The sequence below is a fragment of the Danio rerio genome, chromosome 5 (assembly GCF_049306965.1).
Source record: "Danio rerio strain Tuebingen ecotype United States chromosome 5, GRCz12tu, whole genome shotgun sequence".
Lineage (NCBI taxonomy): Eukaryota > Metazoa > Chordata > Actinopteri > Cypriniformes > Danionidae > Danio > Danio rerio.
The window spans coordinates 11,785,165-11,907,060 of record NC_133180.1 but is presented as its reverse complement, the minus strand read 5'-3'; the positions used below and the strand labels follow the sequence as shown (position 1 = coordinate 11,907,060).

Sequence of the window (121,896 nt, the reverse complement as noted above, 5' to 3'; positions counted from 1 at the left end):
TAATCCACACTTCCCCAAACACATGCATGACATCATCATCTTCATAGACTCTTGTTTTCAGGATTTTACATAGTGTTTTCAGAAACGTCTACTATGTAACCTGTTTTCAGATGTATGCATTTTCAGAACCAAAACTCTGTTGTCATGATAGTTCAGCCGCAAGTTATGTCATTGTTTGGGAAACACACCCCATATCGATATCAGAATTATATCGTATCAAGCGAACGGCCATATCATGCGGGCTGGATGATATGGACGTTCACTTGATACAATATAATATAAAATTAAATAACTTTTTACAATGAATTGAGGCCACAATCCCTAATTATATTATGACCAAGGCGGCATGGTGGCTCAGTGGTTAGCACTGCCTCACAGCAAGAGGGTCGCTGATTCAAGTCCTGATTGGGCCAGTTGTCGGATCTGTGTGGAATTTCAATGTTCTCCCCAAGTTTTGTATGGGTGATGCGGGTGCTCCTGTTTCCCCTACAGTCTAAAGACATGTGCTATAGGTTAATTGGATGTAATGAGTGTGTGTGAATGAGTGTGTATGGGTGTTTTCCAGTACTGGGAAATGCAGTCATCTGACAAAATCCACATCTCTCATTGGCCAGATGTTGTTGAACATAGTTTCCAAACTGCTTATCGATTGGTCAGAATTCAGGTGCGGGAAAATGCCAATAAACTCCCGCAAGTAAACAAACAATGTCGCTTTTTACTCTGGAGGGACGACTGCGCTGACTGATTGTATCCCTGCTTTAGACAAACTATACATTTCGAGAATGAAGCGCGGCTGGAAAACATGTTTTAATGCTTCACGCGTGACTTTAGGAGGAGGCGTGAATTAATTTAACTAAACTGCGACATGGTCATCTTGCGGAAATATTACCAACGATCTATCAGGTAATGTTTTTCCTCTTTCTCTCTGTTGTTAAACATCTGTTAACTAATATTTTTCCCCCACATTCCATAATTCACAGCGCATCGGCCTACGGCAGTTGGATTAGTCCAAAAGGCGCAGTACTTTTTGCGGTTGGGTCTGTTTTAGTTCGGATCATGTTCTCACCAAAAACAAACCACTCCAGGGTTCATTTGAAATCATAACGAGGCCACCTCTTCAAGCAGGTCTCGGTATGCTTTTTTGGTCCGCTTTTGGTGCGCACTCGAGTTCGATTGCTGCATTCACACCTGCCCAAACGAACCGCACCAAGAAGGAAAACGAATTCTAGTGCGATTCAACTAAACTAAATAAGGCAGGTGTAAAAGCACCCTAAAAAAGAGACTAAGCTGATGCAAAATGAATGAATGAATATCATGACCACAAACTATTGGTAGCTCGAAGGTATTTCCCAAACTTATCCATGAGCCTAGTGGTTTCAAACCCAAACACTTTGGCTTGATTTTGTTTGGAATGATGTCACACAAGTTCTATTTGACTTACATTGGGATCTCCAGAAGCAACTCCTTTTTTTTTCCATTTACATGTAACGAAGTCATGTGGGATTTTCTTCAAGTAAGTTCCTTGTTATTTCATCTCTTGCTTATGTGTGGATGCTCTCATTCACCAACTTATGCGCAACTGGGCGTTTTTGGAAAGCTCAGTGTTTTAAGTGGGCCCTTCCGTGTGGTCGGTTTGGCAGCGTTTGAAACGTGTTCCCCAAACCTACGCTGTTTAGTTCTTCATCTGGTATCTCACTGTTAAACACAAGCGTTTTGCAAAGTACACAGAAACACTTCTGAGGGCCTGAGGCCTGAAGGTGGGTGGAACTTTTTATTTCAGGACGCTTCTCTCGATTTCTTCTTCCTCTCAGAACAGGAGCGATGAGCGAACAGTCAAAATTAGAGGAAAGCTGCAGGAACTGCTGAGAGTGTCAACAAAGTCTCTGTGTTCGTAATCATATTTCACAGCATTGGCAGAGTTATTGATGGGGGTAAGAACACACACACATGCTGTTTACTGGGGGAGGAGAGATGAATCGGAGACTGGGCTCCTTTTTTAGAAGATTCCTGAAAGAAACTTCTCCATAAACACTAGCGCTAGAGAGAGAGAGAGCTGGCATAATAGAGCACATAATTCCATCTGTTAGCATGCGGAGCAGAGAAGTTGAGAGAGATTTGGCAACCGCAAATGTTTGAATTCTTGACAAAGATATGTAAACATAGCTTGGCAGGCCTTTCCCCTCCTTCCTGTCGTTTTGGTTGCAGTGCTAAAATTATCTCTGCTAGGACACACCAGCAGTTGGAGGTGTAAAACCGTTGTGAATAAATGTTGGAGCGAGCGAGTGTGAATTTATTTACATGTGCTAAAATCAGGTGGTGTTAAACACGCTCGCGCACACACATTACCACGGAAGGTAGATGAAGGAACAGATGCTGCTCAAGGAAACGGATCATAAAGAAAGTAGGGGCAAGAAAAAGTGTCGTGCTCTGTTCACCAGCTGAATTTCCTCTCAGGTTGACTTCCTTCTGTTGCAGTTCCACTAAAGCTTAGCTGTACTTTTCTATTTATGCTTCCAAATACTTGGAAGTTCACGAAGGCTATGCTGATAAACAAATACTAGAATTTACAAGAAAATCAGGCCACATACATGTAAATATAACACATTTGTATTTTTTGATGGCAACAATTTATGAACAGTAGAAGTCAGAATTATTAACCCCCCTGTATATTTTCCCCTCATTTCTGTTTAATGGAGAGATTTTTTCAACACATCTCTAAACATAACAGTTTAACTCATTTTAACAACTGATTACTTTTATCTTTGCCATGATGACAGTAAATAATATTTTACTATATATTTTTGATACTAGTATTCAGCTTAAAGTGCAATTTAAAGGATTATTTAGGTTAATTAGGCAAGTTAGGGTAATTAGGGTAAAATATAAATAAAATGTATTTTATTTTAGCCGAAATAAAACTAATAAGACTGTCTCCAGCGGAAACAAAATATTATAGGAATTATTGTGAAAAATTCATTGCTCTGTGAAACATCATTTGGGAAATATTTGAAACTGTGTACATTTATGATACACTTGCTTTGAAAATGCTTTGAATTTTCCACTCATATTTGGGTTCAAAATGGGCAAAATCTGCAGAGCCTGTTTTTTTTTTTTTTTTTTTTTTTTAAACCACATTCTGGTTTATCCATATATGATTTTACTGTGGGTTGAAATACCCCATTTAAAAAAAAGAAAAAGAAAATATTTTTTAAAAAAATCATAGTTTCCACCAAAATATTAAGTATCACTACTATATTCATCATTGATAATAACAATAAATGTTTCTTGAGCATAATATCAACATTTTTCTGAAGGATCATGTGACACTGGAGAAGTGACTTCTTGGAAAAACTGCTGAGATATATAAAACCAACAGTTGGGTCAAATATATTGATAAACCCAATGTTGGGTTAAATTTAAATGACAGTTTTTAACCCAGCAGTTGGGTTTGTCCATATTTACCCAATGTTACTAAATCAACACTTTTTTTTCTTTTTTTTTACAAGGGCACCTATTTTACCCCTTTTACCATATTTAATCTTTACACCTTTTTTCCAGATTTAAGATTTAGTCTTTTGTGTCTCCAGAATGTGTCTGTAAAGTTTAAGCTCAAAACACCCGTTAGAATATTTATTATGCATTTTATACTTTCCCAAAAGCCATTTGATATATTTGCTGTGGAGTTAATTCAAGCCTTTCTGCAACAATGAGTCAGACAAAGTCTTTACAAAGTTTGCGCGCGGACACACACACACACACACACACACACACACACACACACACACACACACACACACACACACACACACACACACACATCCGTTATGTTAATGTACAAAAACCTGAATTAAGTCCATGAACAGAGATTGAAGCGTCTTCTTTTATAATTGTACTGACATGCGGCTGCAGTGAAAAATGACAAAACGATTTTACTGACTTTATTAAAACATCACAGTTTTAGAAACGCTTTAAAATTGTAAAACAATCTTGAGGTGCTGTTGATCACAGAGAGCTTTGCGCACATCCTGTCTTGTGGATATAATTATACACGGCTGTCAATCAATTTTCTGGGCGGGAAAACCGTACTGCCTCAAAATGGGAGGGATTTACAGTAGATCCTATTTTTAACATCAGGAAAAAGAAAAAGAGACACTTCAAAATCAACCTAAACGTAAACGTTCAAGCGCTCTTATTTCAGTTGCTTGTATTTTGTTTATTTAATATCTTGAATATATTAAAATCAAGTTACTATTTACTTAAAGCATGTTTGAAGGCTACACTGTCAACAATTTCCAGTAGAATCTACAGTAACTTACTGGTAGCAGTTCACCAATAACTTACTGTATATCAGTTACAGAAAATTTACCATATTTACATTTACAGCACCATTTATCTTGATGTATATGTACAGAAGTCAAAATTATTAGCCCTCCTGAATTGTTGGCCTCCCTGTTTATTTTTTCAACACATTACTAAACATAATATTTTTAATAACTCATTTCTAATAAATGATTTATTTTATCTTTGCCATAATGACAGTAAATAATATTTGACTACATATTTTCCAGACACTTCTATGCAGCTTAAAGTGACATTTAAAGGTTTAACTAGGTTAATTAGGTTAACTAGGCAAGGGCGACATAACTCCCAGCTGAACTGTCATAGTATGATGCATCGTTTGGGAAAATATATAGTGGCGAGTGTTTCCCAAAACCTGTAGCAACTTCTTTAGAGAAGAACCCCATCATTTCTTTGTGCTAATTAAATATATATATAATATAAACATATCATAAAGATATATCATACAAAAATAAATTGATTAATTATATACACACAAACACACATGTGTGTGTGAGTATATAAACACACACACACACACACACACATATATATATATATATATATATATATATATATATATATATATATATATATATATATATATATATATATAAACATATATAAAGATATATCATAGAAAAATTGATTAATAAGATTAATTCATTCATTAATAAGAGGGTAGTTGTTAAGAAATTAAATCGAAATTTATTATTTATTGGGAAATAAAAAATCCTACTTTAATAATAATAATGATGAAGATTACTATTATTATCATTAATACTAATAATAATAATAATAATAATAATAAGTAGAATATTAATTATTTTATATATATTTTTAAAAAAAGTTTGCTTATACAATTTGACACACGTAAACCACTGCCGAAATCTTCTAAGCAACAGGCCCATGTCAAATACACTATACTACATTTCTTAATAAATAACCTACTATACAATAAAAGCAGTAACGTACGCTGTTTTTTTTTTTTTTTTTTTTTTTCACAAGTTTTGGAGCAATGACTTTAAAAAATATACTAGCTTTGGAGACGTGACATAAATCCCACTCGGCTGTGTTCAAAATGACATCAATGTTTTTAAAGTGCAATTGTAAACATGAAGATCGCTAAAACTGAACTGTAAAAATACTTTGAAATCTAATCACACCTTAGAGAGACAACTTTAATGATTTATTTTTATCATTCTAAGCTTAAATGTTAGAGTGTTCTAAATGAATAGGTCATGGGGGGCATAACTGGGAATAGAACACAGCCAGGAACTGTTTCTAACTACAGCTCCAGATGTAATTCATTGTATTCTGGTCATTGTATAATGATGGTTCGTCCTATAGACTATCAAATAAAATTAGCTTAAAGGGACTAATAATATTGACCTTAAAATGCATTTTAAACAAAAACTGCTTTTGTTCTAGCTGAAATAAAACAAATAAGACTTTCTCCAGAAGAAAAAATATTATCAGACATACTGTGAAAATGTCCTTGCTCTCTTAAACATCGTTTGGTAAATATTTAAAAAAGAAAAACAAAATCAAAGGTGGGCTAATATTTTTGACTTCAACTGTATTTACAGAATTGTATATCTACTTTAAAATATACAGTAATTTTCACAAAGCAAATACAATAACACTGTATAACTGTCCTACAGTAAAATACATTTCGTGTAACAAGAAAAATACTGTGTAATTTACTAAAATCTTTAACAGTGTGTCAAATATTATTTGCACGATTTTTTTCTTCTGTTTAAATGATTACAAATTAGATGTCATCAGCAAGAGTATCAGCTATTGTCATATGAATAATGTGACAGCACAACCTGCTTATGAACGATAGTTCTAGTGATTTTTGCTTTTGCGAATGCCACTGATAATCTGCCTGTGAAAATGGGAAAGCCCAATGTGCTGGCACAAACTCCCCATCCAATTTGTCTGGCTATGGAAATGCTGTGACAACACTTCATTTTAAAATGTTTCCTGATATGCTTTGGACCAAAAATAAATCTATTTGTGTTCCGCCAAGTTAACATGGTATAACAAGATCCTTTGATATTTTTTAATCATGTTTTGGTGGATCTCGTGTCACATCTCCTGTCATATCTACTATAACGTCTCTGTGAGAAAAGAACGAACAGTGACAGAATAATATTAGCATGTGCTGGGTGTGCTACATGTGCCAGATTGAGCATATATTTTGCATGTAAATCACATTATACATGACTGAATAGCTGACATATCCTTTGTTCCTTAGGCAGAAGAGTGGAGGATATGCTTCATAAAGACATACAGTCCATTAGCAGCATGTTGTTTAGCTAGATGGGAAGTTTGCTGAGATTGTTAAATGTCCTCCCTAGAGCCACTGGTCACAAACCAATACTTTGCAAATGAGAGAATGTAACTGAAATTTTTTGGGTAACACTTTTTTTTTGATGGACCAAGACATTTTGTTTTACCAACTACAGTTAAAGTCAGAATTATTAGCCCCCAACCCCCTTTTAGTTTTTTTTAGTTTTTTTTAATATAATTTCCAAGTGATGTTTAACAGAGCAAGGAAATTTTCACAGTATGTCTGATAATATTTTTTCTTCTGGAGAAAGTCTTATTTGTTTTATTTCGGCTAATAATTCTGACTTCAACTGCACATTTTATACAGCAGTAGAGTATTAGTTGACTTCTGTCAATAATTACTCTCCCTAATGTTGTTTCTAACCACAGAGACGTTTGGTCATCTTAAGAAAATTAACATATTTTAGATATCGGTCCCACTTTATATTAAGTGGCCTTAACTAATATGTACTTACACAGGAATTAATAGTTTGTTACAATGTACTTATTGTGTAAATACATGTATTTACTGTGTACTTATGCTTGATTAAATACAAGTATGTAATTACATCTGTAGTTAACTTTTGTAATTACATTTGTAAATACACTGTTGACCATCCCTTACACCTTAACCCACCCTTAAACCTACCCATGCCACCAAACCTGTAAATAACCCAACCTCTATCCCAACTCAAAAGCACCACAAGTGTTCTCAAATACATCATAAACACAGTAAGTACATTGTAATTATTTTTTTGATGCAAGTACATAGTAGTTAAAGACACTTAATATAAAGTGGGACCCAGATATCTTAAATATTTAGATATAATCTCTGATCCCCCATTTACAGCAATTGTCCTGACTCGTTCAAAGTCCAGAAAAGTAGACAAAACCTAGTAAAAACAGTCGGAATATCGGAGTATCTAAGAGTTTTTTTTTTTTTTTACGTGCACATAAATTAAAAATATTCAACTTTATTCAACTATTTATTCTCCTCAGTGTCAGTATATTGCGCATGCTCATGAGCAATGTGAACGATGTACAGTTGAAATCAGAATTATTATCCCTCTTTATATTTTTTATTATTAGCCCCCTTTATATTTTTTTCACCAATTTCTGTGAAACAGAACACATTTCTAAACATAATAGTTTTATTAGCTTTTTCTTATAACTGATTTCTTTTATCTTTGCTATAATGACATTAAATAATATTTGACTAGATATTTTATACTAGTATTCAGCTTAACGTGCAATTTAAAAGCTTAACTAGGTTAATTAGGTTCATTAGGCAAGTCAGGGTAATAGTAATATAGACAGTGTATGTAAACTAGTTTTAACTGTATGTGTTTTTGTTGTTCACATATAGTATTATCCATGATAACCCAATTTTTCCACTAATGAAGGTTAGACTTGTGCGATTGCACATGCTTAAGAAACAATGAGATAAACGTAAAACGTGTGTATGAAATTTGGTGTCAATAATTTGAATTGTTTTGATACATATAATGTTTAAAATTTTTAAGTGTAGGTGACGCAATGGCGCAGTAGGTAGTGCTGTCGCCTCACAGCAAGAAGGTTGCTGGTTCGAGCCTCGGTTGGGTCAGTTGGCGTTTCTGTTTGGAGTTTGCATGTTCTCCCTGCGTTTTTGTGGCTTTCCTTCGGGTGCTCCCGTTTCCCCCACAGTCCAAAGACATAGTAACTAGTAAGATGTACCTTATAAAGTGGCTGGTGAGTGTGTGTGTGTATATATATATATATATATATATATATATATATATATATATATATATATATATATATTTAAAAGAGCTAATAATTTTGACCTTAAAACAATAAAAATGGCTTTTATTCTAGCCGAAATAAAACAAATAACACTTTCTCTGAAAGAAGATAATATTTTTAAAATACTGTCTAAATTTCCTTGCTCTGTTACACATAATTTCGCTTTTCTTACTTAGTTTTTGTCTTGTATCTAGTCCAAATATCTAAAAATTCTTAAATCAAAAAGCTTTTTTTTTCAGAAATAAAATGTCAAAAAGTAAGTGTTTTTCCTTAAAATAATCAACAAAATCTGCTAACGGGGTAAGCAAAACAATCTAGTTTTCGCTTTTAAATATTATTATTTTGCTTACTATACTACTCCAAGGTGCTAGCAGATAATAAATTTGCAGTGTAGTACTTTAATGACAGCACAATCCCAGTGAATTCAGAAATTTTAAATTGCACTTTGTCCAACAACAACAAAAAAGTTGTGTGCTCTAAATTATCTCAGTAAATATGCTGCGTAGGAACAACAGGAGCAGCTCCTGCAGTTTTGGGTTTCCCTAAGCAAGCTTCTTTGCACTCCATAGCCTCCAGCATAAGCAGCAGTCTAGGACTGGGGCTAAATTTCACACACCTGGGTTTCTTGAACTAAAAACGGGGTTGGATGACTGCTAAACACAGCACTGTGTCATCAATGGCAATGGCGCTCTGAAGACTGTCTGTGAAGAGTTTTTTTCATACCTTCAAAATGTGTGTGTGTGTGTTTTTTTCCAGCACCTCCTGAATCTTTCAAATGTAAATTCAAGGTCATTTCTTTTACTCCAGCACACCTGTGGCAACTAATGAACCTCAAGTATTCACTGTGCTCTTACTGGAGCAGACGAAACACTCTGAGGGTGGGCAAAGACAAGTGTCACGTAGTAAGTGTTTATGTATATTATTAGTTCAATTATCTATCTATCTATCTATCTATCTATCTATCTATCTATCTATCTGTCTGTCTGTCCGTCCGTCCGTCCGTCCATCCGTCTGTCCTTTGTCTGACTATTAGTTTTATGTGGAATGACTGTTCAGCATTCACAAGTTTAGTTTATTTTGACTGACATGACATAAGCAGATGATAATGTTATAAAACAGCAGAGAGTATGTTATAGATAATGTTATAAAACAGAGAGTTGTGTAAAAGCAATTGATGAATGTCCAAAAGCATTTGTTGGAAGGAATGAGAAACTGCTACTATGATGTGCACAAGTAACTAAATCTTTTGCGAAATGCATTAACTGTTGTGCAAATGTGAAAAGTGTTGTGGGAAATGCACTAACATAACTGAGAAAAACTGTAATATAGTAATCCAATTTATCTATAAGTATTCTCAGTAATGTCCTTTCCACCCTTTATAAGACATAGTTTGCATAAATTGCTTAAAAGTATCTTTTAAATTCACTTAAAATAAACAAATAAGCTTAACAATTTGCATTAGAACTAAATTGAAAGAATGTTCTAGTTCTAATAAATTAATTAGTTCATATAGATAATAAAAAAAACATTTTTGTTATTTTAACTCTCCCATGCAAGAAATGTGTTTTTTAAATGTTATCCTTGTTGATTCATAAAACATAAGTCAGAATCAGCACTTTGAGAGTAAAAAAAAAATTAAAATTAAACTCATATAGGCAAATCTAAATTACTTGTGACCTACAAAGGTCTCATTACAGTTTTTCTCAGTCGCTTTGGTGCATTTCTCACAACACTAGTGCATTTCTGCACAACAGTTAATGCATTTCTCAAAACAATTAGTACTAACTGCAAAACCTAGCTGATAACCTGCAAACGCGCGTCACATGCTCAAAATGGATAGCTTATTCCTCAAAAGCAAGTATTCATGTCAATCAAAGTGTCAGTATCATCAAAATGAAAAGTCCTGACACCATTGTTTATGAACAAGATAGTCAAATGGCTTAGTCATATTTTCATCATGACAGTTTACTCTCTACATTTTTTTCAATGCAAAAAAAGTCTGATTTTGGTGACACCCAGGGCTAAACTGGGGCAAAAAATCGACCCTGGCATTTTGGGCCAGAGCGGCCCACTAAATTCAATCAAAACGCTATCTCTCTATGCACGTCCAATATTTTTATCAACTCATATTCTATAAAACACAAAAGCCATATATATGAAATAAATAAATACAAACTTTAATCTCAATTTAATTTCTGTATACTGTCCATAAAGATATTTGTTGAGTTCTAAAAAATACACTATTCGTTCATTTATTTTTCTTCGCATAAGTCCCTTATTTATCAGGGGTTGCCGCAGTGGAATGAACTGCCAACTATTCCAGCATGTTTTATGCAGCAGATGCCTTTCCAGCCACAACCCAATATTGGAAATCATCCATACACTCTCATTCACACACACTCATACACTACGGCCAATTTAGCTTATTCAATACACTATTCACTCAGCCTATATTCAATAATAAACATAACAAAAACTGCCTGCTGATGCATGTGTAAATCTTCAAAGGGAACAGTGTACTTTATAACCTCTTTCACCTCACCCTGCTTGCTGTTTCACTATCTAAACAATGAAAACATAATATAAGTCAAATATAAATAATATAAGTAAAAGACACCAAACAGCCTCGTGTAGCTGCATATTTATATGAGCATCATCTTCACTCTGCATATTTATAACAAAACAGGGCTTAAATATAACTGTCTTCTTTCATTTCCATTGAAAATAATGAACTTTACCCTGTCTCTTTTGCAGAATATCAGTTTTAATAACCAATAATGGCCATTATAACAGAATAACGTACATTAAATTTAAACGATAAAGGTAAACAATTAGTCAATGTGCAAAATCAGTGTATGTGGTTCCATAAATTAATATATTAGCTTATCTTTGCACTCAGCCAAAACAGTTAACTGAGAACAAGTGATTCAAAAGACATAAGAATTGTTAGATAGAGACAACAAGATGAATTCAATATCACGTTTAACAACTATAGTGAGATGAGATCATCCAGCAGATGAACTGTCTGAACTGATGAACACTATACTCTCACCTGGGGTTTATGCTCACCCGCTGAACTGAGCTGCAGCTCTTGGCAGAGAGTGTGTGGTCACGTGATTTGTGCTTTTAGCCGTGTACTAGAATGAACGGAGAACTTTTCAGAATCACTAAATGAAAAGCCGGTGTATTTCCCGCGATTTATCTGCGCCTGCCTTGCGTTTCTTCTCTCTGACTCTCGACTATTTTGAAAAATACACACAGACGACGCACGCTCACACGGAGTCCAAAATAGGAGTTTGTGATTGGGCCAGACCAATGTGAATACAGAAAAGAGCCAATGGGCTGCAGAGTGTCACATGGGCCAGCCCGGTCTGTCTCTCCGGGAAAAAAGCATCTTACTTTTAGAGAGTCATAGATCACAGCAGCGTCAATTAATAAGGCAGAAAAAAACGATAGGCTGCTAAGCCTTTTATGGGCCGATCAGATCATAAGACGATGATCATCCCGGCCCAAAAAGTACTTCGGCCCACCGGGAAAGTGCCCAGTCCGCCAGATGGCCAGTCCGCCCCTGGTGACCCCTCCTGAAAATGCTCAAGACAGCACTATAGACTATTTGCACAGCCATTTGAAAACTACAGTAAAGTCAGACATCACTGCTTACTGAGGTATCTGAGTACAAGACACTGAATATGTATGTTTCACATTTTTACTGCAGATGCTCTTTGCAATTCTAATTTATTCACAGCATTGTGCAAAAGAATAAACACAGCCTTATTTACAACAAACATAAACTCCCTTTAGGTAGAGCTGTGCACAACTGTACACAATATTGCAGTACATATTGGAACTGAGCCTAAAACATACACAGGTTTGTAAATCATTCATCAAATTGTTCAATTTTTAAGACATTTTCAAGAAAATAAAGATTTAAATTTGTTTTATAAAATTTGCTTGACAGATTTTGACAACTAGTTCAACATTTTTGTTTGTAATGACTCCAGTAATGAAATAAGGACTATTAGTTTTATGTGGAATGACTATTCAGCATTCACAAGTTTTGTTAATTTTGACTGACATGACATAAGCAGATGATAATGTTATGATAATGATAATGCAATTGATGCATGTTCAAAAACATTTGCAATTTGTTGGCAAGCAAGAGAAACTGCTACCAGGATGTGCACAAATGACGAATTGTTTAGAGAATTGCATTAGCCGTTGTGCAAATGTAAATAGTGTTGTGAGAAATGCATCAAAGCGACTGAGAAAAACTGGAATTGAAATCCTCATTATTGCATGATCCAGAGTGCATTTTTTTTCTGTGTACACAATAAACAAATGCTGGTTCACACTGTTTTGATGGTCTCTTTGTTGAATTGAAGTTACATTGCACCTACACGGCAACTATTTCTCATTAGATTATAAGTAAACTGTTAGGTTAGGGTTAGTGTAAGTTGGCATGTACTTGCAAAGTTTCTTATAGTCAGTTAAATGTCTGTTGAAGGAGCATTATCAGCAGATATTAAGCAGACAGTCTACTAATACTCAAATAGACCATCAAAATAAAGGGCTACCAAATGCTGTGTAGTTATAACCCAACATTGGGTCAAATATGAACAAACCTAACTATTGGGTTATAAAGTGTTCTTACATTTGTGTGAAGTTAACCTAAAGTTGTGTTTGTCTATGTTTGATCCAATGTTGGGCCAACATTGAGTCCAACTCTACTAGGTTGTCATTATTTGTCTGTAAAGGGATAGTTTACTTAAAAATGACAATGCTATCATCACTTATAGCCCCCATTGGGTCAAGTATGAACAAACCTAACCATTGGGTTTAAAAGTGTCATTCAATTTATTTGAAGGTAATCCAGTGTTGGGTTTGTACGTGTTTGATCTAATGTTGGGTCAACACTGAGTCAAACCTACAAGGGTGTCATTGGGGGTGGTATATGTCTTTAAATGAATAGTTCACCTAAAAAGGTCAACGCTATCATCGTTAATAGCCCAACATTGGGTCAAATATGAATAAACCCAACCATCGAGTTAAAAAGTGTCAGATTATGGACATCTCGAGGTCTCCATAATCCTGGACCAGGCCGTATCCTGAGCAGATGCTGTGGCAGTCTTAGAGAAGTGAAGACTGATTCCTGAAACACTACAGTGACAGACGAATCTCCGCATTGATCCTGTAGGCTAGCCTGAACACCGTCCGGTGACCTAATCACACCTGCAGCTCTCCACAATGGACGTCCAGCATTCTCCAGCATCTGGTGCCTAGACTGCAGCTCCGCACAAGAAGTTTTGAAGAGAAATGGTCATGCCCAACTGAGCCTGGTTTCTCTCGAGGTTTTTTCTTTCACTTTCGTCAATTGGTGAAGTTTGGGATCTGTAGAGCTTGCTTGGTTTAAACCTTGGAACTGGAGCTGCGCATCGATGGATTTGGCCTTCAGTGTTTGGACTTTCAGCAGTGAAAATTAAACCACACTGAACTGAACTAAACTAAACTTCAACTCTGAAAACTGGACTGAAGCTTTTAATTGACTAGAGCAGGGGTCTCAAACTCGCGGCCCTCAGTGCAATATTTTGTGGCCCGCGCCGACCGCTGTACACTGACAGAATCAGTGGAGCGGGGAGAGAGAGCGCTCCCTGCTCCGCTGATTCTACCCGTACACAGCGGTCACTGGCATTCCCCACCCGCCGTGTAAACAAAGGGGCGGGGATGCCGGTGACGTCACCACGCACCTTTGTTAGACGCTGTGACGGGCGGGAAGTGTTAGGAGGGAACTCGCGCCGGCCAGAACCAAGGTAAGCTGTTCCCGCCCCTGCCTGCCACTTAGCTACCTATCTGCAGCCTGCCACCTACCTAGCTACAGCCTGCATCTTATATATATTATAGGTAGATACAGACTGGTACAGACTGATGTGACTGGAGTGGGGTGGGGGTGTTTTATTTATACATATATACGCCTTTTTTTTAGGTGAGGGCAGGCACGTGCACATATAGGGCTCAACATGTGAAGTGCACATACCCTTTTTAGTCTTGAATAGAAAGTGCCCTTCCAAAATGATCAAAAGTGCCCCCGCGACGCGGCACACCTTCGGTCCCGCCCTTCAGTAGGCGCGCGACAACACCCCCCCATCCCCGCTCTTCTAAAAATTTATCCTGCACATGCCCTTTGGACGGTCTCTGCACGGGCCTGGGTGAGGGAATGGAAGTTTTGAGTGAGTTCCCCCAAGCCATACTGAGGGTCACAACTGCTTCCGCTCTAAAGCCAAATGTGGTTCAGATTTGTGAGAAGAAGCGCTGTCAAGTCTCTGGCAGCAAGGAGTAGGCAAAAGATGCCATGTTCAGAAGAACTGTTCATAATCTTCACTTAATGTTCTATTAATGTTCAGGACACTTCATGCTCAGAAGAAATAATTAAAACTGTTAATAATGACATTTGAGGACTTTTTTTTTTGTGAAATCCCTTATGCGGCCCAGCCTCACCCAGACTTTGCCTCCTGCGGCCCCCAGGTAAATTGAGTTTGAGACCCCTGGACTAGAGCTTCTATGTTAAGCTGCTTTGACACAATCTACATTGTAAAAACACTATCAAAGTAAAGATGAATTGTCCTGAAATGTAGTTTTAATGTTAAATTTAATGTTGGGTTTGTCTGTGTTTACAACAAAGTTGTGTTATGACAACCCAGCATATTTTAGAGTGTATATTTTTGCTCTCCAAGTGCCAACATCCCTTGATTGACATCTCCAAGGAGCACATTCCTCACAGTTGTGTGAATATCTCTTCTTTTTACAGTGGCTCTGAATGAGTGTCTCATCCTATGGGAATTGAAAGTGGAGCCATAAGGCAGAAGCTACATGAAATCTAACGCCTTTAGCGACTGACTTCTAGCGTGCTGTTCACTTCTACGGTGGGCCAAGTGGACCATGAACATCCCATACATCTCAGTGTCAAACCCTCAAGCTGCCGAAGCCCCTGGGGAAGATGGATATTTCCGTGTGACGTGCAAAAAAGCGCTCATGTGCACCGTCACCAAGGCTCCCGACACGCAGCCAGTCAACAGTAAACATGTGGGTGACCTGGGAAAAAGGCAGCCACATCCACACCGCACTGACAGAACGCAGAGAAACAGAAGGAGACAGAGTGTGGACTAATGATTAATGACATTTAGATTATTATTCAACTTCAGAGATGTCCCACCCCCTCAACACAGTCCAGATGCAGAAGCAGAGATGAGGTGAAGATGATTTAACCCGTGTTCTCTGGGATTTTGGTCGAAGATGATGGATGGCGTGGAAGATGCTTAGGGAGAGACAAATGCATAAATCATACTTTGGCAACGGCTTTGACGCCACTGATTTATTCGTTTCAGAAAGGGTGTCATTAGGCGAGGAATTTGTCTTTAAAGGGATAGTTCACCTAGAAATGACAATGCTATCATCATGTGCTCATTTTCGTCCTCCTTATGACTTCTTTTCTTCCGTTAAAGGCACAGTATGTCATTTCCACCACTAGATGGCACATGCTCACAACAAATATAGGTGTATTTTGATGACGCTGTGATTGAGTGTGGAACCATGAGAGTTCATTTTGTCCTGCAGGACTCCTGTGTCAATTATGTTCATGGATGAGCTATTATCATGGCAGTATGAAGCAAAGTAAGGCTGATTAGAGAGGAGTGGGATTTGGCACGAAAACAGCAGAGCTTTTATTATGCCACAGCTTCCCATTTTTCCTCTCATGATCACATGGAGGAAAAACAGTGCTGTTTTATCAGACTAAAGATATCTGAGGCATCTGTTATAATGGTGCTCTGTGCAGTTTAATAAAACACAACATATTTAAGCCTCACTGCTGTTTCCCTGTTTTCTATAAAAACAAATCGGAAATCGAGGGTGTGGGACGTCATAAGCATGAACACACAAGAAAAGTTCCATGTCACTGGATAATCATGCTCATTTTTCTTTCATTTGTTCAGTCATTCATTTTTTCTTCAGCTTATTCCCTTTATTTATCAGGGGTCACCACAGCAGAATGAACCGCCAACTTATTCAGCACATGTTTTACACAGCGGATGTCCTTCCAGCAGCAACCCATCACTGGAAAACATCTATAAACTCCCATTCACACACATACACTACAGACAATTTCATTCATTCATTTTGCTTCGTTGTAGTCCCTTTATTAGTCTGGGGTCGCCACAGTGGAATGAACCGCCAACTTATCCAGCATATGTTTTACACAGCGGATGTCCTTCCAGCTGCAACCCAGTTCTGGGAAACACTTATAAACTCTTATTCACAACAGCCAAATTTCATTCATTCATTTTCTTTTCGGATTAGTCTCTTTATTAATCAGTGGTCGCCACAGCGGAATGAACCACCTACTTTTCCAGCATATGTTTCACACAGCGGATGTCCTTCCAGCTGCAACCCAGTTCTGGGAAGCACTTATAAACTCTCTTTCACTACAGCCAAATTTCATTCTTTTTTTTTTCGGATTAGTCCCTTTATTAATCAAGGGTCACCACAGCAGAATGAACCGCCAACTTATCCAGCATATGTTTTACACAGCTGATGTCCTTCCAGCCGCAACCCAGCACTGGAAAACACCCATAAACTCTCATTCACACACATACACTATGGCCAATTTCATTCATTCATTTTGCTTCAGTTTAGTCCCTTTATTCATCGGGGTGGCCACAACGGAATGAACCATCAACTTATCCAGCATATGTTCTGCACAGCGAATGCTCTTCCAGCTGCAACCCAGTACTAAGAAACATTTGTTCACACTTATTTGCTATGGGCAAATTTCCTTCATTCATTTTCCTTTGGCTTAGCCCCTTTATTAATCAGGTGTCGCCACAGCGAAATGAACCGCCTGTGATCAAAACAAAATGCTATTGGCTACTTTTTAAAAAGGGAAGGAGCTATTCTTTGTTCCACCCTCTTGTCATTTTTTAAGTTGAGATTACGTCAAACATTGAGTAAAAATGCACTTTTCAAAGCACTTAACGGGACCTTTAAGCTCCATGAGAGGTGTTTGGAAAAATGCATCAGTATCTGTTTAATGAATGTGGATAGTGACCAGTGTCATAATTCATAAAACTGGCGTGAAGTATCATAAAACTTATACACTATATTTAGTCACCATGTGCCTTCACTGTATACTTGTCTTAATTTCCATTTTTTTTCATCGTTATCTGTTCCTTTTAGCTAGGTGTATCTGGTTTACTTTATGCAGTTAGTACAGGGTTGAACCGCTTTTTCTTCAGAACTGTCACAGATTCTATAAGATGCTGAAAACATTCCTCTGAGATTTTTGTTTTATATTGACATATGGCTTCAGGCAATTGCTGCAGAGTTATTAGCTGCACATCTATGATGTGAATCTCTCATTCCAGCACATCCCAAGGGAGCATTGTCTGTTGGACTGAGATCTGGTAAATGTGGAGCAATTTGAGTGTAGTGATGTTTAAGACTCCAGTTTGAGATTATTCGAGCATTTTGACATGGTGTGTTATTTTTCTGGAGGCAATGATCACAAGATGGGCCCACTGTGGAAACAAGGTACCCATTCTGTGGCATTTACAGTAAGTGCTGTTCAGTTGGCGCCACCAACAGCCTACCGTAGGACTTAATTCCTGCAGGGCTGCAGCTCTGCACAGTTTTGCTCCAACCCTAATCAAATTCAGCTGATCCAACTAACCAAGGTGATCCAACTAATCAAATTGTTCAAGACTACTAGACACTAGCCATCTTGAACACCTTGATTAAGCTGCAATCACACTAGAGTTTGTGTGTGCGAAATTCTGTCGTACGGCGCTGCAAAAAGGGGCTGGATTAAACAAAATTATTAGTCATTAAAAAAAGCGAGCAATTGCTCCATGTTTTAAATTTCGGTCCAGAGAGGTCATGGTTTGATCTTCGATTGGTCTCACGCAGTCAAGTGATGCTATTTTGCAGGTCAGAGTTCACCAAGCTTGAGCTTTGCACGGCAGCAAACTGCGAATATTAACGCATGACCCTGCGTTTCCGGTCTGACGCATTCGCTGTGCGTATGAATGGAAGCCTATGGGGAGAAAAGTCAACTCTGACCGCAGCTTTAGTTGGACCATCCCCGCCACCCCTTGCCTTCAGTCTTCTAATGTTCAATTTTGTTGAACACATATGATTTGAAGCTTCAGTCTGTTGTTCTTAGCTTACAGGATATGTGAAGTTTATTTGAGCTCAAACACCCCTCTCGCCTTGCAAACAAGTGGAAGCCCCGGGCTCGAGGATCTTATGAGCTCAGGGCTTTCTCCCGGGACAGCATGCCAAACAAGCTTTATAACCAATCATCAGCTAAGTGTGAACTCTTGAAGTATTATTTGTACTCTTCTTCTGCTGCTGTTGCTCATCTGCTTCAAGGTTTGATATGTTTTATGTTCAGAAATGTTTTTTTCTGCAGACCTTGATTGCATCTAGTTAGCTGATTTAGGCCCTATCCTCATTCTACCCCGTAGCCCTTCCACTTCCCCCTACCCTTCATTTTGCGTGTTCACGTGAAGGGGTAGGGGTGTCCCAATTCTCTTTAGATTGAAGGTGTACAGCTAAGGGAAACAGCTAGATACCCCTTGAAGATAGTTAAACCAGGGGCATTCTTGCTGTGAGGCAACAGCGTTAATCACTGGCCACCGTGTCGCCCGTTTGAAAGGAGGGAAAGTAGGGACTGGTGGGGGAGGGGGGGGGGGGGGGGGGTTGGGTTCTTCGAGACGAAGATATTGAGATGAGAAAAGTCTGGTTATTTATAGTGAGTCAAGGATCGTCTGATAGGATAATTAGTCATTAGCTAAAGTTGAAACAGCTGTGAACAATCCTCTCGAAATTTGTTTATAAATAGACTTTACAAAACGTACTGAAACAACACAATTCATGAGATTTATTTTGGGACAACTTAGTTGTTTTATGTTCAATCCACTTAAATTTGTTAAGTTACTTAATCGATTTGTGTTGGGACAGCATAAATGAATAGTGTGGAACCCTGCAGTTTATACAGTGCATGTGTTTTCTTTTTTGGAGGCCATTCTCTAAAACCATGCATATAAAAGTCCCAGTTGATCAACAATCTCTCAAATACTCAGACCAGCCTGTCTGGCATCACTTAAATCACTTATGTACCCCATTCTGATGGTCAATATGAGCTTAAGCAGATCTTGATCATGCAACATGCCTAAATGCTTCACGTTGCTGCTATGTGATGGAGTGATTAGACATTTCCTTTAATGAGCAGTTCAAATGTCTTTATTTGCTCTTCCAGGTTGATTGGCTCAGGAAGTAGTGTTTTTAATGAGCAAAAAAAATAACACTTGGAAAACTTAGGGAAAAAATGGCAAAAAAAGAAGCTTGGCATGAGATAAAGCCTACCCAGAAAGCCTGTAGTTTGAAGTTTTAAGGCCATGCATTCTCCCAGACAGAAAAAAGTAAGTCGATTGCTATGTACTGTATAGTTCCATGGTTTTCTGGGTGGTTGGTAAACATTTTCTAGGTTGTTGCTGATGCTTTGGATTGCGTGCATGTTTTAGGTCTCGGAAGGAGAAACCGATGTAATTATCTACTTACGATGATTATTCACCAACTGCCCTTGAGATGAATGCTGATGCTTGTTCTCCCCAGCTTGATTGAAGTAAGTTTACATTTCGTACTTCATTGGCATTCGCACGCATAAATATAACAAGCGAGGTTTGTTTGTGCCAACGGGGAAAGAAAAGCTTAATTCAAGATTTATTTGCTTTATGTGAAATGCATCTAGTTTTGAGGATGTTTAAATCTATTTGATACAATGATGAAAATACTTATAGGCAAAACAATTTCTGTATTTTATTCATTTAATTATTTATTTTAGCAGTGTATGGATCTGAACACAGACATACCTTCGATTCAGACACTCCCAAAAAGCACAAAAATTTAACAAAGAACTTTAACAAAGTTTTAACAAAGAACATAAATAATTCTGGTTAAATTCTGGTGGCAGCTATATGTGATCTATAGCTGATTAACCATGTGGATGGATCATAAAAGCTTTCTGAGCCTACTAGTAGGTGCAGAAGGCCCCTACTGACCCATATCTATGAGCTAATAACCACTGATAATGCCCATTTAATCGATTGATAGCATTTAAATTGGCTCAACAACAAAGGCAGTGATGATTTACATTATTTTAGGAGTCCTTAAAGATAAACTTTTGTCTTAGCCCCAATTGATAGCGGACCATCTGATGCATAACGTGACACAGAATTGGACACACTTCTACAGGATTGTGCTTAAAGGCCGACACACTAAACTAATTTCAAAAGATCTAGCAGATGTAAAATATATTGTATTGTCTCTTGTTGGCTGATTCTCAGCTGAAAAGCAGTGTTTGAACCAACGCAATCTCACGGTAATTCGTAACTTTTTGATTTAGTGGCTAATTCGTATGTATTCGTACGATCTAATTCGTGGAATTCAGTTCGATTTGCTCATCACCCAATGACGGTTAGGGGTGGGGTTGGGTGCCACACCTCCTTTTTAAATCGTATATTTTCATACGACTGAATTTGCCACTAAACTGACAAAACGTAAAATACTTACGTTTCCTCGTGAGATCAGGCTGGTTTGAACACACCAAAGCGACCACAGGAGACTTCAAACTAGCATGTGATTTTCACCTGCATGTAAAGAAAACAAAAATCTATATTTACAGCCATTAATAGTATATAATCCTCAGTGTAAAATGGAAACAAACTGCAGATAGAGTTTTGGAAATAATGAGACTACTTGAAATTTCACTTGACGTTTTGCTGTATATGGTTGGGTTTGATAACGTTCTGATTTCAATTTTAGATTTCAATCCAGATCCAATTTTGGTTCAAACTGACCAAATGTTTGATTTGTAAGCTCTTATCTTTGCTGTTTTATAATGATCTGATTTCAATTTTAGATTCAAACCAATCCAGATCCGATTTTGGTGCAAACTGACCAAATGTTTGATTTTTAAGTTCTTATAAATCAACCATTTAATTAATCATGGTATTGTGTTGCCCAGAGGTGGGACCAAGTCATTGTTTGGCAAGTCACAAGTAAGTCTCAATTCATTGCCCTCAAGTCCCGAGTCAAGTCCCGAGTCAAGACAGGCAAGTCCCGAGTCAAGTCCCGAGTCAAAGGCAACAAGTCTCAAGTCAAGTCCAAAGTCCTGCAGTTTGATTTTCGAGTCTTTTCGAGTCTTTTTAACAGAAAAATAAAATATATACAGATTAGGTATGGTTGTAAGATCTGTATTAATTAAACAAACCTTTTTTTATTAAAGAACATTGCTTAGATATATAAAAATACAAATGCAATTTTCTGAAAAAGTGCTAAACAGTGCTGCGTCTCGTCTCCACAGCATAATGCACAAGAACGAGTTCCACCAAAAAAAGACTCCATTTTGCCTCACATCACACAGAAATTGCAGGTCTACTGCTGTCTAATTCATTAAGTTTAGTTGTGCTATGTTATGTCTTCGGTGATCAACTTGTGATTAACCAAAATTACATAACTTCAATGTGGTAGCAGTAGACCAACTCCTGTATATGCTGCAAAGTTAAATTGAGTGAAATTGGAATTTTGTCAATTGAATCTCGTGTGTGCTAAAGAGATGGAGTTGCAAATCTGTCTAGCAGCAATGTAAAATGGTAGCACATATTGTTAATGAAGTAGGCTACTTCATACAAACAATAAAGTTGTTTTCTTCACATAACGTTGAAGAGCTTTGCTCTCTACCTTGTGTGATGCTCGTGCACGGATTTCCTCTGTTTGTGGACAAAACTGATTGCGAGTTCTCAAATTTTCTCTCGCTCTCAAATATGCACTGCTCACACACAAATTTTCTTGAGCGCTCTCAGAGATTATATGCAAACTCACAATTTGTGTCGTGTTCCCTCTTCCTTTCATGCTTTTTGATATGATTCATATTGCTGCACTGTTTAATAACAATATACAATATATTTAATATATTATTAAATATATGTTTAATAACCAAAATACTGAAATAGACTTACATATTAAATGTTTAATCTAATAAACCATAACATTTTTGGTTGTTTTATATGATGAGATATTTTCAGTTTCAAACACTTAAAGACAGAGAATAGACCAGTGGTGCCCCCCTGAAAATATGCTTAAGGGGGGCCAGAAGAGGCCAGCTACGTCAGTGGCACCAATCAATCCACAATAATTTAGTGGCTGCTATTTATTTATTGAAATATTGCATTGTATTGCATTTATGTAAGTAGATTTAAATAAATAATGTCAACAGCAAAATCATATCGGGTTGGCCACAGGGGTGGCTAGAGTTTACACAGGGGTAACACCCCTTGTAAAGGGGTTTACACCACTATAAGGCACCTCTGGAATAGATGTTGGATGTAAAGAATACATTTTATTTTAAAAGCATTTAAACAAAAACTAATGCAAGCAGAAATGTAACTGTGATAAAAATAAGGAAACACTTGATAAGGTATTATAGCCTACTGTACTATTCACTCTTTAAATAAATCTCACTATCAATCTCATTTTATCATGGCAGCTAAAATAAAGTAAACTAGTGTCTGCTGGCTTCCACTTTACTGATGAGATTGTGGAGGACATTTTCCATGTCATCCTCTTCATTTTGAGGAAAGCTGTGCCACGGGGCCCCTGAACACGTATATTGGCATGTACTGTGTTTTGAACAGTAGCCTACTACAGTAAAGAACTTCAATTGATCAGTTGTGGTAATACTATAGTTGCTATGGTAACACAAGTGTAATATAAACAAATTACCCAGTGCTGTATTATTTTACAATATAGGGTATTTTATACTACAAATCACTACACTTTACTGTAGTTAAAACTACACTTTGTATTATTTTATCTGTTCACTATTGGTAATACTACTGTATTATGAAGCATTAATTAACAAGTCGTAAATAATACTAGCCTAAAACATAAGTATAATACAAGTATACAACAAGTATAATACTCAAAAACACTAGAATTTATTAAAGAATTTACCTTAACCTTTTAGTTTTTTGTGTATTGTTAATAAATAGTAAAGCAAGAAAGAAACCATATCAACATTCTTGGAATAACCCTTCGCTAAGCCTCGCCCTCCTTAGTTACTGTTGCTACTACGCCTGTCAAGCCTTCATGCCTGGCACATCTATTACAGTGTGTATGCGCTGGTGTCAGACATTCCCAAGGATTTAATTAGTCATTTTTGGCAAACAGGTGAGATATCTGAGAAAGCCAGACAAAAGAGGACTGCAGTATACATTACAGGGGTATATTCACAACATAATAGCAACTGATTAGAAATTAATTTTATCAAAATTGAAGCAAGGTTAGCCTAGCCACCTCATACGCTGAACATTCAACAGCATAGTTCACGCACAGCAGGAGAGGTGAAATTATAAAATAATCTAATAACCTAAGAAACTGATGGATTTGTGCCGAATATTAGCATCATTGACCCATAACAGTGTACAGTACCTATTACTGTCAGCATGTTTGTGTGCTCTTTATCCAGTTTTTATTAAAATTTGCAGTTAAGTGGAAGAAAAAAATTGAAATGCAAATCAAAGTATAAATAACAGAAGTGAACAAATAGATTTTTCCTACCAGCAAATATTAGTGTATGTATTTATATGCGTTACAATAGCGAGGGTTTAAACTAAGCAGTGCTCACAGGGTTCAACGCTAAGGATTTTTTCTACTGGCCCGATCGGGCCAGTGGTTCTGATTTTTACTTGCCCAGCCCAAATTTTCACTGGCCCCACCAAAAAAAAAAGAAGTTAATCGCTATTTGAATGTGCGTGTGTGTGTGTATACACACACACACGCACACACACACACACACACACACACACACACACACACACACACACACACACACACACAGTTGATTTCAGAATTATTAGTCCCCCTAAATTATTAGCACCCCTGTTTATTTTTTTCCCCAATTTCTATTTAACAGAGAACAGATTTTCTCAGCACATTTCTAAACATAATAGTTTTAATAACTCATCTCTAATAACTGATTTATTTTATCTTTGTCATGATGACTGTAAATAATATTTTACTAGATATTCTTCAAGACACTTCTATACAGCTTAAAGTGAAATTTAAAGGCTTAACTAGGGTAATTAGGTTAACTAGGCAGGTTAGGGTAATTAGGCTAGTTATTGTATAATGATGGTTTGTTCTGTAGACAGTCTGAAAAACAATTAGCTTAAGAGGCTAATAAATTTTACCTTAAAATGGTTAAAAAATTTTTTTTATTCTAGCCAAAATAAAACAAATAAGATTTTGTTCAGAGGAAAAAATATTATCAGACAAAATATCAACATTTCTTTGCTTTGTTAAACATCATTTAGGAAATATTTTAAAAAGAAAAAACAAAAAACAAAAGGGGGCTAATAAATCTGTATATATATTTACGGTAATTTTTAAAATGTTTAAGGAAAACTATTCAGTTCATCAAGGCTATATTTATAAATGTAAAAAAGGTGTAATTGTTAAATATTTATTAAAATTTTAAATAACTGCTTTGTTATTGTATTTAGTTTCAAATAAAATAATTATTCCAGACATTATTGATTTTATAACTATTACCATTAATAAATATAATAATAATTAATATTAGTGATTTCTGAAGGATCATGTGACTGGAGTAATGAAGCTGAAATCTCATCTTTAAAATCACTGGAATAAATGAATAAATTAAATGATAAACTACTTTTGAACAGTTATTTTATAGTGCAACATTTCACAATTTGTATTTATGATGAAATAATTGCAGCCCTGGTGAGCAGAAGAAGCTTGTTTTAACATATTTAATCACACTGACCCCAAACGTTTGTGTATTGTGTATAGAATATTTTATAAGTGAAAATGTGCACTTTAATTTTAACAACCCACAGACATCGTCACCGAATACAAATCGAGGTCAGAATTTCTCATATATACAGAGCCTCATTTCAATTGTCAGGTTTTGTAGAAATCGATCAATTGAATTAGTCAATCTATTAAAGAAACGTTGACTATAATTCTGTATTTTAGGCTTAAATTATAGAGAGACATAGCAGATGAACCGAGACTGCATCAGATCAATGTAAATCTTTCTTTCGAGCTGTCAGTGCGGAAATGAACAAAACAACAGGCCTAATACAACATATTATACGAATAAAATATGGAAAAATTAACAGATAGTAATTTCGGTCAATTTTCCTGACGGATAAACCGAGATCAGGCTGGACAAACAGCTCTCGGTAATATTTCAGCATGCTTTCACTCGCATTTACCGGTAAGAATGACATCTCGCCCTGCTCATCATTCCCTCTTCATATAGCCGTATATATGGCTATTACACGATCATGATACACTGTGATATAGCCTGGGTGGTTAGTTCGTTGCATTGTTTTGTTTTCTCGCTACAATCGATACGCTCAATAGGACAGAGACCGCGTCTCATTCAGGCGATCTTGGACTGATTGATTTGGCGCGGAAGCGAGCGCAACTGCTGGATATATGCTAAAAAAACGCGCTAACGGGTGAAACGAGACAGATTCCGAAACAAACGTCTATGTGTGAAAGCACCGTAAGATTGTATTTGCACACAATTGACAGACAGTCGCAGCACGCAGCTCTGGCTCGATCTGGCAGGCAAAAAGGCAGCAGCTGGCCCGATCGAGCCAGTAACATTTTGTACACTGGCCCGAGTGTCTCGCACGCTGGCCCCGGGCCATCGGGCAGTCCTTATTGTCGAGCCCTGGCTCATAATATCGAGAGGAAAAAAAGAAAAAGACCGCTGGGAAGCATAACCTGGGCTGCGTTTCCCAAAAGCATCGTAAGCCTAAGAAGTTCGTAGAAATGATCGTACGACTGATCTTAATATTACGGTCTGTTTCCCAAAAGCATCGTAACTTAAGTAGCACTTGAAAATCTTAGTGGATCTACGAGTGCTCTGGAGTAATCGTAAAGCCTTAAGTGCATCGTAAGGAGACAGAGTTATGAGGGCACCTGCTGGACAACCGGCAAATTGCACCTACAATTTACTTCTCTTCAAAGTCATTATTCATTTTATTTGTACGTATATCTCTATTCATTTATATTTTCTACACATTACACAATTCAATATACAAATAATAATGAATAAAGAAAAAAATAAATGTAAGAGCTTATTTATTTATTTATTTATTTACTTATTTATTTATTTTGATGTGAGATAAGCAATTTTTGATAAAGAAATTGATAAATAATTCTACTTAATTAAGGTTTCATATAAATATCGAAAATGATGCTGATGTCATTTCCGGCAAGGACTGTTAGAATTAGTTTTATGCGAGATTGGAGCAAGACAGTGTTTTTACAGTACGACATTTCCAGTTAATTTATGTTTTTAAACTGGCTCAAAAATATTTTTTTTTATGTTATTCGAGTTGAATATACATTCACACAAGTAGAAGAAGAATTATATGGATTGCTATAACATGTGCAACAATAACGAGCCATTCTATAGCGTGACATTTCAGCACTTAACAAACGGATAGCGACTCCTAAGTTGCACTTAAAGCTGGGCTACGTGCAATTGTGTTAAGTGCATTTTTGGGAAACGCACGTGAAACAATAACGAACGTTCGCAAAATGACTCGTAGAAAACGCTCTTAAGTGCTAAGATCAATCGTTATCGGGAAACGCAGCCCTGCTTTGTTTTTTTTTTTTTTTTGTTTTTTTTAAAAGAAACACAGTTTAGATCTGTTTAGGATAAGAGGAGTGTGAGTTATTGCCACCTATCATTGAATGTGAATATCGAAAACAAAACCAACTTAGCTTAACTCCTTTACCGCCCCTCACACAGCTTGATCCACGCTGGCATTTCTCTTCTTGGGCTTTGGTTTTGAAAAGGGAAAAAATCCCACCACCCAGTCCAAACTTTTAGGATAGCGGGTGTCAGATTTTCACAATCCAATTGCGCAACGATTTGGCTTGTTTCCCTCGCTCGAAAGCTTGACAGAGCCTCTGCCCGTAGCTACGATTGGTAAGCCGCGATTGGTGGGTGGCGGTTTTTGGGCGTGGCTTAGCGAAGGGTCAGTTTAACAGGAGGATCCCGTGAGAGCAAAAGCACTAAAGGTATGAGACGCCATCGTAAACAAAAGTCAAGCGAACGCAAAGAGACTGAATGCACGAGAGAGAGAGAGAGAGAGAGAGAGAGAGGTGTATGTTGTATGTGAGAGAGAGAGAGAGAGAGAGAGAGAGAGAGAGAGAGAGAGAGCGAGTATTGGCACGCGAGTATTGGCTGGATCTCAAGTTCAAATTCAAATTCTCTCTGCGTTCGCTTGACTTTTGTCCACTCCTGCGCCTCATAGTAGTCACGTTGGATACTGTCGAATCAAAACAATCTACCGTGCTTCGATTGGACGTCATGCCGAAAGCGCGCATGCTCACACACACGCGCGCGCATGCTGTCACACACACGCACACATAAACGGGGAGAGAGAGAGAGCGGTCCATGTCAACATACTTTTTTATCGTTGGGCTTTTCATGGGAAGCAGCAAGTCTTTACAAGTCAATAGGGGCAAGTCCTAGTCAAAGTCCAAGTCATTTATGTTCAAGTCCAAGTCGAGTTGCAAGTCTTTTTATATTTTGTCAAGTCGAGTCTAAAGTCATCAAATTCATGACTCGAGTCTGACTCGAGTCCAAGTCACATGACTCGAGTCCACACCTCTGGTGTTGCCTAAGAAAGAATATAAAGAGGTCTTAAAATTATTTTTATAGAAATCATAGAGTTACTCCCACAGAGTTGGAATTTACTCCCACAATTCACACTAAGGCCTTGTCTATATGTGGAAATTTATCCAATATGAATCAGATCTGTGTCCTCGTGTCTGCAGTGTAAGCAGGTAGATCCGAACTGACGCTTTTATTTCAGAACTGACTTCAACAGTCGCAAACCTTAAATCTCATATACTACAACAAAAAGGTTTTATATTGTCATGTAGCACAAGTATTTAAGCATCTAAACTACAGATGAGAGAGAGAGAGAGAGAGAGAGAGCGAGAGCAAGAGACACAACGAGCACAATGTTCACCACGTAAACAGTGCTAAACTAAAACCTTTGCATAATTCACGCCATAGAAATGACATTAAGATGCCTACTGGTTTAAAAAGCCTAGATAAAATGAAGATGGCCGAATAAAAACTTTTCTGTCACAAATTATGGCAAAACTTTTTAAAAAGAAATTTTTTAAATTTTTAATTAAGGCTGTTAGGCTTTTCTAAGCCAAAAGTCTTGTCACTCCCAGAGTTCATCAAGATTCTTTGGATTCATCTTCAATGCCTCCTCCTTCATCTTACCACAAATAAATGCTCAATAATGTTCATGTCTGGTGACTAGGCTGGCCAATCCTGATGCACCTAGACCTTCTTTGCTTTCAGGAACTTTGATGGAGGCTGAAGTATAAGAAGGAGCGTTATTCTGCTGAAGAATTTGCCCTCTCCTGTGGTTTGTAATTTAATGGGCAGCACAAATGTCTTGATACCTCAGACTGTCGATGTTGCCATCCACTTTGCAAATCTCTCGCATGCCCCCATACTGAATTTAACCCCAAACCATGATTTTTCCTTTACCAAACTTGACTCCTGATTTCTGTCAGAATCTTGAATCCATGGAGATTCCAATAGGTCTTCTGCAGTATTTGTGATCAGTGCAACAGATGATTTATCTGACTCATATGCCCCTTTTCTAAATTATGAACTAGAAGTCAAGCTTTTATTTGTTGCGCTTACAACTAGGATCGACGACAAGACATTTATCAGGTACTGTATGTGTGGTTTTGGGTGCAGACGAGGTGTTTTGCTGATGTTTGAAATCTAGCGATGCTGAGAAAAGTGAGACATGCACTCACAATTAAAAATAAACCCTATAATGTCACCTTTTCCTACACCCTCGTTTTCAATAAACCTAAAAAAAATGCACATACTGGAAATGAGGAAGCCACGTTTGATCATTATTTCCCTTTTACCGTTCCCCTGACCTTAATTCATTAAAGCATGGATATAGACAGCCTGCTGGGACTCCATATAAAGCCGAGATATAGCTGATTTCGGTGAGAAGAAAAGTGCATGTGTGCGCACGTGTAGGTGTGAGTGAGCTGTAGCGCTTAAATGCGTGTTGACCCACAGAGCCTAATTAAAACATGGAAACTAAGGGAACTCCTGTGGCTCTCGGAGAGCAGCTGGCATGAGCAACGACACACTGTACACAACGAAGATGCGTGGGAATTAAAAGGGGCAGAACTTAAACACGCATGCACACAAACAGGGAAAGGGCGGGAAACTGGGGGATTGTTGGTGTTTATCTTACATGTGCAGGTTTGGAGATCATGGCATTGGAAGGTTATGGAGTCAGAGACGACAAGGACTGGATTATAGATGTTTGTCTGGTATAAGTAAAGAGATTTTAGTGTCATTGCATTAATGCAACAGAATTTGCTTGCGTGCCCTCAGAGACCAGCAATAAGATGTAAGAATACACAAAATAATAAAGACTAGCATTAAAATAAAAATGCAATAATATATGCAATAGTATGTATGAAATGGGGCTCAGATCTTGGTGCAAACAGAGTATATGCAAAGGGTAGAATATATGTTTGTGATTCACCAATGTTAAAAGTGTTTTCCTGACTATTAACTGGGTCATATTTGTCACAGAAGCAGACTGAACCAGAGATGTATGTATTTAATTCATGTTTATTTCTATAGCGCTTTTACAATGTAGACTGTGTCGAAGTGTAAAGATGGCTTAATCTCTTCAGAATAGCAGACCATGAGAACTGTTATGGAATTTCATGAGATGCAATAAAACAATTGAGAAGAAATCAGAAAACCTGAGACAGTTGACAATAGGCTGGAAACACAAAGCTACACTTCACCAGGGGGGAATGTGAGAAAGTTCACCCTTCTCCATTCACCTCAAGCCCCCCTTCTTGACCCTTAAGTTACCTTCTGATCAGAGCAGATCATTTACATTTTCACATGAAATGTCCAAGGTTTTAATATGGTGTATCTTGTAGCACTATATTCATGTTTGGTATCATTTTAAATGTCTCTTTGTGATTGATAAAGTGGTCTTAATGTCACTGTAATATTTCACTTGTATATGTTGATTTGGTTTTTGGCTTTGACGAGATCTTTGCTAGATGCTCCCCCTTCTTAGAGATAGTTAACTCCTCAAATTCACCAAGCAAGGGTCTCGGTGATTGTCTTGAATTTATAGCTGTTTGTTCTGAGTTGAGTATTTAAAGGAAATGTGAACAAATATAATTGGGATCTTGTAGCCAAGACACCCCCATGCAGCATCTCTAAGACTTATGCTGCAACGTACTTCTCTGGTCAGGTATGCATCTCTAAGTCTTTAATTTATCTTTGAGTAATGGATGTTGTTATTTTACTGTATCATCTCTGAATTGGCTTTCTGATGGTTTTATTATGTAATTGGCATAATACAAGTTTACCTGACATATAAAATGTTAAGTTTTGATTCATTTTGAATTCTCCTGAAATCTTTTTATATTCAGTAGATTAAGTGGAGTCTTGTGCTACCTTTATGATTTGACATGATTAGATTGATTCTAAGGGCCCTATCACACACCCGGCGCAATGTGGCGCAAGGCGACGCAATTGTTATTTGCTACTTTCAACTCGGTGCAAGAGTCGTTTTGAGGTGTTGTGCCATGCTGTTTAAATAGCAAATGCATTTGCGCTCATGTGCGCCCATAGGCGTTTTGGTCTAAAAAAGCAGGCGTGTTTTGGCACATTGCTATTTTGAGAAACTATAATAGTCTGTTCTTTAGACTAGAACAAAACCGGTCTATTGTTTGGCGCAGAGTGCGCCTGGCTTGCACACTGTTTAATACACACAAGATGTAGAGCAATACGCAAATATCTTTACATATGAAAAATATTTAGAATATTAAGGATATATATAGGATATAATAAGGATATATATATATAGAATATAAATATAAATGATTAAAATATTACAAAACATATTATTTTCTAGCCTACATGAATTTAAAAACCACTGCCTTCATACTTAGGAGGCTTTTTCAGTTCATTCAATTTGCTTTTGTATAATGTTATCATTATTAGCAGTATTATTTATTATATGCATATTTATATTTGTTTTATTAAAAACAAGCTTAGATTTGTCCACCTGTCAGGTTTAGACCATATGGGGCACAGCACGTGTATTAGGATATAACTCAGGTTTTTGACCACACTTCGTTATTATTGTTCATTTATTGCTGGAAATTAGAACTGAATTGAGAAATAGTTTTAAAATAAATCTGCTTAACAAACTAAATTAATTATTTATAGGTTAGATGATGTCTGTGCGTACAAGGTTTCCCCATCCACGAGAGCGAAAGTGAAACTAGAGTTTGAGATGCCTTTTCTCTCATTCTCGTGCTGCAGATGCTCTGTTGAACTGTTTTCTTGCATGTGAAATGCTCAGTTTTTCCACTTACACTTACTTTACGTCATGTAAATAGCAATGCGCTTATGGCACGACGCAACTGGCTCTTAAAGGGAATGGGAGATGAAACTCTGATTGGTTTATTCTCAAAACACACCTATAACTCATTAAGAAAATTAACTCTTTTAGACCATGCGCCATGGCGCAAAGCAGATTTTTCCGTCTTTAAATTAGGAAAAGTGGATTGTGACACGCCCTGGGTTTGCGCCCTGCGTTTTGTGCTTTGCGCATGGACCGACAAAATAGAGCCCAAAGGCACATATGACTGTACTGGATAGTTTTGACAAGACAGCATGGAGATCTTTAATCATTTAATTGCTAAAATTAGCAAGCTGTCTGGAAATGGCTAAATCTACTACTTTTAAGGATGAGTGAGCAGTTGGCAACCAGACTATTAAAGTATTAGCTAACCCTACATCCTCTGACTAACTTCAGAGTGTCAACATACTGTTCATGAGAAGACACGCAAACCCGGGGCGTGAAACTCTAAGCGGCATTTGGTCCCTAATGAACATACAACTGAAGAGTAAGTAATCAGATATAAATCAAAACTCTAAATTAAGTCATGAATGATGAATGTGATCTGTTCCTACAATTAGAAATACAGTCTAAATATGATCACTTAAAATTGGAGTCAGATTAAATTGGGAGCTAAAAAAACAGATATTAATAAACTTTAAGAAATAACTAAATTCTTTTCGGTAGCACTAGAAAAGGCTTACATGCATTTAACCTTCGACCATGTTGTTAGTTTCATCATTGGGCTAATAGATGGACTTCTACAGAAGCAACTTAACATAGTCGTTTTAGTAAATTGTGTCAGTCTAGTTTTCAGAGTTGAAGTTCAGTTCAGTTCTGTTCAGTGTGGTTTAAAATGTATGATAACAGTTATTGTAAAGGGTGGCAGAGTGTTAACAATGCTCAGTGATTGCAGTGAGATCTATTGCAGGGTTGATTTGGAATGACCAGATGAATTGGGTGGACCAGAGGAGATATGGAAGCCAGATACACAGATAGCGGAACTTGGGAAATTGACGACAACCAGAGCAGGGACAAGAAGTACCTATGCTGGAGATAATAGGAGAGGAGAGCTAAGTAAACTGATTTAGTATATGACACAGGGCTCTATTTGAACAAATATATTCAGTTGTGTTTATATATATATATATATATATATATATATATATATATATATATATATATATATATATATATATATATATATATATATATATACAACTTGTATACATACAAATTCTGCTCTAGTTTCCAGCAATCGAATAAATGAACAATAATAACAAAGTGAGGTCAAAACTGAGTTACATCCAAACAACCAAACTTGTTTTTATTAAAACAAAAATAAATATGCATATAATAAATAATACTGCCAATAATAATAACATCATACAAATGCAAACTGTCGTACATAAACCGATAAAAAAGCCCCCGAGGTGAAGGCATGGAGGCAGTGGTTTTTATATTTATGTAGAAAATAATAATCCTCCTCATCCTGTGTGTATTAAGCAATGTGTACGTGTTTGAACCCACATAGGCGAATAAATAACGCACTCTTCACTGGAGTTTAGACCTGCTTTTAGTTAGTAAATGGCACAGTCTATTTCACTTCTTCAAAATAGCAACACGCCGACGATGCGCCTTAACAGACCTCTATTTAAGACCAGCACGCCCATGAGTCCACAAATGGCACAAATAGATTTGTAATTTAAACAATGTGGTACAAAACGTAAAAATTAGGGTTGCGCTGGTCTGAAAATAGCAACAAATCGCGTCATTCACGACTTGCAACTTATTGCACCGGGTGTACAATAGGGCTCTGACCGTGAGGAGAGTGCAATCCTTCGTAATGCATAAAGGTCGGGCACTGAATGGAACTGTTTTTTATGAGGTGATAACTGGTGATGATGTACAGGTGTGGGGCTAATTAGAATTCAGGTGACTGTGATCGTGGTGAGTGTGAAACAGTTAAGTATTGTAAAAACAATTATGTTAACTTAATCAGTTTGTGTTGGGACAACACATCCATTAGCTGAAATTAACAATGAGCAATACATTTGTTATGATATTTATCAATGCCACCATGGCCAAACAGATGCAACATTTTTTTTAATAACAATTAATGGATAATCTACATTCAAGCAGTTGTTCTTGCAGAATTCAGGCTTACCAGCGGACACCTTGACATTAATACAGCATCAAAAAATATATAATAAAACAAAGTTGCAAATCAATTTGACGTTAGGGGCGACATGGTTGCTCAGTGGTTGGCACTGTTGCCTCACAGCAAGAAGGTCACTGGTTCGAGTTCCGGCTGGGTCAGTTGGCATTTCTGTGTGGAGTTTGCATGTTCTCCCTGTGTTTGTGTGGGTTTTCTCCAGGTGCTTTGGTTTACCCCACAGTCCAAACACAAGCGCAATAAGTAAATTGTATTAACTAAATTGGTGTAGTGTATGAGTTTGAATGAGTGTGTATGGATGTTTCCAATACTGGGTTGCAGCTGGAAAGTCATCCGCTGTGTAAAATATATGCTGAATAAGTTGGCGGTTCAATCTGCTGCGGCGATCCCTGATGAATAAAGGGATGAAAAGAAAATGAATGAATAAATGCAAGACATTACGAAAGCAACTCGCTTGCAGCCAGCATTATATGATAACTACTTTGATGGACTGGTTGGAATATCACATTTTTGGCACTTCAGCTGTATAATGTGGACAGATTGGTAAAAGTGCCGGCTAATTTGATATAATTTATCTTATCCGATTTCACAAATAGACTATTTCTGTAAGATCCCAGAACTGAAATCATTTGGTGGAAAGCTTGAGGCTTCGTCAACTCAGTGTACTGACATTTGCAATTCGTCTTTCAGTTGGGGAGGATGTGTGAGCCTGTTTGCATCGGGAGGAGAGAGAATATTCACGCATGACCTACTCCACTGCCTCAGGTGATCCTGTCGGAAAATATATGAAGCATTTGCATTCACCCGCACTGATTACTGGTACTTACACCGCAAGCATTGATTTATATAAAAACACACTCTGTAAAACACACAATGATGCATACTGTAAACTATTGCAGCTTGTATCTGGCATGGATTAAAAAGGTAATTGGTAGGTGAGTTTGTCCTGCATTTCTGAGATCATATAATATATTTTTCTTGCAGGCTTTTCTCAGATTTTTTTCTTTGCAGGCTTTTCTCAGAATTGGGATTTGTTTTTATCATGCAATTTCGAGTCAACTTCTACTCTACTTTAATAACTTTTACTTTCAGAATTCTGGGTTTGTGTATTAAATGCAGTTGCAAGTTTAAATCATTCAATTCTGAGAAAAGATAAAATGTGGTATAATTAAAAATAAAATAGGTAAAATAGGCGAATAAATAACGCACTCTTCACTGGAGTTTAGACCTGCTTTTAGTTAGTCAATGGCACAGTCTATTTCACCTCTTCAAAATAGCAACGCGCCAATGATGCGCCTTAACACACCTCTATTTAAGACCAGCACACCAATGAGTCCACAAATGGCACAAATAGATTTGTTATTTAAACAATGTGGTACAAAACGTAAAAACTAGGGTATAAAATTAGGGTATTTATCATATAATATGATAAATATTAATAAAATTAAAATGGCAAGGTACAGATTGCCGTGGAAACTCAGAATTCTAAAATAAAAGTACAGAAATTAGCAAAATAATAATGATGAATAAACTGAGCAAAATAACAACAAAATATCTGGGTAAAAAAGGGTCAATTGTGAGATATAAATGCAGAATTCTAAAAAAAAAGGCACACTTGCGAGACATAAAATTTAATATCTGAATTTAAAATGAGATAAAAAAATTCAGAGGAAGTCATAAGCTCAAGATATAAATATAATTGTATAAATTTAACTCAGATTTTCAAGAATTGTGAGATGTAAATTATAATATGTAAAACTCTAAATTGTGAGATGTAAACAGATTTGCAAGATGTAAGCTTTTGATTGGGATGCAAAGAGTTTCCTAAAAGTCGACGCCAAAATATTCATTCATTCATTCATTCATTCATTTTCTTTTCAGGTTAGTCCCTTTATTAATCCGGGGTTGCCACAGCAGAATGAACCGCCAACTTATCCAGTACATGTTTTTTATGCAGCGGATGCCCTTCGAGCCGCAATTCACTACGGACAATTTAGTTTACCCAATGCATGGAGAACATGCAAACTCCACACAGAAACGCCAACTAACCCAGCCGAGGCTCGAACCTGTGACCTTATTGCTGTGAGGCGACAACACTACCTACACTACCTACTACCCTTAATTTATTTAATAAGAATTAAGGCTCATATAATGATTTACAGTGTTTCAATTAAGTCACCGTTTAAGTTAAATATGTTATGATTTTAGCGGCATGCTAACTCAGTGGTTAGCACTCACAGCAATAATGTCACTGGTTCAAGTCCTGGCTGGGCCAGTTGGCATTTCTGTGTGGAGTTTGCTTGTTCTCTCCATGTTGTTGTGGATTAAATAAACTAAATTGGCTATAGTGTATGAGTGCAAGAGTGTATGGGTGTTTCCCAGTACTCGATTGGGTATCCGAAGCGTAAAACATATGCTGGAATAGTTGGCGGTTCATTCCACCATGGTGACCCCTGATAAATAAGGGACTAAGCCGAAGGATAATTAATTAATTATTGAATGTTATGATTTCAAATAATTGACTCGCAGCTGCATGTTTAAATCGTGCAATTCTAATAATAAATAAGGAATAATTTAAATTTTAAAAACATTTAGAAATAATAAATTATATTTATTAATATTTATAAGATGAAAATGGCAAGATACAGACAGCTGTGTGATTTCTAAGATAAAGGTGCGTACATGAAATAGCCTACAAATTCACAATTGAGTAAAACAATAACAAAATATGTTGAAAAGGGTAAAATTATATTATAAAAAGTCATACTTGTGAGATATAAAATTTAAATCCTGACCTTTAAATGCAAAATTCAGATAATAAAGTCATAAGTCATTCATTCATTCATTTTCTTGTCAACTTAGTCCCTTTATTAATCTGGGGTCGCCACAGCGGAATGAACCGCCAACTTATCCAGCAAGTTTTTAAGCAGCGAATGCCCTTCCAGCCGCAGCCCATCTCTGGGAAACATCCACACACATACATTATGGCCTACTCAATTCACCTGTACCACATGTCTTTGGATTGTGGGAGAAACCGGAGCACCTGGACGAAACCCACGCAAACGCAGGGAGAACATGCAAACTCCACACAGAAACACCAACTGAGCCGAGGCTCGAACCAGAGACCCAGCGACCTTCTTGCTGTGAAGCGACAGCACTATCTACTGCGCCACTGCTTCACCTAAAGTCATAAGTCATTCATGACTGCAACCGCAACCCATCACTGGGAAAAAGTCATAAGTACAAGATATAAATATTAGATAAATATCCCAATCAGGTTTTTTTTTGCCCCTGATTCCGAGTTCTTTTATTTTGAGTATCTACCAATACCAAAAGCCAATTTGATACTTTTATAATGCTAAAAAAAAAAGAAGAGTGAAGAACCAGATCCAGGATGCTCCTTATTTTTTTATTTAATTCACTTTATTTTAACATTCAGCAACTCTGTTAACAAAAAGAGCACTTCTGTGAGGTAGCTTGAACAATCGAGTAATTCTTTCATTCATTTTCTTGTTGGCTTAGACCCTTTATTAATCCAGTGTCGGCACAGCGGAATGAACCACCAAATTATCCAGCAAGTTTTTACGCAGCGGACGCCCTTCCAGCCGCAACCCATCTCTGGGTTCACACTTTCACACACACACTCATACACTACGGATAATTTAGCCTACCCAACTCACCTGTACCGCATGTATTTGGACTATGGGGAAAACCGGAGCACCCGGAGGAAACCCACGCAAATGCAGGGAGAATAATAAATCGAGTAATAAATAACATCAATTCTTCACTTTTCAACTTTTCGTCCTGATTGGGAGGTGATCAGATCTGGACATCCTAATAAATATAATTGTGAGATGTAAACTTGAAAAAAAAGTCATGAATGCAAAATGTAAACTCCAAATTGTGATACATAAACAGGTTTGCAAGTTGTAAACTCTTAATAGCGAGGCAAAAAGGGTCCAAGGGTCTGATTTATAAAATCTGCATAGAATTTAATTGATTTAATAAGGATTATGGCTCCTATAATGATTTAATTTAATCCTATAATGAGTAGTTAATCAAGTCAGTATCTAAGCTAAATATTTTTACTTGAAGTTTACTTACAGCTGTGCACATTCTCCCATCAAGTTTTACTGATCACAACTTCTGTGTGTGTATGCACAATTTTTCCCAAATCTTCCCTGTTTTCCCTCAGAATTGTATGTAAAGTCAAAATTATCAGCTAAAAGTCCAAAAATACATTTTACATCCATTAATTTAGGTTTGCATCCAAAATCTTAGTTTTGCATCCAAACTTAGCATATAGACTGCAGAGTAATCATTGCTTTAGGGCATATCGACATACATGCAATCTAATAGGCAGGCATGGAGACAAATATGACTTTAACCGCAGGCACATTATGGAAAATTATGGGTGTTATGGGATATGAAGATGCAGTCTATTATGAGAGACTTAATGTGATCTCAAAGCATTGTGCATGCAGATTGGCCAAAACAAGCAATGAAATGCGCAACAGCAGATGGTTATGTGGTCAGTTCACTCCCCAAATGAAATACAGCGGCGCCATTTAGACACTCAAACAGAGACAATGAAGTGCAAAGACTAGAAGTTAGATGAAACATGATGTAAAGATACTTCCATTCTGGTTGACTCAAAAAAAAAAAGAATTTTTGCTGCTTGGTCAGTTTGGATAATTAAAATGATCTAATTCAACATTTTTTTAAATGTAAATTTAATTAATTCATTAGGATTAGGGTTAATTTTTGGTGGAAATTACTAAACAGAAACTGATGCAAGTGACACATGCAGTATAAGTTAGTTATATGGATCCTGGAATCTGGAATCTGTCTCCATATTGTTCCCTTTTGTATTTTTCCTTCCTGCATGACAGTTTTCTTCTATCCTACAGATAAAAGCAATAATCCCTCTTCTCCAGCAAACCTGTCACTCACATTAGATTGCATCAGTTAGCAAAGATGTTTTTGTTTGGGAAAGCACCTGACACATCTACAGTTCTTTGTGGATTGTATTCCCTCTCGTAACTGTATAATGGATTCATTATTATTCATTATATTTTTGTTTACTCATGTTCTGATTACAAGTAAAATGTTAGTTTTAAATACATTAATATATAAACAGTTAGAATTGCGGAGGCCTACAAACTCACAATTGGGAGAAATAACACAAGTGAGAAAAGGTCAGACAGACAGATCTATCTATTGTTATTGTATAGATAGATAGATAGATAGATAGATAGATAGATAGATAGATAGATAGATAGATAGATAGATAGATAGATAGATAGATAGATAGATAGATAGATAGATAGATAGATAGATAGATGAAAATTGGGTTGACGTCAGAACTCAACATCAGGCCAACGTCAATTTCCAACGTCAGACAGACATTGCATTTTGGTTACTTTCCAACACAACCTAAAAACAACAAATTATCAACGTCTAATGATGTTACAGCATGACATTGTGTGGATGTTGCCAATGTGACGTCAATCAGACGTTGAATTTTGGTTGCCATACCTGACAAATAAATGTCAGTATTTGATGTCAATATGACATTGGTTTAAGATGTTGGCTCGACGTTGGCTTGGATTTTGGTCACTTTCCAACACAACCTAAAATCAACCAAAGATCAACATCTAATAATGTTTCAGCTTGATATTCTGTGGATATTATCACTATGATGTCTATCAGACGTTGGATTTTGGTTGCCATACCTCACAAATAAATGTCAGTATTTGACGTCAATATGACGTTGGTTTAAGATGTTGGCTTGACGTTGGATTTTGGTCACTTTCCAAAACAACCTAAAATTAACAAAACATCCACGCCATTTCTCGTCATTATTAGACGTCAAAATAATATTGTCCTTAGATGCTGCAGACTTAAATCTAACCTAAAATTAACATATTATGACGTTGTGTGTCTGCTGGGATAACATTAATCAAACAAGCAGTAAAAAACTTGAATGTTACAATATCAAAACATAATATTGATCAAAGAATGCTGAAAACATAATTGGTCCCAGCATATGCTAATAGTAAGAAATGTTGTTGAGACTGGTTACTGTGATTGAAAGGAAATAATGATGTATATAATGTGCAGTTTCTTGCACTTTCTTGATTGCTTTGATTCACAAGACATCAATTTATCGATATCAAATCGGTAGCAGATAGATAGATAGATAGATAGATAGATAGATAGATAGATAGATAGATAGATAGATAGATAGATAGATAGATAGATAGATAGATAGATTTCATTTATGTATAACTATCCTACTTTTATACTGCAAAGATAAATCCCAGAAGGCACAGGACATCAACACAACATCAGATTGATGTTGTATCCCAATATCTTGGGACATTGCATTTTGATCGGAAATGAAAATTGGGTTGACGTCAATACCCAAAATCAAGCCGTCGTTAATGTCCAACGTCAGACAGACATAGCAATTTGGTTACTTACCAACACAACGTAAAAACAACAAAATATCATCGTCAATATCAATATTATGTGCAATATTAAAACGTAATATTGATCAAAAATGCTGAAACCTTAATTGGTTCCAACATATGCTAATAGTAAAGAAATGTTGCTTGGACTGGTTGCTGTGAATGAAAGGAAATAATGTATATAATGTTCAGTTTATTGCACATTGTTGATTGTTTTTGATTCACAAGACATGTCTCATTAATAAATACAGGTATTTATTTTGTTTTGTCTGCAACTCTCAAATTGCTGGTTGCCACTGACATTTAATAAATCACCAAGGATTTCTGTTTGAGCTAAAATTCTTCTTTAATGTTCTACTAAAGAATATGATCTGAAGAAAAAAAGGACAAGGATAATGCATTCATCTGTGTCCCTCATGTCATTCTCTGTGGGGTCCTCTGGGAGTATAGGGTCAGGTCGGAGCAGAAGCTTGCTTCACATAGCTTGCAGTATGTTATTTTCCACAGGGCTGGCCTTTGTCACTGGATATGTTCGTTTATTTTATGGACAGAATTTCTAGGTGCAGCCTAGGGCTGGAGGGGGTCTGGTTTATGGACCACAGGATATCATCTTTGCTATTTGCAGAGGATGCTTTCCTGTTGGGTGCATCAGGCCTGAACCTGCATAGTGTTGACAGGGACCGTTTGCAGCCGAGTGACACAGCAATGTGGTCAGTGTACCAGTCTTTTTGCGTGAAGAAGGAACTGAGACAATAGGCAAAGCTCTCATTTAACTGATCAATGCAGGTTTCTACTCTATGGTCATGAGGTTTGGGTCATGACACAAAGAACAAGGTTTAATCCCAAGGTTCACATAATCTTGGATCTGGCAGATGGTTGTTGTTGTTGGTTGTTGTTTACCTGCAACTTCTAAATGATTTAGGCTCAACATTCTCAAGCCAACCAATGTCTTAGACTGTAGCTTTACATTTGGCCAGAGTAGAACTGGTCACCTCGACTGAGCTTGCTTACTCCCAAGGTTTGTTCACCACTTTCATCAGTTGATGGATTATTGCTTGCTACTGTCACTTCTGGATTGTAGTTTTTTTTTTTTTTTTTTTAAACAATTAATCCACGTTCCTACTTACTTCATGGTCATGATGTTTGGGTCATGATTGAAAGTACAAGATCTCGGATAAAAGGTTTAATCCCAAGGTTCACATAATCTTAGAGTTGGCAGAAGGTTGTTGTGCTCATTGATAAGTCAAGAACACAGGACTGATTCTTGCAAATACCCCAGTGACAGGCAAACCCCTGCAATGATCCCTTTGGCAAGTTTGAAGTGATAACCCTACATGGATCTGCAACTTCTACATGATGAATGTTTATCATTCATTAGCCAACCAATGTCGTAGACTGCAGCTTTACTCCTTTATGTTTGGCCAGAGGAGAACTGGTCACCTCGACTGAGCCTGGTTTCTCTCAAGGTTTGTTGAGAATCAGAAATATCAGAATCAGAATCTTTATTACCAGTATACAAAATACAATGAAATTTGCCTTTGCCCTTCCTTTTATTGCAGTCTTAATTATCTAAAACAACAGTTAAAGATAACAATTAAAGTTATTGTCGATTAAAAAGACCACAACATTAGTAATATTGTTCACCAATTTTGTCAATTGGTAAAGTTTTGGTTCTTTGCTACTGTGACCTCAGTAGCAATCCATGTTCCCATTCTCATCATAGTCGACCGAAAGGACAAGATCTCAGATACAAAGTTTAATCGCAAGGTTCACATAATTCGGCACATGGTTGTCGTGCTCATTGAATCAAGACCGCAAACTCCCTCAAGACTCCTGCAAACACCCCAGTATCTGCATTGATCCTTTGGCTAGTCTGTAGTGTAGACCTGCAGCTTCTAAATGATCAAGTTAACCAATGTCTTAGCTTTGCCAATTTACATTTGGCCAGAGGAGAACTGGTCACATTGATTGACCCTGGCTTCTACCAAGGTTTGTTGGCCACTTCCATCAATTAATAGAGTTTTGGTACAATTCAATTTAATTCCCCTTTATTTTTTATAGCGCTTTTACAATGTAAATTGTGTCGAAGCAGCTTCACATAGAAGATCATAGTAAATTGAAACAGTGTCAGTTCAGTTTTTAGTGTTTAAGTTCAGTTTAGTTTAGCTCAGTTTAGTGTGTTAATAATCACTACTGAGAGTCCAAACACTGAAGAGCAAATCCATCGATGCGCAGCTCTACAGATCCCGACCCATGTAAGCCAGTGGCGACAGCGGCGAGGAAAAAACTTCACCAATTACCGAAAGTGAAGAATTAAAAAACCACGAGAGAAATCAGGCTCAGTTGGGCACGACCATTTCTCCACTGGCCAAACGTCTTGTGCAGAGCTGCAGTCTAGGCGCCGGAGGCTGGAGAATGCTGGACCTCTGCAAAGACTCGTCTGTCCTTGGAGGATCACTGGAATCAGTCTCATGCTCTCAACTCCTTCATGATCACCACAGCAGCTGCTCAGGATACGGCCTGGTCCAGGATTATGGAAACCTTGGGATCATCTCGTCGCTGGTCTTGGACCGAATCAGTGGCACTACATAGTCTGAGGACCTCGGGATGAGTATCCCCAGGTGGAAATAGAGAATAAGTTTCTTGCCACTGTCACCTCTGGCTTGCTTGGTTGGGGCTACATTATAAAAGTGATATAGAAATAAAGAAGATTTTATCTATCAGGTGGAAGCAATTAGCTTCCTTCTGGACACCTACCTGGGGAAGTTTTCTGAGCTTGTCTCACTGGGAAGAGGTCCCAGGGAAGACCAGTGACATGTTGTAAGGACTATGACTCCTGGATTGCCTAGAAATTTCTTGTGATTCCCTTGGTAGTGCTGGAGAAAGTGAGGGAAGTCTGAGATTCCCTGTTGAGACTGCTGTTCTTGCAATCTGGCCCAGGATAAGCAACTGATGATAGATGGGAGAAGAGAAAGTCATGGTCTTCCTGAGGGTGAGTAAATGAACAAAACATAATCATTTGGTGGGTGATATACCCATTTAATGATGTAATCAAATTATTTTGTTATAAAAAATATAAAAAAAACATGGTTTGTTGAGTTATAAATGGAAGAGTTATTTTTATATTGGCATTCAGAACATTCCAATAATAGAAAAACTAACATTTTATTCTGGATCCTCTTTCACAAAGCTATCATGTCTGGAGATGGGGCGATGCAGTGGCGCAGTGGGTAGTGCTGTCGCCTCACAGCAAGAAGGTTGCTGGGTCGCTGGTTCGAACCTTGGCTCAGTGGGCGTTTCTGTGTGGAGTTTGCATGTTCTCCATGCCATCGTGTGGGTTTCCTCCGGGTGCTCCAGTTTCCCCCACAGTCCAAAGACATGCGGTACAGGTGAATTGGGTAGGCTAAATTGTCCGTAGTGTATGAGTGTGTGTGTGTGAATGTATGTGTGGATGTTTCCCAGAGATGGGTTGCGGCTGGAAGGGCATCCGCTAGAGGTGTGAACCTATACTGGTCTCATGGTTCGGTTCGATTACGATTGTCATGCCATCGATTCGGTTCAATTCGATATCTCGGTGCATCACGGTGCATTGACGATGCTTTCTTTATACAGTGTTATATTTTAGGGGGGAGGCTATAACATGCTGTCTGTATAAACACACAGACACACAGCACCACACTGTCTCTCATTCAAACACATTCACAAACATAGACAGCATCAAACAAACAAACAAACACACACATACACAAACACACACACTTAAGCCCTTGCAATGGGGAGAGCTCGCGCTGAGCGGAGCAGAAAAACGAAAAAAATAAGCACTTTTCCGACGGTCCCTTACTGAGAGCTCCTCTCAGCGCGAGCTCTGCCGGCTAAAGTAAACGCAGATTGCGAGGGCTTAAACGGAGCAGTGCTCGTAATGTCGAGCGAAAAAAAGAAAAACAGCTGTGAAACATATCTAGCTTTGTCTTTCTGTAGGAAACACACTTTAGATCTTTTTAGGGTAAGAGGTTTTTGAGTTATTGCCGTCTATAACTGAATGTGTGTCAGGAATATGGAAAACAAATCCAACTGAACCGCGCTCATTTCTGGCGCCCCACTGGATATACAGCGCCCTTAGCATTTGCCTATGGTGCCTATGCCACGGGCCGACCCTGAGTTGGCTGAGTGTTGTAAATACCGGCGCTCACCTCCCTCGCGACAGAGCGCATAGAAGATAAATGACGTCAGTACATAATAACCGGTTATGATTATTACTGAATCGATACCGAATTGTCCGCGTCTGCATCGCGGTGCACAGAAGAAACAATTAATTTTGACACCCCAAGCATCCGCTGTGTAAAAACTTGCTGGATAAGTTGGCGGTTCATTCCTCTGTGGCGACCCTGGATTAATAAAGGGACTAAGCTGACAAGAAAATTAGTGTACCTATATGATGTGCTTATTTAAGAAAAAAAAATCAAAAAAGTTTGTAAGATAACTGGGTTAGGGACTGTAAAATAATTGACCACTGGCCGATTTTTTATAGTGTAAATGTATGATTTTTATTTTAGCAGTTTGTAAGATGTCCACAATAAAATAGAAAACTTCTCCTGTTGTGTTTTACAGGAGAATAAAATGATAATTCCATTTTAGACTAACCTTTTCCTTCAAAGTCCTGAGAAATAAAAGTTTCCATTGAACATTTGTTTTTTTTCTGCATATTGTTCATGCAATATCTTCACAGCACATAAAAAAAAACATACACATTGTGTGAAAATAAAGATGTCGTGAACCCTCCATGGCAGAAAATGTTAGTCAAACATGTCTGCCCATAAGATGCCAAACATCAACGCTCAATAAATTAGCAGCCAGCTGTATGCAAAGTGCCACAGAAAAGCGAGTAACAAAGTCTTCACATCAGCGAATGTTTCTTCGACACATCTTTGTTACCCCAGAAACATCAACCTCAGAAAAGCCTCTCAAAGCAAACCTGACACCACACCTACCTTCAAAAGGAATATCTAATCAGCGCAGCGTGTCGACTGCCATTTGCCTTCCATCTTTCCTCACGCACACCCACTTCGTTTTCCCACATAATTCTCTCTCTTTCCAATCAAACATTTCTTTCTCTTGCTCTTTAAATATTTATCACAGAGCCCATGAGGACTGTGTCAGAGGTGTCATCGCACACTCTAGATCAAATCAACATCCATTTCCCATTCAGACCTGTTTAGAAACACTCAGGAGTATGTTTCCCAAAACCATTGTTAGCCAAGTTTGCAAGTCATTACAAACATATTTGGTATTTTCTGAATCCATCGTTCCAACAAACATTAGCAAAGAGTATCGAAATCTTGGAAGGATGGTTGAAACTACATATCAAGAGCCACAGTGTTTCTCTGAATATAGCTCTAGATGTGTACTTTCAACCATCCATTCAGGATTTTAATGCTGTTTGTGAGTTAGTTTCTGGCTGTGTATACTCTAAGGGTGTACTCACACTAGGCCAGGGGTGCTCAATCCTGTTCCTGGAGATCTACTTTCCTGCAGAGTTCAGCTCCAACCCTGATCAAACACAACTAAACCAACCAAGTAGGACCTGAAGGAGCACTTAGTATTTAAAGACAAGTGCTTATGATTAAGGTTGCAACTGAAGTCTGCAGGAAGGTAGATCTCCAGGAACAGGATTGGGTTAAGCTATTTGAACCATGACCGCATTGCCTGGGCTATTTGTGCTTTGGCATGGTATGCTTGTAGTGTGAGTGCAAAGGGTGCCTAAGCGCAAAACTGAAGACACAACATTACTTTTAAGGGACTTTTCTTATGGATTTATCAAACATTCTTTCTTCTCAATGAACACAAACGGTCATATTTTATTAAAGATGCAACCGCTTGCTGCACGACAGCTGCCACTTTTAGCAAACCTCCTAATATGTTAAGCATGATGACTTTGGGAAAGTACGATCATCAAAAGTGGTGGATCTGTTTAACAAACAATTTGACTGTATGTCAACGTATCCAAAAGGGGGAATAGTCGCGCCCTGTTCAATGCAACCGTACCAAGTTTGAGTACTTAAGTGTCTTAAATTATTTTAAATGTCTTATATTGTCTGGGGTGTTTTTGTGATAAACTTTGTAGAACTTAATAATACACTACCAGTAAATGTTTTTGTTATTTTACAGACTTTATTTCTCTCTATATAATTTTTTTTTATACCTTACATTATTTCAAACTAATGCAAGCTATATATATATATATATATATATATATATATATATATATATATATATATATATATATATATRTATATATATATATATATATATATATATATATATATATATATGTATGTATATATATATATATATATATATATATATATATATATATATATATATATACATACATATATATATATATATACATACATACATACATACATACATACATACATACAGTTTAAATCAGAATTATTAGCCCCCTTGTTTATATTTTTCTCCAATTTCTGTTTGACGTAGAGAAGATTTTTTTTCAACACATTTCTAAACATAATAATTTTAATAACATATCTCTGATAACTGATTTATTTTATCACTGCTATGATGACAGTAAATAAAATTTCACCAGATATATTTCAAGGCATTTCTATACAGCTTAAAGTGACATTTAAAGGCTTAACTAGGTTAATTAGGTTAACTAGGCAGGTTAGGGTAATTAGGCAAGTCATTGTATAATGATGGTTTGTTCTGCAGACTATCAAAAACAAAAATCGCTGAAAGGGGCAAATAATATTGACCTTAAAATGGCTTTAAAAATTTTTTATTCTAGCCGAAATAAAACAAATAGGACTTTCTATTTTCTACTATCTGTTGTCACCATATATATATATATATATATATATATATATATATATATATATATATATATATATATATATATATATATATATATATATATATATATATATAGTGTAGTTTTAATTTGTATAATTTAAAAATGTATCTGTACTGTATATGCAAGGTTTTTCATATTTTGTAAATCATGTTTTTGTAGAACTTTTTTTATTTTTATTATTTCCTATTTATTTATGCTTTTGAATTGCATCATGGAACCTTAATTTTTCTTCCAACAACAGTAAACTTTGAAAAGCGTGACTTTTATTAACATTTTCAATAGTTTAAAGAGATATATTGTCTGGGTTGGTGTTGTATATTACATTACAAAAACCTTGTAATAAGCCGCCAGTACATTTTCTGTTATATTATTTTTTTTTTCTGACTTATTACTCCATATATTTTGTTATGCATTATACTATTTCAATCGACTAAAATGTAAATAAAGTCACCTTGTTAAACTATACAGTTCAACATCAAAAGCTGACATAGCAGAGATCAAGTTTCCATAATGCAATTCACAACCATAAATAAATGAAAACACTTGAGAATAACAAAATGGAGAAACTTTTATTTAACAGATAGTTTTGAAAGTGTGATGTTTGAGTGTATGAAACTTGTATAAATAGGTCTTTGAAATAGTAATAATATTAATAATAATAATAATATTAAAACAATTGTCTACTGAAAAAAATAATAGTAATATTAATTTCTCAATATAAATGCAGATATATGCACCAAATGAATGAAAATAATTTTCCATTAGGGCAATGCAGTGGCACAGTGTTGTTACCTCACAGCAAGGAGATCGCAGGTTCGAGCCTCGGCTGGGTCAGTTGGCGTTTCTGTGTGGAGTTTGCATGTTCTTCCTGCATTCGTGTGGGTTTCCTCCGGGAGCTCCGGTTTCACCCACAGTCCAAAGACATGCGGTACAGGTGAATCGGGTAAGCTAAAATTGTCCGTAGTGTTATGAGTGTGAATGAGTGTGTATGGATGTTTCCCAGAGATCGGTTGCAGCTGGAAGGGCATCCGCTGTGTAATACATATGCTGAATAAGTTGGCGGTTCATTCTGCTGTGTCAACCCTGGATTAATAAAGCGACTAAGCCGACAAGAAAATGAATGAATTTTCCATTATTTTATTATATTTGATTTATACATGAGATTAGCCTACATGTTAGCTATTGTAAGTGGCTTTTAGTTTTAGAATAGTGCAGAAGTGTCCTGGAGAGCCGATGTCCTGCAAAGCTTAGTTCCAACCCCAATCAGACATACCCTGGATAGGTAATCAAGCTCTTACTAGACTTTCTAGAAGCATCCTTGCAGATTTTAGCAAGTTTTAGCTAAAATCTGCAGTACACCAGCCCTTCAAAACTGAATTTGGACACCCCTGGAGTAGAGTACTCTCAATAATGTTTGTAGAAGAAATATAGACCCTTTGTGTGCCGTTTACCTACGCATTAAAGCAACATCAATAATGATAAATTTAGAGCATCATTACAGATGCTTTACAATTTAAGACAATCAAGCTGTAGAATGGCCTAGCCAATCACCTGACCTGAATCCGATAGAAAATACTAAACAAAGTCCAGATTTGATAGACGAGACCCACAGAATCATCAAGATTTTTACACTCTGTTGAAGTCTAATAAAATCACACCTGAGCAATTTATGTGACTTCATCTACATATCTAACATCCTTACATCATTACAGATGTTTTACAATTTAACAAACTAGCTTCAAATAATAGATCTGCGATCAAGCACTTGTCACAACATCATTCATTTCCCAAACAATGCATCATACTATAATAGTTTACCCACGAGTTACATCGTTGTTTGGGTAACACATCCCTGGCTGGGAGAGAATTGATGTCCCAACCAGGTAACCAGGTCCCAAGTGCAGTGGGAGTCCATTCGAGGACAAGCTGGTTATGTGAATGGGTCCTTTGGGTGCACCAGCCCTTTAAGAGAGCCTCGGCCCCCCGGAGATGACAGGCTGTAATCCTGCTAAACGAATAGACTGTGGTAAGAGAGGACGGGGCATGGCACATCTGTCTCTGCTCTGTAGCAAATCCCTCACTTTGAGATCCAGTGAGGGATCACTGCTTATACAGAGAGATATACAGCATAAGGACAGGGATAGAGACGCTGATTCCGGTTGGCAGTATTTCACTGTTTACGATGCGTTCTGTGTGCTGAGGTCAAACTGGTTCGCTGGATGTCTAACACCATGTCTCTTTCATGACTTTATCTTTGTTGAATGATTTAAAAGGAGTATTTTGTTGTCGTCTAAATGATGGCTTATCTGAAAAATGAATGTCCTGTCATCGTTTACTTGCCCCTTATATCATTAAAAACCCATAAACAGATCTTAAAGTATCCTAAAGCAATATTTTTTTCATGTTTGACCATATGAAATAACAATCTCTTGCATTGTGTACAAACATACACAATGTGTCTCCCAGAAAATATTTGCATTCATTCTCCCTAATCCTACTACCTAATGCATAAACCCAAACTCAAATGACTTTTTAGTGAGTTAAAATCTTAGTTAATGGTTTGTTAATTGCAAGAATTGCAACATAAAGTAAAGTGTGACAAAATTATATAGGTGACTTATTAAAAGATTTGGCAAAATGCAAGATTACCTCATGAATGCATAGCAGGAAAGAACACTGATGTTAGAGTAATGCTTTTTTCAATAATTATGATGTATCAAGCTAGTCCATGTCTTTTTTTTATAGTAAACAAACCCTAATAACACTGACCAATCACAGCACATACATGACATCTATTTTTACCTATAAATATATCAGGCCTTATTATCTAAGCATTACACTGCTTTTTAACTTTGAGTTATTGTCTTGTTTCTAGTCTACATATCTAAAACTTCTTACATCAAGAAGCATTTTCTAAAAAAAAAACTAAAAGTATTGCCTTGTTTTCAGAAATAATCTGTCAAAATTATATTATATATTATTATATTATTATATACAATATTATTCTATTTAAATCCAAAAACTAAGATTAATTAGCTTACCCTATCGGAAAGACTATTTTGCTTGTCTTAAAGGAAAAGCTCAAATTATTTTGACATCTTATTTCTGAAAAGGATTTTTTTTTGCAGTGTTAAAGTCACATTAAAGCATTAACATTAAAGTCACCAATCTCACTATCTAAACCTAAACATAACCTTATCTTTAAAACATGAAATGTTGAAAAAAAAAGATCTACATATCTAAATTAATGTCTTCCTTAATGTGTTGTACATCTATTATCTCATGTTATAAATAAAATACACTGAACTCAAGTTAATTCCTGATAGTTCATGACATACTAATGAATGAATAAATGCATAATTCACACATGAGTTCCTGCACTTTACCGTAAAGTGTTGCCATATTTTCTTTTTCAGTAACACTTTATTTTAAGGTACAACTCACACCATTGCCAACCCATTATAAGACTTTAAACTCAATAGAGTATTATTTAATATCATTATAATAGTTATTAAGGTAGTTGTTGGTTTTAGAAATTGAGTAGGATTAGTGATCTAGAATATATCAAGATAAATATTAATAAACAGCCAATATATCGAGACAGGGGTCTATTATACTTTACCTGAAAATCACAAAGCAGGTCATCCTGCCAGAAACTAAATCTTTCAGCTTAATATTAAAGCTTAAAATAGGGCAGTCAACCAGTCAAGCCTTTATTTAACACAACAATCCGAACAAAGCACAACATTGAGCTTTACTGAAGCTCAGTTTTTTTATTTTTTTATTTAAAAACTAATATTTCCTCCCAATTTCTATCCCTTTAGTGGCTTCATATGAACTATCCCTTTACATGTACGTATTACAGTCTATAGCTGTTGATTTTAATAGATTTCATCATAAATGAACAGAGAAAGGGTTTTCATACACTTAAAATGTATGTGTGTGGCTGCTGTACCTCAAAATCACGATTTTGCTTAGTCTATAACTCTGTCTATGCATTGATGTATTAATAACGTGTTAAATTTTCCCGTTCATTTGTTTAAACCAAGAAAGAGACAAATTGCATTGTACTGTCTATTGAAATCGACAGCGTGCCACAGCTGCGGTCCATAAACAATGTAGTTGTAAATTATTTTCCCAATAACAAGCATGACCTACATCCCGGTTCAATTCTTTCTTAAATTACCTGCTGTATTACACCCCCTGAACCCATATGAATGTTTGCAATTTGCTCGGTGTGCCTGCGAGTTCATTGATTGTTATGTATGACTACATAAACATGAATATTTGCTTGTGGCGAATCCATAATCTGCCGCCTCATCTGGTAGACACGCATGCACTGATTCTCCTCCTGTTAGTTAAAGGTCAGCCGGGACTGTCATGCAGTTATGGAGGCATTTTCCATGTGTGGGTATTATTGCTGTTTCCATCATGAGCGTATGAATAAAGGGTGGGGAAAAGTGTCGCTGCATACAGTGAAATTATTAGTAAAAGTATTGAACGTCATCGTTTTTCTAAGAAAACATATTTCTGAAGGTGCTGTTGACTTGAAATTTTAACCAGATGTTGGTAATAACCAACAAAATACATATAAGAAAACAAAAAATAATTTGTTAACTCATTAAGTTACTCATTAAGTTAAGTAACTCATTAAGTTATGTGTAATAAAATTAAATGAGGGTAAAAGCATTGGACACATGTAGAAAGGGAGGTGTAGAAATTCAGTGAAAGCCCAGGTAGCATCTGAAATCTTTCAGTAGTTCTTCAGCAATCCTCATTGTAAATGAATATTAGCTGCTTTGGTCCAACATCTAAATTATCAGGATGATGAAGATGAAACCAGGGTGGACATTTCAGCAAGACAATGATCCAAAACACAGCCAAGGACAATCTCAAATGCTTTTAGAGAAAGACAGTCAAGCTGTAGAATGGCCCATCCAATCACCTGACCTAAATCTAATAGAAAATACAAAATAAAGCTCAGATTTGATAGATGAGACCCACAGAATCAAGATTTTTACACTCTGTTGAAGTCTGATAAAATCACTCCTGAGCAATGCTTGTGACTTCATTCACCACATGAGAGGCATATTTAAGTTGCCAAAACCAAAAAGCCTTTCTCTTTGTGTCATCACATTGTCATTAACTAATTTTTCAGCTTATTTTATTATTATTATTATTTTTTTTTTTGTATTGGATTTGGGGTTTTACAAAATCTGGTTCAACTCTATGTCAACAGCTCCTTTAGAAATGTTATGACATCAATAAAAAAAGAAATAAAAAAAGAAATAAATTATAAAATAAAAATAAAGCCAATTGATTGATATCAAATGGGAAATGCAATTGATATTAAATGCAAATGAATAATAAACAGCCTGAATTGTAATGTCTAGCGCCCCCCTATGAGAATAAAATGCCCCTTCAGTAATGACATCCTGGCGCCGGGCCTGCATGAAGTACCGTTCTATTGTAATAAGGCAAAGCTAAAAATCTATGCTTAAACCGCCACCCATTGGCCAAAAGCTTCTGGCGCACGTAGGTACCTCCATTGGCGTTAAGAACGGCGGTAAAGGAAACATTTTGAAGTAGTGACATCTGTAAGTAAATTGAATAAACAAAATTTGTACATGGTGTGTGTGTGTGTGTGTGTGTGTGTGTGAGAGAGAGAGTCAACTTGAATATTTAAGTTCACTAAGCTTAAACCATGTTCATTACACTTGAATTATAAAGTCCTATTAGCATCATTCTTAATTACATTACAACAACTTATCTATTTAAGTTAACTAGATCACGCTATTCAGGCCCGGATTAAAAACACATGGGCCCCTGGGCACATTGTCTTGCAAGGCCCCCTACCTGGCCGCACCCCTATTGTTGAATTAAAAAAATAAGAATGATATAATAATTTTTAAATAAAATGAGTCTTTAATTTGTTGCCCACATATTTAAATAAAGGATATATAGTACATATGTATTTATAGTCTACAAAGATTTAACTTAGTTTTTCAAAGCATTGAATAAAAATACTAATAAAACTAGTGAAAATTGATTTTTAGTATACTTGTTCAAGTGCACTGAAACAGTACTATATATAATATAGTACTAATAAATATATATATATTTTTTTAAGGGTATTTTTATGTATAGCTTTACAAACGTATAAAGCATTGTATTGGCATGGCATATCACACAATGCCTCACCAATCCAGTTCTATGAATCTGAGTCTTTCATAATACACACACTTATTAATGATTTACTGTCTCTCTCCTCCTCTCCCTGTATTTTCTCTACTCTTCTCGTGATGAAGATTAGACAAGCAGCATAGATCAACTTGATTATAAACCTGAAAGTATCCGAAATCACACTCTCTCTCTCTCTCTCTCTCTCTCTCTCTCTCTCTCTCTCTCTCTCTCTCTCTCTCTCTCTCTCTCTCTCTCTCTCTCTCTCTCTCTCTCTCTCTCTCTCTCTCTCTCTCTCTCTCTCTCTCTCTCTCTCTCTCTCTCTCTCTCTCTCTCTCTGAATCCAGTCCTCGCTGTTCTGGCGTTAGCCTCCTCCACCTGGTTAATGCTAGCTTACTCATCTAACGCCTTCTTCTATACTCTAATTTTCCTGATCATGGGTCTGTTTGAAGAAGGTGTGTATGTAACATGCCTCAATAAAGATGCCTCCTCTCTCCTTTTCTCACATTTGCTAAATCCACTTGTTCACTCAGTTTTGATCTATGACAAATAACGTTACAGTCCGCTCAGTAAAGCATGGGTTATTTCAAAACTGGTGTTTCCGCACTTGACCAATTACAGCATTCTGTTTAGTTAAAGAAAGAAAGAAAATTTAAATATAACAATAATAATTATAGTTATATGTAAAAGCGATTTTTTTGCTCAGAGAAAATACAGTTGTCTGACAGTAGTTTTTACAGAGAGGGAGGCACTTTTATTAGGGCTAAACATTATTAAATACCCACAAGGCACTTGTGACTTTATCACATTTGCATTATTTTTAAAAAAATGTTACATTCCTAGTAAAAATTTATATATTTCCAATCTGATATCTAATAGGGAGAAAAAAGTAGCACGAGTTTAGCAGCTGGTGGATTCGAATCGGTTTGATCAATCGCGTCAAAAGATGATGCCGTGCGCTTTATGAAGTACACCACTCACGCTGTTATGATGATTTGCTCTTTATTCATGTTGTCTCTGTCAATCAGTAATTGATGGGCGTAAACTGTGAATATAGCTTATTCCAACTAGGTGCGCTATTTGCACTTAGCCTGAAAAGACAGTCCGAAAGTGTCTTTTTTCTCCCCCCTTGCAGGGGCCCCAAGTGGGCATGGCCCTGACGCTACTACACTTGTATTGTCAAGTCCTGTCAACTTTAACCTGAGTTAAGACAACTCAAATATTAAAGTGAATTAGTTTTAAGGAAGCATAGACACTTACCTTTTTTTAAGTTGAAACAACTAAATGTTTTTACAGTGTTTTTTTTCCTTACAGGCGAATATAAGTCTAGGCCAGGGATGTCCAAACTCAGTCCTGGATGGCTAGTGTCCTGCATAGTTTAGCTCTAGCTTGCTTCAACACACCTGTCTGGAGGTTTATAGTATACCTAGAAAGAGCTTGATTAGCTGAGTCAGGTGTGCTTAATTGAGGTTGGAACTAAAATATGTAGGACACCGGGGCTGCGTCCAAAACCGCCTACTACTCAGTAGGTACTGCATTTGAATTTAAATGTACTACTCGGCCGTTAAAAAGTACGCTCTATACAGTATTAATGTGAAAAGTATGAATGGAATTCGGACGTACTACATCCGCCATTTTGTCATGGTCACGTGACCTACCTGCGTCAGTTGCGTCGCCTCACTTCCATTCATGAATTCTTTCACAGGGCATTGTGGGATAGCGCAGCGTGCATGGAATGCGCACTTCAGAATCTCGCCGGAAGTAGTAAGTCATCCGGGTACTTCTTGCCTACTGATTTTCGAATTCTATGAATTCGGACATCCTACTCGGCTCGCATACTGATTTTAGCGTATATAGTATGGAAGTATGCGGTTTCGAACGCAGCATGGGCCTCCAGGACCAAGTTTAGACACCCCTGAGTGTACTCTAAGTAAAACAAACTGACACCAGATAAAAGCTGACACTTATGCACTATAACGCTATCACCAATCCCTAAATAGCTGAGGAATATACAAAAGATAGATGTAAACATCACCAATTTGCTGTTCTGACAGGGACACAAAACAGGGTGTAGTATATGTATCTCAATGTGACCGTGTATAGGATAAGTGGTAGTGATTGATGTTGATAACAGCCAATCAGGGGCCAGTGTTGCCTATTTTAGAGCCGGTTGGCTGTGTTAGGTGATGTGTCACCTCCAGCCCCGCCTTTCTCGTTCCGCGTTTGTTGACATCTGTTTCAGGTATGTTAGCGGTTGGCTCTCTCTCTCTCTCTTTCTCTTTCGATAACGTTTGGATTAATCATCGTGGTTTCATTTTTAGCCTGGTTTTTCGTTGGTTTTCCTGTCTGTTGCCATGGAGTTAATGACTGCCATCCATTCAGCTCGCTTGTAGCATAAATGGAGATGACTAATTTGTGAATACATGAGTGTACTACTCCTGGCTTGGTAAGTTTCTTATGTAGAGATTAAAGGGGAATGCTAGCGTGTGATTTTGCAAACAGTAACCGTTTTGCATGTGCATATCTCTTGTAGGATTCTCCCTCTCTGTCCTGGGCGATTATAAATAAAGATCTAGCATCTGTAACATTACTCCGGTCGTGTTTGAAAGATTTTGTATCCTGAAATCTCTAGTGGAAAGAACTACCCCTGTTGTTGACTACTGCTGCCTGCTTCTACTATCTGCTGCTGCTACATTTACTGCTGCAGTTACTACTAGCTGCTACTGCTACCCGCTACTACTATCTGCTGCTGCTATATTTACTGCTGCAGTTACTACTAGCTGCTACTGCTACCCGCTACTACTATCTGCTGCTGCTATATTTACTGCTGCAGTTACTACTAGCTGCTACTGCTACCCGCTACTACTTTCTGCTGCTGCTACATTTACTGCTGCAGTTACTACTAGCTGCTACTGCTACCCGCTGCTACTATCTGCTTGCTGCTACTTTACTGTTGCAGTTACTGCTAACTGCTACTACTAACTGTTACCTGCTCTATTTACTGCTGTAGTTACTACGACCTGCTACTACTATCTCCTATTGCTACTGTTATCTAATTTGTGATTTTTTTTGTTCTGTTTGGTTGTGTGATTCGGTGTGCAAAAGAGTGAGTTTTGTGTTCTGTGTGAATCTTGCTTTTCTATAGCGAAACTACAGAAGCTGTATTTGGTTTTGTTTTCTTGTGTTTGGTTTGTTGTTTGTTTTCCTCTTGTATAATTTATCACGTATATTGATTTGATTTTCCTTGCAGGAACTGAGGTCCCATGGGTGCAGGATCTTGAGGTGGTGGTGGTGTCACTGCACTTGACATTTTGCTGTGGACGGTTTGGGAAGTGTGGAGTGTGTGGATCTAGTGTGGTGTGTGTGTGTGGAAGTGTGCTTTTTGAACACAACGAAGCACTGGTGATTCCCCCCCCCCCCCCCCCCCCCCTCAGCCCTGTAAGTTAGTTTATTCAATTTATTCATCCGGTTAATTTCATTTTCATATTTACTTTGTAATAACGTTGTTGTTGTTGTCTTCTATAAATTTGTTTTCTTTATTTTTTTTATTTACTGCAGTTGCGTTGGAGGGAGGTGCTGGCAAAATGTTCAGAGAATGTTATGTGACTATTTTAATTTGCCACAAATTCTGAAAATAAATTTTGTACTTTTATACTATACCCACGTCTCTTGCCTATCCATACGAGAACTGAACCTGTGTGGCCTAAGAGTAAGGTTTAAGCCAATTTCTATTTCCTGGGAGAAAACCTCTCAGGTGGCGTAGTCGGATTTGCTTTGTGGATAAATTGTCAGTCCCTACTCTTTCCCCCCCATATTCCCTCCTGCCACATCAAGAAGTGGTGAAAAGAGTACTGAACAATCATACTCAAGTAAAAGTACCATTACTTGCCTAAAAATGTAGTGCAAGTAGAGTAAAAGTGTCTTTTGTAAATATTACTCAAAGTAAGAGTGAACATTAGCCCTTTCTAAAGTACTCGTGAGTAATGAGTATTACGCTGTAAAAAGCTAATGCATATACATGTTTTTGATAATATCTCTATTTTGATTCCATTGATTTGTGATCCAAATATTCATACCTTGAAACATGGAAAATGACCAGTTTCTGTTGCATTTCTATGGAGATCCATATAACACTGAATGTGTAAAATATATATTAAAATTGTTGCTAGACCTTTGTTTTTTTTAGCTGTGATCTAGAAAGAGCAATAGGGGAAAGTATCAGTAAGTTGAGAATTCTTCTAAAGCTTCTAAAACCTCTGAGCAAAGACAATTTCTACAAAATGTGTGCTTTTTTTTGCAAAGCACACAGTGAAATGTTTGATTCATTTGCATGGCTCCAGTTAAAGACAGCACATCAGAGAAAGGAGCAATTTGCTTTCAAGCGTTCACCAGTGCAACTTTACTTTGAGCATCCTCAAATTCCCTGATTGTATCCTCATAATCATGTGCAAGAGACTGTTGTGTTCAAAGCTTTTAATTAGGGAATTAGGAGATTTTCAACCTCAACACTGACGGTTTTGTCGTGACTCTGGGAATAACATTTTACATTCTTTCCTTTTTTTTTGGTAACATCTTTGTAACAGTGCATGCAAATGTCATCATGACGGATGAGCCTTCATGTGGAAAAGATACAAATCAAACACAAGTAATAAGCCACAAAATGCCAACCAGACTGTAATCGCAGTGAATGATTTATTTTTTGATTTTTCTGAAATATTCATATAACCCCCCTTTTTTCAGACAATTGTAGGAGTGAACAGAGGTTTGTAAAGTGGTGCTTGCGACCCAACTCAATCTCAAAATTCAGAGTAAAATAGAAGATTTAATAAGAAAACAATCCATTTTTGATTGAATGAGTCATATTTCAATTAACACCTTCCACGCTCTAAAAATATCTGTAAATTAGCAGTTTTCAGTATTTTGTGATTCATGTTTTTATTTTTTACCTTTTCTTTTTGCTTTTGAATTGCATTATGAGACTTTGGTTTTTTTTTCTGACAACTTTTAATCTTGAAAGGTTGAAAAAAAGTGACTTATTAACATTTTTAATAGTTTAAAGTGTTATAACTTCCTTGGTGTAGCCGGGGCCGGTCTTAACGGCTCGACTACCCCTCTGCGTTGTGTTGTGTTGTGTAAAGTAAAGAGCTGGAGTCTGCCTGCAGGTTCAGCGGTCTCATTTATTTAAGTGCTGCACAAACAGAGAACATGCAGTTAGTCTTCTCTTAAAACTCCTCTTACGCCTGCTACTGCTCGCTCTGCTCTGTCCTCCGACAGACTGAAGCAAAGCGCGCGCTATGTCACTGACGTCATCGCGGCAACGCACGTCAATGACGTCATCGCGCCGACGCGTCAAAACAAAAATAAAACATTTTCTCTTTATTTCTTACATATTAATGACCAACAAAACAAAGATTTTGCGTGAATTTATAACGAAAACATAAATAAATTTAATACCTGTTACATTGGCACCCATCTTGCTTTGGTCACTTGCTTTGTGTTCTTTAAAATGTTTGTATGTTGGACAGTGCATTGTATGTGTTAAAGTTTGTGACTACTGAGGCCCCGTTTACACTAATGCGTTTTCGTTTTAAAACGCATAAGTATTGCTACGGTTATGCCATCCGTCCACACTACGCCAGAGTTCTCGAGCGCCGTAAACGGAGCGTTTCGAAACTGCTGGAGAGGCCGTTTTCATTCTGAAACACTGCTGCTCCGTTTTAGTGTGGATGATGAAAAACGGAGACATCTGAAAACGGAGGCGGGACTGCTGAGATTCGCTACCTGATTGGGGCTTTTGTGTCATTGCGTATCCTTCTCTTATTCATCAAGTCCCTATCACATGACTATAACACATGGCTTTAATGCTACCGGAAGACAGTACTGTAAACAACAACATGGACACAGAAATGGGAGCGTTGTTTGCACTATTGTCTGTTTTAGGCGCCATTGTGCAGTTATTCGTTTGTTACGTTTAATAACAACTCGACCTCGTCGTCTGTCCACAAAAATACCTCTCTTGCTTTCTTTGCCATCACGTTTATTGTTTAACCGGCGTTTGTTGACTAACAATAACCAAATGCCGAGCGAGACGCATGCTTTTTGTTTTTACTAGAACGCGCATGCCCAGAGTGCGCGAATGGTCACGTGATATACGTTTTTGGTGGCGTAGTGTGGACGGAGAAATGTTCAGAGACGCTAGGTGAAACGATAGTGTGGATGCGGATCATTTTTGATCTAAAACATCGTTTTAAAACTAAAACGCACTCGTGTAAACGGGGCCTGAGATGTGTAAGTACTGTTTGTTTTCTGTTTGCCTTGTGGTACTTTGTTCATTTGGCTTGTTTGACCTTTTTTGTCTGTTAGATTAGATTGGATTCAACTTTATTGTCATTACACATGTACAAGTAGAAGGCAACGAAATGCAGTTGATGTCTAACTAGGAGTGCAACAGTAGCAACTACAGGATATACTGTACAGATCAAAAGTTTGGACACACCTTGTCATTCAAAGAGTTTTCTTTATTTTCATGACTATGAAAATTGTAGATTCACACTGAAGGCATCAAAACTATAAATGAACACATGCATGTGGAATTATATACATAACAAAAAAGTGTGCAACAACTGAAAATATGTCATATTCTAGCTTCAAAGTAGCCACCTTTTGCTTTGTATACTTGTAGGGACCCCTAAAATATTCTCAGATTATAATATGTTTTTTGTTTATTTCTAACTGCATGTAAGTAGTTAATCCAGCAACATTTGATTTTTGTATTTTTATGACACAACATATTCAGAGAGCACTATTTTGCTGGTCAGTTACTGTTCCTTTAAGATGACATCATAACGTAAGCTGAGTGAGAGAGCGAGAGAAAAAAAAGAGAGGAGCCTCGTGAGAAGCAGCTGCAGATCGTCATATGTGTTTTCATAGTTGGGAGACGATATATTGGTAATATTAAGTCTTCAAAGTGAAAGTAAAAGTGACTGGGACTCAGCTCGTTTTCTTTGCTTTTCTCTCTGTGGAGTTTTCGCTTTGCGATCGTCGTGTATCACGCGAGTGTATGCTCTCAGCTGAGGACACCATGCTCGTAGCATAGCTGCTAACGCTAATGACATTTACCTGAGTGAACAGTGACTGTGCTGATTGAGTTGGTGGTGATGCTGCTCTGAACTGGACAGACCTGTTTCAGCGCTGGACGTGGAATTATCGCGTGGGACAGCGGTAAATCACAGCTTTGTGCAGGAGGGATTTCATTATATGTTTGGCTTTCATCGGATGGACGTAAGTGACATCATCATTGCATTTTGAGAGATCGTTCTGAAACAATACAACTGTGAATGTGCACCAACGAACTGGGCCCCAACGTTAAAGTATGCATACTAATGTTTTTTTTTGACTGAGTGACTTTGTGACTGTTATGACTGTGACTGATTTATAATAAGTTTGTGAACTAGACTGAGACCTTTTAAATTGTAAAGATTTGGAGGTTCACTTTATTCATTTTTTGTTTACAATTGTGAAACGATCTGAGTTAATAGTGTTTAGAGGTGTTATTTCAGAAGCGTTTTAATGTGATTTTTATCTCATCTGTTAATTTGGGGTAAAACAAAATGTAAGGAAACATAAGAAATATAGAACAAAAGAAGTCAGTAAAGAACAACACTTAGACTTGTAAGGCTAGTTTACATATTTTATTTTGATTAAGGTGATAAATTTTGACTGATAGAGTAAAACTTTATTTAGTGGGATTTCCATTTAAATTGTTTATTCTTCTTTATTCTATTATATTGTTGTTGTTTTATTATTTTCTTGTGATGTAGATAAAGGGCTGATTCTTTTATTTTATTTATTTTCTTTTTACTTTAAACAAAATTGTAATAAATTGTTATTATTTTTCTTAAAATCTAAATTTGACATCTCATTGTGTTTTTGTTATATATTGAATTCATATATAAAGCACAAAACAAGCAAACTGCAAACATATACACACTGTAATAGTTTAATTCAGCTAAAACTAGTTTTTTAGAGTACAAAGGAGTAAAAATACCGGCTAATTCACCATTCAACTGCCGGGAACCCAGGTATTTCTGAACAGGATAGTTAAAAATAATTCTTAAGGTTAAGAAAAGGGTTACATTTTTGGAGGCACCGCTGGGATCTTGTTTTTTCCTTTTTACCAGATATTTTTTTCTCTTTAGCAGAAAAAAAAAAATTATCTGAAATAGTGTTAATTATTATTGATACATTTTTGTGGCTTATTTTGCATAGTAACTCATTAGTTGAAGTATGGATATCTCTCAGACTGCTCAATGGAGTACAGAGGAGAACATAAATTCCTCACGTGCCATTGTGTTAAGCAATGTTCCTTTGAACACTAGTGATGAGACTATTGAGAAAGTGTTAAACACAGTGAAGGTTTTTGGTCGTACTCAAATTCATGGTCGACGTGGTGATGTGACTGGAAAACATTTGTTTGTGTTAGTGGAGACTAGAACTGATCTTGATCCAAGCACCATACCACCTGAAATAGGTATTGAAAGTGAAGCTGGACCCTGGCCTGTACACTTTGTAGGTAGACTACAAGTTCAGAACCCTGCTCCTGAAAATGACACGTTTCAGTCCAAGTTGTTAACATTAATGCAGCAGGAGGGCAAGTCTATGGATGAAGTGAAAGCCATTTTGATGGGGGAGCATTCTCCTAAATCTGATATTAATGTGGATTTAGTTGATGCCATAGGTAAATTAGTGGACAGGTGTAATCAAGCGTCTAATGATGGACCCAGTTACAGAAAACTAAGGTTGTTCTCAGGCCTGAAACCTGTTCCTCCAGGTGAGGAAGAATATGAAATCTGGATGGAGCAAGCCGCACAAATGATCAGCGAATGGCAATGCACTGAAGCTTCTAAGAAACAACGCATTGTTGAGAGTTTGCGAGGTCCTGCTGCTGATATCGTTAGGTTTCTAAAAGTGAGCCAGCCATCTGCCACTGCAACTGAGTACTTGGCTGCTCTTGAAACTGCGTATGGAACTACTGAGTGTGGGCCTGACTTGATGGCTAAATTTCGTCACACTTACCAGGATAATGGAGAAAAACTTTCAGCTTTCTTGTATTGCTTAGATAAACTTCTTCACAGAGCGTTGTTAAAGGGTGGGATTGATGTAGCTGGAATAAACAAAGCTAGAATAGAGCAGCTAATTAAAGGAGCACTTACCAATGATATGGTTGCTCTGCGAATCAGAATGACTCACACTTTGCAGAATCCCCCATCTTTTACACAGTTAATGAAGGAAATACGTGAGGAGGAACACTGGGTGGCTGCAAGGGAAAATGTCAAAGCTTCGGTTGCCACTGTTATCTCTCCTCAGTCAGATGGGCCTTCTGAGTTACAAAGCCTGAAGAAGGAGGTGAAGGAGCTATCTTCACAGATGAGTCACCTATTGAATGTGGCTACTGCAACGTGTGCTTCTGAGTGTGCTCCTCAGAAAACATCTAGTAAAAACTCTGAGAGTGTGAAACGAGACAAATCACAACCAACTAAACTCACCCAGCAACCAGTGCCTGGGATCTTTTGCTACAAATGTGGTGAGGATGGACATAAAAAGTGGGAATGCAAGGGACAAGAGGACCTCAGGAAAGTAAATCAAAAGCTGATCAAAATGCATCGTTTGCAGGGAAACTGGGCAGGAGTTCAGTGAAGGAACGGCACGGGGCTCCTGGGACAACACGTTCCAATTGTGATTTTTTTTTACTTGATGCCAGTAAACCAAGATTGCCTGAAGGGTTGATAGGACCTGTTTCTGAAGTGCCTGTCCAGATAGAAGGTGTTTATGCAAAAGCCCTTCTTGACAGTGGCTCACAGGTGACTCTATTATACCGCAGTTTTTATGACACTTATCTAAAACACTTGGAACTTCAGCCTGTGGAAAACCTTGAGATATGGGGTTTAAGTTCGCATAAATACCCCTATGATGGGTACTTGCCCCTTAGACTTGAGTTTACAGAGAGTGTAGCTGGAGTGCATCAAATAATTGACACACTTGCGATTGTATGCCCTGACCCTGTAAAACGAGAAGGAATAGCCATTTTGCTCGGGACTAACACTAGTCTGGTGAAGAAGCTACTTGAGTCTTGTCGTAAACAAGCTGGCGAAGAATTCCTTAATGTGCTGACCATACATCCTGTAATCAGAGAAGCATTTGAGACTATTCAACTAACAGATTTTTCTCAAGATGACTTTGACACGCATGGGACAGTTTGGTTCATAAAGCATAACCCAGTTGTCCTAAAACCAAACCAAGTTAGGCAGCTTCCTGGTCTATTGAAATTTCCTGGTCAATCGACTGAGTCATTAGTATTAGTTGACAAAGTAGCAGATAGTGACACAAGTTCTGAGCACCTAGATGTGAGACCTGAACTACATGCAGCATCTGTTGTATCCAGTCGGCAAGTTACAGTGACTGTGAGGAACATGTCTAATAGAGAAATATGGGTGAAGAGAGGAACTCCGCTTGCACACGTTCTTCCGGTGTCCTTAGTGCCACAATTGACTGCTAAACAACCACCAGTACAAAATCCTTTGTCACCTGCTTCTTTTGATTTTGGAGATTCCCCAATGCCTGAGGAAGCAAAACAGAGCTTACGGGAGAAAATGATGCAGAGAAAGGATGTGTTTTCTCTACACGAGTGGGACGTGGGCTGTTCAAAAAGCACCACTCATGAGATAAGGTTGAATGATTCGCGCCCTTTTAGAGAGAGATCTCGTCGTCTTGCCCCTGCTGACTTAGAAGATGTGCGACTGCATTTACAAGAACTGCAGAGTAGTGGTATTATTTCTGAGTCTCGCAGCCCCTACGCTTCACCTATTGTTGTTGTGCGTAAAAAGTCAGGGAAGGTTAGAATGTGTGTCGACTATCGAACACTTAATCAACGAACTACACCAGACCAATATACTGTGCCCCGCATTGAAGATGCTCTCCATAGTCTATCGGGAAGTAAGTGGTTCAGTGTTCTCGATTTGAGGAGTGGGTACTACCAGATACCCATGAGTGATGCTGATAAGGAAAAGACTGCGTTCATATGCCCGTTAGGGTTCTATCAATTTGAACGTATGCCTCAGGGTATTTGTGGAGCACCCGCCACTTTTCAAAGAGTCATGGAACGTACTGTAGGGGATATGAACTTTTTGGAAGTGCTTGTATACCTTGATGATTTGATTGTCTTTGGGCGAACCATTGATGAGCACGAAGAGCGTCTTTTGAAAGTGCTCGATAGGCTTAGTGATGAGGGACTAAAGATCTCCCTTGACAAGTGTCAGTTTGGTAGGATTTCAGTGAACTATGTAGGACATATAGTGTCACAAGATGGAATTTCGACAGATCCGTCCAAGATAGAGGCTGTTGTATCCTGGCCTAAGCCCCAGACAGTGACAGAGCTCAGGTCTTTTCTAGGATTCTGTGGATATTACAGGCGCTTTGTTAAGGATTTCTCGAAGTTGTGCCGCCCTCTTAATGAATTGCTGAAGGGATATCCATCTACCAGGAAGAACAGACATTCACCTGTTTGCAACACTAAGCCCTGCTATAAGTCCTCTGAACCGTTTGGTTCTCGATGGTCGGCTCAGTGTGATACAGCTTTTGAAATGCTGAAAAAGTGTTTGACACAAGCGCCAGTGTTAGCCTTTGCGGATGTACAGAAGCCATATGTCTTGCACGTGGACGCAAGCATGGATGGACTAGGAGGAGTTTTGTATCAAGAACATGAGAGCGGATTACGTCCAGTAGCTTTTATCAGTCGCAGCTTATCCCCTTCAGAGAGAAACTATCCAGCCCATAAACTGGAATTCTTAGCACTGAAGTGGGCTGTTGTGGATCGACTGCACGACTATCTATATGGTGTTCCGTTTGAGGTTAGAACCGACAATAATCCTCTAACCTATATAACAAAATCAGCAAAACTGGATGCGACAGGTCACCGTTGGCTGTCTGCCTTGACCACCTACAATTTCAGCCTAAAATACAGACCTGGCCGCAGAAATGTTGATGCTGATGCGTTGTCGAGGCGTCCGCATACTCACCGTAGTGAGGACGATGAGTGGCAGGAAATTCCAGCTGTAGGGGTGAGGACTTTTTGTCAAGCTGTGTCCCTTGAAAAGAGAGCAGAGAACGGATTTTACACTTGTGTGGTGAAACAAGCTGGAGCACACATGTCTGCTGTCCCCAAAGCTTACTCTCATGTTATGGAAGTAGCTGCTGATCACCTACCCTTGTTTAGTTCAAGTGACCTTCAAACAGCTCAGAGGAATGACTCTTTACTTGGCGAAGTGTGGAAAGCTGTGTGTGATAAGAAACCTGCTAGTAGCATTCGAAGTAGCCATCCTAGTATGAAAATTCTGAAACGGGAGTGGGAAAAATTGGTAGTAAATAATGGGATGCTTTACAGAATTGTCAGACAGAGTAATCACAAAGTGAAACAACAGCTTGTACTACCAAAACAATTTCACAGCTCAGTGTTGAAGTCTTTGCATGATGACATTGGACATTTAGGGTTTGAGAAGTCCTATGGTCTAGTCCGAGATCGATTTTATTGGCCACACATGAAGCCTGATGTGGAATCCTACTGTAAGACCTGTGAGCGCTGCATCAAACGAAAGACGTTACCTCAAAGAGCGGCTCCTTTGTCACATATGCAGAGTTCAGGACCTCTGGACCTTGTATGTATTGATTTTCTTTCCATTGAAGCTGACTCTCGAAATGTGTGCAATGTCTTAGTGGTTACTGACCATTACACACGCTACGCCCAAGCTTTTCCCACTAGAGATCAAAAAGCTTCAACAGTGGCAAAGACTTTGTGGGAGAAATATTTCATACATTATGGTCTCCCTACTCGAATTCACTCTGACCAAGGCAGAGATTTTGAGAGCCAGTTAGTGTCTGAAATGCTGACTATGCTAGGGATTAAGAAATCTAGAACATCACCATATCATCCCCAAGGTGATCCCCAGCCTGAGAGATTTAACAGAACTCTGTTGAATATGCTGGGTACCTTAGAGCCTAGTCAGAAAAGTAAATGGAGCCAGCACATAGCACGTTTAGTACATGCTTATAATTGTACCGTCAATGAAGCTACAGGTTTCTCTCCTTACTTTTTGATGTTCGGCCGAGAAGCTAGACTGCCTGTTGATGTTTGCTTTGGTGTGTCTGCTGATAGCTCATCATCTGGTTCCTATTCAAAGTATGTGTCCAAAATGAAGCAGGAATTACAGGCAGCTTATCAGTTGGCTCAGGTTTCCTCTGAAAAGATGAATCAAAGTAACAAAGCAAGGTATGATCAGAAAGTTCGCTATCATAATTTAAGTGTGGGGGACAGAGTTCTGATCCGAAACCTTGGTCTCAAGGGAAAACAAAAACTTGCCGATAGGTGGAGTGAAAATCCTTATGTAGTGGAAAGTCAATTGTCTGGTATTCCAGTTTATCGTTTGAAGCCTGTTGATGGTAATGGACCAATTAAAGTCATGCACCGGAATCACCTCTTGCCTTTAGGACAAGAAGTAAGGCTAAAGCCCAAGGTAGATTTAGGTCCTACTTCTTTACCTAAGAATTTGAGGCATAGAAGTGTGAAAGAGAAGCGTAAAACTGCTCAGTCAGAAAACCCGCCTATTGCTGTTGATGTTTTCTCAAGAGAACATGATTCTTCAGATTCAGACTCTGAATATGGGTGTTATGTTGAGGATATGGCACCGATTTCATCTGAAAGTGCTCAGGAGATACAGGGTGAAACTCCTGAACAAGCTGTAGAATGCTTAGACTATAGCAATGCTCACCGTGTGTCTGAAATACCAGTTATCCCATGTCAAAGTGAAACCTCTGAATTTCAGTTAACTGATGCAGATAGGCACACTGATGTATTGGATGATGTACTGACTGATGTTTCTGAGAGTACATCACAGACTACTGTTCAGACTACTGATAATGAAACTCAGCCAGAGATTGTACCTTTTGAAGTACGTAGGTCTAATAGGGAGAGAAAACCTTCTACCAGATTTACTTATGACAAGCTGGGTGTACCATACCTTCATTCTGTATCATCTAAATGCTGTGGTATTAATGCACTTACCACAGAAGTGCTTAATGTTTATGGGAGTTTAAATAAATCACATGCTTGGTGGTGTAATCCCAATGCTTTGTGTAAAACCTGTAAAAACCGACCTGTACTTGTGCCCTATAAACAGATGGTTGCTATGTAATTGATCTGCAGTAATTTAGTAACCAGCATGGGGACATACTGGATATTTGGTGGGGGGAGTATGTAGGGACCCCTAAAATATTCTCAGATTATAATATGTTTTTTGTTTATTTCTAACTGCATGTAAGTAGTTAATCCAGCAACATTTGATTTTTGTATTTTTATGACACAACATATTCAGAGAGCACTATTTTGCTGGTCAGTTACTGTTCCTTTAAGATGACATCATAACGTAAGCTGAGTGAGAGAGCGAGAGAAAAAAAAGAGAGGAGCCTCGTGAGAAGCAGCTGCAGATCGTCATATGTGTTTTCATAGTTGGGAGACGATATATTGGTAATATTAAGTCTTCAAAGTGAAAGTAAAAGTGACTGGGACTCAGCTCGTTTTCTTTGCTTTTCTCTCTGTGGAGTTTTCGCTTTGCGATCGTCGTGTATCACGCGAGTGTATGCTCTCAGCTGAGGACACCATGCTCGTAGCATAGCTGCTAACGCTAATGACATTTACCTGAGTGAACAGTGACTGTGCTGATTGAGTTGGTGGTGATGCTGCTCTGAACTGGACAGACCTGTTTCAGCGCTGGACGTGGAATTATCGCGTGGGACAGCGGTAAATCACAGCTTTGTGCAGGAGGGATTTCATTATATGTTTGGCTTTCATCGGATGGACGTAAGTGACATCATCATTGCATTTTGAGAGATCGTTCTGAAACAATACAACTGTGAATGTGCACCAACGAACTGGGCCCCAACGTTAAAGTATGCATACTAATGTTTTTTTTTTGACTGAGTGACTTTGTGACTGTTATGACTGTGACTGATTTATAATAAGTTTGTGAACTAGACTGAGACCTTTTAAATTGTAAAGATTTGGAGGTTCACTTTATTCATTTTTTGTTTACAATTGTGAAACGATCTGAGTTAATAGTGTTTAGAGGTGTTATTTCAGAAGCGTTTTAATGTGATTTTTATCTCATCTGTTAATTTGGGGTAAAACAAAATGTAAGGAAACATAAGAAATATAGAACAAAAGAAGTCAGTAAAGAACAACACTTAGACTTGTAAGGCTAGTTTACATATTTTATTTTGATTAAGGTGATAAATTTTGACTGATAGAGTAAAACTTTATTTAGTGGGATTTCCATTTAAATTGTTTATTCTTCTTTATTCTATTATATTGTTGTTGTTTTATTATTTTCTTGTGATGTAGATAAAGGGCTGATTCTTTTATTTTATTTATTTTCTTTTTACTTTAAACAAAATTGTAATAAATTGTTATTATTTTTCTTAAAATCTAAATTTGACATCTCATTGTGTTTTTGTTATATATTGAATTCATATATAAAGCACAAAACAAGCAAACTGCAAACATATACACACTGTAATAGTTTAATTCAGCTAAAACTAGTTTTTTAGAGTACAAAGGAGTAAAAATACCGGCTAATTCACCATTCAACTGCCGGGAACCCAGGTATTTCTGAACAGGATAGTTAAAAATAATTCTTAAGGTTAAGAAAAGGGTTACATACTGCTTTGCACACTCTTGGCATTCTCTTGATGAGCTTCAAGAGGGAGTCACCTGAAATGGTCTTCACTTCACAGGTGTGCCCTGTCAGGTTTAATAAGTGGAATTTCTTGCCTTATAAATGGGGTTGGGAACATCAAGCTGCAGTCACACTAGAGTGTGAGTGAAATTCTGTCGTAAGGTGCTGCAAAAAGGGGCGGTATTAAACAAGCTTATAATGCTGCGTTCACACCAGACGCGAAACACGCGTCAAGCGCGAGTGATTTACATGTTAAGTCAATGCAAACGCGCGAATAGACATCCTGTGGCGCGATATGGCGAATGGCGCGGCGCAAATGACACAAATGGCGCGGGGCGAATTGAGCGTTTTGCGCGTTTGAATCTCTCGAATTCGAAAATCTGAACTTCAGCGTACATTCGCGCCGCGTTAACCAATCAGAAGCTTGCTCTTGTGGGGGCGTGATTGTGACGTATAACCTGTTGTCGGTGTTCCCAGGGAAATCCTCCAGCCTTCACCGACAACAGTTCATCAAACTCGGCTTGGCTCAGTCAGAAGCACCGCTGAAAGCCTCCGTCATTCAGGTTAATTTTCTGGAGGAGTTTATGAGCTCACAGAGCTGGATGCACCTCTGAAAAGATGTAGTGGACTCAGACATGACCCTAAACGTATCGACGCTGTTTTTCAGTCTTCACAAAGCACATAAACATTGTTATTTTCTTCATAAAATCCATGTTAGCCATTTAGCTATGAAACTCGAGTCTTCGGGCAGACAGAAGCCCTGCCCATCACGCCAATCCGCGTCTGTTCTGAAGTGAATTTGACACGCGAATGAAGCGGGGTTTGACGCGCCTGGTGTGAACACAGCATTAGACATTAAAAAAAGCGAACGATTGCTCCATGTTTTAAATTTCTGTCCAGAGAGGTCATGTTTTGATCCTGTATTGGTCTCACGTAGTCTTGTGATGCAGTTTCACAGGTCAGAGTTCACCAAGTTTTTGAACTTTGCACCGCAGCAACCTGCGAAACTTAACGCATAACCTTGCGTTTCCGGTCTGACGCATTTGCGTGCGTATGAATGGAAGTCAATGGGGAGCAAAGCCCAGTGTGACCGCAGCTTTAGTTGTATTGTGCAGAAGTCAGGTGGATACACAGTTGATAGTCTTACTGAATAGACTATTAGATTTTGTATTATGGCAATAAAAAAGCGGGGATGTCCTAAAAGTTTGAAATCAAACTGTATAGAGAGACTCATCAAATGGTAATAATAAACGTTTACAAAGCACTGCAATACTTTCGAAAAATCAAGATCGCATTATATATCCATGCCTAATATCCGATAGCCAGAAAGTGATTAATTTTTAATTATTATTTTGCATAATAATTTGGCATTTCTCTGTGTAGTTTGCATGTTCTCCCCTTGTTGCTGTGGGTTTCCTTTGGGTGGTCCGATTTCCCCCACAGTCCAAAGACATGCACTATAGGTGAATTGAATAAGCTAAATTGGCCGCAGTGTATGAGTGTTGATGAGTGTGTATGGATGTTTCCCAGTGCTGGGTAGTGGTTGGAAGGGCATCGGCTGTGTAGAACATATGCTGGATAAGTTGGTTGTTCAGTCCACTGTGGTGACCCCTGATAAAATAAAGGAAGTAAGCCGAAAGACAATTAATGAAAACTGATTTAAGATGTATGGCTATTTTAAAGCCCCCTACAGAGAGCAAACATTTCTTAATAAAAAATAAATAAATCAACTAAATTTGAAAATAACTGTGAAAATAAATAAATCTACATGTTTTAAAATAGCTTAGTTATAACACTACACCCTGACCTCATTTTAATCACAAAACATGAGTATGCTAATTAGCTCTCACCTCCATTCAACCATATCATCTCAGACCTGTGCCAACTTTCAGGCCAGGATCTGTAGACTGAGAGGTGCTGACAACAATTAAGAAGAAAAAAAAAGTGATTAAAGGGATAGCTTACCCACAAACTAAAAATGAATCATCGTTGACTGATCCTTTACGTTTTTTGTTTATTTCTTTTGTTGAAAATCAAAGAAGATATCCCAAAGAAAGCTGAAAACCTGTAACCATTAACTTTCATAGTAGAAAAGAATAAATACCATGGATGTCAATGGTTATAGGTTTCCAACGTTTTTCAAAATGTCTTCTTTTGTCTTCAACAGAATAACGATACTCATAAAGATTTAAAACAAGTACGATGTAAAAAAAAGAAATATTGACTCAACTTAAAATTTTAAGGCAGCCAGCTTCAGGACATTTTTGAGTTAAAATAATTAGAATTCAGATCGGGGGTCGTAAATGTGCTTTTACCTAGTTAATATAGTCTAGGGATTTTAGAAATATGACAGTATGTTGGGAAAGCGTGCAATTTCCCGAAGGGGGAGGACGCTGCAGAAGCCACCTACTACCCAAGAAGGGAGATTTGATGGCAATAAAGCTGCGGTCACACTGGGCTTTTCCTCCCATAGACTTCCATTTATATGCACGCAAATGCGTCAGACCGGAAACGCAAGGTCATGCGTTAAGTTTGGCAGGTTGCTGCGGTGCAAAGTTCAACCTTGGTGAACTCAGACCTGTGAAATCGCATCACTTGACTGCGCGAGATCAATCGAGGATCAAAACATGACATCTCTGGACTTAAAATTCAAAACATGGAGCAATCGCTCACTTTTTTAAATACCTAATAAGCTTGTTTAATCCCGCCCCTTTTCGCAGCACCGTACGACAGAATATCGAATGCTCAAACTCTAATGTGACCGCAGCTTTAGAGCATATAAACTAGCCCTATTAAGGGGGAGTGCTACATTTGATTAGCTGGTTAGCGGGGCAGGAAAGACACAGGTCTGCCTGAAACACTGTGGTTGAAATAAGCATATGGGATCGACATTGGGGACCACACATAGCTGGCACCAAACCCCAGCATGGGGGTAGACCAAGCGGGCATACCAGACATCATACTGGGCCAGGCACCTGGCTCCTCCGCTGAGTCAGGTGCTTAGGAGGCAACGCGTACTCACAACGAACAGGAGGCATTCGTTTTTTAAGTGTGCCCTCTATACTGGGGGACACGGCTTGCTCTGGCACAGCGAAGCGCGGGCAATAGTTTAAACTCTCAAGTGGACCAACCTCTGCTTAACCATCTTGCACCACGCACCTTTGAGGAAAGGGCTGATGAGGTTATGCTTTCCCAGCGCGCTACTATCCGCGGCTCCATAGAGAGCGGAGATGCTCTAGTGTGCTCCTGGGTGACGGTATTAACTTCGGTGGTTGCTGAGCTCCAGCAGTCTTGAGCACAAGGTTGGACGTTGAGAGCAGTGCACGTTGGACAGTTTATCAAGGATGTACCACTGGATCACGTCTCACTATAGTTGTTAAACGTGATATTTAATCTTGTCCCTAGTTTCTTTGGTCTTTTGAAACAGGTAGTGTGTCACCGCGTCAGTACACGGCTTCAAACTTTCGCTTTCACACTTGCACATGGTAATTTTAGCGAAATCCCCAGATACTGTTGGTTGTGCACCTTTTTTACCAATCAAGTTTGTCAATGCCATTATAACGACACAGATCACTCTGCCTATTCATGCCAGAGTTCAGCAGAAAAATTGATTGACAGGTAGTAATTTGTGTTTAGCTTATCTTTATTTATTTATGATTTGATTAGGGGTAAAACAAAGAGCATGTGGGTCAGGTAGTTGAAAGAGTAGGCTACAAAGAATTAATTTGTTATGAATTAATTATTCATAAATAATTAATATACCGCCGCCTACAACGACGATGCCATTGTTCATTGTGAAGTTCCATATTACCCATTGTACGATGCCAAATTGGTCAACATACCCCAAACCCATGTTCATCTATCAGTGCTGGTAATGTTACACAAATTAGAATCTACAAACACAGAACATCATAGAAAAACAGTGGAGATTATATGATATGAAAGATTTGTTGTTTGTGTCTGCAGGAAATCAGTGGTTTTAGACATGTATTTGAGGCTGCCTTTTGATTTTCACCAAAGGTAAAATGTACTTTAAAAAAAAAAAGCCTTAACATTTTAAGACTTTGTTTGGTTATATAAAACCTGTTCCCGAATTTATCTCCTGCTGTTTGATCCATCAGGAAATCAAGACAAAAATTTAAGCAGCATGAAAAACAAATCTGTGTCTCGGATTGTGAACAAGTTATACTCAGAAAAGCCAAAGACAGAACAACACTTGCGTCCCATTATAATCACTGAAGCTGCCAGAGTGATTTTACACATGTGGCTGTTTAAGGCCTGCGGTTCAGTGAATGTGAGAAGAGTTCTAGAGTCCTGCAAACAATCGACTAGTAATCAACAAAGCTGCCTCTGTTTAATGCATCTCTTATTTACACCATGTCTGCGCTTTGTTGATTATAAAGGGAAAGTTTTTTTCGTTTTGATGCCGCAGTTGTTTCTGTGGAAGCTTGTGTAGCAATTTCAATTTTATCTTTGGTCCTCAATTTATTATTATTATTATTATTATTATTATTTTACTGTGAATCTGAATACCAGTTTCTCTAAATCAAAATAATAGTAATTATTTATATGTATCTGATTGTTTACTTAATTTGGTCACACTTTACAATTTCATTGATGAATTTTATTAGATGATGTAAATGTATTGCTCAATTCCTTTCATCTTTATTTCTCTAGCGCTTTTACAATGTAGATTGTGTCAAAGCAGCTTAACAGAAGCTATTGTAAATTGAAACTGTCAGTCCAGTTTTCAAATGTTTGACGTTTTTTTTATATTAAAGAGCCCCTATAATGCATTATAAAAGGTTATATTTTGGTTTTGGGGGTCTTCAAAAACAATCAGATATGCAAAACACTTTTGTTATCTTATCATATGCTTTTATTTTTACCTAATTATCCCAACCACTCCCATATGATTTGTTAAGGGATTCATTTGTTGCCGAACCCCTTCTTTGCATGAGGCTAATCTGTGCCGATTGGTCCGATGACTCAGCCTGTTGTGATTGGTTGACTGGGTTAAGCGTGAGACAGAAAGCAAATGGTAGAAGGATATGTGAGAGCCCAATGCAGGAATGCAATAAAACAATGCAGTTAAACACCAGCATCTTACTCTTCTCCTAACCCTAACCCTAACCCCTAGTAATAACAATGACACACATTCAGTATTAATCCACACATTGGCAAAAGTTGGACTATTTTGAAAATTGACGGCGCCATGCGTGTGTAGAAGCATCTGATGGTGGCCATAGCAAAGGCAAACAGCAGAGGATCGAAGGTTTAGAAATGCATTTTCAATGTGTTTTTGGATGCAGTATGTTAATAGCCCCATAAAGATTTAATCATAGAGAGACAGTACAAGCACTAATCTATAACCGATAAGTGGTTACATTCCGCTTACAAGTTACAATTACAAGTTGCATACAACTAAATACACATTTTGCAAACTACACAAAATGAGGCAACAATTTTAATTACACTCACATGTTATGATCTGGAGGAAGAAGAGAATGGTCCATTTGAAATGTAACAGTTACTGACAAAGTCCCTGTCAAAGACTGACAAAGTCCTATACATAATAGTCTCTGCTGTTCCTTCCTCTTATAGCAAATGGTCAATGAATCCTGCGTTGCAGCTTATTTTATAAAAAATCTGAAAAAATTTACAGGAATAAACACAGCACTAGGTTGGCTATACTGTGGTGCTGTGAAATAAACTTTAACTGGTGAGCACATGCAGATTTTTTTTTGTTTGTTAGTTTCTGTTAATAATGTAATAATAAAACTTATTTAATAAAACTTGTAGTAACGGTGCTCATGATGTTGGCTGGTGCGTCTAAATCTTTGAAATTCCGAGTTTTATTTAAGGAAAAGTTATGCTGAAAAAAAAGTGTATGTATAGTGTATGTATACAATTATGCTTGGCTTTTGACACACACACACACACATATATATATATATATATATATATATATATATATATATATATATATATATATATATATATATATATATATATATATATATATATATATATTTAAAATACATATTTTAAATGTGTCAAAAGCCAAGCATAATTGTATACATAAACTATACATACACTTTTTTTTCAGCATAACTTTTCTTTTCTTTACTTATATATATATATATATATATATATATATATATATATATATATATATATATATATATATATATATACACACACACACACACACACACACACACACACACACACACACACACACACACACACAAATTTATTTTGGGTGGGGGCAGTGCAAATTTTGGCAGGGAAAGTAAAAATCTGAACCACTAGCCCGATCGGGTCAGTAGAAATAAATCCTTAGCGCTGAACCCTGCATCAGATATCAACATGAAATATTTTGTTTCATTAAATGATGAATAAAACCAGCGTATAATGGTAAAAGATATAAAGGTTATTTTTTATAATCACACTCAAAAAACTGTCTGCATAAACACTTTGATTGGCATTCTCTTTTTGTATGTGTCATAAGAGCAGAAAAGCCCCGCCCACTAGTTATGATCTCTTCTACGTTAGGACATTAGTCTTGTTTTTTGAATCTGCCACTATGCTGACACATATGCATTTGTAGCTCCGCCCTCCTTTGAAAACAGCACACTCATATGAATTTAAAGTGACAGTCACCACAATGGCACAATTAGGATCAAAGCCTAAAAGGGGCAGTTTTAAAGAGTTATAAAACATTATTTGTTAGATATTTTGACCTGAAACATAACATACACACCTTAGGGACTTATTATTTTACATCTTTTAAATAGGGGCACGATGGGTCCCTCTAAGTTAAATGATGCTAAACGTATTTAATTACTCTCAAGACAACAATGAAATCAACCTGTGAATAGCATGAATTAAATATTAATGGCAACTATTAAATGCTAACATTTATATTAGACATTCAATATTATAACGCTTGCAAGATTTTCACTTTACATATGGATATTAATCACAGGGGTATTGCATAGCTAATGCTACATCTGTCTTATGTCGCTGAAGCGCTGCATTTGCATTTCTCTCATTGATGATAGTGTTTAATGCATCCCATAATGCATTGATTTGGCTTAGTGAATGAGTTGTGTGTGGAATAATAACTGCTGTGCATTCAGAAAGTCTCTGTTTCCAAAGGACGGATACAAGTGCTGGTCAGACCTGAGTGCTTTCTAACTAGCATTTTATCAATGCTTTCTTTTCCAGCGAGCACTTGTTTGAGTTTGCTGTTGCCAGGATTGACTCTGAGCAATGGACTGTAAAGATCCCATTTTAAAAATAGAGGAAGAAGAGAGCTTTAAGTGGGAAAGAAAGTATTGTGACACATTAGTGTTGGTTTTTGCAGTGTGCCTGCTGTGTTTGTGTCTTTTTCAGAAGTCTTCTTGGTTCTGAAGGAGGAAAATAAAATGTATTGGAACAAGAAAAGGCTGACAGCGGGGCAGATGTTCTCACATTCATGTGTTACTGTTGCAGATAGCAGAAACGTGTTTTCGTGTCAAACTTGTAAATGTATTACAAAGCAAAAATAGTAACACACGCAGGCCTCTGTGCTCTTCTGCCATTTTTTTACTCACATTTTTACTCAATACATGTGAGGTGTAAAGTTTGAACATGTTTAATTAGCGTATTAAAAAAGGGTTTAAATGTTTTTGGATGCTGAATTTATTAGAAAAACATAAGCAGAAAATGAATAAATAAATAAATAAATAAACAAGCAAAATTATTTAGTAAAAAATAAAAATCTGAACACATTGAAAAAATATCAAAATATCAATACAAATATAATTTTAAACCTAACACTAAGCTAAAAAACTAAAAAAATATATATGGGTAAAATATTGTGAATTTATTGAAAGCTGAATTTATTTAATGACCAATTTAATTGGCAAAAATACAAGATGCATTAAATAAATATACAAGCAAATCAATAATCAAGTAAATAAATAAAAATACATAAATTGCTAAACGTATAATAAATAATTAAATAAATAACTTAAAGTATAATAAACAAACAAACAATTAAATATAAATAAATTAATAAGTAAATAAATACAAACTCTGGTTGCCAAAATTATTAGGTAAATAAATGAATAAAAATCTTAACATATTGTTATGAAAAATACGTTTTTAACTTAATATTAAATAGTTAAAAATCTAACTTTTTTATTAGAAATGTGTAAAAAAATATTGAAAGCTTAATTTATTCGATGACAAATTTATTTGACAAAAATACAAGCTGCAATAGTTAAATAAGAAGATAAAAAACAAGCAAATAAATAAAAATGAAAATGAATAAACAAGAAAATAATAAACAAATATATATATATATATATATATATATATATATATATATATATATATATATATATATATATATATATATAAGAAAATAAATAATCAAATAAATAAATACATTGCTAAAAGTATGAAGAAACAATAAAAGAAGAGAGCAAGAAAGAAAGAAAGAAAGAAAGCTCTGGTTACCAAAATTACCAGGTTAAAATGAATAATTATAATAATAATAATAATAATAATAATAATATATATATATATATATATATATATATATATATATATATATATATATATATATATATATTTATTTATATATATATATATATATATATATATATATATATATATATATATATATATATATATATATATATATAAATAAAAAAATACTTATATAAAATGCAAGTGTAACTTTTCTTTATTTTCTTATCAAATACATTCAGCCTTGCTAAGAGAAAATACACTTTTTTCAAAAAATAAAAAACTTTTTCAATTTGTGATTTCAAATTGTTCCTTTCAGATCTAAAAATCTACAGTATGACTGTTGGATTATGTTTGCTGTGGATTATTTTATTGAAAGGCTTATGTCTGCAGAGTGTATGATACTTTTGATCTCTCGAATTGGCTTTCTTGCTTTTGCTGTGCTACTTTTACTGGCTTGTGTTTGGAAATGAACATTCTGAAAATGCTTGATGAACAGATCTGAAATCAACAAAAATAAAATGAAAAGCCTGAAAGCTTTCCTAAACTGCAGTAATTGGATTATCTTGTGTTGTGAAGCACTGTGGAAGACAGTATTTTTGTTTTTGTTTAAATATGAAGAATATGCAGACTGTCAGGAATGGTTCTAGTAGAATGACAGAACGAAAGCTGTGAACCAAATTTGTATTGTTTCCACTGAGGAACAGTCTCACTCATATTATCCTCCAGAACACGTGCCTGCATTGTAAATTGTAATTATTTGCTAAATTACTTGTTTTTTAAAGTTTACATTTATTCCATTGTAAGGCAGAGACTAAATAGTGTACATAAATAGTGATCATCATACTTCCCGAGGTGTTTGATTACATTAAGAGTATTTTTTTTGTGTTTAAATGTCATGTTTAAAAGTGCAAATGAGGCATGATTGAATTAAATATGTCCAAACGCTACTATTTCCTCAGAGCTTCTTCTGTTTCTGTATTTGGGCTTCCAAAAGACACGACACAAAGAGAGAAGTGCTTACAACTTAATTTTAATTTTGAATTTGGCTGAAAAAAATCCTCAAAGAAAGAGTAGCTTTGACCGTAATAGACAAAGCTGTGGATTGTGAGCCACAACCTATAAAGTAGAGGGGTGAAAATGAATTGTTTCTTCATTTCACCGGGATGCAGACGCGGACAATCCGGCATTGGTTCAGTAATAATCATAACCTGTTATTATGTACTAACATCATTTTTATATCATTTTATATCATTTTAACATCATATACGCTTTGTCGTGGTAGCTTACTATGGCAAGGGAGGTGAGCTGGAGTATTTACAACGCTCCAACTACTTAAAAATGCAGAAACTGTGCACAATTTCATTGCATGTGTGTTTTCTGGACAGTCTTTCACTGACACAGCAGAAGCCCCTATTTCACTGCGATTGAGAGAATGAAAGTAAACTCCATTTCTCTCTCTCACTGTGGCCTATTTAACCTGCTGGCATGACTTTTCCTTTCCTCTCTGCTGTTACAGCGATACTTCTGGATAGAGGTCTGCATTTCTGCGTCTGTACCACGGGAGCCGCAGGACCCGACCAGTTTTCTTGCGGCGTGGAAATAAATTTCTTAATAAAGTGTGGGAGCAGTCGGTAACTGTGATGTCATTTGAACGGAAGCGAGCGGTCAAACAATATCGTGTGTGTGTGTGTGTGTGTTCGTGCATGTGTGCGTGCGTGTATGAGAGAAAGCGCGATGCTGTGTGTCACTTGTTTGGTGCTGTCTATGTTTGTGTGTGTGTGAATGAGAGAGAGCGTGATGCTGTGTGTCGTTGTAACTTGCTTGGTGCTGTGTGTCTATGTCTATGTGCGTGTGTGTGCATGTGTGTGTGCGTGGATAAGAGAGAGTGTGATGCTTTGTGTCGCTTGTTTGGTGCTGTCTATGTTTGTGTGTGTGTGTGTGTGTGTGTGTGTGTGTATATGTGTGCGAACGAGAGAGAGTTTGGAGAGTTTGATGCTGTGTGTCGCTGTCGCTTGCTTAGTGCTGTGTGTCTATGTGTGTGTGTGTTTATACAGACAGCTTGTTATAGACCCCCCCCCCTCCAATGTAAAACTGTGTATAGAAAGCATCGTCAATCCACCGTAATGCACCGAGATATCGAATTGAACTGAATCGATGGCATGATAATCGTAACTGAACCATGAGACCAGGGTAGATTTACACGTCTACTGTAAGTGTTTTTATTTGTTAAAACTGATCTATTACATGCACAGTTTCTAGTGTTAACCGTACATGGTAGCGAGGACGTAAACAATGGCAAATACTGTTTGGCATCATTAAAAATTTAGCTAAAAATTCAAATTTATCCGTCAAACTCCTGTAAACACCCACGATCTTCCCCAGTGCTGCAGTGTGTCTCTATGCGGCCACATTCTCTGCGTTCTACAACTCAAATTACAAAAATGGCAAAATATATGTGAACGTTTCAAATAACTAACTTATGCCTAGAATCCGAATATATGTGAAAGACACTTGTCAGATTTTATTTTAGACAGCAGGCTTGAAGTTCAGCTGTGTCCTTTTCATTTTCTGTCTGATTCAGGCTCAAACTGATATGGCTAACAGCTACTCTGACTGACAGGATTAACACAGCAGAGGCACAGCACGTGCTAGGCGTGAAAATTCTTGGTGACCTGGAGCTGATCCGCGAATCAAAGCACATTATGTTAGCTGACCAATCAGAGCCTCTTGAGGGCAGGCCATTCGGAGGAACAAGGAAAGATGACAGTCGTTTCATCTTATGCCTAGTTCAGACTGCGTGATTTTAGCCCCGATTTTGGCTCGCCGACAGGTTTTGAGAAATCGCCGACAAATGCCTGAAATCACAGGCAAATCGCTGCTCGTGCACGTGAGTGACAATCACACAGTATGAACGATCAAAGACGCGATCTGAGAGAATCACCGATGAGTCGCCGATGCCTGTGAGATATTTGGCGTGCTAAATATCTGGAGCTGTCGGCGATTCAAATCATGCCGTGTGAATTGAGTTTTGACTGAAAATAACATCAGCGATCGCCTACAGCCAATGAGAGAGCAGCTTTCACTTGTGTGTGCGTGTGTGTATACCTGCTGCAGGCCAGCGGGAGGCTGGGGGAGAAGTTAAAAGCGCTCTTTTTCGGTTTATTTGGACCCACGAAATGGAGGGAAAACTAGTATAGGTTTGACAGGACTCAGGACCAACCGTGTCAGTTTGACGTTTCATACAGAAAGAAATTAGTTTTTTATCAACGTTGAGGAGAAATGGCTAATTCCCTTTAAACCCAGATGAGCAAACATGTACATGTTCTACCCCGTTAAAGGCTTCTTTCTCATTATGTAGTTAATAACAAAAGATAGGCTATACTACGTGTTTTTGGCTGTGAGACGTAGTTTGGACGAAGTTGTCGGCGATTCTCCCTATAGTAAAGTCATGCAATGTGAATGTCAATGTCGCCGAACCATCTTGCAGTGTAAACAAAGCAGCGACGAAACGCTAGCCCAGATAGTCAAGCAGTGTGAAAACATCTGTGACACGACTAGTTGGAAAATCATGCAGTCTGAACTCGGCATTAGCTGAGTAGCTGTATATAATTAAGATACATGAAAAAATAACCTCATTTTCTACAAATGTGGCATGAGCACACATTGCTTTGCATCTTACAAACACAATCAAGCCTTAAAAATACACTCTGGGCCACACTGGACAAAGTTAGTGTTAGCTCTACTATAAAAGACCTGGGTGTCTTATTAGACAGCAATTTGACTTTTGAAAATCATATATCCCATGGCACAAAACCTGCCTTCTTTCATCTGAGAAATGTCACAAAGTTTCGAAGTATGCTTTCCATCTCAGATGCAGAATAGCTAGTCCATGCTTTTATGACTTCTAGGCTGGATTACTGTAATGCTCTGTTGGCTGGCTGCCCAGCATCCTCTATAAACAAAATTCAGCTAGTACAAAATGCAGCTGCCAGAGTTCTTACCAGGTCCAGAAAATATGATCATATCATCCCAATTTTATCCTCCTTACACTAGCTGCCTCTTAAGTTTCGTATTGAATTTAAAATATTACTCCTTACCTATAAAGCTGTAAAATAATCTAGCTCCTATTTATCTATCCAACCTTCTGTCTACAATCCAACCCGCTCTTTAAGATCTCAAAACTCAGGGCTTCTGGTAATACCTAAAATAGCAAAATCAAGTAAAGGAGGTTAAGCCATCTCATTTATGGCTCCTAAACTCTGGAATAGCCTTCCTTATAATGTCCGAGGCTCAGACACACTCTCCCAATTCAAAACTAGATTAAAGACTTATCTTTTTAGTAAAGGATACCCTCAATGTGTTCAACACAGATTTCTGCATCTTGTTTATATACTCTACGAACAGCAGCTCTGTAATTATTCTCTTTATTCTCTATTTCCACCAGGGGATACTGATCCCAAGGCCCTCAGACTATGCAGCGCCACTGATTCAATCCAAGACCAGCGATAAGATGATCCTAAGATTTCCATATCCAGGCAGTATCCTGAGCAACTACTGTGGTGGTCATGGAGGAGTGGTGAGCATTAAACTGATTCCAGTGATCCTCCAGGGACAGACGAGTCTTTGCAGAGGTCCAGCATTCTCCAGCCTCTGGTGCCTAGACTGCAGCTCTGCACAAGACGTTTGGCCAGTGGAGAAATGGTCGTGCCCAACTGAGCCTGGTTTCTCTCGAGGTTTTTTAATTCTTCACTTTCGCCAATTGGTGAAGTTTTTTCCTCGCTGCTGTCGCCACTGGCTTGCATGGTTCGGGATCTGCAGAGCTGCGCATCGATGGATTTGCTCTTCAGTGTTTGGACTCTCAGTAGTGATTATTAAACCACACTAAACTGAGCTAAACTGAGCTGAAACTCTGAAAACTAAACTATACTTTTTTAATATGATCTTTTATGTAAAGCTGCATTGACACAATCCACATTGTAAAAAGTGCTATACAAATAATTGAATTGAACTCTGGACGCCTTGACTGTGCGTTTTTTCCATAATGATCCCAATCAAGACTGATCTAGTGAATACAGTTAAAAAACTATCCAACCATAATGACATGTGATTGCAAAGCCATGACACCATATAATCATGCACTCTTGATTCTTTCTTTCTAAATGAGACCCCGGATCACACAGAGTGACTGAAGGAAAAAAAAGCAGCTTCAAGGAAAGTTCACAGTGTTACGGATTATACGGATAATCCTCCCGAATCATCCAAACAGAGGGGCAGATTTGATAAACGAACATCAACCCGGGAAGCACTTAAGGACAAACCTGGTGGATCTCACAGGTCAAAACAACAACCGCGAGCCTTTGCGACTGTTGAGCCAGTTAGATATTTTACAGAAGAGATTAGAATAGGGATTACGGAGTATGGCATCATTAACGCTGAAACAGTCAGACAGATATACAGTGAGAACGGCCTGAAATGTAGCATGACGTTTTTGTGTGCGAGGTTAACACAGGAGAATTGCTTTTTTTCCCCTTTTAAAAAGATAAGCTGAGGGCGGTCTTTCATTACGACCACAACTGCTGTGTGATTTAATCTGGATTTAATCTTTGGCACATATGGTCTCCTCCATCAAGGACAACATGGAGACATGGCAGTCAACCATCAGCATGCAGGGGTCTAATAAGTATGTCACAACATGTATAGGGTGTATAGTTTGTATACAGGCTGGAACCACAAGATAAGCTTATGATTTGATGCTAAACATTGGCCACCATGAAATGCTGAGAGAGATAATACGGGTCAGAGATGACACAATGTTTTGGTGTCAGTTTAAAATTAAAATGTGCAAGTGATTTTACAGTGTTCAGCATAAATAAGTGCTCCTAGTTTTTAAAATTAATATTTTTATCTGTTTCTCTACTTTATTAGGTACACCTTACTTGTACTGGGTTTGACACCCTTTTGCCTTCAGAACTGCCTTAATCTTTTGTTCCATCCTGCTGGAAATAACTATCAGAAGATGAGTACACTGTGGTCATAAAGGAATGGACATGGTCAGCGATAATACTCAGGTAGGCTGTGGCATTGACACAATGCTCAGTTGGTACTAATGCACCCAAAGGGTGCCAAGAAAATATCCCCCACACCATTACACCACCACCAGCCTGAACTGTTGATACAAGGCAGAATGGATCCATGCTTTCCTGTTGTTGACGCCAAATTCTGACTCGAGAATGTTTTTCCAATCTTCGATTGTGTAGTTTTGGTGAGCCTGTGAGAATTGTAGCCTCAGTTTCCTGTTCTTAGCTGACAGGAGTGGCCTTTTGCTGCTGTAGCCCATCTGCCTCAAGGTTGGATGTGTTGTGCGTTCAGAGATGCCAGAGTTAGACAGGTGTACATAATAAAATGGCTGTGCCTGTAGGTGATATATTTCGGTGCATTTAAACGAAACTGATTTATTATATAGCTATTTCCATAAAATAACAGTTTAGTAACTGAACTTTTAAAAATTAAAATAAAAATATAATACATTTAAATGCAAGCACAATATTGTATTGCAATAAATAAACAAATAAAAGTTATGACAAACTACATAATTTTAACTAAATTTGATATATTTTTGGTTCTCTTGATTTTTCCTCCCTTTTGTATTTTTATTGAATATTTTTCTCTAACATAGATTTGTGTGTACTCATTTTTGGACCCTTATCATAATATTTATTGTTAGATTATGCTCATATATGTGGAATACATTTTAATTGTAACTATTTCAATGTTTCTAGGATATTTTGCTTAAAATATCAAGATGCTTTATTGACATTTTGTATATATTTACATAATGTATTCATGTATAAAATATTTATATACTTATTTATTTACCAAATTTATGTACTGATGAAATGGGATACATGGTATTAGGACATAAACTTCTTTAAACATATATACAAAATATGTAAAGTCATGATAAGCTTTATTATATTTTAAATGACAAACAGGTTAAAAAAAAGTAATCGCAAAAGTAAAAAAAAAAAGATTTAAAATTGGATCTAATTAGCATTTTTGATAGAATAGAATCGCTTAATATGTCATCAAATGATTCTTACTTATATTTTTTGTTTATACTATTACAATTAATGTCATTTTAGTAGGTGTTTCTGTAAATCACACAAAAATGTATGATAGTCGTTATTACTATTATTATTATTATTATTATTATGGGGCAGCACAGTGGATAGAACAATAGCCTAACTGCAAGAAGGTTGCTGGTTTGAGCCCCGAATGGTTCAGTAGGCATTTCTGTGTGGAGTTTGCATGTTCTCCCAGTATTGGCGTGGGTTTCCTCCGGGTGCTCCGGTTTCCCCCACATGTCCAAAGACATGTGGTATAGGTGAATCGGGCAGGTTAAATTGTCCATAGTGTATGAGTGTGAATGAGAGTGTATGGATGTTTCCCAGTGATGGGTTGCAGCTGGACGGGCATCCGCTGCGTAAAACATACAGTATGCTGGATAAGTTAGTGATTCATTCCACTGTGGCGACCCCAGAATAATAAAGGGACTAAGCTGAAAAAAATTAATGAATAAATTAATGAATATTATTATTATTATTATTATTATTATTATTTTGTATCTGCACTAGTTTTCATGATTTTTTTCAAAATCTTCTAAATAATAGAATATAATAATAAAAAATAATAAATAAAAAAGTTCAATAATTATATTAGTATTTAGTAACAATAGTTTTCATTTTTTTTTTTAACCACTTAAAGTGTCTCACCAAAAGAAGAACAAATGGAAACAAACTAATTAATGAATAAATAAATAAATAAATAAATAGATGAATAACACATAATAAAATAAAGAAAAAGCTTAATTCAAAATCTTAATTAAAAACGTTCTTTATGTAGTAAAATATATTGTTTATCGGTTAGACTTGTTGATGTATTGAGTCTGCAACTTGTTTACTGAACACTTCTCCATTCATCAGGAACTCTCTGACCTTTACAACACTGGATTCAGTATGTTAGCTTTGAGGTCATTTTTCTGCTGCAGTACCCAGTGTCACTGATTATTGACTGATTTGAGCTACAGCATGTTGATGATGTATTATTTAGAAATAATTCATGCATTATTGCCTATTGGTCAATGACTATGTTCCTCTGCTATCTCAATCAATGGCAGCAGGATCAATGCACTAAATTACCAGGGATGTGTTTATGTTCTGCTTAACCAGTCATATGATGCACTGAAACAAAATAGTTAGTCACGTCTGATCCCAGAGGGTAAACAGTGTCACACATCCATTATTAGATCTGTTATTAGCAACGTCTGTTTTTTGTGTGATGTTGTTGTTTATGCATTTGATGTGCATTTCCTTTTTTTTATTCACTTTTAATTATATAGCAGATGCTTTTATCCAGAGGAGACAATAGAACAATAGAAGTAATCTAAGCACGTAAATAATATGACAATACCCACTTTGTCTATTACAGAAAGATGTGTTTTAACATAAACAGAACATAGAGTGATAGAATAGAAATTAAAGTCAAAAGTTAGGAGGATTCATCCATCCATCCATAGCTATACACTTACCCATGATAGTTAGTTCATCCATTCATTTATCCATCCATGCATCCATGTATTCATTCATTCATTCATTCATTCATTCATTCATTCATTCATTCATCCATCCATCCATCCATCCATCCTTCCTTCATTCATTCATTCATTCATCATCTATTCATCCATCCATCCATCCATCCTTCCTTCATTCATTCATTCATCATCTATTCATCCATCCATCCATTAATTCATTCATCCATCTATCATCCATCCATCCATCCATCCATCCATATCAGGGCCCGAAATGAACCTTTCTGCTTGGTTGCACCGGTGCTCCTAACTTTAAAATTTTTTTAAAAATTTGTCGCACAGATAAATTATAAGCACAGTTACTACAAGTTTTATACAAACATATTTATTGCATTTGAAATCAACACTAATCAAGTAAAAACAAGCTAAACAAGCAAAAGAATATATATGCATGTGTGAGGAAAATATGTCTCAACGAGATCCAGTTCTCACAAGAAAATACATTTTTATAACTTAACTGAGTGACCAAAAGATACACGGAGCGCTCACCGGCCCTGCACGCACTGCTTGACATGAATGAATCTGTTAGCGATATAACTGTGCTGTTCACACGGATGGTGTCTGATATTACACTGATGCTTTTGACATATACTGTACCTTAATATGTGCATACGTCATATTAATAGCAATACCGGTCTTTTCATGAGTAGCGATTAGTTACTCAGTGCAAGCCTGTTTGCGATGGTGTACGTGGTGTTACAATTTTACATTTACATTGCTTGGCGGACAGCATCTGGCGATTATATGAGGGATTAAACAGAACCTCTCGTGCTAGATGTGGCAAACAGTTACCTGAAATTTCCATCTAACAGACTTTTCAAAGTAGACTTAAAGCCAATGGAAGTCTTTTATTCACTCTTCGAAAAGTGTAGATGGTGTATTAACATTTAGCATATGATATCTACTAAGATGTGTCATTAATTGTAACTTTAGATGCTATGGTTTCTAAAACAAAATCTGTCAGTGTTATTTTTATTTTCATCTTCATTGCTTTACACTTTCATGGTTGTAGCTCTCCCTGTCATCCTAACCAAAGGCCATTGACTGAGTGATTGACAGCTGATATTAACCAATCCATTCGCGTTCAGTGCTGGAGCAGTAGGCCAATAAGAAGAGCGAGAAAGCGGGGCAAACATTACAGGCTTTGTTTACTGCAGCAAGTTGACGTCAACTGTTTTAAACAGATGCATTCTGCGTGAATGTCTCTCGAATCCACGCTTGTGGTGAACATTTTGCAGTAAAAACTGGTCGCACACAACAATTTTCTGCACTCACACAAATGCTTCCAAATATATTGAGGTTGCGTGGAAAAAATTTCTTCACGTGAACACAGCTGCTGCGCGTGTGCATCCAGGTTAATCATTAACAACTCAACTAGTGTGCATGCGCTAGTTGCACTATCGCGTTCTGATTATGCTTCAATCAAGGTTTATATGCATCAGATACATAACATCTGTGCCAAACATTTAAACTGACGAACATATTAACAATAATACAACCATATAGCCGAATTAAATGTATGTATTGGCATGTTACAGCCCAAATGAGTATGATTATGTGAAACTCCATATAGATACATATTGCAATGATTTCGGGTACTTACTTAGCAATGCAGGCACACATAACATTATATGCACAATCCTTAAATGCTCTGCTGATTTGGACTCTATAATACCTGTTTTATAACTTTAAACTATCAGCAACCACAATGTTCTTCCCACTCCGTGGTGGATATTGGCATAGTCCATTTCACGTGAGATGGTGGGGGTGAGTGGAAGAAACAAACTAAAATATTTTTACAGCAATAATTTATGATTTCTTATGTGGCCCGGTACCAATTGTTCCACGGACCGGTACCGGTCCGCAGCCCGGTGGTTGATTTAAAATGCTGTTCAACAGATGATTTATCAGAAAAAAAATCGACCTTAAGCCCCTTTTCCAAATGATCAACTAGAAGGCGAGTTATTATTTGTTGCTCTTACAACTAGAATTGATGACTTTTGTCAGGTAGTGTATGGATTTGACAATCAGCAATCAATTAACATTGTTGTCAATGAATCTTGCAACCACAATGCTTTAGGAGACAGATTAGTAAAAAGAAATAGGTAACACTTTAGTTTAGGTTACAATTCATGCTATTTATTTTGGCTTATTACCTGCCAAATATTAAGAAATTAACGGTTTATGGTATCTATGAAGTATGATCTTATTCTACATCCCTAATCTTACTTAATACTCAAACCCAAAGTCTACCTTACCATTAATAAACAGCTGATTAGAAGTTAATTAAGGAAGCAGTGTTAGTTAATGGTTTGTTAATACCATAAATTGTGACCTAAACCAAAGTCTTACCATAATGTTACCAAGTTTGTTGATTCTGTATCAAGAATTCTCTGGACGTTTTATATAGCATGGAGGTCTCCATTATTAAATCTGTGATTGCAGAAATTTCTAATGGTAAAAAAAAGACAGAGGCTGAAGTCTGAAGCATGCTCGAAACTTTGCTTTCAGACGGTTCAGCTGCAGATCTGGCAGTTGTTTTAATGTTCACCGACACACTGTCTGCAGTGGCAGTAAAAGGGTCACTGAAAATGTCAAAGGTGGACCGTTGTGCTTTGAAATGAGCGAGATTCAATTTAGCAGCGCAATCAGCACCTGGAAGGATGTCTGCGAGAGCATCATTGATCGATTGGTAAACAGGCGAATGCACAAGCGTCTCTTTGTTGTTGCTGAGGCTCCTGTTTCAATTAACCGCCTATAAAAAAAAGCCACATTTTTATTTCATTATGCATTTTGTATAATGACTGTTTGACTGTGCTTTGGTGCTTAGTTACGTAATGCAAACATGCAGTCATCAAGAGGGAGTTATCATCTGCGAATACTTTTCAATATCCCAGCACCCTGCTGGCATTAGGCTTTCTTCAGAAACTCACAGACAGTTCTTGGAATCGCCAATTCCAAGATGTTTCCCAGTAGCATCAGGCTATTTTGGTAATCATTTTTCGGCATATTTTGACGCAGAACTACGGGTGGTCTGGGTGTATCACAGTGCTCAGTTTAACATAATGTGAATAATCAGAGCAAAGTAAGTTTTATAATTTGCATATAAATACTTTTGAAAGATAAATCCTGCTTCTGCATGTGACTTATCATCTTAAGGTGAATGCTTAGCTTTGCATAGTAAATGGAACATTGCTAATACCTTACTAAGCAATCAGACTAACCTTTTGTTGCCTAGGGATAAAAGAAAAAACACCTTTTGACTTAAATGATGGATCTGAATACACAAGACACGTCACTTGTATAGTTTTGAATGGGGAAAATTCTAACAGTCAATACAGCGAATGAAGCCCGCCTACTAGTACAGGAGCCAATCATTAATTAGGAGCTGACCAACGTTTCTACGCGGAGAAGCTAGGATCAGTCGTGTGCTTTTATGCAACCCAGGCTCATTCTGAAAGCATAGTCCCGTGGACGTTTCTGGAGACCGCGAAATACGTCCCGGGAGGTACATATTTTTGTAGATTTGTTTTCGTGAATCCACGAGAGGCTGCTGCGTGTGCTTTTTCGCATCTCAAACATCTATTGCGGATGCCGTTAGAGCCCACGCTGTTCTCGCATAAACCCACTAGAAGCCGATGTTGAATGACCGTCTGTCCGACTGGTTGAATGATTGACTGGGCAACCGGCCAATCAGCCGACCCACCCTCCTCCTCCTTCCCTAAATCCAACCAGTTTTACAGATTGACCCGCCCGCCCGCTTATTTCCCTAAACCCTACCAACAATTTACAAAAGCAGTCCAGAAAAAGAAAAGCCCTGGTCTGATTTTTACTACATTTTCAGATTTTGCCACATTCTCACCCTGTTATGAACTATATTTTTTGAATTCTGTTTTTTGTCTTACCTGATTTCTGGAACCGCTTTTCCCCAGACTCAAACCTGGTCGTTGTCGTCATGGTCAGCTCCTCTCTGCATCTCAAGTCCGCTGACGTACACGATGAGCTAACTGGACAAACTGGTTGTGGCGGGAAAGCAGTGCTAACCAGCAGTGCAATAGCAGCAAGTGCAGGAGACACCTAAGTTATAAAGTGCAGTTGTAGAAAAACTATGGTGATATTTACAGATGGATGTGCTATAAACATTATATACAGGTTTTATTAGCTACGAACAGAGATTTACAATAGATGAATATATGTACAGGTTGCTATTAATAATCTAAAGTGTGCAGATAAATAAACATAAATAAGGTAAAATCTCCACTGAAGTATCATACTTAGAGGGAAAATGTGCTCAATGCATTATAAAGCATCGGATTCGGTAATCGGTCTCAGCCGATCACCATGACAAGAAATTAGCACTCCATATCGGTTTCAAAAGTTCTGATTAGAACATCCCTAATGGACATAAATCATTTACACAATCATTTAAACAAGTTAACTCACTTAAAATAAAGACAACTTATCGCTTTAAAAGCAATGGTTTTAATCACTTTTCTGAAGTGATTGGGTGCTCCGGTTTCCTCCACAGCCCAAACACATGCACTATAGAGTGCAAGTGCTAGAGTGTATGGGTGTTTTCCAGTACTAGGATGCGGCTGGAAGAGCATCCGCTGCATAAATCATATGCGAACATTGTTGGCAGTTCATTCCCTGGTGGCAATCCCTGATAACTAACTAGGCTGAAGAAAAATTTATGAGTTCATATTAATTTCAGGATGTACCAAGTTCCTCTCCTGTTTCTTCAAAATGTCTTAAAACTGCTGGGTTTCCGCAGTCAGTTGATGTTCTTGAAAAATGGTTAGTAAACTTAAAAGCAATTTGTTGACTTAAATTGAGCAAACCCACTGGAACTCAGTTTTAAATATGCACATAAATCATTTACTTAATAATTTTAAAGCAACAAGTTAACTCACCTTAAAAAAAAAAAAAGTCAACTCAAGTCACTATTGCAGTGTACCATGCTTCTGTAACCATCCCAATTAAGGGCAGTATTTAAACACAAAACACAAGTTCTTTACTGCAGCAGTTCCCAACAGGGGGGTCCCAGCCCACAAGGGGGCCTCAGTAAGCTCTGTGGTGGTGGTGGGTGGTTGGGGGGATGGGGGGGTTCGCATGATATTTTACAAATTTCTTAGCAGTGACAATTAGGAGAATGATCATGTTGCCTTAGTTCAATTTCTCCCCGAGCTCAGTGGTCCTTAACCCCTAGTTGGTGGATAAATTAGTACCAGGCCATACAAGAAATTATTATTTATTTCCGTTGTATTTACTATCAGAGTCTAAACAATCTTTTATTTTGAAAAGTCTTTTATTTTGAAAAATGACCGTATTCTCTTGCTTACGTCTTGGTCACATGAGCTTCCAAATTCAACCCATAAGCAGCACAATTAGTAAGAAACAGGCATCTTTGGAAATATTTTTTGCTAAAGGGAAAGGCCCAGTGAACGACCCACAAATTGCCAACGTATGGATTCGCAACCCATTTGTTAACAAATCAAGTGAATCCACCATGGCTCTGCAAAATGATGTACTGCTGGAGATTGCAAATGATTGCGGCCTTTTAGGGGCCGTTTGCATATCGGATATTTCTGAGTTCTTTGAGTTTTTCTATGAGTTTGGACAAGTTTGTTGTTTCCAATGGAGGTGCGTGGCACTCGCGCCGATGAATCCCACGAGCGCACCGAGTCCCGTGACAAGATCGGGTTTAGCTAGTATGGAATATCTACATTTTGGTAAGACTCTACTTTGTTATTTTCTCCATAAATAAAACTTGTTTCAGAGCTGCAGTAATGTTTTGTCAGCTTGTCATCCTCGAGAAATCGGTTGATTGCTTTTATATTTAACATTCGCCTATTATTTGGGCATAAACATTTCTAGATATAGTATATGTATATGAACATACATTTTTTTTGAAAACAAAATTTTTTGTCCTCCATATTGTAAACTTACATGAGTGATTAATATCATTAAATGTTGAGGGCGCCTAACAATATTTTTCGGGGGAAAAGGGGGTCTCAGGCAAAAAAAAAAAAAGGTTGGGAACCACTGCTTTACTGGACAAATAATGTATTTATTTTGGGCCACAATAACCAAGCAAAGGTCAAACACTCAATTCACTTAAATACTAGTTTCACTTTTATTTCATTCAATAATCTGAAATATTATAATTCCACAGAAGGGGAGCAGCAGGTAGGGAATAAAATGTTCACAATGTTCATAATATATAGATTATCAGCAGACTGCATAAGCATGATTGGTTAAGGCAACTAAAATGGCAACCACTAGGCATTTAACAAGGGGGTATCAACCGTACTTGTGTAATACATCACTTCACATCAACCCAAAGTTATAATACACAGAGTAAATCTCATAATTATAAATGAATAAATAACACCAATAAATAAACACCACACAGCAATCAACACATAAGCTACTATCAATACCACTCCAGCTAAATATTAAGCCGTCGTCATTCAGCATTTCATGTACAGAACGTTATAATAGACTGCGCTCACTCCCATCACACACACACACACACACAGAGTACAAGCGCCGGGAGAAACCAAACTCATTCAAACTCCCGGCGAACATAATGCATACACAATATTGACCAAGCAACAGTATAACACTGTGCTGCTTGTCCGCTTACCCGCTACCGGACGTGGGATACAGCGTTTGGAAAGTCAACAGTTCATTCAATAGGGTATATGCTACTGTTTGTAGCAGTCGATTCTGTTCCCTTCTGGAACTCCAGTTTCCCCTCTACGAAGAGTGTCCGCTGACAGCTTATGCAGACACACCTAAACACAACTGGGTGTATGGAGCAAAGTGGTACAAAAAGTACATATTTTTTTGTGAACTTGAAAATGAAAAGGACTAACATCATTGCAGGCCTACATGCAATATTAAACTAGGGTGCATAAACTCAGACATTAGAAAAAAAGCTAAGAATACACACAACACCCACAGAAAATATGTAATGGGAGTGTTAGATTAATTTTATTATGCTACTTTGGCATTGCAAGACATGAAAGCATTGTCCGTTGTCGCTTTCCATACACCCAGTTGTGTTGGAGTTGTGTCTGCATACTTTGTTAGTGGACATGCTTTGTAGAGGGGGAACTGGAATTCCAGAAGGGAACAGAATCAACTGCTACACCGGGAAACCCCAGCTCTACCAATTATCCCTCTCAGTCATTCCCTCGTGCACAACATCATGCTGACATCCAAGCAAGGTAGCCTTGGCCAGCGACTCGGCACCACCTGCAATCAAACACCAAATCCCCCTATGACCAAGAAAATACATCCCTTTAAAGACTTTGCCTCATTACAAATTGAACCCAGATGTTGATCTCCTTGAAACGTCATATACGCAAGTGACGCCAGTATGCACTGTCCTAATTTTGGGAGCACCACTTACATGTCTACATCATTTTATTTCAGTCTTTTCCTTCTTCATCACTCATCCCATTTTTTATTGTTTGTTTTCATTTATATTCATCTTTATTGCATACCAAGTTCCTCTCCTGTTGCTTTAAAATGTCCTAAAACTTCTTACTGACTGCTGGGTTTCTCTGTTTAGCGTACTACATCACTGATGTCACTGAGCTTTCTTCACAGGCAGCAAAATTGCCACCAAACCACTTGTTTGTTAGGTCAGCTATGATTTCAGACGTTCAGCATGGTCTGTCTACAGTGGCGTTCCTAGACATGTTGACCTTTTCAAATGCTTGTTTGTTTGTTCGACAGGCTTGTTGGGTAGCGATAGACTGGTGTTTAAAGATCTGGGCTGGTGATGGCAAAAAAAAAAAAAAAAGGTGCCAATCTATGACCAAGGTTTGAGTGATGGCAAGTTCCACAATGCTCCATGGACACATTTTTTAAATTTTTTTTATTGCTGTTGTATAAAAATATTGAAGTGAGTATATTTTGGTGCTTTATATGCTGCAGGATCAGGGTTTTGTTTGTGAAGTTAATTAAATAAAAAGGCGAGTGTGTTTAAACAGTAGTTTGTCATATTTAGGTTGGCCATTCTGACAGCTTGCTTCACTTTCGTTCATTACCGTGACTAAGTGATTGAGTTGCTTTGTAAACAAGAAACTTTTTTTTTTTCTCATTCAATTTCTGTTCAGTCTTCCATTTCAGTTAAAGCTTTACTACTCAGACAAGAAAGTTTATTGCTTTATTTCATAGCAATTATTGTGGTCTTGTCTCATGCAATTCCAAAAGAGTTCTCAGGGTCTGATATTATGGAGAGATTTAGCCATCCGTACATAAAAAAATAAATAAATAAAAAATAAAAATAAAAAACTGTTAAAAAAGGTTGACTTCAGAAGGTTACCTTTTGCCTTTAGATCAGGGATCTGTAAGAGTACATGCAGTTAAATATGAGCACAGGTCACTTTCACATTGGTTTTGTGTTACACCATTTTTTTTTTACTTTAGCAAAACACCATAAACCATCCCAGGGTTTCACCAAGCAAATCTAGGGGTTTGTATTACATTTCCACTGGGCTTCTTTGTTGTGGTTTGCAAAATGGGAAAAGAATGAGGTTAAGACTGTAATTGTGTTTCTGCCTCATCTCTTGTGCATTAAGAGCAGAATGTGTCCAGCTTCATGTGTCTGTTCTGTTCTGCTCCAGCTCTGGCAAGGCCACGCTCACCGAGTCAGGATGTTTCAGTTCAAGGTTGCTCAGTGAAACCGGATAACATTCCAATTTGTTGCAATTTCTGTCCACAGTCTTGAGTAGTTTTCGTATTTTGTTACAGCGGGTGTTAAAATGACCAGTTTGGCTTTCTGCATATCTGTAGTTCTGCATTTCTGTCTCAATACTGTACAGCTGTCAGTCACTGTACCATTCCTACCATTCATTTTTCTTCCATTTATTATGTTGTTCTATCTATCTATCTATCTATCTATCTATCTATCTATCTATCTATCTATCTATCTATCTATCTATCTATCTATCTATCTATCTATCTATCTATCTATCTGTCTGTCTGTCTGTCTGTCTGTCTGTCTGTCTGTCTAACATTGTTTGTCTGTCCATCCGTCCGTCTCTCCCTCTGCCCGTCTGTCTGTTCATCCATCCATCCTTCCGTGCGTCTGTCTTTCTGTCTATCTATCTATCCATCTATTGTTTCATCCATCCATCCATCCATCCATCCATCCATCCATCCATCCATCCATTTATCCATCAATTTAATCTGCTGATATCCATCCATTTATTTATCTATCACTTTCTATTGTTTCATCTATCCATTCATCCATACTTCTTTCTATTGTTCCATCCATCCATCATCCATATATTAATTGTTTTCTATTTTTCCATCCATCCATCCTGCTGATATCCATCCATCCACCCATCCATCAATTTATTCTGCTGATATCCATTTATACATCCATCCATCCATCCATCCTGCTTATATTCATTGATTCATTCATCCATCCATACATCCATCAATTTTGCTTATATCATCCATCTATCCATCCATCCCTTTATTCACCTTTCTATTGTCCCATCCATCCATCGCTCTATTATTCCATCCATCATCCATCCATCCCTCCATCCATCTATTCTGCTGATTTCCATCTATCCATCCTTTCTGCTATCCATCCATGCATTTATCTATCTATCCATCCGTTCATTCATCATCACTCTTTCTATTGTTCCATCCATCCATCCATCCATCCATTCATCTATCCTACTGATATCCAACTGTCCATTCATTCATTCTGCTGATATCCATCCATCACTCTCTTTATTGCTCCATCTATCCATTCTGCTCATATCCAACCAGTTCCATCCATCCTACTGATATCAAACCATCCATCTATTCATTCTTCTGATATATTTTCATCCATCCATCCATCCATCCATCCATCCATTAATTCTGCTGATATCCATACATCCATCCATCAATCTCTCCCTCTAATGCTCCATCCATGCGTCCGTCCGTCCGTCCGTCTATCCATCCATCCATCCATCCATCCATCCATCCATTCATTCTGCTGATATCCATTTATCTATCCATCCATTCATTCTGCTGATATCTATCTATCCTTTCTGCTATCCATCCATGCATTTATCCATCTATAGTTTATTCATCATCACTCTTTCTATTGTACTATCCATCCATTCATCCATCCTGCTGATATCCAACCGTCCATTCATTCATTCACTCATTCATTCATTCATTCATTCATTCATTCATTCACTTGGCTGATATCCATCCATTACTCTTTCTATTGCTCCATCTATCCAACCAGTTCCATCTATCCTGCTAATATCCAACCATCCACCCATGCATTCATTCTTCTGGTATCCATTCATTCATCAATCCATTCATCCATACACCCATTTATCCATCTATTTGTCTTTCTACTCTTCCATCCATCCATCCAGTGTTGTTTTAAAATGAAATAGCACATTAAATGCTATCTCCTCTCATTTACCCCTCACCTGTTGTTCAGAATCAGACTGCAGGATATTACTGTATGTTTGTCAATAATTGTTCAAACGATCTTTAAGCATTATAATCATTCATGCTGAAATGATTTTCTTGCAAATAGCTCTTTATTCCCCCAGTTTGTGAATGTTATTGTCATCTTTTCCAATTTCAGGTAAATCATCCAGTTCAGGTTTAGAGATGTGTTCATAGCGGGATGTATTTGTCCTCTTTTATCTCTCCGTTGGTCAGGAAGGCAGCAATTACAGGTTTTTCATATATTGTGTGGGCAGCACAGACAATCTCTCGTCTCTTCCGCTCAGTAAATGATGTTATCCTGAACCAGTGTAGCACCCCACTGTTCCTGAGACGGCCAGTAAATTTCATTAGAAAGCAGAGGAAGGATCAAACACCGCTGAGTCTGGTTGAAGAACAGGCTAATATCAGAGCATAGCGTGAGCTCATAGCACTGTGTCCACGCCAGGCTTGATGCAACAAGCAATTTGTCTGTCCACACTGAAAGAGTGAAAATAGCATTCACACAATCACAGCCAATCAGAACAGCCAAATTGCTCGCAGCCCACTGCAGCTAAAGAGCGTAGATGACAACAGTTTAATGAGGATTTTCTTTAATTAAAAAAACTCCCTCTAATGTAAGTTGGTCCAATAATTTTCCAATGTGGGCGGAGCTAATTTAGTTTCCTAATCCTGACAAGTGACAAAATGTAGCATTGTGTTTAATTAAAACTAATTGTTTTCATCCAACCACCCATATGTCCATTTCTCCATCATTTGTTCTGTATGTCCATCCAAATGTTTATCATTACATCATCCATATAATCATCCATCTGTTCATTATTCATTATCCATATATAATCATCAAAACACTTATCATTCTGTCCATTCCTCATTCATCATTCTGTATATCCCTAAATACACACAACTTTTATTCTATATAACCATCTAAAAGTTCATCATTCTTTCCATCCATCCATTGTTCTGTATATCCGTACAACTATTCATCATCCATCCATGTATACAACAATCCAGTTTATCATTTCACTCATCCATCCATCCGTCCGTCCGTCCATCCATCCATCCGTCTGTCTGTCCATCCATCCATCCGTTTATACCTCCACACATTGTTCTGTATATCCATACCTCAATAAACATATCTATCATTCTATATAGCCAACCAACATAATTTTTTTCATCCATCCATCCATCCATCCATCCATCGTTCTGTTTCATCCTTTGTTTTGTATATCCATCTAACTTTTCATCATCCATCTATCCATCCATCCATCCATCTATGCATAAATCATACAACAGTTTATCATATCCATCCATCCATCGCTCTTTATATCCATCCATCCCTTAATAAGCTATCTATCATTCTATTTAATCATCCAACAGATTATAACTTTCATCCATCCTTCCCTCCATCTGTCCATTCATTGTTCTGTACATCCATTCAACTTTTCATTCATCCATCTATCTATATATAATTACCTAGCAGTTCATCATTCTTTTCATCCATCCATCCAAAAATCTATCTATCCATCCATCCATCAATGTATATAATCATCCAACAGTTTATCATATCCATCCATCAATGAATATAATCATCCAACAGTTCATCATATCCTTCCATCCATCCATCCATCCATCCATGAATATAATCATCCAACAGTTTATCATATCCATCCATCCATCCATCCATCCATCCATGAATATAATCATCCAACAGTTTATCATATCCATCCATCCATCCATCCATCCATCCATCCATCCATCCATCCATCCATCCATCCATCCATCCATCCATCCATCCATCCATCCACCAATGCATATAATTACACAACAGTAATTCATATCCATCCATCCATCCATCCATCCATCCATATAATAATCCAACAGTTTATCATATCCATCCATCCATCAATGCATATAATTATCCAACAGTTTATTATATCCATCCATCCATCCATCCACCCACCCACCCACCCATCCATCCATCCATCCATCAATGCATATAATTATCCAGCAGTTTACCATATCCATCCATCCACCCATCAACCTATCCATCCATATAATAATCCAACAGTCTATCATATCCATCCATCCATCAATGCATATAATTATCCAACAGTTTATCATATTCATCCATCCACCCACCCACCCATCCATCCATCCATCCATCAATGCATATAATCATCCAACAGTTTATCATATCCAGCCAACCATCCATCTATCCATATAATTATACAACAGTTCATCATATCTATCCATCAATGCTTATAATAATCCAACAGTTTATCATATCTATCCATCAATGCTTATAATAATCCAACAGTTTATCATATGAATCCATCCATCCATCCATCAATGCATATAATTATCCAACAGTTTATCATATCCATCCATCCATCCATCCATCCATATAATCATCCATCAGTTTATCATCTCCATCCATCCATCCATCCATCCATCCATCCCTTAAAACACTTATTTATCATTCTATATAATATCCAACAGTTTATATATTTTTCCTCCATCCATCCATCCATCCATCCATCCATCCATCCATCCATCCATCCATCCATCCATCCATCCATCCGTATCTTTCCAACATTTTTCATCTATCCACCCGCCCATTTAAATAATCATTCAATAGTTTATTTCCACCCAGCCATACATTTATCCATTCATCCATCCATGCATCCATCCAAGCTCTATCATTCAATCATTCTTTTCATCCACCCACTTGTCTGTTCATTCCTCCATCACTTTTTCTGTAAATTCATCCATCTGTCTGCCTTTTCACACCCATCCATTATTTTTGGACGTTTATGACTTCCTTTACAAATGTTATCATCAGTCAGTGAAAAATCCTACAACTGATTACTTGGTCAAGCAGGAGTATGAGTTAAATAATTAAGGTTAAGGCGTTGTTCAAATCCCTACAGTAACACTGATGCTTAGTGATGGACAGATTGATCTGGAACTATTGATTCTTTAGATAATGAATCAGGAGGGTCAATCTTAACACACAAGTATTGATCCAAAGTGATTATTTTTTTACTAGCCAGTATATTATTCATTTAGCATGAAAATGCATATTTTAAGCTTCAATGTGTAAAAAATGAAACAATCAGAGAGGATTAACAATTTTAATACACTTAGAAATCCTAAATAAGGAATGAACATGAAATTTAATATAAGTTTGGTTTCATTTAAAAGTTGTTGAAAGATTAATTATGTGCTGCAGTTGTTCTTAATAAATGACAAACAGAATACTTAACAGTTTATACCTTTTAAATGTTACACACTGTCTTTCGGATATAGTAAATTAAATAGCTGTATTAAATATGATAATTTCAAAATTGGCTTGTTTGAATTAGGCATGATAAAATAATTCAAATTAATATTTTGAAAAGTATGATTTAATATATAATCTATGGTCCCACTTTATATTAAGTATCGCTTATGCCTGTGAATTTACATGGTAACTAGATGTGCAAGTAGTATGTAACTACAGTGTATGTATACACTGATACACAGTATTTGCTTGTTTAATACTGGTGTAACTACACACATGTAACAACCTACTGAATAGTATGTGTAAGTTCAAATGTGTAAAAGGATTTTAATAACACAATCTTTCATAAACTACCCATTTAATGTAAATTACTGATGTGATTCTAAAATTTACTTTAAAACAACATATAAAAATAAGGCATTTGTATATTTCTATATACACTTATACTTTTTTGGCAGAAGTTTGCTGTTGTTAAACAGTTGCACAAAGGCTTAGGTTTTATATATATTACACAGTAATTTGTGACCATTTTACACTTTATATTGAGTGGACAGTTCTTGAGGATTTACCCTGTAATTACACTGTTATCACAAGGGGAAACCTTCTAATGCAGTGTTAGTTCTGCCATACTTAGTCTAGTATAGTGTTCAGAAGCACATGGTACGCAAACAGGTGTGGAAGAGGGAAAACATCTGCAAGTATATTGTTTTTGCATAATGCACTTAAATAATTCTTGTTACAGATGTCTACTGTTTTATTTACATGTGTGTAGGTTGAAGTATGAGAAGGAGCGCTATCCTGCTAAAGGATTTGCCCTCTCCTTTGGTTTGTAATGTAATGGGCAGCACAAATGCATTGATATCTCAGGCTGTTGATGTTGCCATCCACTCTGCAGATCTCTCGTATGCCCCCATACTGAATGTAAACCCCAAACCATGATTTTTCCTTCACCAAACTTGACTGATTTCTATGAGAATTGTGGGTCCATGTGGGTTCCAATCTGTCTTCTGCAGTATTTGTGATGATTGGGATAAAGTTCAACAGATGATTCATTAGAAAAATCGACCTTCTGTCACTTTTCCAAATGATCAACTTATTATTTCTATATTACTATATTATTATTATAACTTAGTCCAGTTATTATTTGTTCCTCTTATGCCTAGTTCAGACTGCATGATTTTATCCATGATTTTGGCTTGCCGACAGGTTTTGAGAAATCGCCGACAAATGCCTGAAATCACAGGCAAATCGGTGCTCGTGCACGTGAGTGACAATCACACAGTATGAACTATCAAAGACGAGAATCTTTCTGATCTGAGAGAATCGCCGATGAGTTGCCGATGCCTGTGGGATATTTGGCGTGCTAAATATCTGGAGCTGTCGGCGATTCAAATCATGCCGTGTGAAATGAGTTTTGACTGAAAATAACATTGGCGATTACCTACAACCAATGAGAAAGCGGCATCCACATGTGTTAGTGTGTGTGTGTGCATATACCTGCAGGCCAGTGAGAGGCTGGGGGAGAAGTTAAGAGCGCTCATTTTCGGTTCATTTGGACCCACGAAATGGAGAAAAAACTAGTGGAGGTTTGACATGATTCAGAAAGAAATTTATTTATTATCAACTTAAGTTGAGGAGAAATGGCTAATTCCCTTTAAACCCAAGTGAGCAAATATGTACATTTTCTACCCCATTAATGGCTTCTTTCTCAAAATGTAGTTAATAACAAAAGATATACTACGTGCTTTTGGCTGTGAGACGTAGTTTGAACGAAGTTGTAGGCAATTCTTTCAATTGTAAAGTCATGCAATGTGAAAGTCCCTGTCGCCGATCCATCTTGCAGTGTAAACAAAGCAGCAACAAAACGCTAGCCCAGATAGTCATGCAGTGTAAAAACATCTGTGACACGACTACTTTGAAAATCATGCAGTCTGAACTCGGCATTATAACTGGGATCGAAGACCAGACTTTTGTCAGGTAGTGTTTATACGGTACATTTACGTTTTTTTCTTAAACTAAATAGTAAACTGACCAAATGTGACAGCAAATGGAGGAAAAAACTCCTCTGCATTAATATTATATATTGAAAAAAGCTTAACTTTATTTAACTGACCCCAAAACTTTGTAATTTAATGCTTAATGGTGTATTTAAAAAAATAGTATTTTAGTATTTGTGACATCTTAATTTTTTTCTAGCACTGGAAAGCAATTATGCAAGTGTTACTCATCCAACATGTGACATACTGCTGAGTCTCACTGCAGCAAAAAGCGCCAATTATACGCGATTGACAATGACTAAACATATGACAATACAATATAAATAACAACAGCACAATCTGAATGCAGGCGTATCCTGAATCAGCTAAAAACGAAATGAGCTGATGATGTGAGGCCTGTCTAACCACAATGGAGACACAGATAGCATTACCGCACTACAATATGAGGCGTCTGCCCTCCATAATGCCTGTTATGTATTAATCCTTTCCATTTTGAGCCTCTTTCATGGCCGTTCAGAGAGGCCGGTATTTGTTACAACACACGCTGAAAGCTAACTGGATGTCCGGGGATTAGAGTTGGAGAGGTGCTCCAGATAGCCTCAGTTTTGGCGTGTATGATGCTAGCGTGTATTTACTAGGAATCCAGATTAACCTGCATTTAATTTGTTATTAGATGACGCTGATGCGGCCACAATGGAAGGGGATTTAGGAGAGACTGTTCTGCATTGCTTTTGTTTACGTGTTTGTGGGTTAAGTAACGTTATGAGGGAGGAGTGATGCCATTTGAGAGCAAAATATGAGCTAGACATAAGTTAAAGTATGACAGTGCTATAGGTGCAATTTTAGTTGCATTTTAGTCTGCCTAATAGAGTTTTAGTGTAAAATAATAAGAATAATCAATCCATCCATCCATCCATAGCTAACTGTCTGTCTGTCTATCTATCAAGCTGTGCCTTAGTGTCCCACCAGTGACGATATACAGCTGTATCGTACTGTTGCAAGTGTGATATTGTATTCATACAACAGTTTGACGGCATAATCGTGTGTATAAAAAGTGAACTCAATTCATTGCAATTACTATGATATAAATACAGCATTACAACATACAAAAGAGAGAGATCGACTTAGAATGTCACTTACCAGATTTAGAATGATTTGACCAGCTGTAGTTTGTAGTTTTCGCTGAATTTTTTTTTTCTTAAGGCTTATTGTGCAGTCTCTGACGCCATCTTGGGGATGGACAACGTCAACCGTCCTTGCTCTGCTAAAACTTGCCTTAAAAAAGCCTCAAAAGTACGTTATGCTGTCCAACAGCTGCAATATTTGTCAAACTGTAATTTGCCACATAAGCTTGCCACTTGTGTGGGCGGAGTAATACACAAGAGTAAAGAGGCTGTATGAGTTCTGTTATTGCAGAATATCGCACGACTATCAGCCAATCAGATTCGAGAACCAGACAGAACTGTTGCATGTATGTTTGTATTTGTGTGTGTGTGTGTGTGTGTATGTGTGTGTGTGTGTATATATATATATATATATATATATATATACACTCTTCTATATTATTCAGAATTATTGAAGGTTTAATAAAAAAAAAAGAAAACCTCTTTAACTTTGAATTGTACTTTGAATTTTTTATTACCGACTCACATTTTTTCGGCTTTTTTGTCTAAAGTAAAAAAAAAAAAAAAAAATAGCCTATGTCTCTTGCTTTAAGATTTGATTTGTGTAAATCTTTAAATTTGAATGGAAAATTTGTATATTTTACTTAATGCAAATCTCCGGTTCCACCACATACCAAAGGTGCTCTATTGGATTGAGGTTTGGTGACTGTGGAGGCCAGTTGAGTACAGTGAACCAGTCTGAGAGGATTTATGACATGGCGCGTTATCCTACTGGAAGTAGCCATCAGAAGATGGGTACACTGTGCTCATAAAGGGATAGACATGGTCAGCAACAATACTCAGGTAGGCTGTGGTATTGACACAATGCTCAATAGGTACTAATGAGCCCAAAATGTGCCAAGAAAATATCCCCAACACCATTACACCACCACCACCACCAGCCTGAACTGTTGATACAAGGTAGGAGGGTCATGCTTTGATGTTGCTGATGCCAAGTTCTGACCCTACCATCCGAATATCGAAGCAGAAATTGAGACTCATCAGACCAGACAACGTTTTTCTAATCTTCTATTGTCCAATTTTGTTGAGCCCATGTGAACTGGAGCCTCAGTGTCCTGTTCTTGGCTGACAGGAGTGGCACCCAGTGTGGTCTTCTGCTGCTGTAGCCCATATCCACAAACTCCACACAGAAATGCCAACTGACCTAGCCAAGGCTCGATCCAGCGAGCGATATATATATATATATATATATATATATATATATATATATATATATATATATATATATATATATATATATATGTGTGTATATATATATATATATATGTATATATATATATATATATATATATATATATATATATATATATATATATATATATATATGAGAGCAGTGACTCATTATTTTTATTTTTTTAAGTTAAATGATTAAATATGTGCATAACATCAAACAAAAAACAACAACAAAAAAAACATTCTCAAACTCTATATGACTCAAGTGCAGATTAGATCAAGTGCATGTGTGATAGCACATCAGTCACAGCTTTTTCTCTTCACACATTATGAAATGTGATTCAAAGACGTGGTGCTGAAAGGGACCAACCCACAGACACTCCACGACTGACGCTTATGATATAGTTCTCATCCAAAAGCACCTGAAATCATTCCCTCCTGCCATCACAGTGTCAAAACAGCAATGCAGTCAGAGCTTTATTTAGTCTGAGAAACATTCACAGTGACAGCCTCCAGAAAAGAGGAATCCTCCCTATGCAGATGTTCAATCCTTCATCGCCCGCAAGCACTTCTGACAGTCCCGTCTATAGAGGAGCTGCTCGAAACAGTGCCGTAATTATGGTTTAGCGACACCGTTTAATGCCTTAAATGAGTGAAAGAGCAAGAATGATAGTGCAAAGAGAGAATAGGAGATCTTTATGGGCGTAACAAGATGCAAACATCACGGTAATCCTCTTTTAACAAGATGAGTGATCAAGTCTTTTGTCAGGTTGTCGAAGGCGGACAATCAATGGTGGTAATTTAGCCCCCCTCTGAGTGCCAGCGGCCAGGACAGCCCCCTCATTTATTACAGGCACAGAGCAGGAGACACAACCCATGCCTACAGGCCGAGACTAGGAAAGAGAGAAAGAGAAAATGAGAAAAGGAAAGTGCAAAGAGAGAACACAGCTGAAGATGGAGAGTGCTAATGAGGAGAGAGAGACCAGAGGAGAACATGTTTCTGCCAATTCGCCTGTGTCAGATAAATGGCGGAACACACACAAACGCACACACTGCGCAGACATGTTGGTACTGGTGATTAACGAGGGCTTTCCATAGGTTTAATGTATTTTATACTGTTAAAAAAATGTGTATTATGATCCTAAACATTTAAACCATTAAAATGATTGTTAAGCATAATTAGAATAATGCAGATTTACATCGAATCAAAAACCACCTCAATGTTGTAGCACCTAGGTCATACCCATGTCATTAAACAAATGTATAAGCCTTGTAAACCACCAAAACCAGTACAAACATACACACACACTCACTGTATATACACTCAAAAGTCATGCTTGCTGTTTGTTCAAACTACAACACAAACACTACAATAACACAAACAACACAATGTATGAAGTTTTTGTGGAGACAACCTAAATGTTTTATGTTCAATCCACTTAAACTTGTAACAATTAATAAGCTAACTTAATTCCTTCATGTTTCCCTTAACACAATTCGACTGTGTGAAACCCAACATTTTTACAGCGTACACTGTTAGACCTGACTCTTTCATATTTGTTATTCGCAGATGTTATTCTCTTGGCTTCATCAAACATGGACCTTCAGCATGCCCTGGGGCGGTTTGCTGCTGAGTGTGACTCAGCTGGGATGAGAATCAGCACCTCCAAGTCCAAGTCCAAGGAAAAAGGTGGTTCGCCATCTCCAGGTTGGAGGAAAGTCTTTACCCCAGGTAGAGGAGTTCAAGTATCTTGGGGTTTTGCTCACAAGTGGGGGAAGGATGGATTGTGAAATTGACAGGCGGATCACTGCAGTGGCAGCAGTAATGTGGTCGATGTACTGGTCCGTTGTGGTAAAGAAGGAGCTGAGCTGAAAGGCAAAGCTCTCAATTTATCGATCAATCTACGTTCCTACTCTCACCTATTGTCATGAGCTTTGAGTCATGACCTTTTGGACAAGATCTCGAATGCAAGCGGCCGAAATGAGTTTCCTTTGCAGGGTGGCAAGTCGAGTAGAGGCTCTGCTCCTCCACATCGAGAGAAGTCAGCTGAGATGGCTCGGGCATCTGTTTCGGTTGCCTCCGGACGCCTACCTAGGGAGGTGTTCCAGGCATCTCCCACCGGGAGGAGGCTTCGGGGAAGACCTTGGACACGCTGGAGGGATTATGTCTCTCGGCTTGCCTGGGGACGCTTCGAACTGTAATATGCAAGGCCGGAGCTGAACTGGCACTCTTGGAACGACGTTCATGCGACCCTCAACCCAAAAAGTGAAAACAGAAGTGAGCAGTTTGCAAAGTGAAGAGCTGGGGGGTGTGGCGTGGGGAGGTGAAGGGGGTGGATGCGGTTGCCGCGGAGGGTGCCGTCACTATTCTGCCTCCCTAGGCGGCCTTCTTTGCATGTCCCAGCCCTGGAAATATGTACTGCATTTTGATTTGTTTGAAAACTTTAACAGTAAGTTGCTGCCTATTAGGAATTTTCTGTATTCTTGTGTAGTCAAAGTAGCCATGATGCAGTTAATGAATAAATGAGTCAGTTGATTTGAATTTATCAAATTCAATAGTAAATACTGGGTGACAAGGTGGCGCAGAGGGTTGAATTTACTAAATTTTTAAGTGGTTGCAAACAATTTATATGGACTGAATTAAAACAATTAAAGTCATTTGTTTGTTTAAATTCAGCCCATATATATATATAGTTTGCAACCACTTACCTTAAAATTTAATTAATTATTTTTTCAGTGTATCATCCTGTCTGTTCCAAAACATAGTGAGCTTTCTCACAGTTTGCGGACTTCTAAGTGAACATCCTAACTGATATGGAACCTCAAGCTATTGTTGACAGATTTGGTACACTCTGCATAGGCAGCAAATCTGCCCACACAAATAGCACACCTCATGGGAGACCCGACCTGCTATTGCCTCTATTACAACTTCACGCTTGTGCAGTTATCGAAGAATAAATGCATATCACACTGTAAAAAATGCATGGTTCTGCATAAATCCTTTATGTTGTTCTAAGTCAAATCGATTAGGTTATATGTGCCTAACCCCATCCCCCCCACCCCCCCCCCCCCCACCAAACCCTTAAGAATTGTGTTGTTTCAACTCATTTTAAATAAGTAGTTTACACAGGCAGCAAATGTATTTTTTATTGTTTAACACTTAATTTTTAATTACACTAAATTGTTTTTAGCACTTTTTAAATTCTAATTTGTTTTTTTTTGTTTGTTTGTTTGTTGTCCACAAGCATTTCTCTAATGTCATCAGCCATTTATTTTCTGTCTGTCTGTCTGTCTGTCATGCAAGGATTAATATCTACTGAATGATAAACAGAACCATGATCTTTTAAACCTCCAACAGCACCTAGGCTATACTTACCGTGCCCTAGAAACCATTTAACTATCATAGCAACCACCCATAGCACCCTAGCAACCACTTAGCGTGCTCTGTAGATGGCCCAGAGCACATTAGCAACCACATATGTGCCAGAAATCAGCCAGAACATAGCAAATACATGTTCTAAAAACTACTCAAGGCACCTTAGAAAAAAAAAAAACAGAAACCCACTAAATGCCTGATCAACAATGTTCAAAAAGCCGTTTACCAATGGTCTAGAAACATTCAAGGCAACCCTAGCAACCACCCATAACATCCCAGCAACAATTTATCATGTTCTAAAAATGATCCAGAGTATTGTAGCTGCCACTTACCATGCCCTGGAATTAATACTTTAACACAGGTTCAGCTTAGATTAGATAAAATAAATGACAGTAAAGACAGCAAGGGAAACACTTAAAGTTCAGAAAGAGACGAAGAACATGGACCCTTTTCACAAGATGCATTTATTGATCATTCATTCATTCATTCAGTTTCTTGTTGGCTTAGTCCCTTTATTAATCCAGGGTCACCACAGCAGAATGAACCGCCAAATTATCCAGCACCTTTTTATGCCCTTCCAGCTGCAACCCATCTCTGGGAAACATCCACACACACACTCATAGACTACAGACAATTTAGCTTACCCAATTCACCTGAACCGCATGTCTTTGGACTGTGAGGGAAACCGGAGCACCCGTAGGAAACTTACGTGAAGGCAGGGAGAACATGCACACTCCACACAGAAACATCAACCGAGCCAAGGTTCGAACCAGCGACCTTCTTGCTGTGAGGCGACAGCACTACCTACTGCGCCACTGCCTGTAACAATGTGTGTATATTTATAAAGCTATACTTTGTATCATATCATCTTAACATTTTAATAACAATAACTCTCTGTAATGACAATGAAATGACACGAGAAACTACAGAATACTGAAACCTATTTAATACCTTGTATAAAAGGCTTTTTTGATGATGGCTTTTTGGATTTTTCAGCTTAAAGATGCCTCATATGGAAAATGAAGTCACATGCACTGCTCAGGTGTGAGTTTTTCACAGACTTCAACAGAGTGTAAAAATCTTGGGTTCTGCTGGTCTCATCTCAAATCTGATCTTTAGTTCGTATTCTCTATTGGATTCAGGTCAGGTGATTGGCTGGGCCATTCTACAGCTTAATTTTCTTTCTCTGAAAGCATTTGAGAGTTTGCTTGGCTGTGTTTTGGATCATTGTCTTGCTGAAATGTCCAATTTTATCTTCATCATCCTGCTAATGTAAATGTTGGACTGAAGCAGCTAATATTCCTTTACAATAAGGAAGGGCTGAGGGTTGCTAAAGAACTGCTGAAAGATTCCAGCTGCTGTCTGGGCTTTCACTGCCTTTCTACACTTACCTTTCTTTATGTGTTCAATTTATTTTTCCCTCCGTCATTTCATTATATTATGCATAACTTAATTTGTAAACTAATTAGTTTTTGTTTTCTTTGCATATATGGATTTCTTTAATTGTTACCAACATCTGGGGAAAATTTCAAGTCAACAGCAAATATGTGAAACGGTGACGTGTTCAATACTTATTTTCCCCACTGCATATATACATACTTCCTTACATTATATCAGATGCTATTTTTTTTATAGTATAGTATAGCATAGTAATCCTAGCTGGGGCTCTAACCAGTGACCTTCTTGCTGTGAGGCGATTGTGCTACCTACTGCGCCACTGTGACACCGATTTAAGAAGTTTATTATTATTTATTAAGATAAATGATTATAAAAGCTAAACAATTAAACACTAATGAATTACAGTTTTTTTTCAAGCATTTTATCCAAAATATATGCACTTTTCAAAACTTACAAACACAAGACAAATGCTAGAAAACACTAGACAAAAATCAGCATTTTCAAGATTTTACAGCACCTGTATGAACACTGAGGCTTCTTTTTCACACACACACATGCTGGATTCCCACACATCATTGTTCAAACTACTTCAGCTCTTAAAATATTACATTAGAATAGAATGATTAATCTTAATGTATACAATAGTGAAGGATATTTACACAATTTTGAAGATTACTTAATTTTTATCATGACTTTCAATCATATGTGGAACATTTAGTTTTTATTTATATATATATATATATATATATATATATATATATATATATATATATATATATATATATATATATATATATATATATATATATATATATATTTTCTAGCCAAAGAAGGCTATTCTAGAACCTTTCAGGCTACCAAATTGAAATAAAACTGGCTTGTATTAAACATAAAAAATTCCCATTGGTTGTTTTTTTTGCCATTTATTTGTTTTTCTTTCATTTAGGGAGGACAAAAAGTTATTAGAAACTGCAGATGCAGTTTAAGGCCTAATAATGTCATTGCAAGATGCCACTTAACGGCATAACGATGTGTGTGAAATAAAGCAAAACACAGTTAATGAGACTCTTAATGTAACGTAAACCACCAATTATTTTCCACTTGAATTTCAAGACCAGTGTCAGTTCATTACCAGCTTCCCAATAAGCAAGGCAAAAATAAACCCAATATTATTTCGCATCTGCAGACCTGTCAGTTGTTTGGCGGCTTTGATTCATCATCTTCTTTTTCAGTCTGCCTTCTCAAGTCCTCTCTAAGCCGCCCTTAGCATTAGCATGAGGATCAATCAGTTTCCATTGATCCAGAAAGTGACAGGAAGTTCCTATTCATTTTCAGAAAACCGTTTGATCAGTGACCTGAGAAAACCTTCCAAGCAGTGCTTTGTTAAAAAAAAAATAAAAAGTGCCCTCCTCACCCTCGCCATCAAATTTCCTAGCTCCTTCATAATGCCTCATGATTCCTCTGTGTTTCTCTAGCACAGGTTTGGGCCTCTATGTAGGTCAGTGGAAAAAAAAAAAAAAGAGTTGACGTTGCAAGAAAAGGTAGATTTATGCCCACCCCTTGCCTCCATCTGTGTCATAAAAAGAACATAATAAGAAATGAACATGTTCCAACAAAAAGGTGAGTTGCTTTTTTATCACAGTTTTTTCACAGTTGTGACAAATGAAACTAAGCAGCCTACAGTACTTTTTTTTTTGGTCACGCTTTATTTTAAGGCACAATTCTCACTATTAACAAGCCATGACAGTTGTCCTTTGCATCAATAAATTCTTAATTCTTAACTTGTTAATAGTTATTAGGGTAGATATTTGGGTTTAGGTATTAGATTAGGGATGTAGAAAAATATTATGCAGTACATGTTACCTTTCTAATTATTAATAAACAGCTGATATTTTAATAAATGGCAGGTGATACGCTGGTAGTTACTTAATACATAAAAAGCTAACAATTTAGGTTATCAATTCATACTATAAAAACTCTGTCAGGTGCATCTATTGGTGTAACATATAGTTGGGGTACAACAGAGTTGAAGGTGCAAATGCAATTTATTTACAGCTTTGTCCAGCAGGAAATGGTCAAAGAGGAAATGAAAGTAATCCAAAAGTATATAGTCACTTGCTTTGTCTCAATTCCAAGAATGCAGAGAATGGACTTGCGTTCTTGTGGAGAGTGGTCTTGCCAGGTGTCCTCGGAAGAACGAACTCAGGAGACCGCGAGGGCAGAGAACGCGTCCTTTGGGAAATAAGATGCTGCAATCTTCCTGATGGTCACATGACCTTCACGTGTTTTAAATGGTAAATTATTTAAACATTCTTCCTCTTCAAAATATATACTTTGCATAAAAACATTATAAATATACTCTGCACAATATAAATAAAACAGATTTTAATACGAATTTCAGCAAACAAACAACCCTTAATGTGTTTATTCCTTTATTAAGATATCCATGTTAATGTTTATTTTCACCGTTTCATTTAGGGAAACTCCTGAGGTAAACAAGTGATATCTCTGAACTTTAATAATAAATCTAAATAAAATTCTGCGCTTCCCACCTCCAGTCGCAATGACTTCTGGGACTTCCAGAGTGAGTTCGCTGCTCAAGTCTGCATCAGTGCGTCCTCGATATCAAGAACACATCCGGGAAGTTTCACGCGTCCTCCGTACTTGCGGTCTTGAGTATTGGAACTGAACTTAGGCAGCTGATGATGACGTTGCATGAAAACACAAGGACGCAAGACCGCTGAAGAACGCATATTGAGAAACAGCCACTGTCACATGCAGAGGTAGGGATGGCTGACGTAAAACTGACGTTTCGTGACTAAGGTGATTTGAAACACAAGTCATATGACTAAAGTCAGGTCATGTGACTAAAGTGATTCAAAGCATTGATCATTTCAGAAGTGTTCACAGACCTAGCAAATCTGCGTTTGACTGACAGGGTCAGAAAAAAACTCAATCTCATGTAGCCCTGTGGGCCGTGCGTTAGCACACAGTTACTGTGTTGCATATGGCCCGAGATTGAATCGTAACTTGTACAAATACTCTAAAATTATGACTTGATGTATCCTAATAATGTTACTGTTTGTATGACCAAAACAAGACGTATTTATTCACTAGTGGTTATTCAGATGTCAGACCAATGTTAAAAACAAAATATGCTAAAAGAACAGCATTTAAAAACGAATGTCTATAGCTTAATCGCCCTGAATACGAACCCATCGTCTCTGCATGCTAGTCAATAACTTTCACCATTCCACTAAATCCCTTTAAATCTCATCTCTACAATGTAGGATTTAATACCTTAATTTGTTTAACTGTTTTTTTTTTTTTTGCTAAAGCTGTTCTAGAGCAATACATAAACAATGACCACTAGGTGTCACTGTAGAATGGGGTTTTGAAACATTTCGAAGCTTCGACACATTTGCTTCGACTGTGTTTCATGAAGCCTCGCTTTACGCCCCACTAGGCAGAATTTGGTGCAGGCAGCTAACAGGATAACAAGACACTGGCCAAGACTCATAAGGAGACCAGGATAACGCTTAGTAATGTTACAGGAAAACAAGATTCAGCAATGTAAGTGAGAATGAGAGCAGTATATATAGTCAATGGGATGAGCTTCCAGCTGTGTATGTGCAATTAAGGGAGAGAAAAGGAACTGGTGTTTGTGTGAGGTGCATGATAGGATTTGTAGTTCATATCAGTGGCAGATTTGTAGATTTGTAGAACTGCTAGATTGCTGATGATCGTGAGTTGATTAGAAGTTCGGTGTATGACGTCAGTAAGAATTCCAAAATATTACTATAAAAACAAAGAAGAAATTCTAGTTGAATGTTTTAGTTATATATATATGAGCAATATCACACAAGTAGCAGTGTGATATGGCTGTATATCAGCACTGGTGGGAGGCGTGCGTTGGCAGTGTTACAGTCTACAGTGTTTCTCTGTTTTAATCAGGATATCACAATAATTAACCCCCAAAAAAGCAACGCAATCATCACCAGACTGCTAAAGTTTTTGCGCTAAGGAAAAACGTCTAACACATGCGGCCTTTGCTCCTTTCTTTCTGCCAACACAACCGACATTCCTGATATGCGAATTACAGGAGTTGTCCAGAAGAAATAAAAAACGGGATGGTTGCGAAAGATTGGTCTGAAATACATGATCCTCCCAGGAAAAACGAGTGTTGGCAGGTATGCTTACCAGTTTAATAATGATTCGATCTGCTGTAATTAGATTCAGACTGTTATAATCTTCTAAGCGTAAGGGCTTATTGTGCGATTCTGTCGCCATGTTGTGGATAGAAAACGTCAACTGTCTTTGGTCTACTCTATGGCAGGCTAATGGGCGTCAACGAGCTCTCGCAGAAATTGTAAATATTTTAAAATAGGCACTATTCTTATCAATAAACTGCATAGTTGCAATCTAAAAAACTATATTTTTGACTAAAAAGGCCTTAAAAGTACATTATGTTGTCTAACAGCAGTAATATCTGCCATAGAGTGTCTCTCTATGCTTGTTGCTGACTGTATATGGGCGGGATTATACACAAAGGTGAAGGGTGAAGAGGCCTTTGTGTGATATTACTGAAAAAATATTGCGCGGCTATCCGCCAATCAGATTCAAGAACCAGAAAGAATTGTTGTATAAATATATAAATAAATATATAAGCATTCTAAAGGTTGTATTCACAATTGTAATTCAGTTAAATTGCATTTTTTATTTGTTTATTTATTTATCTATTTGTCACTTGTAAAATCTGCATATAAACACCTCGGCTTTGGTCTTAAAAATAATCTTATATATATATATATATATATATATATATATATATATATATATATATATATATATAAATTTAAAAAAAAAAAATATATATATATATATATATATATATATATATATATATATATATATATATATATATATAAAAAAAAAAAAAAAATATATATATATATATATATTTTTTTTTTTTATCAAAGCTTAATATTATCTCTGATAATATTTGTTATTTGTTATAATCTGTTGTAAAAAAAAAAGTTTAGTGAAACAATAAAAAAATGCAGAAACAATAATACTATTAGCCTTCCAATATTACAATAATAAATCCAATAATATTGCAAAGAAGCGGTGAGAAATCCATAATCCATAAATATTCTTCTGAAATCTATGATGCATTTCATTTTTTAATGCACGTTCATAACACATTGCACATAATTTATAAGTATTAATTAGTCAGTCATACTGAAAAATGAAATGCATCCCCAGTAAGTATTAATAACACTATTATAAATGTAGCTGTAACTGTTATAATACAGTTTGATTTTTTTTTGTGTTTTTATACATAAGATACATTTGTAAAATTGTTGATTCATCATAAATATTTATAAACATAGTTATAATTAATTATAAGTTTTTCAATAATCATTCAAGATTCGTTTTTTTTTTTTTTTTGGTGATTATAACCTGTTTTATTAGATCTAAAGACAGTGTGAGAGAGAATATTGTATATGACAGTCTGAGTTAAAAAGAAAGAAAAAAACACCTTATATAAGCATGACACCATGTCAAAGCGAGAAAGGGAGAGATCGAGAATGAAATAACAAACAGAGATAATGTTTGACCGACCTTCCATTAACAGCAGTCTTATTCTCCAGCCAGTGCTTCTGTAACCTAATAACCGTGTGGCCATTATTAAAGCATTAGCACACACACACACAGAGTTAAAGATCAGCTTTTTCCTCACTGCCATCACAGTTTCCCAGTCTATCGACAGTTATGAAAGCTCTCCACCCCTCGGCCACACTCTTTTAGCCGTCTGTCCATAGCTGTCCGTTATCCCATTAAACAGCTGTCTGCTCTTTGTGTCTGCTCCGTAAAGCCAACAGGATTTCTCCGTAAAAGCCAGCCACCCCAGACGTGACGGGGCGCGCACATACCGCCCCTGTGGAGAACTGATCCATACCCAGAGGGATGAAAATTAAGCCAGTTTTAGTTTCTCAGGGGAGGCTGGTCACTGCTCAAAGAGCTCGAGCTGTTAGTCACATTGCATTAGGTCCATCTGAGACGCATCTGACAGGTTAGTCTCTTGGTGTGTTAAAATACTAATGCGAGTTCCTACAAACTTTTAACTAAATCCACCTGCAGCTGAAGTGCCCCAATATACTGGTTTGAAGCTTCCTTGTTTAGTTTTGTAGGTCAAAGCAGCTTAGCATAAAAGTGCTTGTAAATTAAAACTGTCAGTCCAGTTTTCAGAGTTGAAGTTTAGTTCAGTTCAGTGTGGTTTAATTTTCACTGATGAATGTCCAAACAGTGAAGAGCAAATCCATTGATGCATAGCTCCACAAGTCCCAAGACCAAGCAAGTCAGTGGTAAGGAACAAACTTCACCAATTGATAAAAGTGAAGGAAAGAAAAAAAAAAACTCAAAAGAAACCAGGCTCATTCTGGCATGAACATTTTTTTTTCTGGCTAAACTTCTTGTGCAGACCTGCAGTCTTGGCACCAGAGGCTGGAGTACGCTGCACGTCCATCGTGGAGAGCTTCAGGTGTGAGTAGGTCACAGGTGGGTGGTCAGGCTGGCCCACAGGATTAATGCGAATACTCATCTGTGACTGTGGTCTTTCAGGAATCAGTCTCATGCTCTCCAGTCCTCCATGACCACCACAGCATTTGCTCAGGATACGGCCTGGTCCAGGATTATGGAGACCTTGGCAACATTTCCTAACAGGTCTTGGAAAGTTCAAACACTGAAGAGTAAATACATCAATGCAGCTTCACAAGTCCTAAGCAAGCCAGTGGCAACAGTGGTGAGGAACAAACTTCACCAATTGACGAAAGTGAAGGGAATAAATAAAACTCTAGAGAGAAACCAGGCTCATCTAGGCACGATAATTTCTCCTCTAGCCAAACTTCTCGAGGAGACCTGCAGTCTAGGCACCGAAGGCTGAAGAACACTGGACGTACATCGTGGAGAAGCTGCAGGTGTGAGTAGGTCACTAGAGAGTGATCATCATGCTGTCCCCCAGGATCAATGTGGAGACTCGTCTGTCACTGAGGTCTTTCAAGAATCAGTCTCATGCTCTCCACTCCACCTTGACTGCCACAGCTTCTGCTCAAGATACGGCCTGGTCCAAGATTATGGATAACACTAGAAGTCCTCTATGTCCACACACACATTTTTTTTTACATGTGGTTTTGCTTTTTGTCCACAAGAAACACATTACTGACTGACTGAAACTGAAACTTTCTAGAATAACCTGGTATAGTGTGGTCGTGGGGACACTACAAATTTGGTCACGGTTTTGGAGCACACTTGCTTTTAGATATCCTTAAAACTAACATCTACTTTTTTTATTTTATAAAACCGATTATAGTTATGCTTACTGCAATTAGAGGCATAATCTTATTATTTAAATTGAAGTACTGTTTACGTGAGGTACATTTCCATCAGAAGAATGCCAAAGTCTATTTAGAATCACATGAAGGTGGTCTATATAAATATAAAAGCTGAAAAATAAAACTTTTTTGGATAATTTATTATTTGAAATACTTTCCTGATAAATGTAACACACTGACCCAACAGGATAGTAATACTATTGTCTTTTTAAAACTGCTTTTCAGGAAACTTAAAATTGCAAGTTTGCATTGATGGTTCTGTCATGATGGTTCTGTCAATCGGAATTATATATGCAGGGAATGAGTGTGAGGAAATGATGTGGAAAAAATGCATGAGGCATTACAGTACAGATCAAGTGAAAACTTTTCCAGAGACCTGGAGAAAGGTGCTTTTAGCAACCTCTATTATGCTTCATTTGGATATTACCTTTCATCTAAAAAATAGCTGTGTGTGAATGTAAAAGGTCTGCAAGATTTTAAAGATCAATGTGGACAATAAATGTCATTGCCTCCCAAATGAGTGACAGTAATTTCAGTCTGTAACGATAAAAAACTAATAATAACAACTACAGTTTATAAGGAATTATATGAAGAGCTTTGCTTCTGACATTTGAACAATATATTATTAAGCCCTTCTCTCATTATTGGAAATAATCAAGTTATTTGTGCACATGTAATATAATTAATAATAATAATTCCCTACATTTATATAGCACATTTCTGGACACTCAAAGCACTTTACACACTTTTTGGGGGAACCTCATCATTCACCACTAGTTTGCATCATACACCTGGATGATGCGACGGCAGCCATATTGCACCAGACCGCACACCACAGCTGATTGGTGGAGAGGAGATGCAGTCGTGCAGACGCAGGAGTGCAGAGGCCAGTTATGAAATGGGGATGGTTGGGAGGCTATAATGGACAGAGGCCAGTGTGCAAATATGGCACGGAACTAACCCCCATTCTTTTTTTGAAGGACATTCTGGGATTTTTCACGATCACAACGGTGGTCACTGAGCAGTATAGAGGCCCCATCAATATACTGGGGCGTGAGGACCCACACAGACAACGGGTTGAGAGTCCACTGCTGGTCTCACTAACACCATTTCCAAAATTAACCAAGTTTTCTCAAGTGGTCTCCCATTTAGGTACTGAACAGGCTCAGCCCTACTTAGTTTCAGTTAGTGACCATGTGAGAGTTGCAGAAAGCTAGCTGCTGGCAATGCCAACATGTAAGCGTAATCAGTGTCAATGTTGCAAAATCCATAAGAAATTCTGACACAAACAGCTCTGAAGAAGAAAACATCTTCATCTTGCTCAATTTAGCTCGTTTTCTTTTCAGTAGTGACACAGTGGCTAAGTGGTTGGCATGGTTGCCTTACAGTACGAAAGTTGCTGGTTTGAGTCCCGGCAGGACCAGGAGTTCGAAGGAGTTCAATCAGAACTAGATTAGATTTGTCATAGAGTGTGAACGTTGGTGTTTCACAGCAGTAGGGGTAACTTTCAGGACTGAATTGTGGCTAGAAGAGTGTCAGCAAGTAAATTATGTCATAGTAATAGGTGTAAATTTTGTTCTAATCCAAGAGAATCATTCATTCATTATTTTTGGTTCAGCTTAGTCCCTGATTATCAGGGGTCACCACAGCGAAATTTACCACCAACTATTTCAGCATATGTTTTACCACAACCCAATACTGGAAAACACCCATACACTCTCGCATTCACAAACACACTCGGGCCAATTTAGTTCATCCAATTCACCTACAGCGCATCTCTTTGGATTGTGAAGGAAACCAGAGCACCCAGAGGAAACCCACGCCAACACAGGGGGAACATGCAAACTCCACACAGAAATGGCACCTGGCCCATCAGAGAGTCAAACTAGTGACCTTCCTGCTGTGAGGTGACAGTGCTAACCACTGAGCCACCATGCTGCCTCCAAGATTATCAGTACAGTAAAAACAACAATATTACGAAACAATAAGTGTCTTTTCAATCCCAACTAAACAAGTCAAATGCCAGTGCAGCTGTCGTGCTGCACAGAGTTTACCACTCTTACACTAGTTAAAATTCCGATATTTTTATTCTTGAGTAGAAAAACAAGAAGTAGGTAAATTCCCTTGAGTGAGCCAACATCTGGTGTAATACTTGGAGTAAAAACACTGGAAAATGTGATAATGACACTATCTACGGCGTGGATCATAATGCTGTGTGTGTGCGTGTGTGTCTAAAATGTATTTCCACACAATGCATAAAATATACAGTGTTATTGATCTATTTTGGTCTGGTTTGGTTTTGCTAACAGGAAGCGAGTTTACAGTACAACACAATAGTTGCTGCAGTGCATCACTAATATTAATTTGCTGAAGTTGCTTGTTTATCAGTATAACAAACTGTCAAGGTCACTGTTTTTGTGACTTTGTGATGGCATATGCCTCTTGAATGACAGTATTTTATATTATAACTAGGGCCAGCTAGAATCTGTTGACATTTTTTGCTATTTCTGCTAAGAATTTTGAAAAAATAAAATAAAAATCTGTGCATTTAGGGGAAATGATCTTCGGAGTGTCATAACTAAAAAAAATAATATATATGCACTAAAAATAACACCTTTAGCTTTTAATTAATTTTTACACTGCAAATCCAATTAGAAGCACTTATATTATGTGAGCCTTGCTTTGCTAACCAAATAAGTACTAAAAGACAGAAAATATTACTGTACAAACTGTATCGTAAATAAATCATGTAAACATTTTTATATTAGTCAAAAATATTACTAAAAATAATTAAAAAACTGAATATACATTCACACACATTTACACGAGTAAATAAACTCAAAAATGGGTTAAAACTGCAGGTCTTAATATTACTATTAACTTTGTACAATAATTACAGTGCATCTGAAAAGTATTCATAAATATTCAATTGTTTTATGTTACAGCCTTATTCCAAAATATATTAAATTCATTTATTTCCTCAAAATTCTACACACAATACCCCATAATGACAATGTGGAAAAAAAAGATTTTTAAAATTGTAGCAAATTTATTAAAATAAAAGTCCTGAAAATCACATGTAAGTTCAATTCAATTCACCTTTATTTGTTTAGCGCTTTTACAATGTAGATTGTGTCAAAGCAGCTTCACATAAACGATTATTGTACATTGAAACAGTATAGTTCAGTTTTCAGAGTTTAAGTTCAGTTCAGTTTAGCTCAGTTCAGTGTGGTTTAATAATCACTTCAGAGAGTCCAAACACTGAAGAGCAATCACAGTCCAAAGTAAGTATTCACAGCCTTTGCTCGATACCATGTGGATGCACCTTTGGCAGCAATTACAGCCTCAAGTATTTTTGAATATGATCCCACAAGCTTGGCACACTTGTCTTAGGGAATTTTCGCCCATTCCTCTTTGCAGTACCTCTCAAGCTCTATCAGGTTGGATGGAAGCGACGGTGTACAGCCATTTTCAGATCTCTCCAAAGATGTTTAATAGGATTTAGTTCTGGAGTCTGGCTGGGCCACTCAAGGACATTCAACAAGTTGTTGTGAAGCCACTCCATTGATATTTTGGCGGTGTGATTTGGGTCATTGTCCTGCTGGAAGATGAACCGTCACTCCAGTCTGAGGTCAAGAGTACTCTGAAGCATGTTTTCATTCAGGATGTCTCTGTACATTGCTGCATTTATCTTTCATGCAAGAGTCCTGGTGGTTCCAAACATAAGGATAATAAAGGGCCACTCTGCTTATTGGAACTTTCAGAGCAGCAGAAAGGTTTCTGTAACCTTCCCCAGCCTTCTGTAACTGTAACAATCCTGTCTCGGAGGTCTACAGACAATTCCTTTGTCTTCATGCTTGGTTTTCGCTTTGACATGCACTGTAAACCCTGGGACCTTATATAGAAAGGTGTATGTCTTTTTAAACCATGTCTAAATAACTGAATTTACCACAGGTGAACTCCAGTTAAGCTGCTGAAACATCTCAAGAATGATCAGCGGAAGCAGGATGTACCTGCAATTTAGGGAAAAGCCTGTGAATACTTATGTACATGTGATTTTTTTAGGTTTTTATTTTTAATAAATTTGCAACAATTTCACAAAATCTTTTTTTGACATTGTCATTATGGGATATTGTGTGTAACATTTTGAGGAAAAAAAAATAAAATTAATCCATTTTGGAATAAGGCTATAACATAAAAAATGTGGAAAAGTGAAGCATTATAAATTCTTTCCAGATGCACTGTATGTCTCTAGCAGGTAATAGCTACCGTAGGTACAAATTGCATTGAAACCTAGTTACCTAATATGACCTAATGTAAGTGGTAAGTGAATACATGTGTAAAATAATGTGCAACCATACCATTTCATATGTGATGTTCAGGCTATTGTGTGCTGTGTATGTTATATTTTAAATAGCATGCATGCATTTTTTATAATCACATCTACTGCTGTTTCCACGAATTTGGTTTGATTGAAGTAAACTCTTTTGTGTTTGCTTTGCTAGTGCAGTTGATTTGAATGAGAATGAACACTGTCATCAGAAGCTTGGTGTGCACCAAGCAAGTGGTCTCAGTCTACTTCCAAACAAACAAAGGCATCTAAACAAACCAGAAAACAGGACATGATGTAACAAGATGCAAGCATAAAAAGGACAGAAGGCTCAGACGGGAAAACCTGTTTTTTTTTCCTCCTCAACATAGTTGTGATATTCTCAACAGCCTCCGGTTTTCTTGTAGCAGATATTTTGCACTATCCAAACTGATGTGTTTAGTTTAAATATGGATATTATTCTTTGTATTTCAAGATACACAAATAAAAATTTATCAAATGCAAAATATAAATTCACAATATTACATCACAGAATAACAAGTGTCATAATAT

General features: G+C 37.3%; 1 long non-coding RNA gene across 3 annotated transcripts; it reads left to right on the top strand.

Moving 5' to 3' along the window:
• The first annotated feature begins 1,755 nt into the window (after positions 1-1,755).
• Positions 1,756-83,939, top strand: LOC141385758 (uncharacterized). 3 transcript variants are annotated; one of them, XR_012406732.1, is made up of 5 exons: positions 1,804-1,931; positions 9,214-9,359; positions 20,031-20,131; positions 34,927-35,001; positions 82,519-83,921. It is a non-coding gene; the product is annotated as an uncharacterized lncRNA (long non-coding RNA). The 3 variants fall into 3 exon arrangements; XR_012406731.1 differs by lacking the exons at positions 20,031-20,131; positions 34,927-35,001 and adding an exon at positions 48,352-48,529 and having other exon boundaries at positions 1,805-1,931; positions 82,519-83,927; XR_012406730.1 differs by lacking the exons at positions 20,031-20,131; positions 34,927-35,001 and having other exon boundaries at positions 1,756-1,931; positions 82,519-83,939.
• Positions 83,940-121,896: the final 37,957 nt, after the last annotated feature.